The 144,179-nt window shown below is 39.1% G+C and overlaps 3 protein-coding genes across 3 annotated transcripts; 2 read left to right on the top strand and 1 right to left on the bottom strand.

Annotated features, from left to right (window-relative positions):
* Positions 1–9,561: 9,561 nt before the first annotated feature.
* On the top strand, positions 9,562–47,424 carry LOC121959008 (Snf2-related CREBBP activator protein). Its single transcript, XM_042508189.1, is given in 31 exon segments — positions 9,562–9,652; positions 10,735–10,920; positions 11,020–11,160; positions 12,129–12,315; positions 13,876–14,093; positions 14,717–14,810; positions 14,979–15,068; positions 16,561–16,734; positions 17,598–17,827; positions 18,579–18,756; positions 19,538–19,674; positions 19,791–19,917; positions 19,920–19,959; positions 21,677–22,006; positions 22,722–22,908; positions 22,992–23,161; positions 23,987–24,138; positions 24,221–24,436; positions 25,695–25,859; positions 26,599–26,706; positions 27,415–27,744; positions 28,512–28,684; positions 29,538–29,851; positions 30,669–30,871; positions 31,908–32,077; positions 32,836–33,032; positions 33,361–33,475; positions 35,803–35,928; positions 36,633–36,809; positions 37,584–37,667; positions 39,726–47,424. Coding segments are annotated over 31 exon segments (10,071 nt in total). The 5' UTR covers positions 9,562–9,631; the 3' UTR covers positions 44,757–47,424.
* A 1,416-nt stretch (positions 47,425–48,840) lies between these two features.
* stx4 (syntaxin 4) lies at positions 48,841–56,158 on the bottom strand. The gene is made up of 10 exons (XM_042508544.1): positions 56,065–56,158; positions 55,587–55,691; positions 53,962–54,061; positions 53,679–53,753; positions 53,531–53,601; positions 52,821–52,929; positions 51,886–51,959; positions 49,728–49,865; positions 49,534–49,644; positions 48,841–49,432 (listed from the first exon to the last, which is right to left on the bottom strand). The coding sequence occupies exons 1-10, from the start codon at positions 56,092–56,094 to the stop codon at positions 49,352–49,354; spliced, it is 894 nt and encodes a 297-aa protein (XP_042364478.1). The 5' UTR covers positions 56,095–56,158; the 3' UTR covers positions 48,841–49,351.
* A 3,959-nt stretch (positions 56,159–60,117) lies between these two features.
* On the top strand, positions 60,118–143,427 carry LOC121958923 (rho GTPase-activating protein 44-like). Its single transcript, XM_042508106.1, is given in 26 exon segments — positions 60,118–60,267; positions 109,389–109,428; positions 109,908–110,027; positions 111,041–111,117; positions 112,023–112,134; positions 112,982–113,058; positions 115,823–115,940; positions 116,936–117,004; positions 117,108–117,189; positions 118,218–118,345; positions 119,781–119,892; positions 124,463–124,544; positions 124,663–124,743; positions 128,048–128,161; positions 129,279–129,370; positions 130,506–130,686; positions 134,143–134,145; positions 134,332–134,349; positions 135,920–136,084; positions 136,086–136,109; positions 137,698–137,753; positions 137,756–138,227; positions 140,026–140,132; positions 140,437–140,820; positions 143,244–143,321; positions 143,324–143,427. Coding segments are annotated over 26 exon segments (2,922 nt in total). The 5' UTR covers positions 60,118–60,214; the 3' UTR covers positions 143,401–143,427.
* The last annotated feature ends 752 nt before the right edge of the window (positions 143,428–144,179 follow it).

Raw genomic sequence — 144,179 nt, 5'->3', positions numbered from 1 at the left:
CTTAATGAAATGTGTCGGCACAAACGGTCTTCTTTCGGGGCTGGAGCATTACATAACTGCGGGCGGGGATGGGGCGCCTGCGCATCAAAAATGAACGCACCCTTTACTAAACTCTTCTACCTTGCTAGTTAGTTAGCAGGCTTTCCCTTTTTTTTAGTGCCACCCAAGCAAGAAAGCAAGTGTTAGTGTGGGCAGCTAACGTTAGCCAGCTAACCACACTACCAGCCAAACTGGTAACCACTTAAATGTGTTTTTTCTAACGAATATCACGAAGCTTGTTGTATTATAACCACTCTCAGATTTCATCTCATGCACGCGCCCAATGCACACATACTGAATAAAGACGCGGTTTCTCCGCGTACGTAATCGCGCACAAGTTTAACACAGCTACAATAATGAATTAAATTCACATTTACGAGTGATGAATGAATGACTCGGAGGCCCGCGCGCTCGCTCGCTCGCTTGCTTGGTCACCCGGCTTTTAGCACGAGAGCGCGTGCTGCAGGATTCCCTAACATCTTCCTGTGGGCGACTGCAGCAAATGCAACTCCGTGGAGCTAGCTACCAGCTTAATGCTGCTTCACCGAGTATTTCTGTTAACTGCTGCAACACTAACACACAGCCGTGCGTGCGTGTGTGTGTGCGTGCGTGTGCGTGCGTGTGTGCCAAGTGTGCTCCTATAGCAGCTGGTTAGCTTTAAGCTACCGGAGTGTTTGCTGCTGCTCTCGTGACATGTTATTCAGCGCCCCACACATCGGGATGTTTTTTGGCGTGTTTACAGAAATGCATGTCTGCTTAAATCGAGTCTAGCGTTTGCTTTTTTTTTTATCGCAAAACTCTGAAGCTGCGTCTGGGTGGCTAACACGAGCTATATGTTCCCAGGGTCCCGTGCACACACAGATTTGCAAATGTGGACGTTTAAAATGCAGTTTGAACGGTGAAAAAGTCGAGAAAACTCGCTCAGATTTAAAGGGTGTTGCGTTCAAAGAGTGTAACATCACAGCGTGGATGATTTAAACGCACTGACTCAGGGAAACATTAAATCAGGGGTACTATTCTGGATTTGTTTGGGGGGACACTTTCGCAAAGTGACAAGAGGTTAGGGGCCAGTCGCAGGAGCCCCACACATGTTTTTAGGATTACAGGAGGTTTCTCAGATTTTAGGAATTTTCCAGGATTTTTAGGGTGTTTTGTGGGTTTCAGGACGTTTCCAGGTCTTTAGGATGTTTCCAGGACTTTAAAATTTTGTTCAGATTTTAGGACATTATTGGGGTTTTAGGACGTTTCTCAGATTTTAGGATGTTTTTAGCATTTTTGGACATTTTTCAGACCGTAGGATGTAAGATATCGAGACATTTCAAAGATTTTAGAAAGTTTCTAGGATTTGGGGATGTTTTGTGGACTTTAGGACGTTTCCAGGACTTTAGGATTTTTCTCAGAGTTTAGGACATTTCTAGGATTTTAGAACGTTTCTAGGATTTTAGGACTTTTGGGAGATTTCAGGACATTTCCAGGACTTTAAGATGTTTCTCAGATTTAAGGATATTTCTAGGATTTAAGGACATTTCTAAGATTTTAGGACATTTCTAGGATTTCAGGAATTATATAGGATTTTAGGACATTTCCATTATTCTAGGACATTTCCATTATTCTAGGATGTTTCCAGGACTTTTGGATGTTTCTCAGGTTTGAAGATATTTCTAGGATGAGGACACTAATAGAATCGTAGGACGTGGCTATGATAGAAGGACATTACTCAGATTTTGGGACATTTCTAAGATTTCAGGAAATTTCTAGGATTTTGGGATGTTTACAGGACTTTGGGGCGTTTCTAGGATTTTAGGACATGTCTGGTTGTCAGGATGTTTTTAAGATCTAAGTACATTTCTCAGATTGTTGGACGTTTCTAGTATTTTCTCTAGGATTTTGGGATGTTTACAGGACTTTGGGGTGTTTCTGTCTGACAGAGCGGTAAAGCAGTGAAGCCCTCAGTGTAGCACACACTTAGACTCGTGGATTTCTTTTGTGTTGCGCCTTTTTTAGGTGGCTAAAGTAAGTTTTGTTACTTTACATTGCTTCTGTGTCGGACTCCAGCTTGCATCTCCAAACCGGACGTGTGCCGACTTACACTGACGATGGATTCGTACCTCATACAGCCCCATTAAAAAAAACCTGAACTGTCCGTTAAATGAGTCGTTTTAAGAGCGCATTGAGCCGGGAAACATGGGACTCTGGGAGCGTTCATACAAGCACTGCAGCCTGCTACATTAGAGTTTTTTTTAATATGAAAGTGAAAAGATGCTTGTTATGTTTAAATAATAAAGTTTATTTATTTAAAATAATAAAGTTTGTTTCTTGTTTTTGCTTCCTCAGAATATGTGGAGGGCACCCTAATTTCAGCATCCTGGAAGTAGAAAGCACAGAAGATCTGTGTCTCACACCACAGACAGGTGAGCAGCTGTTACACACAGTTCACGATGCACTTGTCTTTTGTTTTTGATGTTTTTGGGAGAAAATAATAGACCTAACGTGTGATTGTTTTGACGTAGATTTTTGTCTTTTTTTTTTAACGTCAGTGTGGTTAGAGGAGACGACAGTGTCCCATACTTGAAAAACAAAAGGTTGACAATATGGCCCAAAAATATCATTATCACAGTGTTTCAGGGTATTTTTGAGATTATGATATTCCTGCTGATACAACAGAATACTGAAATTTTTTAAAATAATTATAAGAATATAAAATACAGTTTTATATGTCAGCATAAATGCAACAGTTTGCCTTCAAATATTCTATAAAAACTAAAGTTTAAGAGCTAAACAGTTTGTTAGTTTCTGAAAAACAACCGTAACTCAGAGTAAGGTTCAGATTCTGTATAAAATATAGTCCCAATACTTCAACCAAATAAATCAACCACAAATTATACGGCTGCAAAATACAAGTGATGCACCCTTGAATATATAAATGTATAAAAAGAGCGAGTTGTTGTCCTTCTCTACTTGTCCCCCGTACACTCAAAGACTTGCATTGACTTGCGTGGGCTGACATTACGACAGTCGTATCTATGACGAGATGACCTGGCGGCGTGGACTCCTGTGTGGCACCGTGAGAGACGCCGAGCTGGCTGAGTTAACTCTGAGCAGCAAGTCACTGAAAGGCTCTGAGAAGTCCTAAAATCCACACTGAAGTCGCTCCCCCTTTAGCTCCTTCACTGCGTGCCGGTAAATAGGCGGGTTTCCATCAACCCTCATGATGCTGCAGGAGCTACAAGAGCTGTTATTGCATCACATGACTCTGAGAAAGTTGAGCAGATCATCCGGAAGTTCTGAATCCACAACTCCTCTGTGAAATCGTCGACTATCAGCTCCCAGAAATCCCTCGTACGTGGCCGATCCCAAACATAGGGGGCCCGCCTTTCCATTATCGCTTGCATAACACGCCTACGGCGCCTTAGATTGGAAATAATGATGGCTGGTGCGGTGGCTGCGACATAGAGGAGAAGTCACATAACATAACTCGATGGAAACAGTCATCTTGCAATTGTGTTTTATCAATATTTTGAAAATATTGCTTAATTTTTGTGCAAATCTGTAATGGAAACCCGCTAATGTCGCTTTCAGCTGTGCTTGTTGTTGCTGTGCGTAATGTTATGATGTGACTAACTCAATAAATCAGAATATTCCCATTATCACAATACGAATTTTCCTTTTGGTATATAAAACATTTTCCGGCATAATTATGAACGATATGACGTGGCACGCCGCCACACAGCAGCAGCACAGGTATTTTTCATTTATGCTGAATTACATATTTCTTTTCCCTGTTTTTTATTTGAATTTATCCGTGGTCCAGACACTTCTGTTAACACGCCGTATCGCCCGCAGGTGCCGTGTGTAGCCGGGGCAGCACAGAGGAAGGAAGCTCTGGGGAGGCGGCGGTGCGGCAGCGTGCCTCTCCGGCTGTGGATGTGCTGGGTGGCAACCCCCAGGCTGCACAGAATGTGGCTGGGGAGTCACCTCGGCATGCCCCGCAGCCGGTCGCAGCTGCCCCCCGCCCAGTCCCTCCGACCACCAATCCGTCCACTGTGCCACTGCCGGAAAGCAACGACTCAGCATTCCTCGGCATGGAGACCAACTTGTCCGAGACTCTCCCGGGCGGCGGCGACGCTAAGGACAGCGTCTCGGAAGAGGAGAGCGTTGTCGGAGTTTCCAGATCCTTACCAACGTCCCTCAACGAGGACTGTAGTTCCTCCGCTGCGATGCAAAGGCTCCCAGCTCCGCTTTGTCCCCCTCTTGCTCCACAGATTGACAGCACGGTGCAGGAGCTGCAATACGGGTCACAAACTGATAAAGAGAAAAGCTACGCAAACAGTCAGATTCAGCCACCTAGAGAAGGTGCGGGACTTGTGGTTGTTTCGGGGACAAAGTCTGTCACAGTGGAATATAAAGCAGAGACTGGAACAAACATTGGTGGAAAAGAGCACACGGGCGGAAATATTCAGCCTCAGATCTGTTTCACAGCCTCATCTCCATCTGTCCCACAATCCAGTGTTAAAGTCCAAGACGCCGCAGAGCACGAGGCCACGGAGCACGGGGCCACGGAGCGCTCTGACGGGGACCCACTTGTCCGCGCACATCCAGGCAGCCATATACCTCCGCCGGGTGCCGCTGTGGACTCCCTGCTCCCTTTACCCTCATCTGCCGACGGTGAGATTAAACAAACGGACCTGTCAAAAACACAACCTAAAACCAACAAAGAGATCTCAAACGATGCCAGAGAAACGCAGAAGGCAAATTCTCTGGGATCGGTTGAGATGTTTGAAACTCACAAAGAAACACAACCTCCCTCCGCTGAAATACTTGAGACCCCAAAGGCAACAGACCCGCTCCCCGGATTACACGCGTCTCCCGGAAAAGGAAGCTCATCGTCCGGCTGCGATCCACTGGAAGGAGAGCAGGTGGAGAGGAGCGTGAGGCGAGAACAGACTCACGCCTCCTCGTGCGACTTCACACCGGTGCCCGAGTGCTCCTCCACGCAGGAGAGCTCCTCCAAACCCTCTGCGGCGTTTGACACGAGCCTCGTTGTCTCACTGCAGGCGGAGCAGGTTGTCGAAGCATCTCATCCCTCCGAACAAGTCCCCGCAACAGGGACGCCACTCACCGCCGAGCTCGTGCACTCAGCCGAAGCTCAAGAAATAGTTGTTGTCAGAGAGGAGGCTCATATCAGCGGGGACTGGTCGAACATGCACCTGAATCAGAGTTACCTCCTGCAGCGGGAAGACGGCAGCGTCTGCGAAGCTGCGATCGTTAACCAGCTGAGCTCCGGGGAGCCAAAGCTGTACGAGGAAAGCGTTGAGGCGGATATCGAGCTGTCGCAGCCCGTGGAAGTGTACGAGTTTTGCACTCTGGTCGAGGAGGTGGCCGAGGAGACGGTGTGTGCCAGCAGCAGCGCGCAGATCCCTCACTCTCCGGGATATGAGGTGAACTTATTCAACGCGTTACTAGAACACTCTGAGGAGGACCTTGAACCATCTATTCACGCCATTAATGAAAGTGGCACTGTTATTATTTCCCAGCAGCCCTTGCCTTTGTCGCCTGATGCAAATCAAATCCAGGCGAACAGTAATTCCCATAATTTGACGATACAAAACGCCGCCGTCGGGCAGCATTTGGTGTTAGAAGCTAACCAGGCTGTTGAAGTGGCGACCTCGAGCGGGGTTTGTTTAGTTGAAGTTGCGGCTGTTACATCTGACTCATTCGCCGTCGGCACCGGTCCGCAGATCGTTAGCACGCAGGTCAACGCAGCCCACCTGGACCAAACGGAGGTGAGCGAATCTCCCATAATTCAACTGAAACAGAAAGCAGAAACAGGCGCGCTCTCTTTTATAGCTCCCGGCGAGGACGTGGGGATGGGATCGCCCGTCGCTGTCTCAGTCCACGTTCAGCCCTCTTTGAATCAGACTGTCGCAAGTGCCACAAAGCGTGAGGCCTGTGTTTCTTCACACGAAGGGACCAAAGACACCCCAGCTTTGACAGAGACTCCGTCGCAGAATGTCGCTGTGCACGCAGAAACCAAACCGGAGGCTTTCTGCACCACTCGCTCCCCTGGTGTGGTAAATCCAAAGCTGCTCCTTCTTAAACCGGGAGACGCCCCCCTCCTGAAACACACACCCTCCTTTTTGGCACAGGTGTGCACGCAGCAGAGCGCGGCCGCCAAGCTGGCCAATGCCCACAGCTCTTGGTCTGGCACGGCGTCTGAGGAGTGCCTTCCCCAAACTGCCTCTGACTCTTTATGTGGCGGCCATAAAGATCAGACGCAGTGCTCCGTCAATAAAACTTCAGTGTCAGCAGCCCCGCCTGTCACGGTGCAGCAGCCCACTGTGAGCGGGAACACGCTTCAGCTCGGCCGGACTGCACCCGCCACCCCCGAAACCTCCACAAGCAAATCTGACAAAGAGGCCTTAACTGTTACTGAAACTTCAAGCGAAGCATCCCAGGATGTTGTCACACCGACAGACGCTGCAACGCCAAACGCCCTTTACGTGCTCTCAGCGTCAGGTGAGAGGGAAGGTGCGGTCATGGCATCTAGCGGTCTTAACGACCCCGCCAGCCAGACGGACTCGCTCTACGTGGAGGAGGAGAGCGAGGACATGGAGCAGGACGAACCGACGGAGGAGGCTCAGGAGGCCGCTTCAGGACAGGTCAGCAGCCCCGAGGAGGGCAGCGACGAAGAGCCCGACGACGACAAACCGGAGAGTGAGATGGCCGCACACAGCTCACCACACAAGGTATTTTTACCAAGACTCATGTTAATGTTTACCAAATATTTTTGTTTAGGATTTAGAAAGTTGTGTAGACAGAGGAAAGGCAGTCACAAAGTTTTTTGGGCAAAGAGGCAAGAAGAGAAATGATGCAGAAGCTAAACAACGAGACACACTAAAGTTGGGCTGTACTGAAACAAAATATTCCACTCAGATACGTATTTGTTGGCATTTCACCTCTTAAAAACGAAATGTAGTTACCCCTACTTGCCCCTAAACATACTGTTTAACTAAAGTTAATTGCCGTAAAAAGCAATCCAATTTTAGACTAACTCTTTAGACTGTTGACTCTATTTAATCACTTAATTCAAACTGATGATTTTATTAGATTTTCTTTTTAATTAAAACTTTTTTTGGGTGATGAGGTTCTAAAATATCTTGACAGATACTCAAAGCTTTATTCAAAATTCTCAGTACAAGCTTTTAATGCAAAAACGAAATTCTGTACAGCCCGACTCTGAAGCATTGGACCTCATAATACAAAGTGGTTTGTCCTTGAGCGCGAAAGTAACGCAGCTGTATCAGATTCCACGAAATGAGGCCATAGCCGAAGTGAAAGTGATGGTGATAAATGTCAAATCTGTATCTGCACATCTTGTTACATCCTGATTAAGATGAAGCAAAAACTTATTCTTTAGCTGTTGCTTTGTGTGTCGTGTTGTTTCAAAAAAAAAAAAGATGATTTTACTTTCTTTTGTAAATGACAGATGTTGTCCTACAAAAACTAAAGTCGGGTCACACCTGCATCCTGAGGAACAGGTGTTTTTTACTGTTCCTGCACTCTGAGAGTTTTATTGCTCATTTGACTGCAATTTTCCATGTGTAAGATGCATAAACATTTTCATTTTGTGCACAAATCAAACACAAAAATACACATTTGTATGTACAAAATTACTTGTGGATAAAGGGTTAATAAACATAATAATGATACTCGAACTTAGCTTAACCCTTTAAAACCAAGGCATGCCTGCTTAATTTCTTTGAAATACATGGGAAAAGGGCCAAGAGCAACTTAAGAAGAAATGACCCACAACTTAGCAAGAAATTATAAAAAAAAAACAAATGAGAAAATTAATTAAAATTAGCAAAATAAAACCAAAATTAACATGAGAAAGTTTAAAAAACAAAGAAAGAAAATGACCAGGAAAACTGCCACAAAATTATAGTAAGTAAGTTTAAAAAAAAGAATCTTCCAAGCTTTTAAAAAAAATCTAAATCTACTAATTTCTTTCAGTTTATTGGACACTTGATGCTGACACGTCATTACCTTTTTTCCATGTTTTTGAAAGAAATTGCACCAGTTTTCTTCAGTGTTCAAAGGTGTCAAAACTTATGAAAGGCGTCTCAATGCAGCACAAGAAAAGTAATGCAATCCAGGTTTGAAAGGGTTAAGAAGATTTATCACTGCGGAAAAAAAGAAATATTTGTTTGTATGTTATTATGCTTCTGTTTTTCATATCAGGTACGCTGGCATGTTTTTATTGTCCAAATACGGCCTCGTTCTGCACATCTGTCTGCATGTAGTCCATGTTGATGTCACTCGTGTGAAGTTTTTTATTATTATTATTATGATTATTATTATTATTATTTAGTGATTTATTACTCCTAAGTTGGCCGCATGCTAAGCCATGTGTGTTTTCCAGCATGGACAGAGCAGGACAGACAGAAAGGCGATGTTCCTCAAGGTAAGTGGAGGCTGTCAGACACCCAGATAGTCACTTTCAGTGGGGATGTTCAAGGGCACTTTAGTGCGGCGCTGTCACTGCTAATGACGGGGGGGCATTTTGACTTAAAGTGGAAACAGACAACTTTTACCCCCCGGAGTGTTTACAAGTGGTGTTATTATTGTTGGCACCGTGTTAGCAATAAAGCCGCCAGAAATCACTTTCCCACGGTCATTAACCTGTTTCCACTGCTGTTGAACTGTTTTGCAGGTCTGAAAATTCGACCTGAGCAAATTGGTTTGATTTCTGTTAAAAAAAAATGTGGAAAAGGCAACTAGCAACTTAAAACAATATGACCCCAAAATAAGCAAAAAATTAGTAAAAACATTGCAAGAAAATGACCTTAAAATAAGCGGGGAAAATCCCCCACAAACAAACAAGAAAAAATGGCAAGAAAAAGTGCAGAAGATGAAAAAATATTTATGTTTTATATCTTTTTATTTTTATGTTTGTAATATGATTTTAAATATAAAATTATTATAACTATGAATACAGTTTTGGGACATTTTCCCTATTTTTTTAAAATGATATTCTAAAAATCCTCTTTTATAAAACAAATTTTTAGTTTGTTGTCTTGTTAAAAAAAAAAAAGTACTTCATAACCACGAGTTAAGGCGAAAACTTGTCTATTTCCACTTTATTTTGACTTCTGCTCTGTTCTGGTAGTAATTCTGCATGAGACGAAAGCACAGAAAGTCTCTGATGGCTCGTTAATCGTTCTGGAGCATGTTCGGCTTCTCTAACCTCGTTCATGCATGTTGCTTCTTTATTAGTGAGTCTTCCTGCTCTCAACTCGCCAAGTGTCTAACAATGTCCTCTTCGTCTTTCTCCGTCGGCCCGCAGGTACGCCAGTGGATCGCAGACCGGGTCACGGCGAACGCATCCCCCGTCTCGCCCTCCACCTCCTCGTCTTACCCGGTCCCTCGCCCTCCAGCGACTGGTCCACCCCTCGACGGGAGAAGTCCTCACCTCTCCGCGGTCCTCATGGGAAGTTTGTCTCTCCTTCCTCTGTTGGCGGGCTACAGTTCCTCCTCTTCCCCACCGGATCAGACCACACCGCAGCGCCCCCGCGGAGAGCGGCACACGGACATGGCAGAGCTGGCCAAACACGTGAGTGAGCCCGAAAAATCCGGCGTATGATTGTGTTCAAATAAAACACAAGAAACTTGTGCTCCATGATAGAGAGCTCCAGAAACGATGTTTTTCTGTGGGGCGACCTGGAAGTTAGCGTCACTCTGGTTCCTTTTTAAAAAGCCTACAGGATTTTTCCATTGGATTTTGGATAATGATAATAATAGTAATAATAATGATAATAATTATGATGATGATAATAACGATGATAATAATAATAATAATAATGATGATGATGATGATGATGATGATGATGATGATGATGATGATGATGATAATAATACTGCTAATAATAACGATGGCGATAATAATAACGAATAATAATGATAATAAACACCTTTATTGGTATATAAGTATTTGCCATATACCATATTTTATGGTACATAAAACATAACAAAACCTGCATGTCAAAATAAGATAAGATCAAAATAAAATACATAGAGTGCATTTTCACATGGATGAAACACACCTGATAATACAAGTAAAAATAAGATAAAAAAAAATAGAATGCACAGAATGCATGAAATAAGATGGAAAATTAATTCCACTGAAGTTATTTAAAAAAAAAAAAAAAAAGAAGCTAAAAATAGAGTGTATAAAATGCATAAAATTAAGGAAAATACAAGAACTTATTAGCTAAGATAGATATCAGTGAAGATATAGTGTGCACACGGCAAAACAGAAATAAAACGCAAATTTCCAAATCACAAATCAGTCAAAAAAAAATTAAAAAAATTCCTGTAAAAATATGTTTTAAACAACACTCCTCAGGAGTCCAGCAGAGAGAAAAAATCCCTAAAATGCATCAGTCTGGAGGTGCGTTACAATCCTCCGCCTGCGTGAGAATGATGAAATGAAATTTGCGATTTATTGACCAAATTTTCTTTGCGAAAACAAGGTTTTGATTAATACTTTATTTTTTAAATTTATTTTATTGATGACCTACAAGATAACTCTGGTGTGTGCTGCACGTCATCTGGGTTAAACTCGTGTAGAAGCTCGCTAAAGCGTCGGCAGGATTCACTGAGAGGTTTCGGCCGTCGTGCGTTCCTTCCCTGCAGGAAGCAGACATCGAGCATCGGACCCAGGCGCTGAAGCGAGAGGGCTTCTGGTCGATGAAGCGTCTCACTCGCCTGACGGAGCCGCCACGACCCAAAGTTCACTGGGACTACCTGTGCGAGGAGATGCAGTGGCTCTCTGCCGACTTTGCTCAGGAGCGGCGGTGGAAGAGAGGCGTGGCTCGAAAGGTGAGTTATGTTTATTATCAGTGTTTCCGCACCTAGAAATGTTACGACCTCACATTTCACTACGTCTGATTTCGCATCTGCGTGTTCTGCTGTTTTTAGGTGGTTCGAATGGTGATGAGACACCACGAGGAGCTGAGGCAAAAAGAAGAAAAAGCCAAAAGAGACGAGCACGCTAAAATCAGAAGAGTTGCTTCTTCCATCGCTAAGGAGGTGCGGGCTTTCTGGAGCAGCGTGGAGAAGGTACGGATGATTCACAAGCAAACACGACATTCTGCTTGGATGCTCAGCCGTGGAGTTTGAAAGGATCACGGCCTGTGTTTGATTGTTTTTATCACAGATGTGAAATGCACTGTACTCTTCAGATGTTAAAGTACACAAACACTGACTCAGCAAGTGAAATTATCAACAGTTTTACATCATTTTGTCTAATATTTGCCGTTTAGTCTTCACTGTTACTGTTTTAAGTGTTATTGCTGCATATTTAATTAAATATTTTAATTTTATCCCACAGTTAAATGAACATAAATGAGTGCTCATAGAAGTGCTTAATGTGATGCTTTGTACAAAAAAAACAAAATCTGTTGGTTTAAAACATTAAATAAGAAAACAACAAAATAAAACTAGAATATTTTTCTGGCATTTCAGAAACAGAACTGTTTCTGTTGTTTGTATTTGTTTACACAACAATACAATATTTTTTTATTTCATTTGTTTATTTTATTACCTTTCTAATTTTAATGAAGATTTTTATTTTTTTATTATATTTTTTATTAGCTGCACAATTACTTTATGTAATTTAGTCATTTTTATTTATAAATCATTAATTCTGTTAAAAACGAAACACAAATCTGCACTACTGTGAATTGTTGAATAAAATGTGGTTACAATTTAAAAAAAATAATTTTATCATGTTTAATAAATAATTCAAAATAACAGATAATTTAAAAAAAAAAAAGCTAAAAATCAAGTTAAATTTTCTGGCATGTCTATTTGTATTTTTTATTTTTTGCTTTACTGATAATGTACCATACCCTAACACCTCAGTATGAAATGTTTTTTTTTTTAGGTGTTGGAAATCACTGCTATGTTTATTTAAATGTGAGAATGCATTTTAAGTATTTGCCCCTAAAACCAATAAATAACGGTGATTTTGGAGGTCATGGCGCAGGTGACCCGTGTTAAAAGGTTTTAATGTTTTGCCCGTGCAGGTGGTTCAGTACAAGCAGCAGTCCAGACTGGAGGAGAAGAGAAAGAAGGCTCTGGACCTGCAGCTGGACTTCATCGTCGGCCAGACGGAGAAATACTCGGACCTCCTCAGCAAGTCACTCGCACCCGCCAGGCCCGCTGAAGCCGAAACTGTCCCGCAGACGCCCCCAAAAATCTGCAGCACCTTCCGTTGATGAGGAGGGTGAGAATATTTAATGTGTTGATATAAAAGCACCTCAGAAACAGAGCATAGTGTCCCCGTGTTGCTGTTGTGAGACAGCTTTCTGAGCTGAATCATTGGCTCAGACGGGGACGTTGTCATAGCTACACACCACTGATTGAATCGTCGTAAGCGTCCGCGAAGGTAAAATGTTTCACGGAGACAAAAGCTGTTTTTCACTCTCAAGGTTATGCCTCTGTGAGAGAATCGACCGTGTTCTCGCATGTCTTTGCACCGATTACCTAAACTCGAACCTCGTATTCGCTGAGAGGATGTTAAGTCTACTGATTGTCAGCGCAGTTTAAAACGTTTCTTGGCACATTTCCTCCGAGCGCTGCTTGGCAACCGTCGGGCTCGAGGCTCGTCAAACCTGTCAGACGAGTCTGCCGGCCACGTTACCGGTGGCAGTTGATTCTTGAAGCTTGAGGTGACTTTAGTTTCAGTCAGAGGAGGGACAGACTTGGCAGTGGTTCATGTTTGTGAGTCAGTAGTCCAGTCACACTTTTATTTTATTACCTGATGATGTTTTATTGGTGGTAAAGTACAGTGACGGTCTCTGTCATTGAAACACAAACTGAAATTTCCACCAGCATCGGCTGCATTTGAGTTTCCTGCTGATACCACGAGGACTAGAGGTGTAAAAGTGCACAAGAGTTGCTGCTTGATGCAAGTTTGGTACAGTGAGAAAACAAATGCATTTAATTTTTTAAAAAGTGTGTGTGGGGAGACACGAGTAGAAAGAATTAGTAACGCCAAAACACAAATCATCTTTTACACTCTTCCATGAAATGCAACTAAACCTGAGCGATTAACACTTTATTTTATCTGTTTGCATTGTCTTTTGTTAGTTTTTTAAATTATTATTATTATTTTTTATTACTAATATTAAGCATATTATTTATAATTGTTGTTGCTTTCTTCTATCCAATATACAACCCCATATTATGGCTTTGTTGCTTTGTATTTGGTTATATATATATATATAGCTTTTTTTGGTTTTTTTTAACGCTTTATTGATGATAAAGTACAGTGACAGTACAGACAGTTTTGTAATTGTTGGGTTGAAATTGAAATCACATTCGATTAATTGCACAGCCTTAAGTGTAAACTTGAGCAATACTTTCGCATAACACGCATCAACCTGCATACTGAGTATTCTGCCTGCAGCTGCATGCTGCAAAACAAGATTATTTTTTGGGCATTTTTGCATTTATTGGATAGGACAGAGGGACAGTGTGAAAGGGGGACAGAGAGGGGACAACATGCAGCGAAGGGCCATGAGCCGGAGTCGAACCCGCGGTCGCTGCGGCGAGGACATTGCCTTCATACACGGGGTGCGTGCTCTTTCCACTGAGCCACCGTACGCCCCGACCACGCTGCTTTTACCTCTTCGGCACAAAATGCATGAATCATTACGGCTCAGACAATGACTGAAGAGTTTCTTTGATGCCGTTTAGCCTCGGTCTGATGCCTCGTGAACCCAATTTGACCTAGATTCATGATTTTTCCGTTTCCTTACAGCGACGTAGAGCAGTGTGAAAACAAGTCTGTTCAGCTGTTCTCTCTTGTTTGTGCAGACAGAGACTTTGAGCCTCCGTGTGAGGAGGAGGATGATGAGGAGACCATAGAGGTGGAGGAGCAGCAGGAGGGCAACGACGCCGAGAGCCACCGGAGGGAGATCGAACTGCTGAAGGAGGAGGGCATGCTGCCGCTGGACCAGTTACTCAGCACCCTCAAACTGCCACAGGTACCTCACAGACCCGATGGGACCGGGATTGTAGTCTACGAGTAGAGGGCCGCGGTCTTAAGATAACACATAACTACAGGGTTGATTTTTCCGTTCATTTCGTACCCGTCAGCATGTTTAAATACTGCAGAAAATTTAAATTATTAATATAAAATAGGCTAATGGAAATGCGTCAAAGTTTTCATGCCTGCATGAGGTGGCATTTTGAGCAAATTAAAAAAGTCATGTTTTGCAAATTTGCAGTGGAAACACTTTTTTTTTGCTTTTATAGGTCACAAGATGATGTGGCTTTGTGCTTGTCTTAATTCAAGTCTTGTTTTTTTTCTTTGTTTGATTTTTTATTAATTTCCAGAATTTTTTTGTACTTTAACTATTTTTTTTACTCAATTTTGAGTCATAAAATGCACCTAATGTTTTTTTTTTTTTTTTATGCTTGCAGGAGATGGTATTTCAGGTGTTAATTAATTAAACTGATATAATACCAAAATACAATTAATTAAATTATATTGCTCTTTTTCTTGTTTGTTTTATACTATTTAACTATGATAATTAAATTTTTTTTTTTTAATGTGGACCACAGATGTTTGCTTGTCCTTTAATCACTGAATCATTGGATTACACAGGAGTCGGGCTCAGATGACGAGTGCTCTGATGAATCCTCTTCATCGGCGGAGGAGGAAGAGGAAGATGGTGAATTCACTGCCAATGAAGAGGATGGTAAGACCGCTTTTAATAAAAGAGAGCATTGAATACTTGTACACATCTTTTAAAAAAGGGTAAAAACACTGAATAACTTGAAATTAAATATTTTCTGTGGTGGGTGTGACAAAATAGTCTTTGAATGCAGCTTTAGTAATGTAACGTTTGTTTTCATCCTCTTCCCAGCTGAGGATGAGGAGGACACCATAGCTGCACAGGAGAAGGTCGAGGGAAACGTGGATCACGCAGAGGAGCTGGATGATTTGGCTCGAGAAGGTATTTTTATGTGCATATAGTAAAAGGTGTTCACCTCGAGTCGCCGCTCGTTGTCACTTTGTGCTTTAAAGTTGTTTAAAGTGCTTCCCTCGTGACGGAAGAGCTTCTGTTATTACTGACTATCTGTAAAGAGGAATCAGCTTACTGTCAACTTCAGTTCATCGCCCCGAAAAACAATCCTGCCTTTTCCAGGGTTTTGAGACAAAGTGAGCGAACTGAAACACATCAAAACTTAACAGCAACTCCAGTTTTTGATCATCTGACATCTAGATTTCTGGCCTCATCTGAACGCCACTTTATTTTAGGGTTTAGGCGAGTCATGCTATGGAAAACATCTGGTTTCCTTTTGAACATTTTTGAATCGACTAACCTCAATGACCAGAGGACAAATAGCAGCTCTAATTTGAGCAACTGAAGAGTTTTGGCATCGTGATAAACAGGACAAACTTATGCTTGATATGAAGATATGTCCTTCATTTTTCACTTTGACAACATATTTTTAAACCCTTTTTCTTTAAATGTCAATAGAAGCTTACTGTTAATAAAGTTAAAGCCCCCCTCCACTCAGAAATGTGTTTCACTTCTGTTAATGTCACCTAAAAATGTCTGACCTCGTCCCTGATGACTTATATCTTTGCAAACTGTCACTTTGGAGGTGATTTCACATTAAAGGAGGCGATCTTAATCTTAATTTTTGACACACGACACACGCGCACACACACACACACACACACACACACACACACATGTGTTTATATATATATATATATATATATTATAAACATGCATTTACATGCAAAACATAAAAAATAAATAAAAATAAATAAATAAAATAATTGAAGGAAAAGAACAGTAATAAAAAAAGAAATAAATATATACATATATAAACACACACATCCACATTTTTTTAAAAAATGAAGAAATAAAAATAAAAAACATAATAAAATTAAATAAAATTATATATACCAGGGTGTAAGGAACAATAATATATGTAGGAAAAACATATTACTTAGAAAAATTAATTCAGCACCTTTGTAGGGAAATTGTCTAGCATTTTCTTTTAGATGATAATAAAGTTATCAACAAACATACCATATTGTTGTCATTGTACGGTGAAAAGGACGACAGTCTGCTTATCTTTGGGGTTTTTCTTTTAGTCTGTCAGATCTCTAAAAATCTGTCTGTAATTATTCTCTCCTCTATCATCGCGGTTAGATCAGTAGATTTTGTTTCATTGTAGAGAATCGGCATTTATAGATTATTTTAAGCCTCATATCCCTGAAGCAAAATTGAATTTATGTGGGACAGATGCACCTCACAGTTAAATATCTGAATAATCTCTGCATCATTCATCGTTTAATAACTCGTCCCTAGTTTCCCTTTTGCTGTTTTTAATGTCGCCGTGTGCGCCCCATCATTTTAATGCGTGATCTGTTTGTTAAAAACAGGAGCGGTAAACATCCACTCTGACATGTCTGTGCTCCCCTTGTAGGCGACATGAGTGTCGAGGAGCTGCTGGAGAAGTACAAAGGAGCGTATGCCTCCGACTTTGAGGCGCCGTCTGCATCTGGCTCTAAAGAAAGCTCTGATTCGGAGGTGTCGGGGGACGAGGAGGAGGAGACCGAAGAAGATGAGAGTGATGTGGAAAGCAACACTTCCTCCTCAGGTAAGAAACCAACTCACAGGGGATCAAAATAAGCTCGTATAAATTGTTTATCTGCTCCCATTCGAAAAAGGTGTTGCATCATTTATATTTCTGTCTGCATAGTGATTATTTAACTGTTTTTAACACACGCTGCTTATTTTTTCTTGTTTTAAGGTAAATAAACAAATATATACAAACCAATGAATAGATGGTTAACAAAGACAATTTATGTAGATAAATGAAAACAGATGGAAAGTTCATAAATCCTTCAAAATTCGTAGGTTAATAAATAGAATAATTTCATTTACCTTTACACATTCGATATAATTGTGAGCAAGCAGGTGAGACAAATAGAGAAAAAGAAAAAAAAGAATAAGCAAGAAATTAGTAAAAAGAAAATTACTTGAAAAACCCAAAACAAACATGCAAACAAAATACACAAGAAAGTTGAAAAAAGCAAAACAAATAAGGAAATTACCTGAAAAAGTGCTTAAAAATTAAAAATTCTGTAAAATGATTTTAAATATTTAATTGCGACAATTCTAAATGTAGTTCTCTTGACATTTTACCCTCACTTATAACAGCATAATCATTTTCTAAATCTACTTACTGACTTTTGCCCCCATGTTTCTGAAAGAAATCAAACTAAATTTCCTTAGATTTTGTAGGTTTAAAAACGTGTGAATGCAGCTCAAGAAAAGTGATGACAATACAGTTTTCAAAGGGTTAATCCATGTCTCCCATCTTTTTTAAATATATGTGCTTGGTTTCTATTTCTCATCGTAATCTCCATTTCATATATTTAATTCACAAGATATCTCCATTTATTATTATTTGTCATTTTTTAACTAATTTCTTGGTGAATTTGATCTTTCAAAATTCAGATTCACCCGCAGACAGTGCAGACGAAGATGACAGTGAGAAGGACGAGGAGGAGAGTGAGGAAGATGATGATGATGATGACGACTGTGGAGATGAAGGGATGGAGGTCTTGTTGAAGGAGGGAGACAATAGTCCACCTTCCTCCAGCTCGCGGCCGAAGAAAGAGATCAGCCACATCGCTGCTACAGCAGAGAGCCTGCAGCCTAAAGGCTACACTCTGGCGACCACAAAGGTCAGTCATGAATACTAAGAAGAATATTTATTTATCCTTTCTAGTGACAAAAGAAAATTTCAAAGCTCTCCTTTTATGAGGAGAATCTCAGAAAAAGACCAAGAAGAAAGACTGACCTCTGTATGGGGACTGAAACTGACAAAATCAAAAATAAATAAATGTGTCAATAAATAAATGAAAATGCTAAAAATGACAATATTTATTTAATTTTCTATTTTATTTATCAATTAATTCATTTTACCATTTAATTTTCCATTTCCACTTTGCGTATATTATATTTCCAGATTAAATGGGAAATTAAATAAATATTGTCATTTTTGGCATTTTCATTTATTTATCGACACATGTATTTATTTATTTATTGATTTTTGATTTTGTCAGTTTCAGTCCTCCATACAAGTGCACCTCTGAACAGTATTTTTTGTTATAAACTTTTTAAAAATTTTTAACATAGAAAACAACAAACACAATAAAACACAACAGTACACCGACGCCGACCCCAATCACATGTCACATTATAACAGGCCTTAGAAAATGTACTGAAAAAGAAGATAAAGAAATAGTTCAGGAGAAAAAAGAGACATAATAAAAGAAATTTATTTTTTTTTTTTTGCATTTTTGCTACTGAAACCTCCATGTACGTGCGTGTGTATTTAGTGTGTTATATCCAGTAAAGACTGTCAGTCAGTGATTCAGAGAGAGAATGAGGAGGCTGTGAACCGTAATTTTCTCATCTTCGCTCGGACAAAAGGTGAAGACGCCGATCCCGTTCCTGCTTCACGGCACGTTACGAGAATACCAGCACATCGGACTGGACTGGCTGGTCACCATGTACGAGAAGAAGCTGAACGGCATCCTGGCCGATGAGATGGGTTTGGGAAAGACCATCCAGACTATCGCTCTGCTGGCTCACCTCGCCTGTGAGAAAGGTAACGAACATGATGCTTTTAGTACGATTTCTGCACACAGCAGCTCAGTGGTTAAGTTTGTTTTAGTAAGTTTAAATTGAGTTGTTTTCATACAGTAATTCAGCTCATATGTTCCTTCTTTTATTTTTTTGTTGTATTTAAAGACGCTTGATGCTGGTTTCTTTTGGTATGGTTGTGGCAAAGAAACTTATTCTGCTTATGTGGAAGTCAGATTGTACACCAACATATGATATTTGGATGAGAATTGATGCATTTATTGCACTTGAAAAGGTTAAATTTCTCAAATAAAAACAAGGCTAAATCATTTGTTAGAATCTGGAGCCCAGTACCAGACTATCTCAAGGATAGTGGATTGTAATGGATCTATCACGGTGTATATACATTTTATTTTACTGTGAATGTTTAAGTCCAAGACCTTTTATTTTATTTTTAAAATTTATTTATTATTTTATTATGTGACAATTATTTTAAATATTTATTTATTTATTTATTTATTTATTTGCTGATTTCAGGTGATATTCTTGTAACTTTTTTTCTAATGTCTTGCTAATTTTTTTGTGGTTACTCACTGTTAAGTTGCTCATTGTTGTCTTTCAATGGTAAACGATGCCCAGCCCTGCGAACCTTTAATGAAACAATAGAAAGTCAATACATAAATATTGTACATATATTACTTTTGTATTACATACACATTTGTATTAATATGCACATAAGGTGGGAATGCACCGGATATAAACTGGATTCGTCCAGCTGCTGATATCTTGTCGTTTGACCTGTTCAGGTAACTGGGGCCCTCACCTCATCATCGTGCCCACCAGTGTGATGTTGAACTGGGAGATGGAGCTGAAACGCTGGTGTCCTGGATTTAAAATCCTCACTTACTTTGGCAGCCAAAAGGAGAGAAAGTTAAAGAGACAGGTAATGAGCTCATTGATTTTTAACGGGCTGATTTCTTTAGGTTATAGGTATCTGTAATCCTACAAAAAACCCATTTTAATAATATTGATTGTCCTTTTTTTTTTTTTTTTTTTTAGGGCTGGACGAAGCCTAACGCTTTCCACGTTTGCATCACTTCGTACAAGCTGGTGCTGCAGGATCATCAGGCATTTCGACGCAAATCTTGGCGCTACCTGATTCTGGACGAGGCTCAAAACATCAAGAACTTAAGTCTCAGCGCTGGCAGAGTCTGCTGAACTTCAACAGGTCAGATGAGCTGCAGCTTCTTTTATTCTCAGAGGTAGAAATGCACATTTGTGCTGCTTCAAACCTGCAAAAAAAGACATATGCACTGAGGTTTTTACAGAAAATACAGAATTAGAAAAACTTTATTATTCTGTAGGGGAGAAATTGTGAAAAAATAGAGAAAAAAAAAAAACAAACATCACAAAAACTCAAAGAAAAAAAAGAAATCTATAAAAATAACACAAAAACTTATTTATATATATTTATATTTTTTATATATTTACAAATTAAAATTGTAAATAAATGAAAATACCAAGCTACCAAACATTTAAAAAAATAGAAAAATACTTTTTTCCATTTTTTGGACATCAGATTGTAGGTGCAGAACATAAATCAAGAAATTAAATTAATTTATTAAACTTTATTATAACAGTAGTAGTATATTTTTACTGTTGAAAATATATAGTGTATTGTGATATAGCCTAGAAATATTGTGGTGCTATTTCAAGGCTCAGCCCTGTACACAAATAGATCGTGCATTGATGTCCATGCAGCATAGAAGCAGGACAGATTTTAATTTTGTTTTCATAACAGAGTGACTGGAATCATGTGCAATATGCAAAGTTTGCCCCCCCCCCCAACTTTGGTTCAATATTAATGTCATTTCCATATAATTACTTTCAATTTTAATATTTTATTGCCCGGTTTAAGCTGTCAACCATCATGTGTCAGTTTTTCTCCAGAGCGCTGCACGCTGATATTATGCGTTTCTCACCGTGTGACAATAATAACCCAGTCGTCTCAGATGATCCGGGCTCCAGCAGGAAATCGGGCTCGTAGGCGTAACATCTGAATAGGTGTCATAAGCGAGCATTATGTACCGAGTGGCTTCGGACAAGCTGAATTTAAAAAAAAAAAAACAAATGTCTGTCGTGCTTCAGCGCACATGTAAGGATTCCTCTGTGTCTCGTCGGTGAGCTGCTGCTTGTCACAAGAAGTCGGTGTGCACTCAGCTGCAGAGGACACGCCATCATTCAGCATTAACCATGTTTGACTTTGAAGGCATCGCCCGAAATACACCAGAGCGCCTCACTGTTTATCCACAGGCCTCAGTGGTGTGTGGATGGGAATGTTAACCAGCTGATCGCAGGACTACAAATGTTTTTTTCTCTTTCAGTTGCCTGAAAATAAGAACTGTTGCGTTTTTGATGCCTTAGAATGAGCAGTTTATATCTACATAGTAGGTGTAATCAGCAAAATGTATTAAAAGTAAAAGTACCAAATGTATTAAAATCTTTTAAATAAACCCCACAAACAATAAAAAAAACTGAATTATGAGGAAAAAAATAGAAAACAAACATCCAAAAAAAATCTAAAATATGGGAAAAAAATAGAAAACAAGCATCCAAAAAAATCAAAATTATTAGAAAAAGAAGAAAAACAAGTCCCCAGACATTTAAAAATATTTTTTATTTTTTCTGGACATCAGATTATGGGTACAGAACATAAGTCAAGACAGTTAAATTTCCAATTGTACAAATTTGTTCAGTTTAAAAAAAATTAAATGTTTGAAATTGGCTATTTTGGTAATTTCCCCACACCACTCGTTAAACTCCAATGTTTTTATTATAAAAAAACTTAATTTGTAAAGTTACTAAAACCATGTACCGTGTTGGTTTTTTCTTTGTCATCAATAAATTTAATTCCAATCATCTGCATTGATTTCTCCGCGTTTCAGCCACCGGCGACTGCTGCTGACGGGAACGCCGCTCCAGAACAGCCTGATGGAGCTGTGGTCTCTGATGCACTTCCTCATGCCGCACGTCTTCCAGTCTCACCGCGAGTTCAAGGAGTGGTTCTCCAACCCGCTGACGGGGATGATCGAGGGCAGCCAGGAGTACAACGAGGGCCTCGTCAAGAGGCTCCACAAGGTGCTGAGACCCTTCCTGCTGCGCAGGATCAAGATCGACGTCGAGAAGCAGATGCCCAAGAAATACGAGCACGTGGTTCGCTGTCGGCTCTCCAAGAGACAACGATTCCTCTACGACGACTTCATGGCCCAGGCCTCGTGAGTTATTACACGGCTTTGATCATCTAAATATTGTGTACTTTTCTGAATGTAACCAAACATTGATCATGAATCTGTTTGACGGATTTGGAAAAAGCAGATTTTTTTTTTTGTAAAAGGGACATTTTCTTTATTTATATAACTTAATTTAAAACTCCTACAGATATTGCCCCGCATGGTTTTTGTTTTTTTTTTGAACGTATAACCAGAAAAACCTTTAAAAATGTCCCGGCCAAAACAAAGTAAGTTACAGACAACATAGAGCAAAAATATAAAATCTAAATATTGTGTTATTGTTTTGCTCGGTGTTGTACCCGCCTCATACTCCATGATAAAGCTGAAATAAATTAAATAAGCTAGATAAACAAATGTAGATAGTAAACTTTAAAAAACTGATTTTTGCCTCATAATGTTGTTTTCTTCTCAGATTCTCCCGTTTTTTGTCCTTTAAAATATAAAATCCTGCATCCTGCAATCGCAGACGGCGTTACTTTTAGCCTGGTGTACCTTATAAACTGAGTGTAGTTAAAAAGCTGTTTAAAATCTTCAGCATGTTTTCCTTTTAATTTATTTTCAAGAATTTGGCCTTTTAAAAACTTTAAAAAAACATCTTTTTGTGCTGACACTTTCCGCCCGTGATAACTGTTACTTCTGCTTCTGCTTTTGTTCATGTAACCACCTCGCTGTTTCATTCGTCTTTTGTTTTCATCGTCAGGACTCGGGAGACTCTTGCCAGCGGTCACTTCATGTCTGTGATTAACATCCTGATGCAGCTCCGCAAAGTGTGCAACCACCCCAACCTGTTCGACCCTCGACCCATCCAGTCGCCCTTCATCACGCAGCCCATCGTTTTCCACACGGCCTCCCTGGTGCAGGACGCCCTGGAGGTCTCCCCTCTGAAGGTCAGCGTCAAAGAAAAATGAAAAAAAAAAAAAGATGCATTGTGAAATGTAATGTGATTAAAAATCTGTTTCTGCGTCCGCAGCGCTGCGACCTTTCTATGTTTGACCTTGTTGGTTTGGAGAGCCGTGTGTCCCGGTACCAGGCAGACGTCTTCCTGCCGCGCCACAAGGTCAGCCGCCAACTGATCCAGGAGATCACGGAGTCCCCCGATCCGCCTCCGAGACCCAAACCGGTCCGCATGAAGGTCAACAGGTACGCAGCTGATACCTCAGAGACTTCAAAGTTGAGCCGGTAAATTGCTCCCGCGGATCGTTACAGCTGAGCGTGCATCAGTACGAGAGCGTCACGGTCTTTCATCTGTAACTGAGCGGTGGGAGCAGTTTGGGTTAAATGCTTCGCCAAAGGTCACCTCACAGCGTGTTCAGAGCGCCATCCGCTCAATTACAAACTCAATGTATCGGTCAAGAAAAGCTTGGCAGCCAACAAAAAGTCTATCAGGATTATTTTTGTTGTTTTGTCTCTTCTAAAGCGACGCCCTGAACAGTTTTCCTCAAATGGACAATGAGGAGCCCCACGTACGGAGGCTGCGTGCTCACTGCAGCAAATAATATCAAAAATAAAAATTAAAAAGAAGAAAAAAAGAAATGCACAAAAAGTTCTAGAAAGAGGCTTTCAGCATGCAGTATAATGCTCGAAGACGGTATGAAAGCACTTAACCCTTTGAAAACCTGAGCAGATTGTTTTGATTTCTTTCAAAATAATGGGGAACGACCACCTTGGCAAGAAATGTCCCAAAAAAATTTTTGTAGATAAAATAAAGAAACAGGTCAAGTTGACATCCTCAAATGTTTTATCCGACCAACCCATGGTCCAAAAATCTAACATTTTTTCATTTTGTTATCATGTATGACAAAGAAAAACATAAAATTCTCATATTTAAAAAACATGACATCAGCAAATGTTTGGCTTAAAAATTACTAAAATATTCAACGATTGCGAGTTAATTTTCAGTCGTTGGACGAACTTAACAATCGTTGCAGCTCCAATATTTCCTTGGTTGTTTTGTGTCTGTTTTAGGATGTTCCAGCCGCCTCCGAAAACTGATAACCGGCCGGTCCTGCTGATGAACAAACCCACCTGCTCCGTGCCGCCTGCAGCTCAGACCCCCAAACCTCCTCCAGTCGCTGAAGTCACGTCCGCTCCTGCACCTGCTCCTGTCGTTCAGCAAGGCAAGTGGTGAAGGGGGAAGAAATGCACCCATAAAATGATCCAGTATTTTTACATTTTGCTGATTTCTCGCTCCTCCTTTAGTGGTGTGTTCAGTTGCATCCCCGGCGCCCCCCCGCCCGGCCGTGCATCCTGCGGCTCAAACTGCAGTGAGATCCAGCGCTCCAAAACCAGTGCTAACTGTGCGGCCTCCCACTGCTTCCTGCACAGCCAGCATCCCTGCTCATCCGACCCCAAACCCCGGCAATGTCCTGCCCCAGAGGGTCCTGCTCAGTCCTGATATGCAGGCCAGGTTACCTTGTAAGTGCACGCTGATGTTCAGCTGTTTGTGTCTCAGAACACATCACATATTTCATTTAAGACATCATACACACAACCTTGACTTTGTTTTAAACCAAGAGTTAAAACTTAATATGCAGAAGTCCGAATATGATTTCTATTCAAGACCAAAGGTCCAGAACGATTCGTGAAAAGGTGATGCGTTTTTTGTTTTCTCCTGCTGTCATAGATCTGCAAACTACTTGTTTGTTGATTGATTGGAAGATTTTAACTGTTGAAATCATCTCTGTATTCTGAGGATATTGCTGTTCGAAATGTCTGTTTTGTGTCAACATTTACAATTTTTAAAAAAAAAAGTCCAGCAGTGCGCACATCCAAAAGCTCTTCAATACTTGGACACAAGAGAAATAGATCCAAAAATAGAGTCTGCACAGTAGATGATGCTCCCATGAACATTTGTTTCCTTTTTTTGAGCCAAAGCCCTTCTGCAGACATAAGCATCATCTAGTGTGCAGACTCTGTTTTTTTGTATATTTTTAAATATTTCCACTCTTCACAGCTCCAGCTGTCTCTGTGCAAATCAAACAGCATGGGCTTCGTGCTGGATTGAGGCAAAATTAACGTGTTTTTCTCCGTTAGCTCGTTTTTGAAAGATGTTGACATCCTCACCACATTGGGAACGTAATGTACGCTGACAGAAGACGCCGAAGTCTCACTTTCTTGAAGTCTCGCTGTCTCGAAATTTCGCTTTCTCGAAGTCTAGCTTTGTCAAAGTCTCGTTTTGTCAAATTCTCGCTTTCTCGTGCTTGAAGGACAGATCTTTAATGCTCTCGATCTTTAATGCTCTCGACTAACTTTGCCTGTCAGCCGACCCGTCAGCTCTGACATGCGATGACTTAAACGTCATTTGCTTGCCAGATGTCAGTGTTGCTATGACAACCGGCAATGTGAAGCGAATCAGGAAACAATTACATTTAAGTCTTAATCTCAGGCCAGGATCGCTGTAAAGATCTCCAAATAGACTTTATTCTATGAAACTAACAATTAATTGATAACTATAAAACTTTTTTTTTTCAAAGTAGGAAATTCATCACATTATATTATTATTATTATTATTATTATTATTATTACTATTATTAGTATCATTATTATCATTATTATCATTATATTATTGCATCGACATGCCGTCTGTTCTGGAGTCCAGACTTTGAGAACATCTGTTGTAAACCGAATATCAAAATGTTTCTACCGCACGTCTTCTTTCTGTCTCCTCCCTCAGCTGGTGAGGTCGTGAGCATCGCCCAGCTGGCCTCGCTGGCAGGGCGACCCGTGTCGTCCTGCCAGGGCAGCAAACCCGTCACCTTCCAGCTTCAGGGCAACAAGCTGACTCTGTCCGGAGCTCAGATCCATCAAGTCCCAGCAGCGTCTCCGCGCCCAGTTCAAGGTCAGAGTCACGCCGCCTCAGACTCACTGTGGGAGAATAGAGAGTGGTTTTTTTTGTGTCATTTAAAATCAGTTATGCAACTACAAAAGTTCATCAGTAGATCGCAACTGTAATCGTCTTCATGAATAAGTGTTTAGTTTATTGATTTGCCCGTAGTTGTTGATGTGTGGGTCATCATGCATAAATGAAAACGGGCAAAATTAAAATGAAGATGCAAATTATTGAATATATCCAGGATGTTGAAACTGCAACAATTAATGTAAACTCAAACAATACCCCTAAATTCTGCAAGACCCTGAAATTTTGTCCAATCACTGCAACTTTGCAACAATTTTTAAAATTTTTAATCAAATTAAAAGTGGTGTAAATTACATAGCACAGCATACTCACGTCATTTTCTGTTTTTAACATTAAGTAGGAAAAACGTACAATAAAATCAAAATAAACTAGAAGTATATGTTGAAAAAAAATTTGAGGAAAAGAAACAAATAACTCCTTCACAAATTTGAAAGTTTTTTTCAGACATTATTAAAGCTGGACTAGAGTTTGATTAATGACATTTATAATAAAAAAACATTTGCTTCTTCAGGATATAGAAACAAAAAGTGCATTTCTAACAAATGTAACAGAATATTAAGCAAATTATTTTGGATAATTTCTTTGGTCATGATTGTGCAGTTCTGTATTTCATATATTATATTTATTTGAACCGGCTCTGTGGTTTCTGGACTCGCTGCAGGTAATGTGATGCACCTGGTGTCCAGCGGGGTGCAGCACCACCTCATCAGCCAGCCCGCCCAGGTGGCGGTCCAGAGCGCAGCGAACGCGCATCCGGCAAACACACAAGGTTATTAACCCTTCTGTCTCTCTTTCATGCTCTACCTCTTAACACTCTCGCTGACAAGTTATAATAATTTAAAAAAACTTTTTAGTCAATTATGCCTTAAAAGTTAGTTAAACGATTTAATTAACCAAAGAATTTTTAATTAGTAACTCTCTTATGTCACAGTAAAGGAAATTTTAAGTCATACAACTATTGCATTTTTAAAAATATTTTACCTTTAAGGCCGGCTTCAATATTACACGCACTCATATCGCAAGTGCATTTTTTAAAATCAAACATTAAAAATATTATACATTAATAGTATTTTCTACTAACATCAGTGCTAATCACAAATATTAAATATTCATTCATTTTCAGGATTTTAACCCTTTAAATGCTAGGTTTTTGTCATGATATCAGCGTGTCTATAGATGGAAAAAATAAATAAATAATCTTCCATATGTAACATGCCAAGTAGATTTTTAAAACTGTCATTTTGATGGTTTTCAGTGGAGCATTTTTTTACCTTAACAGTCTGAATGTAACTATTTAGTTCCCATTTTAGACTTGTTGTAGGAGCTGAGCTGGAAAATCACAGATCTTTCCAAATGTATGCCACATGCATGAACACAGCCAAAATTATCAAAAACTGAAGAATGAAAAGCACATAAAATGCGTCAAACCGTCCCTGAGGGTTAAGCAGTTTCTCACAGCTGATTCATGTTTCCTCAGTGACGCCCTCCATGGTGAGCAGCCCCGGCGTCGTGAAGATCGTCGTGCGTCAGACAGCAGGCAAGGACGGCGGGCCCGTGCCCACTCTGGCTGTGGCCCCTTCCCCTCGTGTTGCTCCTCAGGCATCCCCCTCCCCGCACCCCCACGCCAACACCACCCCTGTCAGAAACACTGCTCCACTGCAAATTGCCCAGCGCACCCCCGGTCCCGCTACTGCCCACTACACCATGGCTCCCCCCGGAAACCCTAGCTCCACCCCGAACCAGCCCCACCCCCCTCGCCCTGTCCTCAAAGTAGTGCAGCCTCCTCCTTCGAGCGCAGAGCAGCCAGGTGAGAGATCGAGCTACGACTCCGAACGCCGCGTGCATGCATGAAAAACAGAACTGGGTCACATCTTTACGGCACTAATCTTCAATGTTTTTTTTCCTTCCTCACCATCCCACTCCATTTTTTAAATCCTGTTAGAGAACCAGATGTGTGCAGCGTGTCATGTGAGACAAAACATGCAGGGAAGTTTAGGCAGTCACATGAAATTATCTCAAGGCCAGTTAAGATATTTAAAGACACATTTTCAGGCGTATAAATCCCTAGCTTTGAGTAATAGTTTGTGTCTGATGTGATTTTTCCATGAAAAAGTTAAACTGCAGAGAAGAAAAGTCTTTAAATGTCATCGACACATTCTCCGTCACTGGAAATATCCAGCATCTGTCAGCGGGTTTACATGCATTTCACTAACTGGGGTACTTTTGGCTTCTATTAGTAAAATAATTTCTGAATTACTTTGTGAGCAGGGTTCCCACGCAGTACAGAAAAGTATTTAATTTTGAAATGGAAAATGTGAAGAAACTCTGTGTTTAGGAGGAAAGTAGTTTCCATAAGTGGCGTATGGCATTAGGGGCCATTAACATGCCAACGATTCTGGCACGAAATGTTAAACTTGTGTTGTAATTTGGCTTTTGGTTCACATGACAACGGTATTTTGGGTTAAAATTGTTTCCGCTTTTATTAACTGAAATGAACTCCATTTGTTTCGTTTTTTTGCTCGTCAGAAGTGAGTTATTTAAAACGCTCTGCTTCCTCCTCCGTCCTCCCCGCAGCTCCCGTTCAGGTGACCTCCTCGTCCTCTGTGGCAAAGTCTTCAGTGGCACCGCGAGACCCCAGCAGCACTACGACACCAGTTACGACTAAGTCGAGGCCCAGCACAGCTGCAAAAGCTTTCCCTCCACCCAGGAGAGTGCCTCGTCCACCTCCTCGCTCTCCTTTCCACATGGTAGGAAAGCTGTGCCTCGTGATACTGATCATCAACAAGACAAAAATAATTTGACAATAAAAATGTAATAAAATAGATTTAAAAGCAATGATAACTGTAAATGTAAAGTTGTTTAAATGACTAGATAATTCAGATAAAAACAAAAAAAGGATAGAATTTTTGACAATAATATAGATAAAAGCTATTTTAATAATAATGGTGATGGTAAAAAAAACAGTAAAAGCTAGAATAAAGACTAGATAAAATGATGACAAAATACGATTAAATGGATATAAAAGCTATAATAATAGTAATAATAGTAATAGCAATAATAAACTGATAAATAAAAGCTAGACAAAAACTAGAAAAATAGTTTAAAAAGAAAACAAAAATAAAAATGTAAAACTATAATAATAACAATGAGAAACTTATTTAAAAAGAGAAAAAGAGACATATAAAATTGATGACAGAAAAAAAATTAAATAACAGATGTGATAATAAGAATGACATTTTACAACATAAATACAAAAAATACATAGAAGAGCTATAATGATAATAAAATAGTTGAATAAAAGCTAGACTAAAACCTATATAAAAGACCTATATATAGAAACCTATAAAAAAAAACAACCTATATATAGATTAAAAAACAAACAAAATAAAGACATAAAATTGATGAAGGAAAAAAAAAGTAAAAATTTAAAACATAAATACACAAAAATAAGAGAAATAAATAATGAGAATATTGTCGATAAGCTATTCTTATTTAAAAGCCAGATGTTATTACTATTAGAAACAGGATTTATCTCTCTTAGCTTCCTGTTTTTAAGCTCTTCGACACGTTAACTGACACTCACGTTAACTTCCTCAACAGTCTTGGCTGGCAGACAACCTGAAACAGCAGCGCGACAGCCGACTGGACTTCATCATTCGAGTCAACGAGAACCACTGTGCCGCAAAGCCCGTGTACGGCCGGGAGGTCTTAGACTTCCTGACTTTCCTCCCCAGTCCCCGTCCCTCGCCAGCCGCCCTGAGCCCTGAGGGGGAGTGGGGCCGCTCGGGCCACAGCAGCGCTCTGTACGCACAGTGGCAACACAAAGACGACTTCTGGTTTCAGAGCCGCGCTGTGAAAGAGGCCATCAACAGCATCGACGACAGGCTGGAGCTGCTCAATGACATCATCGACAGGTCGGTAACTCATCACTTTCCGGGAGTTTCAACTCCAAGAAGGATTTTAAAAAATTTTTATTTAACCAGGAATTGTCACGCTGAGATTCGACAGAACAAGTAGACTAAAAACACAACAGCATAAAAATGTACACACTAGCAACAAACTTACAACAAACAGGCAATTTGCAGCGTGCGGAGACCGTACATGTGCATCCGGTTTCCAAAACATCCTTAATCCTGCTCTTAAAACTCCCCCATGATGATAATAGAGTCCAGTTTAAAAAAGTTACTAAAAGTTTCCCATGTGACCAAAACTTGTAACCGCTGGCAGTTTTAGGAGTAGATGTAGTAGTCAGTAGAGTACATAAATAAAAAGACAGTTTTCACAGTTTCATGTAAAGAAAAATGTACCAATGCTCCAATCAAAACAGTTGGACAGAGAAGATAAACCAACTTTCTCGTACAAACGGCAGTGATGTGTGTCTTAAGCAAGATGTATTACTGTGCATGTATAAAATGTCTCCATAGATAAATTGCAGACAAAACTGTTGCTTGAACCAGTTTCTTCCTTGCACTGAAGGAGCGTTTGCTTCTATAACAGAAACTAACTTCACCCTGAGCTTTTTCTGTGAGACACTTTATAGGATGTTTAAAAGAAATTTTGTATTGCCAAAATTATTTATGTAAATAGTAAATAAAATTGGACCCAATACAGACCCTTGAGGGACACCATTTTGTATTGTCAAAAAGCTAGAAAGCACACCATCAATGTGGACACTTTGCGTTCTACCGCAAAGATTTGTGACTTACCTGTTATTTATTTTGCCCCTTTCAGGTTTACTTTTGTGATTCCCCCAGTGGAGGCTCCTCCGATCTCCATGCATTGCTGCCACCCTCCTCCCTCTCTGAGCCACAAGCAGGCCGTCTTCACCTCCTTACTGTCAACTCAAGTCGCTCCGCTCACCCGCAGTCTCCATCGTATCCAGTGTTACATGAGGACCCAGTTCCCGGACCTGAGGCTCATACAGTATGACTGTGGTAAGATTTCAAGATGCTTTATTTACAGCATGTTTGATTCCCGAGTGCTTAAAGAGAATTCCCACACTCATACATAAACGGTCATAAACTTAATAGTTAAGTAAACAATGTTTCGGTCATCCGTTGAGACTAAATAAAGGTTGAAAGAAAGAATGAATGTCAATGTTGTATTTAATAAGGTGTAAGGTAGATTTATTAGTCACAATTAGTTAGTTTGTCCTTGATCCTGCTACATCTTTGAAGGATGAGTTGATTAAAATCAGCAGCTCGTATGAAGGTTTCATCCTGTTGCTGCTGACGGCATCGTACAATTCCTGCAGTGCATTTTTCGAATTTGCATCGGAGTCTTGTGTCCTGTCGACTCTGAACATTGTCCCCCCCAATCCAGAGCAACAGCCTGATCCATGTCTCTGTGAAGATGTGCGCAGAGCAGTCTCTGATTGGTTGCCGAGTGAGCCTTGATTACATCTCATCCACTTTATTCTCGTGCAACCCGACGAACCAGAAGAAGGTTTGGCAGAGGAACAGCTCTCGGATCAAGTCGGGTCAGCCTCGCCCTGATGCTGGCTCTCCTCCCTCTCTTCGTCTTTCGGTTTCGTTTCTCTCCTCTGGTCTGACTGGTTGCTCGGCATGTGCTGTTGGTGGAGATCCTCTCGCGGTCTGCTGCATTCAGTCCAAACCCCACACAACTTTTCCCGATGTTAATGAGTGGCTCTCTATCATAGAAAAGTCGTGTTTCAGCAGAACGGCCCATGGAGTCAAAAAAAAAAGAAAAATATAGCAATAAAAGTAGCAAGGAAAATGTCCTCCTCTTATGAAAATTTCCATCTCTTAAGCTCTGGTCACCCATGACTGATGCCTCAGGTAGTGAAGTAAAACTGATTTAGCAAAGCCTGCTTTCACTTTGAGCCCATCGGTCCTTCGTCCCATCGTGTCCCATTGTATTTATGTTATTATCTGTTCTGCCTGTTTAATATTCTCTGCCGTTGGTCACCCTGTTGTCTGCGGTAAATAACTGTATTCTTACTGTGCGCAGGTAAGCTGCAGACTCTTCACACTTTGCTGCGAAAGCTGAAGACCGGAGGCCACAGAGTGCTGATCTTCACTCAGATGACGCGAATGTTAGACGTGTTGGAGCAGTTCCTCAACTACCACGGACACATCTACCTCCGACTGGATGGCAGCACACGCGTGGAGCAGAGACAGGTTAGCAATGACGGCGTTTTCAAATAACCTTGCATGGGAAAATATTAGATGTTGACCCTCTAATATTTAAGCGCTGTCTTAAAATTCAGACAAAACATTTTATTTATCAGAAAATCAAGTTATGCAGTCCACCTGCGGAGGGAATTAATCTGGAAGCCACAAACCTGAACACAGTCAGTTTTGGAGAAAGTGTGGAAATATGTCTGCTTATCATTTTCATATTTTTTGGGAGTATCCTAATTTCTTCCTCCTGGGAGGCATTTAAACCTCTAAAACCCAGCAGATTAGTTTGATTTATTTTGAAAACATGGCTAAAAAGTCAATGAGCAACACCAGTTTGTAAGAAATTAGTAATTACAAAGAGAATTATGTGAGAATTAGAAAGAAAAAGAAAATTCTGAAATTATAAATATAGTATTTATGATTGTTATTTTATGTATTTAAATTATGTTAGAGATTAAAAAGATATATTTTTGGTGCTTCTTTAGGGGTCAGGTAAGTTCCTTATTTGTGTTTTTTTCTTTATTTTTCTTTTGCAGATTTTCAGGTGATTTTTAGGTAAATTACTCATTGCCCTCTTCATATGCTCATGAATTAGGTGACTTTTCTCTGGTTTCAGAGGTTTTAAAGGTCGATCATGGACTTAAAAAATGCACAGTCCTTTTTTTGATGATCCCGTCTGTTGTCTTGTCTTTTATGTTCTTATCAGTAAAAAAGTTAACATTTATTCTCTTTGCATCTTCGTGCTTCTCCCTCAGGCCCTCATGGAGCGCTTCAACGCAGATCGACGTATTTTCTGCTTCATCCTGTCGACTCGCAGCGGAGGCGTCGGGGTGAACCTGACCGGGGCCGACACTGTGGTGTTCTACGACAGCGACTGGAACCCCACGATGGACGCTCAGGCGCAGGACCGCTGCCACCGAATCGGCCAGACCAGAGACGTCCACATCTACAGGTGACGGCTTTTTTTTTTTGACGAACCACAGTTAAATAGGGACGAGCAGGAAAAAGCAGCATTTATTTAAACTCCAATTTGCAGCCAGTTTTAATTATAATGGAGACTTTTTTCTTTTCTTTTTTTGAGTCAAAATGTCTCCAGACGAGGAAACAATGGAGCTATAGATAGTTGGTGTTTGACAGCAGAGACGAGGAAAATTGTCGTTTGATGAAGTTGTCAGTGTTATTTTAGGACCATGATATTTGCATCTTACTTATTTACAACTCCTTTTCCCCATAAACAAGAAATTTGATTTTTTTTTTTTTTTATAAATATTTTTTTTCAGGCTGATCAGCGAGCGAACAGTGGAGGAGAACATTTTGAAGAAAGCCAATCAGAAGAGGATGCTGGGAGATATGGCGATTGAAGGAGGAAACTTCACAACTGCCTTCTTCAAACAGGTGAGAATTTAATGTTTAGATTACAAACAGCAGCCTCTGGTTTTAGGGCTTGGGGCCTTTTTGTGGAGTTGAATGATGATCACGATTTTACCTCCTATGATCAGTTGCGAGATTTAAAATTCGTGCTCCGCTCATAGAAAACTCCTCTGCAGATCAAATCAAGCGCTTCCTAAACGAACAGCCAGCGTCCACTTTTGAAGAGCTGTCATTGACGTTATGTGTGCGCCCTGCAGCAGCAGCAGCAGCAGCCTGTGAAAAACGTTCTGAATGTTGCAACTGCAGACGGGCAAAAAGATAATCAGCTGTTGATCAACCATCAACATCTGTTTTTTTTGTGTATGTGTATGTGTGTGTGGTTTTTTGGCATTATTAAGCCTTTGTTAAAGAGGATAGCTGAAGTGTGAAAGGAGAGAGTCTGCAAAGAGCAAAGAGCTGCAGACTGCATTTAAACTGGGGCCGCTGCAGCGAGGGCAGCCTTTTTACACGCGGTGCCTGCTGTACCAGTTGAGCCACTGGGTGCCTCAACCATCATCAGCCGTTTGCTTTGAAGTTTCGATTTAGGAGAGAAAAAAATCTGATGCAAGGAGTGCATGAGAATTGTGTCTGAGCCTCAAAGCAACACAACCAACTTATTAAAGTGTGTGAAAAAAACACCACAATCTGCACTATGATAAATGCATAAAGGCCAAGAAGAATAATGTCGCTCACGAAACTCCACCGATTCACGCTCCTGTCCAGCGTCTCCTGAGACGTCCCGGCTACACTGCAGCACGTGACGATACTGTGACTGCTATTTATGAAAAAACATACATTTAAAAAATGAGATGTGGGGATAAACTGCATTCAGACAGAAAATGAATGAATTCTTTTGTTTTAGAGTCATGCCACCTTAATGGCCCATCCCCCATGGGATTATATGACACCTTTGCAATGAGATGAACAACAATAATAATAATAATAATACTAATAATAATAATAAACTTTATTTGTAAAGTGCTTTTCTGAACCAAACCAATAGTCCATAGTACATAATTCATAACATAAAAATAGCTTCTGGTATTGCTGACCAAAATTCATAATTACAGCTGAACAACAGATACAAAATTCTACACAGAAAATTAAATTCATACATTGGGAAATGATAATAAAATAAATGAACGAATATAAAATATCTAAATACACATCGTACACCTACTGCAACAAAGCTTCCTTCCTCATGTCCCAAGCTTTCTATAAATAAATTGCTAAATTAAATGAGAAAAACCTTGTTTCAAGTTTTATTTTCATGCAAAGATTTGCACATTAGCAGGATTGTAGAACAACATGGATGTAAAAGGCACGCATTTAAATGTACTGTTAAAATATTTTGAACCTAAAATCAATGAACAATGTTTGTGATAAATAATTAAAATATAAAATTGATCAAATTAATAATGAGGCAAAGAAACACTTGATTTTTTCTTAACCTTTATTGGACTTTATGAATGCACCAGTGCATATAGAAGTTTCCATCGTGCATTTAAACTGGAGGTTGTGCTCGCTGTAATGTTTGTTCTGCTTGTATTAATTGTTGTAACAATGTTTTATGCTCATGAAAAAATGAATTTTAAATCTCAGTTAGTATTTTAGTGGGTTTTATTAAGGATATATATATATATATTTTGGTCATAATAGTGCAGCCCTATTTTCTGCAGCTTTCTGCCACAGTCTGAAGACATGCAGGTTAATAATAATTCATTTATGGCTCTAACTTGCCTGTAGGTGTGAATGTGAGTTTGAATGGTTTTCTTTCTCTCCGTCAGCTCTGTGATCGTCAGTAGTCAGTGTCAGACTCCAGCAGCTCCCTGTGACCCTTTAAAATTTGAGCGGTTACAGATAAAAACGGATGGAATTCCCATAAATTATTATTTCATAGAGGATAAAAGGATTTATCAAACAGTTTGTACTGCGGCTGCTTCAGTGTCTCCTGTAAATCACTTGATGATGAATCACTGGTTAAACAAACGTGTAGGTGTGTGCTCGATGACTGTGCACATAAAAAAGTGTTTTTCTCTGCAGAAACAGACTGTGCCCTCCTCGCCTTTCATTCAGTGTGTTCAGATCCACCTTTTTAAGTCACGCCACTCGTGCTGTCTGAAGTGCGCCGATGTTTTTCTTATCAATGCATTGAATAAATGACACCGTCAGTGTTAACTGCTCTTTTTAACTCATTAATGTCAAGACGTTATGCAGCTCAAGTGCCTCCTTGTTTTTGTTTTTTGGTCAAGTACATTAAAGTGTTTTTTCCTTTTCAGCTGAATGTGACTCATTTTCATTTTGTTCCCCAGCAAACCATCAGAGAGCTGTTTGATATGAATGACGGGGAGCGGAGGGAGGCGGCGGTGGAGCTCTCTGTGCCTCAAGCTGAGGAGGAGGAGGCTGTCAACAAACAGAGCACCACCATACTGGAGCAGGTTAGACACATCACATACCAACGAAACAAGCTACGGAGCACAAAAATGCCAACAGCAACAACAAAACATAAATAAATGGCTCAATAAATAATATACTCTGCTATTAAATACACCACAAATCATAATGAAAATAAAATTGTATGTGAATTAACTGATAAAATGTTACATAAATTGATATTACTATTTTAATTTGATTTTTTTAAATATATGTTTTTATTAATATCCCTATATTTTATTTATTTATTTATTTACTTTCTTATCTAATACTCCAGTTTTATTTGTTTATTTTAAATAGTTTTAATGTGTTTCATTTATTTTTAATTTATTTTTAATTAATTGATAGAAGGTGACATACATTTATATTACTTTTAATTTGATTTTTTTTAATATATATTTGTATAATGTGTTTATTTAATAACAAAACGTATACATTTTATTATTGTATTAATTGCATCGTACATATCTTTTCGCACTCGTGTGTGTGTGTGTGTGTGTGTGTGTGAGTTTTTGTTTTTAAATGTAGAAAATGTAGTGATATATTAAATATTTCTGTATTTTTTTTAGACTTGCTGATAGTGGACTTTTGAACTTAATAACCTAAACCTGAATTAATATTGTCAAACACATCAAACATTAAAGGCTTCTCTAACAAATATGGTGCCGTTAAAAAATAATATGTGATCATTCTGGTATGATTCTCGCAGGCCCTGTGTCGCGCCGAGGACGAGGAGGACATCGTCGCCGCCTCTCAGGCCAAAGCAGAGCAGGTGGCCGAGCTGGCGGAGTTCAACGAGAACATCCCTCTGGATGACGGAGGAGAACAAGAGGAGGTGGAGGAGCTGTCCAAGGCCGAGCAGGAGATCGCTGCTCTGGTGGAGCAGGTGAATAATCATGCACTTCTGTTATTGAATTATTAATTAAAAAGTGAAAATAGATTCGGTTTGAGCTCTTCAACAGCTGGATTATACATCTTTGATGTAAAAATTAAATATAAAGTTTCTATCATTGTTGCCAGTGAGGATTTTTTTTTGTTGTATGTCTGAAGCAATATTTAATGCTCAGATAATTTACTGTATTTTTTAAAATTATTATTCTGGACAGCATTTTATGGTACAGAACATACATTAATACAGACAGTTCAATTTGCCCTGCTGCTCACATTTTTTTTCTTTTTAATTTAAGGACTTTGCAAACACACTTTTCTGAAGGCAAAGAAAGAAAGTAATCTATTCCATAATGTAAATATTATTTACTATATCTATTCCCTCCTGTATTGGTGGGGGTTTAGGGAGTAACCAGCGCCCTGTGAGAGAGCTTTTTTACAGAAATTAAAATACCAAACATATATTTATCTGAAAAATCAGCATGTCCTTAAAAAAAGTGTGGAAAATTGCAGGGGCGGGTCAATATTGAGTATGTTTTTTAATGCTTTGTGAAATTCTTGTGAAGATCCAGTCACTGGACACTCCCCGAGTACATGCCAGAGATTTGCTTCCTGAAAGCCACATTGTCTCGAACATTTGGCGTCCCTCCTGTAAAATTTGTCTTCTGCTTTGGTGTGATGAAAAAAAAACAACAAAAGACGAAAGGAATTTTTCCACCTGAAGTCACGCCAAACGTGAGTTGATCTGCTGTATTTTTTGGTCTTTCTCCAGCTCACTCCCATTGAACGCTACGCCATGAACTTCCTGGAAGCCTCATTGGAAGACGTGTGCAAAGAGGAGCTGAAGCAGGCTGAGGTAACGCTTATCTTCACCTTTTGCTTAGTTTGAATTAAAATAACAGATTCATGTCTCATCAGCTTAAGTCCAGAACCAAAAGATATTGAATTTGCAATTATAAATAACTGAGAAAGTAGCAAATCTTCACATAAAAGACTCTGTAATGAGACAAAAGTTGGCATTTTTTATTGATAATTTGGCCTAAATTTAGTTTAAAGTTGTTCAGTTACTTTATTGTGAATTAACTGACTCATTTTACGGTTTCAGCACCGGTACGAATTTGACTTAAGTGTTAGTTTTGATTTCCATGGCCACCACTATTACAGCGTTCACGCGGATCCTTAAAAGTCTTATAAGGCACCTTAATTGGCCTTAATTAAAATGAATTAAATTTGTTTTTCAAAAGTCTCAAAAATGCTCCGACATGGCAAGTAGAATTTTATGATTGCATTTTCTGATGTTGCATCATAAAATCTCAAAATAATTGATAATATCTTTTTTGTTTTGTTAAATAAATTCCTCCTCTTAAACATGTTATGTTGGGAATCCCAGCAATTTCTCACGAGCAGAGTGAAAAACAAAATTTAATTTTTTATCTTCTAAAAAACATTTGGGCAAAATAAAATTGTCCTTCTTGAATTCTGGTTATTAGAAATTCGTTCCAAGTGGCATTTAAAAAACTCCTAAAAAGTCTTAAATCTAACTTGCCTTACCTTTTCAATAAGGCTTCAGGAAGCTTAATAGGAAGAAATTTGGAAGAAGTGAAAAACATATATTTCCCTGAAATGCCCTTCTTTTGTTTGAATACAACTAAACCCTGTATTTTTATTTTTATTAATTTATTTCAAATTCTGAACACCCCATATTCTGTTTTTTTATTTCTTTGTCTTTTATGTTGATGTTGCTTTAAGAGTGTAAAAAATGAAAAATTGTTCCCTCTGTAAAATTACTAAATTGAAGATGACTATGATGGCTGCTGTGAAGTGAAACCAAATAAACAAAATGTCAAAAAAAAAAAAAAATACGTGCACTCTGCAAGAAAGAAAAAATCGAACTTGCCTTAAGCTGCAGGAACCCTGTTAACGGGGTAAACGCCCAGCAAGTTGCTTTGCGTTATATTGAACAAAATCAAAACATAAATCAGTTTTGTAAAAACAAACTTTGAGGTGGTCCTTAAGCAGCTCCTTTAGTAACAGACTGCGACACCCACAGTGTAGGAAGCAGCGCCGCAGGTCCTTCATTTCAACGACAGTCAGACTTTAACAAGAAAATATTGCATAATGTAACACTGTTGTTTGTCTCCATCACCCACCACCGTGCATTAATTATTAGCACTTTCATCCCAGGTTTTTGGGCCATTTATTTTTTAAATATCTATTGTTTTTATGTCATGTATTCTAATCCACAACAGAGGAAGAATTCTATATGTCTGTTAAGATTTTAAATGTGTTAAGTTTTTGTTTTTATCCATTACTGTATATTTAATTTAATTTTATATTATTTTGCTATTTTATTTAATTTATTTTTTTACTTTTTTGTTTTATTTTATGCATGTTTTGTATGTGTTCTTAAACATGTATTTAATATCTCAGTATTTTATGTGTATTTTATCTGTATAGTTATTCTTTATGTCTATCATTGTATATTGATAGTCATATACTTATATTTGCCTGCAGACATGTACATGTACTTATACATATGCTCTATATTTAAACTGTGACAAGCTCATGTGCAATTGCATATTTGTGCAAAATGATACTACTTACTTTGCAATCATATTTGTTTATTTCTATTTTACTCCAGTAAAGTACTACAATTTGTGTATGTGTATTACAGTTATCCTGTGCAACTGCCAATCATAGACATGCAGTATCTGTTTAAGTAATAGGTATATATAGATTTTATATTTTTTTTTATTTTATCATATTTCTATTTTTGTTATGTTTTAATCCCATCCCATTTATTATTTAATAATTTGTTTTTCGGTTGTGCTGCTGATTGTTAAGCTGCTGTAAGGTGTACATTTCCTCGATATGGGATTGATGAAGTCACAATCTTGTTTTATTTTCTGTTTAGGAGCAAGTGGAGGCCGCCAGAAAGGGCCTGGACCAGGCCAAGGAGGAGGGCCTAAAGCTTCACGCTTCATCCGATGATGAAGAGGATGACTTTTTGTCACCGCCAGCCTCCGTGGAGCCTGCTCAGCCAGCCCGCCGTGGCCGTAAACCCAAGGACAAGGACAAGGTTGTGACCTCTACAAGGACCAGCGGTAGGCTGCGTGGAGCCTCCCCTGAAACTGAGCCTGAGCCCACACCCCTTAGAGAAGTGCCTGAAAGACTCCGCGGTGGTCTGAGAGGACGAGGAGCTGCCAAAGACACTGCGTCTACCACCCCGTCCCGCACAGACCATCACAAAACCTCCTCATCAACCAGGCTTCAGGATTCCTCTAAATCCTCAAAAGCCTCTTCTCCTGCCAGAGATCACCAGAACACCAAAACCAGGACTCTGCCAAACCGCTCCCATCCCAGTCCAGTGCCTTCGCCTCCCACAACCTCCCCCCCTGGAGGGAAACAGCAGTGTGTTGGGGAGACCGACAGCAAGACCTCCAAAGCCTGCAAAGAGGAAAAAGAGGGGGAGAAGGAGAGGAGGGTGTCCGAGTCATCGCTTGAATCCAGCTGCCCGGCGGACCATCAGGCAAAAGATGATGACACCAAAGACCACAGCGCCATGTCTCCCCCCTCAACCAGCTCCCGATCGCCTCGCAAGCGTCAGTCAGCAGACGGTGAAGTCCTGCGTGGCCTGGTTGAAGACTCCCCATCCGCCAAAGTCCTGCGGAAGCTCCCAGGGAGGCTGGTCACAGTGGTGGAGGAGAAGGAGCCAAGAAGGAGGCGGCGGCGAGGCAGTGGCACTGGAGGTGGAGCTTCGTCTGAGGAGGCAACCGTGGAGGAGAACACTGCCGGATTCGTTGACGAACCAAACAAAGACAACACATCCCCGAGCCCTGACAGCAAAACAAAAGTTACCAGATCTCCTCAGGACCAAGACTCTACTCCTATTCCGTCTGTGCAGCCACCGCCTGTCAGAAGTTATCCTCCATATTCCCCGTCCCATCTTTCTCCGGACATGCCTGTGCTGAGGAATCTTCCAGTACGCCGCAGGTTGGAAACTGAATCGCGCATGGCTGCTCAGCTGGGAGAGCAGCATCTGGGTCGGGGAAGAGGAGGAAACCAGGCCAGAAAAACGGACACACCACCAGGCAAAGACGCCACTTCAACCTCTGCAGAGTCCAGTGTGAACTCTCTTGGGGCACCTTTGAAAAGAAAGAGGGGCCGGCCCCCTAAGACTCCCCCAAGGTTACCAGAGTTGGAGAATACAATAACGCCTTCCCCACAGCCCAGCTCGCCAACTGAGGAAGGGAATCCCCCTCACTCCCCAAAACGTAGGAGAGGTCGACCTCGCAAAGACTCCGTAACAATGTCAGACACTGTCAGTGAAGGACAGGACCCAAAAAATGAAACTGACACTATCGATGTGTCCTGCACATCAAAAACTGAAGCTAACACAGAGCCAACTGTCTCGCCTCCCAACAAGACCCATATAGCTGCTGTAGTAACCACAAGTCAGGCCTCCCAGTCTGCCAAAGCTGAGGAAACAGACACTAAGACTGAGGTTTCAGTCCCTTCTCCAGATACAGCTCAAGCCCCAACAACAACAGATAATGCTCCCGCACCAGCTTCAGTCCAAGCACCCACTGCACCTGCACCCCAGTTGACAGCACCCCTTCCTGTGGTTACCTCAACATCCAGCTCAGCCCAGCACGTTAGCTCAGCTCCTGCTCCCACTCTAAGCCCAGACACAGCATCAACCCAAGTGTCCTCTGCATCATCTGGCCCACTGTCTACGCCTGCCACCATCCCAGTCACTGCTTCCCCCACTACAGCACCTCCACTGCCCCCTGCCAGCACCGACACATCAACTCATCCAGTTGTGAAACCAACACTTGTGGTTTCCACTGCTTCTGTAGCTCCTTTAGAGCCAAGATCTTTTACAACTGTGAAAACAACAGCACCAGACTCTGCCAAAACCACCACCATTACACAATCAGTTGCCGCCACTCCATCGACCGTGACATCCTCTGCCCCTGCTGTTGAAGTCACATCAGTCCCTGCCATAACAATCTCAACAGGAATATCAAAAACAGTTAGCGCTTTACCAGCGGTCACCACTACAGTGAAATCAGTCACAACTAAAGCTACTGTGGCAAAGGAATTGCCACAAGCTTCCGCTTTGTTTGATTCTCTAACCTCTGCCCCAGCTAATGTAACTTGCGCCCCAGCTACAGTAACATCCATCTTAGCTACCATAGCCTCAGCTCCATCTACAAAGATGTCTGCCCCAGCTACAGTAATCTTAGCTCCAACTACCATAACTTCCACCCCAGCTACCTTAACGTCTGCCCCAGCCACCGTAACGTCCACCCCAGCTACTATAACTTGCACCCCAGCTACCGTAACGTCCACCCCAGCAACCACTACTTGCACCCCAGTTAATGTAACGTCTACCCCAGCTACTGTGACCTCCACCCCAGTTGCTGTCCAGGAGGTTTCAGCTACAGTTTCCCCCAAACCGGAGTCAGTATCTTCCTCCACTACAGCAACAACAGTGACAACAACCGTAAAAACATTCCAAGCAAGTCTGTCAAAATCAACAAGTCCAAGCACAGTTCCCACTGCAAGTCCAGCCATGTCTGCCTCAACACCATCAGTAACTCCAACCATGTCTGCTTCTACGACACCATTGGTAACTCCAACCATGTCTGCCTCTACAACTGCATCAGTAACAACAGTTTCATCATCTGCTGCAAATACAGCTCCAAGTTCTCCAGCTCAAGCAAGAATTAATGAGACAGCTACCAACATCCCTACCAAACCGGTCGTAACCTCAGCACCACCAACAACGGTTCAGGTGGCTACACAGGCGACAGATGTTCCAGCAAAATCTCCTGCAACCCCAACCTGCACTTCATCCCAGACTACAATGTCTGCCAGTGTGACTCCCACAGCCAAGTCAAGGACAGTTACAGTAACGCCATCATCCCCAACAGAAGGAGTCCAAATAAAAATCCCTGTAGTAGCAGCCCCTGTCATAGAATATTCAACTACCACTGCGTCATCTGCAGGAAAGACTGTCGAGATCACACCTCCAGTTACAACTTTCACAAGCTCTACAGCAGCACCAGTACAGGTTACCACAACAACATCATCCCTAGAAAAGTCCATCACCGTTGCAACCACTTCATCCTCGGAAAGGTCCATTACAGTATCAACCACAAGCATTGTCACAACTACCCAAGTATCTATGACTACAGCCATCCCCGTGTCCGTAGCAGCTACCACAGCTACCACAACCAAAACAGCTTCTCCTGTGTCCACACCAGTTCAGGAAGAGGCTCTCCCCCAGTTACCTACATCTGCATCCTCTAGTGTTTCATCTGAGAATCAATCTTCATGGAAAGATCAGAAAGTATCTGCATCTACAAGTGACCTGGACAAGGTGACAGAAATGGAGGTAGATTCTGTGGAGGCTGGCAAGGAGGAGGACGACAAGGAGGAGGACATCTGTAAGTCTCAGCCCAAAAGGAGAAAGGTGGAGAGTTCCTCTGAGACCAAAGAGTCGGGAAGCGAGGCACAGCCTGCAATTGCCCCTCAGAAAGAAGAACCTAAGCAAGAAGCAGTGGAGCAAAGGCCAGTCCAGAAAAGGCCTCTTAGTCGCCAGAGTAGCCAGGAGTCTGCTCACTCCTCTTCGTCATCATCCGGGTGCTCTACATCGACCCTCACCCGCCACGCTCACCACAAGAGGACTTATGAGAACAGACATCCGGCCAAGAAGAGGCGGATGGATGTCACGTCGGAAACAGCGGAGGAGAAAATGGAAGAGGGTGGGGCAAAGGAAGAGGAAAGCAAGAAGGAGCTCACCACCTCTACTTCCCGGGGAAGGCATTCCAGGTCTTCCTCCTCCTCCTCGGACTCTGACCACAGCGAGAACAGGAAGGAGCACAGGTTGACTCGCTCGGCCAAGCACAGACTACAAGATCAGGAGCGGGAAAAGGGCAACAGCCGGCAAGGGAAGAAACCTGCGCCAAGCTCTGACAGAAATGCATCAAACAACACCAATGCGTCCACAGGTGGAGAGTCGGGCAGTGATACATCTTCTGTCAGAATCACCAGGAAGTCTGCAGGAGCTCAGCCTTCACAGGACAGTAAATCTCAGACAAACAACGCGCCCTCACTTCCTCCTGAGCCCGAAGTTCTGGGGAAGAGGTGCTCGGCGCTCAACGCGGCGGCCAAGCTCCTCGCAATGAAAGGCAGAGTGGATACACCGGGACACACCCCTCGCAAAGACTCTGGAGCTAAGGCTGCCGGGACTCCCCCTGCCTCCTCTTCGGACAAGAACCAAAAGCCCAAAAGCAAAAGTGTACCCCCCTCTCCCCAGAGTAACTCCATGAATCTTACAAATAACAAAAGCGGTGGCAGCAAACCCTCAACACCCAATCAGACAAGCCGCCCTGCGTCCCGCTCCACAAGACAATGCCCTGGATCTCTGGTTCCACCCCTGGAATTGGAGTACAGGCGATCTAAAGTAGACGATAAAGAGAGGGGGAATCGGAAGTCGTCAGGTGGGAAGGAAGGCGAGACAGAGGCGCAGTCTTCATCCCGGGGCCACAGTGCCTGCAGCAGCATGAGCAGCGACTGCGAGGGTGGGCGCAGCAGCAGAAGCCGCAGCAGCAGCAACAGCAGCCAGCGCACCCACAGCATTAGCTCCCAGAACACCGAGCACAGAGAGTCCCGTGCCACGTCCTCTGGCAGCGAGCGCGAGAGGGATCGCAGCTCGGAGAGCAGAGACAAAAGAGACAAGCAGGGCCAGCACAGGGAGAGCCGCAAGGACAGAAGGTCTCAAAAGCTTTCGCAGGAGGTGACCAGCAGTTCAGGAACAGAGGGGACGCCGGACAGGGTGCTGCGGAGCGTTGCAGCACTCGCAGCGGTGCAGGCCCGATCACCAGCCGCGAGCACCCGCTCCTCTTCTGGTCAACACCGTCACAACAAGACATGATCAGAGTGCCAAAGGGAAAAAATGGAAGTGCCGTTGTAGAGCACGACACGAGAGCATGTCATAACCTCCAAGGTTGCTGCTTTGTGTGCACTCTTAACGAATGCAAGGGAACAGAGTGCTGCACAAGCCAGGGACCTCCCTGCCTCTTGGGCCCTCTCCCTTTCGAATTGGAGCTGGTCCTCTTGCCAGCTCAGCCATTGTCAGCTGGGGGAAGGCTCAGGGATGCCGGACTGAGAGTTAAAAAAAAAAAAAAAGTGGCGCCGTCGTTGTGCGTCCATGAATGGTCATATAAAGTACAGTGGATAAATTCACCACTGGGACTTGAGGGGGACAAAGGTGCAAGAGGTAATAAAGGAAAGTTGTTAGTTCACATTATGTACTGTAATCATTTAAGACTGGAACACTCAGATCTTGCGTTAAGATGGGATTATACAGCACCCTCTATTAGGGTCGTAAACGAAAAGTCATTTGTGTGACGTTAAAAACGTATGAGTGACCAGTTGTATTGTAAGTTGGAGGTTTTAGAGAGTTTGGTTTTGAAGACTTCGTCAGCTGTCCTGACTATTGTTTCTTTGTAGTCAGTTGATAAGTTATGCATATTTTATTATTTCTTCCAGGGTTTTGGGAAGAGACCAGATCTGTCAATGTGATCTTTGCTGCACTATGCTGGAGCTTGTCTTTGCTTGGGCCCCTTTTTTTGTCACGTCAGTTTTCTGTTCGTTGGAATCTTTTTTTTTTTTTTTTTTTTTTTTTAAATCCAGCCTTGCATTTCTCATTTGCACATCTGATATCGTGGCCCTCGGCTTTTGAGTACATTGTGGTGTAGTAATAAGTTTTTAAATCAACTTAAGTCAATTAACTGGTTCTTGGTACCTCACGACGCATCTCTACGATTTGAAAACGTATTAATTGAAGTTGCAAATTCAACATCTGCTCGTCACAAGAGCAGCAAAAGATAAATTTCTTTTTCCTAATCTTCCCAAAGGCATTTATAGTTACCGGTCCACTTTGTTGTGTATTTATATCGAAAGGGCAAGTAAATGTTATTGAAATTAAGAGTGCCTCTTTTGGCCAAATGGGTTTGAACCTTAGATTGCCTTGTGAAGCACCTGAAGCAGGGGTGTTGAGCTTCTCTCGTTATTTAAAAAAAAACGCCAAAAGAAAAAAAAAAAAGAAGAAACCCGGAGAACATCAAAAAAAGCACCCTGTGCATCAGTGCTACCAAATTAATGTTTTATTTTTCACCTGGATTTTTTTTTGTCACCATCACGTCATTGCTCTTTGTTCATGTAAAAAAAATTACTTGGACAAAAATATGTGAATAAAATTACTGGTACAGTTCCAGATGACTGTAAATTGTCGATTTACTTTGGGAGAGCTATTTTGAGCAAAGGTGATATTTGGGGGGGCTGGGCGGGTCGGGGTAGTTTATGGTGATGGTCTTATTTTTGATTTGTCTCTCTTCATTTGTTGCATTCCTTTGATCCCTTGTAATTCCACATTGTTTTACTTGAAAATTTAAGACAATTACAGTTGAATAAAAAGACCAAAAATTAGTTGACATTTTTCATTGTGTTGAAGGTTTTGTTTAATTGTGGGTGAAATACAGCGTCATGTCATTATTAGAAAAAAAAACAACCAAAAAATGTTTCTTGATACTTTAACTCACAAGGTGTAAAAATGCAAAAAAAAAAACAAAAAAAACTTTTCAGTCTGAACAGCGGATGTGTGAACTTAACAATTTATGATACAAGACAAACACAAAATAATAGAACACATTTATTTTAAAAACAAATCTATATTAAAATAAATGAGTGTGTTCAACAGCCGGAATATTACACAGTAGTAAAGTCGCTGCTCTGCTCATCAACCTTTTTCTTTGTTTTAAAAAGAGACTAAAGTATGGAAGACCATTTCTGCTAGAAAAAAGGAAATTTAGCTTTGTGATGCAATAAAAAAAGGAGAAAACTTCCCAAAATAATTACTTGTTTATCTCGAAATAACGACTTAGTATCTCAAAAAATGACTTGAAATTTCAAAATAATGATATAGTATCTCAATAACAAAGAAACCTCCAATGACTTAGTGACGTTTTTAGCATTACTGAGATACCTAATTATTATTTTGAGTTACGAAGTCACTGTTTTGGTAAATTTTCTCATTATGTTACTATACGTAGTCATTTATTTGAGATAATTTTGTTATTTGAGGTACTTATTATTGAGATAACGACTCATTTTGAAATATAGACTAATTATTTTTCAGAATCTATTACTATTTAAGACACTTGGTCTACTTTTCAGTTTCTCATGTTACTATACTAGAGCATTTTGAGATACTAATTCATTATTTTTAAGATGCTAGCTCATAAATTATGAGATACTAAGTCCTGTTTGATAACATTCTCATTATGTGGCCATACTAGCTCATTAATTTGAGATGCTAACTCGTTTGTCGATTGTCATTATATTGAGATACCAAGTCATTATTTTAGTGTTTCTCCTGTTGCTATATTAAGTCATTTTTGAGATACTGACTCATTATTTTGAAGATGGCTCTTTTTCCATCACAGTGCTATGCGTTTCTATTTCTATTTTCTTTTTTTACTGGCAGAAATGAGCTTCCATACTTGAGCAAAGACCAGACGACTTTTAACAAACATTTTTGGTTTATTTTTCATAACAGATTTGTCACATTGTGGTGCACCGCCGGCCAATCTGTTTCCATAACTGTTTTTTTGTGGTTAGTTAACAAAAATGCTGCAGGATTTCCCCTCAGACAAAAACAAAAAAAAAATACTAAAGGAGCAACCTGGAAGACAAAAAGAGACTTTGCACAATGTGACAAACTGATGGAGAAAAATAAAAGTATAAAACGAGTAAATGTATTACGCGAAGCTGAAACACTGCTGTGTGAATTCAAACACAGAACTCACTCCGTCCCTTCTTCACAATGTTAGTGCACAGCAGCTCATTCTCACAGGACATAACGGTGAAGGCACAGTTTTTGGGGAAAAAAAACAAAACAAAACATTTTGTGTGGTTGCAAGCTTTTTTCGTAGCAGCAGCTTACACAGCAATGTTTCAATCATAAATACAAACTTGATAGGACAAATAAAAGTTGGGCCTCGGGCCTTTTATTGCAGTGCTGAGACACCATGACATTAAAATTCGAAGGGGGGTGTTATTTCACACACAAAAAAAAATCTGTACTTACAACTTGTTACATGTCGGCAGTTTGAAAAAACTTTCAAGTTTTTAAAAATCATCTCAATCATCATCGTTATGTACAATTATATTAGTCTATTTGCCTCTAAAAGAAATTCCTACTCTATTAAAATTGTTATTTACGCCTCAAATTCATCCAGAAACAACAACGTAACAAGAATTAAACGCACAGTTTCCTGAGTACAGTATGATCAGCGCCAGTCTCAGTTTCAATACTGCATTGTGCTTTGCTCAAGGCCACTTATTTCCTCTTTTTTTAGCGAAGGAGGGGAAAGGGGCGCTGACGTAACAGTTCACAAATTGTCCTGGTGTTTGTGTTGCAGACCAGAATCTGAGCGGGGAGTTTCCATAAACCAGCAGCGCTACCTCTGGAGTGGAAATACAGGCGAGATTGAAGTCATTCGTGAGTTAAAAGCACATTTCTTTTAAGAAAAAAACAAAAGAGTAAAAAAGCATAGGCCCATTAGGAGGACAGCAGGCTTACATACGGAAGCCTGTTTCTGCCAAAAAGATCCTTTAAGTCATTTTATTGAGAAACTTTCTTTGAATAATGACTTTATAACTCTAAGTAAAGACTTAGAATCACATCAGAGACTCAAAACAATTAGAAACTTTCAAAATAATTACATCTAAAAAACGAGAAACTCTCAAAATGAGAAACCTTCAAAATAATGACTTTTTAAATAATCTATCGCATCGTAAGAAACTTTCTCAATATTACTGTTGAAAAATTTTGAAAATATTAATGATTTAGTCTCAATATAAGAAACTTGCAAAATTTTGTATCTCATAACAATGAGAAATTTAATTTAAAAAATTTAGACTTTCAAAATGACTTAATTTCTAAAAAAATCAGTCTCAAAATGATGGTAAACTTTCTAAAAATAAACTTTCAAAATGACTTAGTATATCAACATGTTGATATTCTAGTTTCCCGTTATTTAGCGATGCTATTTATTTAGAGAAAGTTTATCATTATGTTGCAAAAGTAAGTCACTCATTTTTTTAAATAAAGTTTCACATTATTTTAAGATACTCATTATTTTTACATATTTAGTCCTTATTTTGAGATGCAATGTCATTTTGAAAAAGTTTTCATTATTTTGCCAAACTAACTCATTTTTTTGAGACACTAAATCATTATTCCCCAAAAGTTTCTCTTTAAAACGACTCGGCGTCTTTGTTTCGCGCCCCGCCGGCAGAAACAGGCTTCCACAGTGTGACATGAGGAGAAGATAAAAGAGGGATTACAACTGAATTCACCCGTACATCCTGTGGGCTGAATTATTTACATGAAAGGATATTTTTTGATCTTTTTATGTGCTTCTTTTCTGTCCAGTCTGCAGCAACGACTCACTGCGCCCGCCGTTAGGTGCCGAAGGTGATGACCAGTGAGAGGACTAAGATGAAGATGAGGATCGCCAAACATAACGCTATCCACATCTTTTTCTGCATCGGAGAAAAGACAAACGGATCAATTAGCATCCGAGCAAAACTAATCAGGGAAGTTAAAGTTTCTATTTCGTGTGGCGTGTGAAACGGCGTCGTACCTTGCGCGCTCTTTGCTGATACGTGACCGCTTTCTCTGTGTTCTCCTTCGCTTTCTCCACGTAGTCAGAAGACTGTTTGATGTTGTTTTCGATCCGGTTCACCATCTCCCCCTGCAGGAGGCGTCAACACCACCATCAGACACCCCTCCAGCCCCCCAGAAAACGAAACCTCAGACTCTGTGAGCGCGCGTTACCTGGGCCTCCACCTCCATGGCGAGGTACTGGAACATGTCGTGCAGGTCTCTGATGCTCCTCTCCAGCTTCATGATCTCGTCGTGTCGGGACTCGATCTCGTTCAGAGCCTGTTTTGTAGCTTGAGCGTCGATCAGGATCTGAACGCCACAGTGCAGAAATGTATCAGCTGCGTTACGAACAAGTCATGAGGTTTCATCTGTGATTAGTGCTGCAAAAAGTGCCGAAATTCATTCGTACGTCGATGTAAAAAAGTGCAAAAGTATCATCACAAAATGTACTTTAAGTATCAAAAGTATTCATTTTGCAGTAAACCGCCCCCTTTTACTGATAAACAAGCATTTTAAAATAGTTTTAAGTTTCCCAACTAAAGGTTCGGGGCCCTCTGAGGGACCAGCAGCTGATTCTGGGGCCGAGCTCAGTCTTTAAAGGTCCCCTGTGTGGGATTTAGGGGGATATATTGGCATAAACTGAATAAAAAATAATAATAAGTGTTTTTTCTTTGGTGTATAATCACCTGAAAATAAGAATTATTGTGTGTGCCATGTTTCTACAGTGGCCCTGAACGGACAAACCAAACACCAAACTACTGTAGTAGGCTGCTTTTTTTTTTTTTTTTTTTTAAATGCAACTGCTGTCGGCATATTTGCTATTTTTTAATGGTGATTTTTATTACATTTATTATATCTTATCTCTTTACTCTTTTATTGCACATCTGTATCTTTTATTATGTTTTCATATTTTGTTGCTCTGACTTTTCCTTGTTTTTACCACTTTAAATAAGCTGGTCTGTTTCTTTCAGAGAGAAGAGATCTCTGCGGATCATTCTGGTCCCGATAAAAAACCTCCTGAAAATCTGGATCACCGACAAAAAACAGGTGAGCCAACATTAGCAGGTGCTTAGTTTTAAAAAAAAAAGTGTCGGAGAGCATGAAACTGCCTCCAAGGTCGCTGCTGATCCTTAAAAAGTCTTAAAAAGCATTAAAATCCTCGATCTTGAAATAAATCCTCAGTTTCACTTTCAAAAGTCTTAAAAATGCTCATAAATGGGGAACAGGATTTAAGAAAATGGATTTTTTCTGACGTTTCGTAAAACCTCAAAATAACTGGAAACATTTATTTTTTTTGTTAAATAATTGAATAAATTTCTTCTATTTAACTCGTGACGGAAACCAAAACAGTGGAATCTCACATGCAGATTGAGAAACACAAATTTGCAAAGAAAATCAGCAAGAAATGCCAGATTTTTCTGATAATATGTTCGTTAAATAAAAACTGTAAACTTTTTAAAACTGTTAAGACTTAAAAAGTCTTAAATCCAACTTGCCGTGCGCTGCAGGAACCCTGACTGCTTCATTCTGTGTTTTTGTTGAGAGTTTAAATTATCGGGTTTATTTGTTTTCAGAAATTTGGGGAATCAGAGAAAATAGGTGAGCGCTCATTAGCAAGTACTGGCTCTGGTTATTTATTTATTTATTTATTTTTAGAGGAAGAGACCTTTGCTGATAATTTAAAAAACACACCTAAAACTCTTAAAACACTGAGGGAATTATTGCAGGGAGAAGTTGCTGGTTGTAATCTCACCACAAGATGCCACTAATTCCCCTAAATCTCAAGACACTTGACCTTTACCAAAAACTTTTTTATATATAATTTTTTTGTAAGATTTTATTTAGATTTTCTCCACGTATGATTCACCAAATTAAGAAAAAAAACCATTAAACAGGACAAAGACCCTTAACAAAGACCTTTAACGTCACGTTTTTATATACAATTTTATTCTGTTTAGTAAAAACAGCTGTTACACACATTTAGTGGATTAAAAAGTTGAATATTTCACTTTGAAATTTTGTGGAGTACATCTATAAAGTAGCAGAAAATAAAATCACTTAGATACTTTCCACTACTTTTACTGACCGAGTGCACATCAGGATTCTTCAAACTACGAGCTTCTAAAAACACTAAGAACAGCAGGAGGGGCTGCACGTTTTTAAATTTGCTTACCAAATCTGTCGTCCAGTTTGAGCGATTAGAGAGACGACAGCAGAGCAGATCTGTCATCATTTCACACACGACACTTAAAGTCACCGCGAGAAAAACACCTGCAGCTGTAAACGTGTTTTTTACGTCTGCGGTGAACGACATCTTACGTGCACTCACATTTTGGGTGAAAACGTCCGTCTGGCCGCTCTCGAGCATCGCGTCCAGCTCTTGGTCTGTCACGTTGGTCCCAGCTGAAAAAAAAAGTACATTAGAGCGACTGTTTGCAGGAAAAACGCTCAAAATGCAAATACAAAAACTCGCTCGATGCTGAGATCGAAGAGAAAAATCCTTTTTTATTTTTAGTTAAAGTGAAAAATATACAAAAATCACAATGAAGAGCTGCAATTATAATCTAGCATTTCAAAGCAGTAAACGAGCATTAAAAAAAAGGTTGAGAACACTGTCAGAAACCATTTATTACATTTAAGTGAACAGTTCATAACTGTGCTTCTCAACCTTTTTCCTGTCATGAAAAAAATCGAACATTTTCTCTGCAGAGAGCTCCATCTGAAAAGATTTAGGTTATTAAAATTATGATTCTGTGGTTGACAACCAGAGCTGGTCGTATAAACTGTGGAGGAAGTGAAACTAATGATCAAAATATTCACTCATGACTCAGACTGGTCTCAAAGTGAAAATAAACTATTCCCCATTTTTCTAATAACTGATCTCCTCGAGGACTCAGACGAGAGCCGGTGATTTCGGATTCACTGTAATGTAGCCGTAAGCAAATATAAGAGAATATTCACGTGTTTGTCACCAACTGTAACTGCTCCTGCGATCAGCCGTCAGTGGAAGCAGCTGTACAAACACATCATTCGTGATAATGTTGTAAAATAACTAATAAGATAAAATATGTCTTAAAAGGTGAAGTTAAAATAAACCAAATATCGAATCGTGATAGAGTGCTTCGAGAAGTTAAATAAGGGGAATTACAGTAACAGAAAATGAAAGAAAAAGGCATGCGGTTAATGACAAGCGACAGCAGCGGAGGAGGAAATGAGTCAAGACGACCACAAACCGAAATCAAAGCGGCATCTTTATGCACTCACTGATTTTCAGTTGCCTCTGTATCCTCTCCACGTTTCGGTCTCGGTACTGAGCCTGGATGGTGTTGCAGTGACCCATCAGCTCCACGAACTCCTTCGACAACACGTCGTGCTGCAGACCGGGGAACAGTTTGACTTTACTGCTGTTTATAGTTTAGATATAGAAATGCAGATATCGCAGTTTGACGTGCGTCTGCGCGGGCGCTTTAATGGAGAGGTAAAAAAAAAAAAAAAGGTAAACAACATTTGTAAACAAACGTGTATCAGGGGCCGACAGATTATCAGCTCGGATGATTATCGGGGCCGATTAAGTAATTAATTTATTAATTGTAAATGCATATCAGTTCCAAATATCGTTTTTCGGTCTCATTAAGTACTAATAATCAGTCGACCCCTAATGTGTTTGGAGAAATGCAGATTTCACTTCATAATCGACAAAACTAATTTCATATAAATCGAGTTTCAGTCGATTTTGTACTTAAATCTGCATCTCTTAATACACATAGATTTGTTTATTAATGGCTCTCGACCTCCGCGATTTGGCGCCAGCGCAGACGCATCATGGCGAGCTTAGAGCAGCCGAAAACGAGGTATCTCCATTTCTCCATTTCTATATCTATGGTTTATTTAACAACAACAGGATAAAACAGCTTCATGCAGCTGCAGAAATATAAAAGTTATGTCCTTGTAAAAGCCGAAATTTAAAGGTGCACCTGAGTCCGCTGCATCCGAGTGTTTATGGGCACATATTTTCCATCCTCCTCTCCCTTCTTCGGTTCAATACCTGTAGAGAGATAACTGATAAACTGAGCCCAAACTAAAATAAATCCTCGTGTTCACTTTTTCTCGTCCAGTACTCACTCTTCAGCTGTCTCTGGATTTTAGTCGCCAGCGTTTTAATCTCCTCTCGAAGAGTCTGGAGCTCTTTCTTCATACCTGATCCAATAAAAACAACATCAGACAGAAAAATCTAGATTCATTTAGCATCTACAAATCAGCTGCAGACGTTTATAGTTACTACTGAATGGAAAAAGATGTTTTCGACTAGTTTATCCAGTTTCAAACACTCGGTAGGCTTGTTTTGTAATCGATGATCAACATTTTCAAATCTGGATCCACTGAGAGTCTACGCGAACACACTGACCCTCCTCCGGCAGCGCCACGCCCAGCACAGTCTTCTGCTTGTTCTCCAGGTTAGACACCATTCTCCTGAGGCTCTGCAGCCCCTCGTGGATTTCTTGCACCTTAAATTTGGGGAAAAAAATTGAGTTTTTGGGTTTTTAAAGCAGAAATGTGGTCAACAGTTGCATTTTTTGTAGCTTAATCAATTTGATATTTAACAGAAAACAAATCAACAGGAAGTTTGTTAAATATTTAACTCGTTTATCGTCGTCGTAAAATGACAAACATGCTCTGGGTTAAGGTTTTAAAAGACGAAAAAAGATCTGTTTTTCTCTGTTTTATATCACGTTCATTGATTATCTTTGAGTAGTGGACTGCTGGTGGGACTAAATAAGCAGTTTTAGGATGACACATTTGGCTCTGTTAACTTGCAGCAAGCATTTTTGCTTATTTTTGGTAATTAAACAATTCAAGTTTATAAAAAGATGATTAAAATAATTAAACAGAACATAAATCTAAAGTGATTAATCATAAAAATAACAGTATTATGTTTTTTTTAATCATAAATAATTTAGTCTGTTAAATGTTAAAGAACTGTGAAAAAAGTAAAACAATGGAGGCGATATATTCAAATTGCTATCACAGAGGATTAAGAAAACTAGCAAATATTAACATTTGAGAAAGTGTAAACAGTGAGTTTTTGGTATTTTTGTCAATAACAGTCGGCCCTTGTTCATAGAAGCTCGTGACGAGGAGAGCTCGACACTCGCAGTGTTTAAAACTGCAAAACCAACATGTTTGGGCATGTGGCCTTTTTGAGGGGATCAGCCTCATAAAGGATGAAAAAGTTGATTAAATACTACAGGTGTTGCTGGAGTTTCATCCTCTTCCAGTTTATGTCTCTTCCACGTGCACGCTGCAGCCCAGCACGAGGACGCTGGGATTAGCAAAGTCTGAGGTGTTTACAAAACAAAATGTAGAAAGCGGCAAAGTATCAGACAAAATCCTCTGCTGGTTTTTACCTTTTCCACAGTTTAACAAACAGAAACATGAAGCAATGCAAGCAAAACCCTCTGCTCCTAAAAAATAAGAGTTTTGCAGATTCAACTACAATTTAAGGAAAAAAGACAAATTAGCTGATGATATTTGTCATAAAATTGGACAGATTTGAGCACTTAGTTCATTTTAAATGTGTATGCTAGATGATTGTTCGACAGTGTTCCTGCTTTGGTTAATTCACAGACACGATCATTACTTGGTATTGTTTTTACTATAAAAAGAACAAAAACAGGAATTAACCTGAAAAAATGTACTAACTTAACTTAAAATAAAAAAGTATAAACAATAAAACATATTTATCTGAAGCTTTTATTACATAGTAATAATAATTGTTATATATATATATATATATATATATATATATATATATATATATATAGCTAATTTGATAACTTTCTAATACCCCCCCCTTTCTCTTTTATATATTAAAGAAATCGTCATTTACGGAACATTTCACGCCAAGTTGCTGACTACCTTCCCCCCTCATGCATTTTTTTTTTTTTTTTTTTTAATTAAAAAATAAACTTCATCTCCTCCTCAAGTTTCCTCGGATTATCCCAAAGGGTTAATATCGACATTAATGCAAACCTTTTTGAAGAAAGCTTCATTGTCCTTCTCCTCTTTGGCTGAAGAGGCTCCAGGTTTGATCATCAGAGCTCTGCTCTCCTCGTCCTCGTCTGAAGTCTCTGCATTCTGCAAGTCAGGACACAAAAATATAAATAAAAGGACACAGATATGTCCATTTTAAGGCACAAAAACACACTTGTTAATGAGCCCGTCTGTCCCTGTCTGTCCCCGTCTGTCCCCGTCTGTCTCTGTCTGTCCCTGTCTGTCCGGCCTGACGGGGCTGAAACGGAAGCTGTGAATAACATGTCTCTAAAGTTAACTATCAGACACTCAGACGGCCACTTAATTATATTTTTAATCACTTTAATGTGTGTACTTTGTCCGTTAGAGTTGTCACGGCTAAACTCTTCTTCTGTTAGCGGCCGTTACTCGACTTAACTTCAGTGTTAGCAGGCTAGCGCGCTAATGCTAACGTTAGCACGGTAACTTTAACACTCACATTTCCCAATTCTTTCGTCCGGTCCCGCATTTTTTCCGGGGCGAGGCGGCCGATCGGGAGTCAGAAAAGCTGCGACTCTGCGCACCGAGATGCGGTAAGTTGTTCCCAAGCGGAGAAATAAAGTGTAAAATAAAGAATAAACTTCCGTCTGTTGTCATTCAACAAGTGAACTCCAGGTAAACTCCGGCAGCGCCTCTTATTCTGGTGACAGTCGCGGTATTTAATGTGGGCACGCGGGCGCCTCCTGTGGCAGTAGAGTGGAACTACACACGGCAGATATGTAAATATTACATTTTTATTGATCATTTTATTGATCAGAGGACCTGAAAGCAAACTCAGAGAGGTGCTTTGACAAATGGCAACCCTTCCTAACACATTTAACTCCTTAAAGCTTACCATGCTGACATCATAAATGGTGTTTTTGCTTTGTTTTATTTATTATTATTGTTATTGTTGTGATTGTTATTTTAAAAATCTAATTCTTTCTCGTTAATTAATATTTGTTTTATACTCTAAATTATTTCTGATTACTACTGTCCTGTTCTGAGGTACGGAGGGAGAAAGAGGGGGTTAAAATATGGAAAAAAAAAGTATGAGTAATGAAGTCTGTCTCTCTCTCTTTTCTTTTTTACTGCGTTATGATGAGACATTTATGTAAAGCGATATGTAAGGACCAGCACAGTGTAAACAAGCATGAATGTTTGTGAAACATATGTAAACTTACATTTGTTAATAAAGAAATTTATTTTAAAAAATTACAATTTAGACCTATTTTTATTGTTGTATTATAATTATGAATTTGGACATTTTCCGATGCTTATTTAAACCTCAGGGCCCACTTTAATAATACACACACTCGTATCGTCCTCTGCACCAAATGCGCTTTTCAGAATGAAGCTTTGAAAAAATATTATACATTAATATTATTTTCTACCTTCATTTATTTATTCAATCCCAATCATACCTATCAAATGTTCATCAATTTTCTGAATTTTAATCCTTTAAATGCCCTTTGTTGTCATTATGCCACTATGTTTTTAGATGACAAAATACAAGGTGCAAAGTATATTATTATCACAGTCTGGGAATTACAGCAACATTGATTTTATACAAAACAAAAAGTAAAGAACATACTTTCTGTCAAATCAAAGGCTTAATTTGATGGATGAGTTTGCCCCCACCCCACAGCATGTGAATCCTGATTAATTCTAAAATAAAATAATTATTGGGCTACGTCCCCCCAGCGCATATGCGCATGCGTACGAACACGGGTCCAACCCGTTGACTCACAGGTGTTTCAAACTTTCGGGTTCTCTCTCTGTCAGGAAAACTGCTTCCGGTTGTTGAACAGGTCGGTTGTTTTAGCTGTGGGGAAGAAAGAAGAAAAGGACTGCAAAATATGAGAAGGCTTGTATGCAGAAGACTCACGTGGACAAAGTGACTCCAATTTATCTGCAAGTGTGGGTATCAATGAAGTTATTGATCCGAAGCCTCCACCTCTCCTTTAAAAACGCTCACTCTTGAGGAGCAGCCTCAGTCTCAGTGGAGGACCTGCGAGAGCTGCAGTCCTGAAGATATCATCCAGTACGTGTTTTTTTTTCTTTCATACTTTTCAGTTCATGGTCAAAACACATAAAAACGTACACAAGTAAAAATCACGTAATTGCCACACTTGTGGGAAAAGTTTTGCCGAAACTGATCATAAATACATTCAAGAGAAACATCAAGCTGAAATTGTGGTGAAGACATGTTCACTGAAAAAATAAACCTTTGCAATAGCTTCATATCAGTAATTTAAGATATATACAATTTCTTATTAAGAAAAACTCACAATATGATACTGTAATAAGGCAGTACATTGTGAACTATGCCAGCAGTATTTGTTAAACTAGCCTGTTTTTCCCCCTTCATATTACTGCAGTATTTATATTCTTGCTGGCGACAGTATTTCTTAGAGACATTCAAAATCTCACAAATCTTTTAAAACAACTTTGTTGCACACTGAGCACCCACTTCTGACAAATGTTTAAATCTGTTTTTATGTACCGCCACAGTCATATGAGTGGACTGTTAACTGAAAAAAAAACTCTTTATTCGTGTTGGCTCACTTGTGTTTTTAACTTTATTTTTATATGCAACATTTCACATACATTTACTTTATTAATTTATATAATTTCAGTTGTTTGTGGCTATTAAAGTGACAACAAATTGTAGATGGTGTGCTACATGGTGCTGTTAACAAATAAGACTTGAGTAATTATTACAATGATGGGTGACCAAAGCGACATGGGCAAGAAAATGCAGATTTATACCAGATTTATCCTGAAGCCTAAAGCTATAAACAAATAGTGTTTGCGGTGTTGGACTTTAACTATTATCTGTGCTTTATAACTGTATTTTTGGACAACACTGATTGTCCGGACAGCCCAGATTGCATGAAGATTTCACACAGATATGCTGCAAAATCTTAAAGACTTCTAATAAAAAAAACCAAAAACAATAGTATTCTTTGATAGTTTTCATTTTATGCTACATAAAGTTGTACTTTATTATGTATTTCAGGCAAATGTACTTTTTAGGCCACTTGATTTACTTGACTGTGATAGTTACTCCAAGATCTACTCTAAAAACTGACATTAAGCATATTAAATATGTTGGTTTGTTAAACTGTGCATTCAATTGATCTGTACTCACCACACCTCAGCTTTCCATACCCTCAGGTAATGAAAAACAAACAAAAAGAAATGATCGGTTTTTGCTGAAATAATCATTATGGAGCATCACTGGTGTGAAGTCAGTTTTGTCATCACTTTATTTTACAGATTTAACGTTACTGAGAGTTAACAGCCACAAGGTGGCGCTGTTTACCTGCACAAACTGTTTAACTGCACCAAATATCACATCCAGTAGAGCTGTAGTTTACACTTTACAGCAGGGGCATTAACCTTTTGAAGCCAAAGCAAATTGGTTTTATTTCCATCAGAAACATTGGAAAACAGGCACAGACTAACTTGACAAGAAATGTCCTGCATGTTGCAAGAAATTAGTATAAGGTGATGTAGAAAAAGACCTGAAAATTACTATTATTATTATTATTATTATGAAATAGTTTTGAAAAGGGTGAGGAATTATTTGAAAATCATCAAAAATATATTTAAAATTATGTTACAAAAATTATTATTTTTTTAAATTTCTGCACTTTTTTAAAGTAATTTTCTTGTGTTTTTTCTTTCTTTTTTAAAAATGTATTTTCACTTTTCAAGTCATTTCTTGTTTGCTTTATTCTTTTTCTTTTTTTTCTTTAAAAGAAAGTTATTTTTGTACTTTGTTTATTTATTTATTCATTTATTGTTAATTTTCAGGTAGGAAATGTTTCACAAATTGCAAAAAAAAAAAAAAAAGATTTATTAACGATGATCATGACAATGACTATAATGATGATTAAATTATTTTTGAAAATGTCAGGGGAAAAAAGAAATAGGCTACGAAAAAGTAGATTTATAATAATTATAAATACATATTTAAAATGTAGTTAATGAATTATTACATTTTTATGCACCTTTTCCAAGTCTTTTTATCTGTTTTTTTAAAATGTATTTTATTTTTAACTTTTTTTTTTTTAACTCTCTTTATTGAGTTTTCAAAATATAGGCTACAGTTGTACAAGATAATATACATATCGGCATACACGTATACATGTAGGCTACATATATCTTTTTATGTTGATCATTGTCTTTTTCCCAATGTTTTGAAAGAAGTCACGTAAACAAACCCAGGTTTCAAAGGGTTAAAAGGCTGAAATTCCCCTATGTGGCTCTATGGAGAGGAGATCTAACTAAACTACATTTCCCACAGTGCACCGGTGGGGGACGTCGTGTCGCCAGCGGGCTGTCAGTGTTGGGGGAGAGAGGAGGAATCGGTCCAGCATCTCTGGAGCGGCGGAGCGGAGCGGATGACAAGAGACACACACATCAGCTAAAATGAGGAGATTTTAGCTCAACGTTTTCCCGACAGCGGATGTTAAAAACTGGATGTTTAAAGACTGACCCTCCCCGTGTGCCGTAGACCAGCGCGGAGATCTGACTTTCTTCTTATCAATGAGATCTGTGGAGAGGCTCTACCGCCCGCTGGTAACGCAGAAAAACACAAGATGAAGAAGCAGTTCAACCGAATGAGACAGCTCGCCAACCAAACAGTGGGCAGGTAAGAGCTGATTTTTGTGAAACGCGTTTATGTGTGCGACATGATGGTTTGTTTTTGGCTGTGAGTGGAGACAGATGAAGCAGGGGTCTATCGGCTGCGTTCGGCTTTTCCAGTCATTCACTGGACGGGGCTTTTGCTGCTCAGCTGGTTTGATTTGCACAAAGCGTTAACTGTCAGTGGAGGTCACAGTTTTGCAGTGTGGAGCGTTGTGTGATTGATTGAGCCCAGCAGGGGAGGAGCGTATCCGCACACAGATGAGGAGGGAGCGGGCATGGTACCCAAGGAGCGGGGCTGCTGCTGCTGCTGCTGCTGCTGCTGGCCGCGGACACAGGGCGGCCACCGGGCAGCCTGCAGCGGGGAGGCAGGGCACACATCACCCATGATCACTGGCATGTCTGCACTGACATGTTTCGCTCTTTTAATCCTTTAAAACCCGAGCAAATGTTTTGTTTGTTTGTTTGTTTTCTCGAAAAACATTGGGAGAAGGCAGTGAGCAACATGACAAGAAATTACTCAGAATCAGTACACAATTTGTAAATAAATAAATGAAAAAGACCTGAAAATGTGCACAAAAAAGGTATAAAAAACAAGAACAATTTTTTATCTATTTTTTAATACAGTTAATGATTTCATCTCTCCTTTAAAAAAGTCAACAACAAAAAGAAAAAAACAACAGATTTTCAGGTCATTTTCTTGTCATCTTTTCTTAATTTCTTGCAGTTTGCAGGGCGCCTTATGCCAAGTTGCTGCCTTTCTTTCAGAGGTTTTGATGCTTGTAAAAGGCATCTGGTAGCAGCACAAGTGAACTGATGACAGTTCAGGTGTTTAAGGGTTAATCAGGGGAGTATGTCATCATTGATAGACAAACATTTGGGCTCTAAATTCAGTGGTTAACCCTTTGAAACCTGGAACAACTTTCTTGTGCTGCCTTCAGGCACCTTTTCACATGCATTTAAACCCCCAAAACCCGAGCAAATTGATTTATTTTTGAAAAACATGGCTAAAAAGGCAGTGAGCAGCTGGGCAAAAATTGCAAGAAATTGTGACAAGAGAATGAACTAAAAATTAGTTTTTAAGAGAGAAAGAGAGAGAAATTATTAGAATTTTAAAAAAAAAGGAAAAATGTCCAGAAAAATACATTTAGGCCTAAACAAATGATTTATGTCTTTATTTTGAACATTAAAAATAAAATATCAACATACATAACAAATTCCATTCACAAAGTGGCCTTTATTAGCATGTGTGAAAAGAAGGAGGAAGTATTTTATATATACATACACACATACTAGATGCATCTTCACGTCTTTGACAGAAATCCTGCCCTTTTACTCAGGTTTCAAAGGGTTAAAGGGGAAGTCCTATAAACATTATGCATTTAAGTATCTTTTTCTGACTTTTCTCATCTATTGTTGCAGCTCTTTATTGCTTGTAAACAGAAATTTGACTCAGTAGTTCAGGCTGTGAGCAGTTAGACAGTTGTTTTGGAATGTGTCCTTGTAGTTATACAGATGTTTCTATGTCAGTTTTGGTTATTTTTTCTTTCGATAGTCGCGACATCAACCAGTAACTAACTAATAATTAATAATTAGTTAGTTACTAATTAGTCCGGTGCTCCGTTGTACTATATACCAGAGTATTTAGAAATCCTGAAGGTATGTTTTTCAGTAACCACATAATTACAGGCACTCATTTTTCTATTAAACTCATTGTATGTAGTGCACAGCATGCACCACCAGAGCTCAGTCTCCGGTCTCTACTGGTGGAACAGGCAGCTGAGCTGAAAGACACAGTGACACCTAGTGGTGGAGGAAGACATTACAGGACCGTAAACAGCCGGCGACCAGCAGGCAGCGAGAGACTGGGAAATAATGGCAATTTTTTTGTCATCTAACTTGGTGAATTAAGGATTTAATTTGACAAAACTAGACCTGGTGATTGCTGGAACTGTGGATTTACTAACAAGTGTAACAAAGATGGCTTAGGTGAGTTTTAGTTTGTTTCTGTAGAGTTTGAATGAAGTGTGTTTGATGATGAGTTAACGAGGCGATCAAGCCTCGCCAGTCTTCTGTGACTGAGAGAAATTCAATAATTTTTCTGTTTAATAAGGAAAATAACTGTGAGAATATTTCTTTACTTAACACTTAGTGGGTTCCTCATGTATATTTATTCGTCTGAAAAGCTGGTTGTAAGTGGTGAACTCACTGTCTGTGTACGTCAGTGAAATTTCAGAAAGGTATGAAATTACATGGGCTACTAGTTGGGATTCACGTGGGTCTTATGGGTGGAGACCATAAGCTGGGAACGTGACTCAAGTCTTTTCTGGGCAGGGGAAGGGGGAGGACGGTCCCCTCTTGTACACGGGACCCACAACTTCTAGCTGCGCCCCTGACGAAACAAGCTTTACCTGATTATTGTGAAAAGGATTGTAACACAACAGGAAATTATAGGTTAAATGCTCAGAGACGAAATGACTTGCTGTTTGGTGTCAAGCTGCAGAAAAGCTTTTTTTTTTTTTTAATCCTGGAAGTCCTATTTAGTGCCTCACATAGTGTACCATTTAAACATGGTGACACGTCACGGTGGCTGAATGTAGAAGTGATTAATCCTCGTAAATCCCGACTGCACGAAGCTGCATCAGATAGTACGCAAATGTAAGAATGCTTTAGATTAATGTGCTTAGGTTTATGTGATTTATTTGTTATCAGCGTTTCCCCTGCGAGGCTCGATGTTACGGATAAATCTAGAGTTTGTTAATCTCAGTCGGGACCTGAGGCTTCGGAAAATGAAGTTAAAAAAAGTACATGACCCATTTTAGCTCCCGTAGTTTAAAAACAAGCTCTATATGATGCTTTTATGATGAGAGCAACTTGATCCTATCTTTCGGTGAAACCTGCACGAGTGAATGGCAGTTTTCTGTCAGAAAGTGGCTGGTGTTTTTGAGCCTGCAGGGTGATATCACACTTGCAGCTGAAGAGGTGTAGCTGCAGCTTCGATCTCAATAGGTGTTGTTATGTCTATTTGTCAACCCCGCCCTTCAGCTCGTAACTGAAAGTCACTTCATGTGTCAACACTGCACCTTTGGCAATTCGGATCAAGTAATTGTTGCATAACCATAAATAAAGAATCACTGTCACGGTTCAAAAGGTCCCGTCAGATCAAGAAAACAGGTTGATCTGCAGCCTGTCACTTCCTAAATATCTCGCTCCAGGTTCATTATAAAGCATGCATTTGCCGCCGCGGCGTAAGTGCACTATAACCTGTTTGTTTTGCTTGGCTGACGGCAGTAACCGTCGGCGCTGGCACACCGAAAGGATTTTGTGTCAAGCTATCTTGTACCTCACTCGCCCACACTCAGACTGCAGGCAGAGGCGCTGATACAAATCAATGAAAAAGGTATTACTGCAGCTAATGCCCAACAGAGTGGACTTGGCAGAGGTATCAGAAATCCCCTGGAGGACATTTACCCAAAAAAATGACTGGAAACGTGGAGCTCGAAGGGACAAAACAAAATCTGTAATGCACTTTAACAGATAAAACCAACCAATTATTTGTACGTGTATAAAACATCAAAATGTGTGTGTTTTGGTGTGTGTGTGTGTAAGGCCAGGTGGTTGTTTATTTCCCCTTGTGTGCCTGAGAGCCGGAGCACCAGAGCCCAGCGAGGCGTAACATCCCGGTAATGAGTTCTAACCTGTATCATAAGAAGCAGAACAGCAGGGGCAATTAGTCATATTTAGAGGGTAGAGGCTCCAACACGACGCCGCACCGCCGGCCACACAGGTAATTGGTGAAATTCCCTCCATGACCTTGGCAGCTCGCATCACCTGGTTTGTGTTGAAGGTTGCAGGATCCTTATGGCCCGCAGACTCACTCAGCAACACAAACCAAATGTTTTAGACAGTTTGCAGTGTTGCCAGGTGTAATTATTATGATAATTATAATTTATTGTTTTATTTAACCTCTATTTAACCTAAGGAGGCAGCAAAGTTACATCGTGTACACGTTAATAAAAGCCTCCTGCAGACTGTGACATTATAAGTTTAGGGGCCATTTGCAGGGCAACGGTTTTTGCATGTAACCTTAAACTTTTGTTGTGGTTTGGCCTTTTGCTCAAATGACAGCACTTTGGGAGCCTGAAAATGCAAACTTTCGAAACGCCACCCCATCTGTCGCCATGTTAATGCACGGATCCTGTGAGAACGGTGACATCGCGGCAGCACTTCATGCCGGCACGTCTCATCCCTACAGCGGTGCAGAGGGATGACGCACGCTGACGATGTTTTGTTTTTGCGTGTTGACAAGGATGGATGTACGTTGTAGCCTGCGATTCAGTCTGCATACATCAAATTTGATGATGTACTCCTGTTTTTGGGGATCTAAGTGTAGCTGCTCTAAGGCCACGTTTGGCGGGAACGGCCCTACTAAAAGCGCAAAATTCTTTCCTTTGGGTTGATATGATAACGTTGTAAGAACGATCGTTGTGCACACAGATCGGAAAACGCTGCATTATGCACGCCAGGCCAGTAGTTGGTGGTTTAACTTTGTAATGACAAACCAGAGACGAACACATGCATCTGCAAGGTGTTGTTCCACAGAGCGATGAATATGAACATACTAGAAGACGTTGGCGAACGCACACACGAGAACGGACAGCGTAAATAAACTCAGTAGAGTCAGCAGCACAAATACAACTCAGCAGTCCGCCATTGTTGTTGTTGTTGTTGTCCTCCCACTCGCCATGACGTCATCGTTCTCACAGGATCAGCACATTGCCAGTTTACACGGCGACAGATGTGGCAGCGTTTTCAAAAGGGAACCTGGGTTCAAAAATTTGAGTTTTCAGGTCTCCAAAACACCGTTGTCATGTGAACGAAAGGTCAAACCACAAAAAAGTTTAATGTGTCATTCAAGAACTGTTAATAAATAAAAAAAAAACCAACAAAAAACCATAGAGCAACAGGTGCAGCCACAGCAGGATGATGACATTCACATATAGACCATAGTGGACTCATTCACTCCAAACCTTTTATTTTCACTGATTTTTATTATTTAATCTGTAGTTACAGCACATTTTATGAAAATCTGATTATGCACATTCGGTTTTCCAAGATGCATAATCAGTATTTAGTTAATTTCAGAAGCAAATCTACTTAAATTGTTTAGTTTTTCTTCTATCTAGTGTATGTAAAACTTACTGACATGCTCATTAGTTCCATCTCATTTTCATTTTGGTCCAGAGATTTGATTTTGATTGTCGCATTGGGAATGTTAAAGTTTGGGAATATTTGTGTTTTCTCTGCCCTTTTTTAGCATTAGAGCGACATTTGGAGCTAGTGAAATGCCCGTCTGTCTTCATAGTTTCACTGTGTGCAGGAGAAACACGCACACGAGCATCCCGAAACTAATGAAGCGTCTCCCTTCAGGACGACGCTGCTGCGTTGCTCCAGTTAAGGATATAGGTCAAGAGAGGTTCAGACACAGTTAAATTCATCTCTAAAACAGTCAGCCCGCATCATTAATCCTGCGTAATGCTGCGTAAACTGTGCAACTGAATGAAAATGTGTAACTCTGTGAGCACAGCGAGGTTATGGCAGGAAGGGGACAGGCCTAATCCTCTTTTGGCTCCGTCATTTTGACTGCAGAGAATTTTTAACTCATCTCCTCATTCACACATTTTTTTTTGTTGTGCGTGTTGCTGATAAACAAACGAGGCTGGTTATTTGACTCGTTTGTGGACGGAAAATTCTCTTTGACTCGTCTGGAAATCAGAAAATGTTTGTCCAGGTTCAGCAACGCGAGATAAAACTGAAAAGCAGAAAGAAATCTATTAACGAGATGTTGGAAAATGGGTTTCTAATCTCTGTCAACAGGCTGGGAAATTGTTTCTTATTGTTGCTGTGGAGCGCTCACGCTGCAGGCGACAAAACCCCACAACACATTGTTTGTTTTTTGCTCCAATTTAGTCCTAAAACCATTATCAACTGTCACTCTGTTAGCTTTGGTGATTGAAGAGAGCTCGGTAAATTGCGCGTTTTTTCATGGCAGAGGAACAGGCATGCCCTTAATGGCTTCATTATTTTTGGTTATTCATTTCATGCATTGTTGTTTCCTCTGTCAAATTCTGGGCTGCAGGAGCAAATTGCGGCTCTGTGATGGATGGACGGACCTGTGAGCGATGCTTCTTGTGGGTTTCCCTGCTGTTGACGCCGGTTTGGTTGTTGCTCAGTTGGTCCTGAGGAGTAACTCGTGTAACCAGCCACGGTCGTTAGGCTTTATTCGATATTGTGACAGCGGGAGGGAGGAAGGCGTGTTGCCCTGCAGTGCCCACAGACCTCCAGTCTGTCACACTGTTTAATCTGCTGCTCAGAGCAGAAAGCTGGATGCCTCACATTCAAAGAAGAAGGGACATCTTTTGTCAGGTTCTTTAACACTGATCAGACAGGGTGAGTCTAAATGAGCATCATCTGGACATCTGGACTGAGCACCACTTCTGTCATATGCATAGAAGCTGACGGATTATCGGCCTGGCTGAGTATCGGGGCTGAAATTTAGCATTTCACCAATAATCTGCATCATCAGTTTTAGTCAGACAAACATAATTATTCAACTTTTTCTAACATCATGCAAACGTTTTGCATGAGTCTGCAGAAAAGTGATGTTTGGATTCAGCCTCTGTGTCTGAATGTGAGTTTAAGAGTCCTCAAGGGTGTCTCCCCATCAGTCCCCGACGTCCCGCCGTTTGGACGTCTCACACTGCTGTCACGACCCTGCTGACATCCCATCATCGCTGAGCTCCAGTGTTTTGCTCTTGAAGGGAGATTCGGGAGCTCCTGTCGTATATCGATACATCAGATTAGTACAAATGGCTCCGCTGAGGTGAACATAAATTATGCATAAATGTTACTCTCCTGCACGGCGCGACCGCTCAGCTGAAAGATAATGAACCCATTTGTCAAACACGGTGTTGCGTGTGTGCGCTTTATTCCAACAACATCCTCAGGATTTGATAATTGATTGCCCTTTTTTATTTGGAGCATAATTAGCATTCATAGCGAGGCACCTTTACACACTGAATGCAGTGAGAATAATGCTGTCCCGGGAGCAAAATGAAATATTTTAGGCCACAAGCTGCTCGGGGTGAAAGGGCGAACGGGAGACAGGACTATTACCTGACTTTATGTTTACAGCGCGACGTGTTGCTCCTCCGAGGTGTTGCTTCACAGTGGGTGGGAGAGATTTTATTATGAGCATCATTAGAGGCATTACTGTCTGCCAGAGGAGACAAGCACTCACACTGTTGTATCTGTGTGTGTGTGTGTGTGTGTGTGTGTGGGCTCCTCACCTACCTGTCCAAATCGTCCTCATTAATCATGATGAGAGTCTGTTAATGAGGAATTCCTGCAAACAGTTGGAGGCTGACCCTCTCTGCTAGCTTCACTGTAATTATAAGTCTATGAGAGACGCTAACAGCCGGCTGCAGTGACGAGGAGAGAGAAAGGAGTAGTTAGGAAGTTAGGAATATTTAGGGAAATATGGATATTTGTTATTTTTAGAGTGAGATGTTGGTCAGTCAGGATGCGTTTAGCTTAGCTCAGCATAAAGACTGGGTTTAACTGAAACACGAACAGAAAATTATTATTATTATTATCTATTTATTTAATTTGTTTTTTTAATTATTATTATTATTATTAATTTTAGAAATTAGGATTGGTAGTTGGCAGCCAGAAAATCTTTTCTTTCTTTTTTTAATTTTTTTTTTTTTTTTTTTTTTTTTACAATATTGTATTAAAATTTCAAGTTTATATTAAAACGTACATGAATGTACAAAAAATACAGTCACACATTACCACAGACAAAGAAAATAAAATGAACAATAATAATGATTATAGATTATAATTAGCTGAAATACATTAATAATTCATTAGATTTAAAAAATAATAAATAAATAAATAAATAGATGACAAAAATAAAACAGTAAAGTAATATGACAATCATCAAAGTAATAAAAAAAATAAAAGGCAGGATCTGTACTTTCATGTTATCCATATAACATTTACTTTTTAGTCAGTGATACATTTTTCATTAACTAGATAATAATAACAATAAAAATAATAATACATTTTATTTATGTGTGCTTTTAGGATACTCAAGGTCACCTAACAAAAACTAGGTCCTGACTTAAAACTTTCAAACTGTTTATAGGCTTGAATGACTGTAAATCTATATATCATAGTTTGTAACAATAATCTGCTTTTCTTGTGCACATCAGAGCTGTTGCTCTGGCTCGCTTCTTATTTGTTCGTCTTTGATTCAGCGTCAGCCGTTGAGAGATTTCCACCCCTGCATTCAGGGTTTTTCCTCCCCTTGTTGCCTCGCAGACTCATTTCCTTTCCTCTCTCTCATTCTTCGCCGTCCTCTCGTCCTCTGCAGCCTCTCTATCCTCCAGCGTAAACTCTTACTTTGTGAAAGCGCAGCACGTTCTGCAGTAATGCTTTGACAGTTGTACCCTGAAGATAATGAGCATAGAAAGAGGAGGTGATGGCTTTTTTTTGACAAAAATAGCTTCCTTTGACACAGTGGTTGAGGTGTATGATTATAAATTCACCTTGTGCTACACTGAAGCTCATAGAACTGGATCCTGTTTCAGGTTTAATTTTACTCCGTGGGGTTTATAATCCTAAAAAAAATCAGCAGAAGTAGATTTGGAGTTAAAAGAAAGGAAAAAAAGCAGCGCTGACATGTTTTCTGGACTTGTCTGTCAGTGTTCTTCTGGGACGTCGTCGAGTTTTTGGGTGAAACCGAGGGAGTCACTGAGGGAGATGTCACTGTCAGTGGAGCGTTATTGAAGTCGCTGGAGTGTGATGATGGAGACGCTGCTTCGGGTTGTTGCTGAGCCGCCGAGGAGCCGACAGACAGATGCACAACCCCCTCAGCTCTGCTGCCGGCATCCAGAAAACACTTCTGCTTATTTACCAAGTTTTGAAATCAATCAGCAGGATGATGCTTGGCTGCCAGTTTACCCACCAAAATAGAAACAATGAGGAAGTTTTAAAATGTTATAACTGTCCCGCATATTTTACCATAAATCATAGAAGTGCAACATTTATCTGAGACTTCTGCTCTGCTACAGTAGAGCAGAAGTCTCAGGGTTTGTGCGGTTATAAAAAATTGCAAATAGCAATTTTCAGGCCTGGAAAAGTTTTGTAGAACTAAATATGCCCTAAACATTTTGGAAGAGTCATGTAATTTTGTTTCACAAACCTGTGCAATAGCACGTGATGCATTCAAGGGCCGTCAGCAATTTGAAAATCCAATGAAAGTTTGTGTCTTCACAGTTTTTGGTTGAGATAAATATTATAAATTTTGGTGATTTTACAGTGGGTTTGGAAGGAATGTTTCCTTTAAAAATCACAATTTTTTTTCAAAGAAAAATATTGCAAAACATGTTTAATTTAGAAAAGAAAATTGCATTTTTTTCTTAATAAATGTATTTTCTTTTTAAAAAATCTTTAAAAATCTTTTTTTTCCAATTAAATTAAATCACCAACACTTTTTCTTTAAAAACCACCAAAAAATGTTAAAATAACTAAATAAAAAAAAATGAACCTATTTTATGTATTATTACCTTGTTAAAGAAAACATGACTTCAAAGACAAAAAACAAAAAATTGCAGTAAAATAAATACAGAATACAGCCATTTAATCTCATATGCCCCTTCCTAAAGCCAAAAAAACAAAAAAAAACCCAAAAAACTTTAACAAGCTTCCCCCTTTTTGCACCACCCCCTCCTCTCTTATAAATAATGAACAGTCCCTATGTTACATTAAAATATTCAGTTCTTATCCTGTTCTGAAATTCATTATTTTTCTAAATAATATATAGGCCTATTAAAGTTGAAAAAGAACTAATAAGGACCATTGATGGTCATTTCAGAGAGAGTATGGTCTTGAAAAATTATGGAAAAATCATGGCAATTAATTTGTAAAAATGTGTATGAACACTGAAGTATAAAATAGGCAGGAAATGGAAATAAAAGTACCTCCAAATTGTGCTTTAGTGCTTGCAAGTTGTTGAGGGCTTGGAGTGAACCCGATGACTCTGCCGGGCTGGTCTCTTTTCACTGCAGTTTATTTTGCCAACTCTCTCAGGACGGCCGTGAGAAACTGTTGTTCTTAACTCTTCGCTCTGACCTACAGACGCAGATTTTAAAACCAGAATCAAGCCTCTTAGTGGATTCTCTGTTGGCTCACACGTTTGTGCGTTCGTATGTTAAAGACCAGAGATTTGCTCCTCTCTCTGAACATATGTGGACGCTGAAAAAGAAAGAGAGCTGGCAGGAGAGCGGCCACACGGGAGATGTGCAGTGATTCAGAGGACAGGAGGACAGCCGGCACCACGGTGCAGCCCGGCATAATAACACAACCCTGACACAACCGTTAAGTTGAATCAACGCCTCTCTGACTCAGTCGCAACAGAAAGGGAACATTGTTAGATCAGCAGAGGCAGCATTTATTGCAGCACTTTCTCACTGGATTTCAATATGTTTTCTGGTATTTTGTGCAGTACTTGTCCTCAAACATTCATTTACTGCTTCTTAGATGTCAACCAATCAGCGAAAAGCTGACACCCACCCATGGCACAAATGCCAGCCCCCCTCATTTGCGTAATAAGGTGGAAATGTGGGCAGAAACGAAAAAGACAGGTAAATATGTCTGAGGAAATAGATGGAAGGGGAGGCAAAAAGGGGAAAATAATACATAAATAAATACATTCAAAAATGAATAAATAAATATGTAAAATGGAAAATAAAATGGGAAATTGAATAAGTAGAGTAAATTATATGCAAAGTGGAAAAAAAATCAGAAATTAGGAAATTAAATAAATATTGTTATTTTTGGCATTTTCATGTATTTATTGACACATTTATTTATTTATTTCTGATGTTGTCGGTCTCAGTCCTCCATAGTCTGTTCTTATATCTGTGAAAAGTGGTGCACTTTATTTTGTATATAACCCATGTAATTGTGAGTCGGGAGGCTGCGATCATGTGACCTATGCCCTGCAGGCTGTTGTCCCTCACATGATGGGTGTCAGGTCATGTGGTATAAAAAGCCACAAAGTTGACATAAGGAGGTGGTGGGGGGCTGCTCCGTGTCCTAGAAATTACTATTATATACAACTTTTTGAGGGAAACGCAGGGTTGGAAATAAACTTTTTTGTCCACTCGCCACTGTGGCTTTTGACTCCAAAATCTGCTGGTCACTCAATAGATTAACATTGTTTTTTTGGGTGGTGAGTGAAGCAAATCCAGCAGCCACAGCGACAAATTTCTTTTAAAAAAAACATTTCTGGCAAGTCGCAAAATTGTTTTTGATAAATGCATCAGCAGACTGTTTACTGACAATGTATTTCAGTTATCAGCAAAAACGTTCAGTGATGATGTATTTCAGCTGTTTTCTGCCAAAATAGGCAATTTTGCGATACAGTATCCATCGTAGTGACTTGAGCGTTATTTATTTATTTATAATGGATTTTAAAAGACACTGGAAACCAATGCAATGAAGCCAAAATTGGTGTGAGGATCGTTTTGTTTTAAACCGGGGTGTCCACATACTTTTGGCTTCATAGTGTATTCACTGCCAACATGAAGACTAACAGTAAAAAAGCAAGTTCTCCACAAGTCCTGTGTTTGTGTGTATAATGTGAGCACATGGCGCCCTGTGACACACCCGTGTTACCACAGCAACCAGGGTCCCACAGTTGTGTTGTCGTTGACGTTACCCACCCGAGCACCCACGCTCCACCTTTTCCTGTCGTGTGTCGACACGCCCGTCCACCGCTGAGCCGTCCTGGAAACATTAGCTCAGCTGTCACAGCGTCCCACCTCTCTTTAAAAACAGCCCGCAGCCTCCGGGGACCATTAAAGCTGTGAAACAAGAGTGCTGCAGAGCCTGAGCCGGACAGGAAATGACATCACAAGAGTGGCGAGGGGGTGACACTCCCAGAGCTCTTGCAGTGTTTTCACTGGTGAAATGGGCGCTAATTGGAAAGCCAGTTATGGAAATTCCACTTAAGTGACCGCATGCGATGCAGGCGTGCTGATGTCTCATTCGGAGCTGTCAGGTCGAGTGCAGCCGAGCCGCGGAGCGAGGTCCCAGAGAAAACACATGCCCTCAACTTCCTGTCATCCCCTAATGCACACGAGAGTGCTCATGCTGATGAGGGACGGCCCGAGGCGGCCACGAGTAAACGTTACTAATCGGTGATGGAGTGCAGCTCCAGTTGATCTGCGGTGGCAGAGCTTTTCGGACTGGGAGGCAGTTTTACTGGGACAGGTGCATGCAGGTGCCCAAAAATCAACAGGAAGTTGGTTAGTTTGGTTTGGAGCATGTCAGCACCATCAGCAGTTACAGCGATATCTGAGACACACAGATTATTAACGTATTTAAGACACTTAAAGCAGCCTGACTGCAGCATTTTGCACCAAAATCTCCTTAATGAGTCATAACTAAAATCTGAACACAAAGACAGAAAACATATTACATTCAGCGTCATTTACCCTTTAATACATCATTTTCTCCAGAGAGGAGTGGCCGATATGTCCAAAATACTCTATTGTGCCTTCTTTCATGTCGAATTATAATTTTATTATATTAGGAACATCAAGTATAAATTGTCATTTCAAGTGTTTCAAGTTCACTGCAAAAAAATAAAAAAATCAACATTTCCAGCCGGAGACGAGCGAGGTGCCTCAAAATGAAAGCACCAGTGGTTTCGCTCTTATTTAATTAAAACAATACTTAATTTAACTTAATGAATTAATAATTATAATAGCACTTTTTTGAATTTTATTTTAACAATACGTTATTTAACTTTGTTATAACAGTATTTTATTTAGCTTTCTTATAGCAGTAACTTATTTAACTTTATTATACTTTGTTTAATGTTGTTATAACACTACTTAAATTTCTTATAACAGCAGTTTACATTTATTATAACATTTGTTTGTGTAATTGTACTCCAACGGTCCTTTATTTAACTTCATTTGTGTAACTATATGCGTACTTTTCTATAACGATAATTCAGCTTTTACACAACAGAAAGATCAAAACGAAAAAAGCGCCGACCAGCTGTTTGAAGGTGTGGCCACGAAGCTTTTACTGCTGTAGCTGTTGCTGCCGCTCCTACCTGCGTCTGTTAAAGTTTAATGGGAAGTCAAACCCTCGGAGCTCAGGTGTCACTGCTGCGGTGTGAGACGAGGGGCAGGAGGTGAAGAGGACAAACGCACGTGCACTTATTTGGCTAATTTGATGAAAAAACACATGAAAACACAAGTTGTATGATTAAGGTTAGTGTGTTTCGGTCTCATCTCCACCGAGACGGTTAATATTCTATATTTTTCTTGTTTGATTTGATTTATTTCCAACACATAATAAAGGAAAATAAAGAAATGATTAGCAGACGGACAAAAAACACCCAAAAACAATAAAAAAACAAAGCAAAAGAAGAACAGCTAATGACTGGGTTAACATATTTGAAGAGGAGTGAGAGGAAGTACAAACCTATTTAATCTCACTCCTTTTCCATAAATCATTGAATTTTAATTAACCTTTACTCTGATTAATAAAACATATGCATACACCCACATACCTGAAATTAAATATTGACCATTTTTCATTATTATTTGCAGAATAAAAAGGAAGAAAAAAGAGGATAAAATATATATTAAGTAACTAAATACATAAACAGTAACCTCTGTAAACACCTGGTGACTGTCAAACCTCCTCTTCCTCCCTGTTCCTCTTAAAAAAAATCATGTTTTTTATACATTATTAACTGTGGTTTAACACCGCAGACTGATAAAGTAAAAGTTTTCCTGGTACAAACGCTGTAATTACATTATTTCCCAGTTCTGTGGCAGTAAGTCATTTCTGTTGCCTGTAAATCCTGTGAAAATCCCAAAAATCAATAACTAGTCTTGTGTCTGTTCATCAGTGTCAGAAGTGATGAGCAGACAGAGGTCGCTAAGCTGCAGAGCAACAAGCTCTGAACATGTTCATTACTTTTTTTTGAAGTTCAGGAGATTTTTAGAGCTACAAAAGTGGATATTTTTGGTACATGTCCGCCGTTTTTATAGCGACAAAAGCGCCAGTTTTTCAGCGTCAGTGTGGGACACGTCCAGCTGTGTTTGAAGTGACAAAGGCTGGGGGTTTTAACAGTTTTTGGAAATCTCCATCTGTGACCTTAATGACAAAAGTGGGCATTTGTTAACAACAAGTTGGGACGTGTAGCTGTGTTTGTAGCCTCAAAAGTGGTATTTTTGGCCAAAACGTGATTTTTTTTAACATTAACCAACCGTCTGTTTTTGTGCCTGAACCTGAACCCGCACATTAATCAAGTGACAAAGAAATCATAAATTTATATTTATTTGTATTTATTTAAATATTTTTTATTTATTTATTTTTTGGCAATAGATGATTTTGGTCTTTTTTCTTGAGATTTGTTGTCAGTCAGAAAGATTAAGAACACCACCAGCATTATCGTGTAAAGGTATAAATCCTGTTTAAACTGAAATGTAGTTTAGTTTGTCCACAAATAATTCTGCATATTTGTGATTAAATCAGGACGCAAGTCTTCATTACTGTTTGAATAAGGTTATTTACCGTCAGCTGTGAAGCACGCACGCACACACACACACACACACACACACACACACACACACACACACAGATCATGACACAGTGGATGGAGGAGTTGTGAGCGTCATTTCTTACCTTCGCCCTGCAGCGTATGTTTCAGCGAGCCCCGCTGCCTCTCAGCCATAGATCACTTCAATAGGCCTCAACCCACACGGCCTCGTTTCCGCGCCGGGCTCCATGGCAACAGTTGAGTCATTTAGTGCAGGAGCTGCTGGGGTGATGATGTAAACACGCTGATAGTGTAGGTGATTTAACCGAGTGTAATCGTGACGGAGGCTGAGTGAGGTAATTCTGGCTCTAAACTTCTGGCTTTATGGTCGTCATAAAATGCTCCCCTGCCTCGAAAAATAAAGTAGCTTTTTGGCTTTTCTCTTAATATTTTGTTCCAGTGTAAAGTATTACAAACGCCCTGGCAGTTAAAGCGGCGCTGACTGTGTATTAATGCCTGGAATTTTAATTATCAGGTCGGTGAGGATTGGCAGAGACGAGCGCCAGCTGCAGTTAATCTTTCGTTTTTTTTTTTTAAATCAGGAGTCTTACCTCCTCTGCAGGAGGCCTCAAATGTCTTTAGTCTGCACACCTCGTAAACAGCAGTAAAGCTGCTAATCTGCTAACTGGGCTGTTCAGCCTCAACCACAGCAGCTGGCCATAATGACGGGTTATTTTTGGCCAGAAGTGGGTGAACAGAACTAATTGTCCTCATATAAAATGCAAATGGATTCTGCTCCTGTTTTCCGGAGTTCATTGCTGTTGAAGTAAACGAGAGAAAGTAGGACAAATCATCAGTCTGGATGTGGAACAGCTTTACCTTTAATATACAACATTTAGGGCATTAATATAACAGCAAAAGACTATTTTCTATAAAAATGATGGTGGTTTAATGACGTCTTGAGCAGAGAAAAAACTCACGTTACCTCTGTGTGTGTTGCAGTCCAATTTTTTCTGTAATTTGTTGTTGTGAACGGTTTGGCCACACACACGCACGTTAGCTCACGTCTGTCCCTCTAATGTCCAGCTGGCTATAGTAATGACCGCTGCTTTGCACTGCGCTCAAACAGTGGTTACTGCTGATATGGAAACGGTGTCGTCACGGAGGCTCAGCGGCCGCCCTCTGCTTTCTACCTGGTTAACATCGTTAACTCTGTCAGCACTGCTGCTATGGATGGCTCTTTTCACAGTGTTAGCACCGTTAGCTGTTAGCAGCAGGCCTGTTTGCACTGCAGGAACTCAGGGGTTGTTTTACGGGGTCTCGCCCATTAATGCGTGTCTCCACTGCAGGAACAGTTAACAGTTAAAAAAATTACTTTTAATTGGCATTTTATTCAATAAGTATGTATGCATAAGTAAGTATGTATGCATTCAGTGTATGCATACAGGAGATAAACATGCCTGTCACAGATCCCGTAAGTATTTTCAGCAGTAACACACACTCAGCAGATAAAGAGGAAAATTAAAAAATATATAAACAAAATAAAGTAAAATAAAAATAAATAAAATAAAAATAGATGAATAAATAAATAGTAATAATAATAGTAGTAATAATAATAAAATAAAAAACAAAGCTAACTAGGTAAATATAGTGTGAATAGTTGCAAAGCTGCAGCAAACACACAGATGAGTGTTCACAAGACAAATATTAGGGGACGGCATCTTAATTTCATGCATGAGACTGTAGATTTGCAGAAGTCTTTAGTGTTTGCATGCTTTGATTCAGAGCAGATGCTAACAGACAAAATTAAAGAGTGTATCTTTAAAGACCCTAAAACTTTATTACTGGAACTTCTTGTCACCCTTCTGTCCAATCAAACCATCTCTCTGTCTTACTGGTGTCCCCCAGATTTGACAAAAAGACATCTTAACCCAAGGTCCAGATGCCGGCTTCATTTCAGCCACCTCCCCGTGATGTCCCCTAAAAACTGTCACACATCCTTCAACGTTTTCATCAAGAAGTGCATCACAATGAGGAAGTGCAGACAACACTTTCTGTGACCTTCAGAGTAATTAAAAATTAAACAAACAGACATTTGAAGTAGGACAACGGAGGAGACTTTAAAGTGGAGATATTCTCTCACAGAGACGGTTGTCTGCAGTTTTTAGTTTCTTCAGATCTGGATGGTATTTTTATCAGATACTTTTTGTCAGTTTAGCTGGTCTCCATATGAATTCACTCTGAAAGGAACATGCTGTGAGAGTGTTAAAGTGCAATGAAGCACATTTTTGTATCACCCTGCTATAAAGCATCGCAGCATACTCGGAGACGATCCTCCCGCTGTGAACCTTCATGTCCAAACGTCTGCACACAGCGTCAAATACAGATCGACAACAGACGAGCAGCTCAGGTGTGATCCGCACGTCATCACTCACCTGTTGTGTTTTTACAAACAGGACCGAGACTGTTCTTGTTGACAAGATGCGTCTTATTTGATCTCCCTGCACTGTGCTTACCCTCCGCTCAGAGTTTTGTCTGCGAGCAATCAGCAGAGCGGCTCTGTGATAAGACGGCTTAGTGGCACATAAAGATGTCTCTGCTGATAACATGATGCCTCTGTAACGAGCCCTCGCGCAACAGGGGTGCAGTTACTCCCCGTCCTGAGTCTACTTGAGCCTCGGAAATTAATTTGACTCCGTGTCGCTGTCATTTAGTTTAATATATGAAAGGAGAGCGGCTTTTATCCTGGGTTATGACAGGAGGAAATGATGGTAGAGATGACTGAATAAAGGGCAGTGATGAAATAAAGCTCTAAGATATGATGTCAGGCATCAGGTAAAAACACGCAGCATTTACTATATTTTTTTTTTCTCGAATGTGAAGATTTGCTTCTTTTTTAAATTTTGTATCTTTGTAAACTGGCCCACTTTAGGGTTTTGGACTTTTTATCTGAATAAATAAGCTATTTTAAGATATTGCTTTGCATTCTAGAAATCTGCTGATGAACTTTTGTCATTATTTTTGTTATTTTATAGACCAAAAGGTCAAATTTTCACCAAAAAAATGGTATATGAATTTGTATAGCATAGCACCTTTCAACACAAAATGAAATTCAAAGGGCTTTACATAAAACTAAACTCAAAAAAAAAAACATTGTGATTTTTGTGGTATGAGTCGCAATATTATAGGGAATGGTAACTTTTGCATTTCATTTTCACTAAAGATTTATACATTTTATGATGTGATTATTGCTGGGTTTGTAACAAAATCCAACACATTTTCACTTCTAACTGCTCAAATACTGACACTTTGTCGGGGACCCCCTCCTGCATCAGTTCTGGACGTTCAGAGATGGTATGTCACTTTACGCTCATTATTGGCATAATTTCTTTTAAAAATAAACGACAATTTTCACAGACAATGTGCAGTTTCTGTCTCTGATTGAGACCGGGTTGCAAAAGCATGTTCCCTTAGGTCTGGAATATGATTTGTAGTCTGGAGCATCTCTGTAGCCTCACAATGCTTCATTTATTATATGTTGTGGCATATTTTACATTTATTAAAACATTTCTGCTCCTGCTATTTGGATATTGCACTTGGCCGTCTTGTGGTTTTTTGATAATATTTGAATTAATTGTGTAGCCCTGCATAAGACATGAAAGTGCAAGAGGTAGATGGTAATATAAACAACACATAAAAATAAGTTTTAAAAGCAATGAAATAAAAAAGAAGGTAAAATATGCAGTGTGGGATATAACAGAAACATGTATAGATGAATACATAGATTCAGAGACACTTAAAAGAATTATTGCATTTTCTTACTGTTTTTTTCTGCATTGAAATCACATTAAAATTCAACCTGAAAGTAACTGAAATCTGCAGAAATCTGCACTCTGCACTGTTGATTCTCAGTGGGATTGGCAGCATGTTTGATTCAGTGTCAATACAAAACAAAGAGCTAAATGAAGCTTTACAATGCTCTTTGTGTAATCTGCATTGTGTAATTTGAATCCAACATGCCTGCAGAGAAGGATGAAGTGGTTTGGCAGGTACTTTGTGACTCAGCAGCTGAGTCATGCAGAAGGGAACTCCTACTGTATAATACTAAGCTGGCTGGCTGCAGGAAAACACCCGGACTTCTCTGTGGAAACACAGAATTAATAACATTTTTCCAGCAGCAGTTCAGGTCTCAGTGGGCAGACGGCTTAAAGCATTTATGGTTTGTTTGGTAGACCGTTACCGCCAGACTTTCAGGGATCAGAAAGACGAAGGTTTGAGTGATAGATTTGTGGGTTTTTAAGGCTTATCAGTTGCAAAACATTGCACAGATAATATTAATATTATATAATAATAATAAATATATTATATATTATTAAGTAAAAAAATATATATATATATATATATATATATATATATATATATATGAGGAATTCATTTGCAAATACTTGTTTTCTTAGATGTTGTGCTTTTGTGTGCATACAGGGGATATCCATCAAACTTGCTTGTTTAATCATTCACTGAACTCCTCATATAACGTGTATGTATCTTTGTGCCTTTGTTACAGTTTTAGAGAGACGGCAGGAAATGAGGGAGACATATAACTAAAGGTCCTTCGTCAGACTTGTGCATCTGCCCCTTCTTTTGGCTCTGTTTTCGAGTTTTAGGCGATTTTGCTCATCGCAGGGCGGACAGGACGCTTTGGCCAATCACAGCTCATGTCAGAGAGAGGCCGTTCCTATTGGCTGTTGTGCAAATGCAGATGAGCGTGCACGTCCCCTCAGATGATTAAAGCCTGGTTCATGAGTAGCTATTCCAGCATTGGCTACAACTGCTTATTCACAGCAACCCAAAAAAGGAAGATAGACTCATCAAAAAAAGAGTCTGAAAGAGTCTGATGATAAACATGCGCCAGTATCAATGAAGAGTTTCAGAGACAGAGAGGAAATGTCGCTTTGGTTCTGGTTAGACATCTGCTAACCGGAGATAAAAGCTCTTTATGAAGCTAATTCAAATTAGAGTGTTAGTCCGACTAAAATTGTACTTTTAAAATGCATGTAAACATGTTGGTCCGACTGAAATCGGACTAAATTGAATTTCTGGGATACTGCACCCGGATGATTTTATTGGAAGTCAAACTTTTTGGTTATGTAAACACCTCAGTCTTGTGATAGGGACTGTTCGTTATTTATGATGGAGGGAAGAAGGATGCTGCGAAATGGTTAAGGCATTGAATAAAATGTGGGCATTAAAAAGATACTTGTAATTTTAATTTTGGCTTCGGCCTTAGATTTATTTTAAATAAAAAAGTCACACCCCAGACACCCCCCTCCTCTGTCAGATAAAGAACAGTCCCACAACACCAGCATTGAAGCTAAGCGATGTCCTGCTGTGAAACTTACACCTAAAAAAAAAAAATCAGTATCAGTTTCAGTTTATATTATTTTTGAATATCGTCTCCTCTTTATCTCCCACAACAGCTGATGGAGGCAGCAATAAAGCAATAAACTAAACACTTCAATCTTAAAAACATCCCCAAAATCTCACAGATGAAACAGCAAATCCTTTGTTTGCAAAACTATTAAATAAAGCCTCAGCCGTATTTGTGGCAAAGATCCCCTGCTGCATTACCAGACTTTATCCTCATTATTCACAACAAAAATCTTCCTTTTTCATCTCAGAGGTGACAAATCTCCGGTTCATTGATGCCTCTGTACCTGCTGGGTTATTGAAACACGCCGTTCATCATGCAAAGAGGTTTCACTCGGCTCTTCGTCAACCTTTTGTCAGCGCGCCACCGGCTGTTGAGCTGATTTACTGTCATCATAAGTTGGCCTGAAGGTCTTTGTGTGTACATGGCGTCTGCATCACTGAGGCGTTCAGTCATTATGATGCAGGACGACCCCGAGGACGGCGGCTGTGATGACTGAGTGGGATGTTTGCATTTATCAGAGGGCTGTTCAGTGTTTACAGTAGGATGGTTAACGGCTCTGCACGAAAGGAAAACTCATGTGGTGGAAGGTTATTGTAATAATTGCATATTGAATCATAATGTAATGGATAAAAAAGGCTGTATGTAGGAGATACTGATCCCAGATCATTTCTTCTCATAAAGTTTACTCTCTTTTCGTGTGTGGGGCCTTCAGGCAGCTCCTCTGGCACACTTCACAAAGCTCTGACCCAGTTTGTTGATGGGCTAAGTGGGTTTCTCTGTTTTTGGTTTCCTGCTTTTCTCACATAGATTCAACGTGCCTGTCACAACAGACGCACACTCTGAGAAACAGACCGATCACTGACAAACTCCAGATGAATATTATAAAATGAACCAAAGTAATCACATAATACATTATTGTAGAAGTATATATTTGCACTGTTAGGACACTGTGCGATCTCTGATTAGATGGAGGCTGTACATGCAGCATGAGAGGACAACTGCAGACACTATTCAAAAATGAAAATTAAAAGTTATGTATGTTAAAATTAAAGTCAATATTTTCCTACAACAGGAAAATATGAGATCTCTATTAATTAAACTTTTTTTTTAATTATTGAAAGGAAAAGCAAATTAATATTCACATTTGTGAAACTGGAACCTTGAAATGTTTAACATAAAAAAATGACAAAACGATTATCAAAATAGTTGAAAATTAATGTTCTTTCATTTATTAATGGATTTAAGTGCCATGAGAAGAAAATACACAAGTACAAGTACTTTAAATTGACGACAGCACTTTAGGAAATGCACTCTGTTAAGCAAAGTAGTATTCTATATGACGACTGTGAGCCACTTTAAACCTTTAAATATAAATTCTTCAGGACCATATATTTATGTAAACAAACCTAAAATAATTCCTGGACTGCATGTGGGTCATTGTGAGCAGACTGTCTCAGTGTCTGTGCAGCCTGAAGGTGCATGATGATGCAGGTGATGAGTCACGCGGCGAGGCTTCCCCCTCCGTCTCGTCTTAACATCTGAGGATTTCTGCAGAGCTGCAACACGCCAGACTGAGGCTGCGATGAGCATGTATAATGGGAAATGTTGTTTATGTAACACTGTAAATAGCAGTTAGCAATGTGACTCTGAACGAGAAATGTTACTGCACATTCACATCAGTTTTATTTCCTGTTCTGACACATCATTTAATATTAAAGTGGCATTTACAGTCTGAAGATAAACAAGAGTATTTCCTGGACATGTTAGGAACAAGTCTCTAGTTTCGCTGCATTGCAGTCAGATAAATGCTGGCTATTTGGTGGAAGGTTATCAAAATTTTCAGCTTTGGGAAAGTTATCAGTATTATAAAAAAAATAATGTGAGCCGTCCAGTTTCAGTGGAGCACATTCAGAAAGTGAGGCTTGATTTCTAAAAGATAAGAGGCGCGTTTCTCTTTTATCTGACTCTCGTAGCTAATTTTTCATGCCCACAATCATCAGCAAACCGTCCAAGATCAGGAATTCTTTTGATTAACGCACAAAAAAGTTGTTTGCTTGCAATGTCTTTCTGTTGTGGCACGCTTTCTCGCACATCCAGGCCTTCGCTGCAGTGTTTGTTGAATTCTTTCAGAAGAAATTGAGTTATGACTTGAAGCCAATACATTCACTCCATTCCAGTCTTTCTTTCATTCCAGTGTGTGTGACCCTGTCCTGGGTAACCCCACTGGTTTTTATTTGGTTGTTACTGGTTTACATTTTTTTCTTACATCTGCACTCTGTAACTATTTCATGCAATCCTCATTTCTCCTCCTGAGCAATTTTTCATTTTTATGTACAATTACATTTATTTTCACTTCATACCACTATGCATGGCCACTGTTCAATCCTACATTAGCAATCGTAACTATGCACGAGAGGCCTGTCAAGCTTTCAGCAGACGCTAATATGCCGAAACCCTGTGTTTACGGGACTTGCAAGTCTGACAGCCGATACCCAAAAAGTTTACAGAGGAGTGTCGAATTTTTCGCCTTCCCAAAGGGTGATTTGGGATGTTAGGTCTTAAACATGTCCCTGTGAAGATGTGTGCAGATGTGTCTCTGATTTCTCGTTGCTGAGTGAGCCATCTCATCCACGTTATTCTCATGCGACTGGATATTAGCCAGAAGAAGGTTTGGTTTCTTGGTCCAAGTCGGGTCAGCCTCGCCATGATGCCGGCTCTCCTCCTTCTTTTTTTTTTTTTGGTGTTTTCAGTTTTGTTTCTGCCCTCTGGTCTGACTGGCCACAGATGACGTTGATGTGGATTCTCTCGTGGTCTTATGCATTTAGTCCAAAACCCACACAACTTTTCCCAGTGTTAATAAGTGCTTCTCTATTGTAGAAAAGTCGTGCTTCAGCAAAGGGGGACATGGAGTCAAATTAATCAGAAAATGCTGTGGTATGTGGCATCAGTTTTATGCTATATACGTTTCCCTATACAAATATAGCTACATGAAATAAATGAAGACTAGAATGCACCAACATATCGGTGCAAACAGCGGATGCCTTGTTTCCAGATCCTCCTGTAGTGAAGCGCCCTCACTGACTTGTAGCTGAGAGGAGCAACATATGCTCCCTAATAACATAGCAGGTGCTCTTCCCAGAGCATGCGGTGAAGCAGACTTTCTCTGTTGTGTTCAAAGTCTTCCTCCCGATAATACAGCTCCTTTTTTTCCCTCTCCTGCCTCCGCCCATCAGCTCTGCATTTGTGCTGAATTGCAGAACAGTAACGGCTCTAATGTAGCCTCACCTCATGAGCTTTTGTCTCATGTCGTTCCAGTGTTGAAGTGTGTGTGTGTGTGTGTGTGTGTGTGTGTGTGTGTGTGTGTGTGTGTGGACAGATGAGGGGGATTGGGGTGTGACGCCTGAGGGCCTCTCCTCTGAAGGCATCTGGTGCCCGGTCGGAGAGCCTTATGATGCCTGATGAAATCACAGCTGACATTTTGAAAACAGCGAGCACAGTAGATGAAGCGTAGCGGCTGAAGGATTATTTTTGCTTCAGAGCCGAATACGCCGAGATTTTCCTTCACCTTTTTCCCTTCCCTCTTTTTTTGCATCCTCCATCTTTTTGCTCCTCTTTCATCTGCGACCTTTTTGATACACGCAATCATGCTGAAAATTGTGAGATTATAATCCAAGGGAAAGTGACACACACACATTGTTTTCTATCTGATCAAATATTCTATGTCTGATGCAGCAAACACACTGTTGTTTGAAGCTTCCATCCTGATCAGCTGCGATAACGGCGATGAATATTTCACCGTCACAGAATGTGGGTCGCAACGAGGAAGCGAGGCCTTGCGGGGAGCGCCATAAATATCTCTCCCTCTCTCTGGCTCGCTCTGGTTTTAATGGTTGTGCTTTATTAGGAGCAGTGTGTCTGTGCAGCTAACAGGTCCAAGGAAAACCCAGAGGAGCTCAGAGGAGCCCGAGGCGAGGTGTTGCTTCATCTGCAGCCTTTAGAGCAAGAGAAATCTCTGCTTCTTTGTATTTCATCAGGCGTTTGTGGGCTTCCTTAAAATGATGTTTGCGTCGGGAAAATGCAGAGAAAGAGAAAGGGACGAGTGAAAAAAAAATTGAAAGGGAAAGCCTCACGCTGTGCTTGTGTGTGTGTGTTCTAGTGTAAGAAAGGAAAAAAAAAGCACAGTGTGAAATAAAGAAGAAAAAAAGACTCACAAAGACCTCCTTCGACTGCGCTGCACGCTGAGAGCGCAAAATGTTTTACACCTCTTTTTATGAAGGTGAATCCAGGTGAAACCTGTGATGCCGGTGGGGGTTGACTTCTAAAAACTACCTCATTAGTTAATGAAATGAAGGCACATAATTACCTTAATATTCAATTACCCTCCAAATTCAATGTCAGGAAATTTACAGAGCCCAAATCCATCTTTATTTATTTTTACCAATTTACCTGAGCCCTGCAGGTGGAGACTCCAGGCTCCGTTCCAGAAGTAAGAGAATAATGATATTGCAAATCTCCAATAATAATAATAATAATAGCTAATAAATAATAATAATAATCCAATAATAATAATAATAATAATAATAAAATTTTATATATATATATAGTACCTTTCGTACATGAAATGCAGCTAAAAATGCTTCACAGGGAGACAAAAAGACATACATGAAGGCATATGAAATAAAACAGCAAGAAAACATTAAAAACACAACATTAACAGATCCAATGATGACATCAGATCATTAAATGACAAATGAATCGACATCTCACAGCTGAAAAGAGCAGTGGCGTAAAGCTTCAGGATGTAAGGGAAGGCCAGAGTAAAAATATATGTTTTAAGACTTTTCTTAAATGTTCTCACAGAATCTGTCTGTCAAATATGTCATGCTATTTGTCCAAAGGAAAGGTAATTAAAACTAAAAAAAGAAAGTCGAGTTGTTGTTTATTTAGTGTCTCTGTCGGTAGAAGGATTGTAAAAATACAGTTTTGGACAAAGACTGTGGCAGGTTAAATGTCACCAGCTCAACAAGCTGTAACAACAGCAGCACAGGGAGGGCAGAGCACTGTTATGTTTTGTTGTGTAGCAGAGATTACAGGTTAAACAAACAAAAAAAAATAGAAAAAATGGCCATAGAGGAGAGCTAGCGTTGGCATTATAACAGAGAAACAGTATGTGCAGTTGGAAAAAAAAATTTGGGGGGGATTTTTGTTTGAATGCCAACAAAAAATTTTTTAAAGCGAGACACTGTAGGCCGAACTTTTTAAATAAAATAATTATCTTACAAATGAAAAGGTGAATTTATGAGCAATCCTTGTTGAATGCAGTTTAACTGCTGCAGCCTCACTTGGTCTGTAGCAGTTTGTGCTTGTTAAATGTGTTCCTGCTTTATCATTGTGTGTTTTTTCTCTAAATTCGAATGTTTTGGCGCATCCGTGAACGCATCACAAGTGAAAAGTTCTTATGTCTTTTAGCAGCCCTTTGAGGAGTTTGAGTTGTGGGATGGATAATCGAAAGAAGCCACTGCTGCAGAGAGAGATGAAATCAAATTAAAATGAACGTTAAGTTTCACTTTCACTGCGCTCTGTCCGACAGTAGACGAGTTTCCATTACAGATTTGCACAAAACTTAAGCTACATCTTCAAAATGTTGCTAAAACACAATTGCGCGACTACTGCTTTTTCACTGAGTGATGTTATGTGACTTCTCCCGCCCATTTTTGACCCCACAGCCATCAAACCATAGAAACATGCATTCGACTATTTCTGGGTGTCATTCTGGGCTTTTGCTTTTGAGTTTGTCTGTTATACTATTTTTAATTATTTATTTATTTATTTTTTCTAATTAAAAACATAGTGGCATCATGACAAAAACCTGGCATTGAAAGGGTTAAATTTCTGAAAATAAATGTATTTTTTGATATGTATGATTAGTTCTGATGTTGGTTAAAAAAATAAGCTCAATGTAAATAGAAAATTGTATAAATTCATTGTATTTTTTGTGATTTTTGAAAGGTGCATTTTGTGTGCAGAGTGATACAAAGCTTATTTTAGCAGCTAACTAAATCAATAACTAGAAATATAACACTAAGATCACACACACACACACGTATACACACATATGATAACACATCTATGGCTGTCATGTACATCATCGTGCCGTGTTATCTCTTCCATCAACACGGGATGTAAAACCACATTCCCCTCGCAGGAATGTCGCCCGGTTGTCGTCTAACAGTGTGTCGCTCTCTCCTGTCACTCTGTTGTCACTTTTCTGATATACACACAGTTAATAGACGCCTCGGCAAAGCCTCACCCTCTGACCTCGTAACTCAAACAAAGACACAACATACCACAGTGTGCTGCTCTCATCACGAGCCTCTTGACACAATCGCTGCACGCTTGTTTCGCTCGATGAACCAATTGAGAGTAGCTATGATGACCAGTTGTGTTGTTGCTTTCTTTTCAGCGATGGAAAGTAATTAACCTCTTCCTGCTGCGTGTTAATGAATGGGGTGGAGGATATTTTGGACTGTTTTCAAGAGGCCTGTGGACTTTGTTTAGTCCAATGTTCACGTTTCTAATTATTTCTAAAATATTTCAACTTTGGCGGTTTTCATCCAGATCTGTATCTAAACAATGTGAGAGTAATGTGTAAATGAACGATGCTTCCCTCCATCTAACCTGCACCCAGATCTCACTGCTCGTCTCTCAGGTCTCAGGCGTTTGCTGTTCTAGATTGTTATAATTTTTATTATATTACACATCCGCCACTGAGGACTCAAAGTATACAATAGCATATTTCTCTCGCTCTCAAATTCAAACCAAACTTGGATCAAACGGTAAAATGAACATAAACCAATATTCTGTTACCGTATTGCCTATTTTTCTCCTAAAATGTCTTCATAAACATATTTTAGTGTACCTTTTGGCTGTTTTTTAAGAATTTGTGAACAGCTCTCACACTAGGAGCTGCAGGCTACAACAAGGCTAAAAACATGATGCCAGTGATGTTTTTCAAAACAGCTTCGCACGTCTGGACTTCAGGACACTTGGGTTACTTTAGACAGTAGTATGGAGACATTTTGTGGTTTTATTACGTATTTTTTAAGGTGTTTGGGAGATTAGTGCAGTGGCATTTCCCCCTAAACCTCAGGCAGTATTTTGTGGACCATAAAACTTCATCCGACTTTCCATCGGCATGAGGATGAATAGATAATGGCTGAATTTTCATTTTGGGATGAATTATCCCTTTAAGTACAATACTTTAAGGAGTACTTATCACCCCAAATGATAATTTGTATATAAATTACGCACTCAATGTTACACTAAATTTGTGAAGAACACTTTTTTTGTGTTTTTCTTGCATGTCTCCACAGTGAGAAATCTTCATGTTGAATTGAAGTTATAGGCGTCTGTGTTTAACAACAGCAGAACTTTATCAAAAATGTTTACAAATTTCAAACAATCCATTCAGTGTAATTCAAGTGTCATTCACTCAGTCGTAAGCTCGGTACCTCCCAAACAGACAGACTTTTCTCTCACTTGAGCGTTACTGAAAAGCAAAGGCATGCAATAAAACAAACAAATTTTCTCTATTTTTGGATTTCTCATTCACTGTTTCTTCAAAAAATTCAAGGTGACAAAGGGTGAGTAATTGATACACAAATGATCATTTGAAGGGTAAAGTATTCCTTTAAAGCTTTATTGGCAAGGACAAACATGGTGAAGTCATCACGTGCGCACACTGATGCATCATTTACTAAAGCACCGTATCATAATAATCACATGAAGCGGCAGCGCTGCCGAGGGAGCCTCGTAAATCTATTGAATCGCCTAAAATTAGATCCCAGCAGCAGCGTGTGTGTTTGTGACGGCATGCGTGGGTGTGTCCGTGTGTGTGTCACTGAGCCTGTGTGTATATGTGTGATATGTATTTGTATAGTTATAACAGAAGGCTTTGGTTAAGTGCTGGCAAAGCCGCTGACAGAGATTCAGTGGATTTCCCAGGGCGGCCATTAGCCAGATGCACACGAGGACACATCAGAGGCTGCATGCGACGACATATTTTACACACGTCTGCACTATCAGATGGGAGGTGCCGGGTGTGTGTAGTATTAGAGCTGTTCTTGTTTTCTGTGTGTGTGTCTGCACCAGAACGTACCTTCAGATCTATTTTGGGTTGCTGCCAGGCTCGCCATCATTTAAGGATGAAGAAAGATGATTACACCCACGACTCGGAGTAAACTGTAACTTTATTCATCTTGCACAGTTTGACAGCACCAGAGCGAGCATTTTTCATCTCATCAATGTATTAAAAACATGCATTTTCACCACTATGTTGCCAAAAGTATGCGGACATCCCTTTTTCCAGATGCTTTTGTTGGTCCGAAGCTGTTTGTTGTTTCTTATTTTGCTTGTTCAAATCTTAATGTTGGAGCATGCAATAATATTTAAGACAATAGGATGCTTTTAAAGGCTGAAACTGACAATTATTTGCATTATTTAGTAAATCTGCCAATTACCTTTGTGCATAATTGAAATGTTAATTATAAAATATAATATACAAAGTAATGAAAAATTACCAAATTGCATCTTTAAACATCTTAAACCCACAAATATTTCATTTCATAATCTTGTATACCGAAGACAAGCAACAAATTAATTCTTTTTTTCCCTATGTGTTAAAAAACCCCAATTTGCTTAGTTTTCAAATGGACATTTAGCCTGTAAATGCAACACAAGAAATCTGATGGCAATCCAGGTTTCAAAGGGTTAAACACCACCAGACAGTGCATTATTTCTTGTCACAAGATGCTGTTTCTCTGGATCCTTGAATGCACTGATTTCCCCTCCGGTCTCACTGCTCCCTCAGTCGTTTTTTTTAAGTTTTGAAGCCACATATGACGTTAAATTGGACTTGTTGTTTGTCTGTGGACAGAAGAGCATCGTCATGTGCAGAATGCAGAAAGGACGATGATGTGATTTTCATAAAGCTTGAGGCTGCTTATAATAATCTGAAAATCTACATTTTTTCTGCTGACTCACCTCTGTTGTCACAGTGAGGCTTTTATACAGTAAACCTTTTGATTTTTGAAACCTTTAGTTTTAATCTTGCAGGCTAATAAAAGTCAGTCATATCACTAAAAACACCTTTAAGAAGCTCTCAAATTGGTTCTGGTAACAAGTTAAAAAACTATTTTCTTTGCAGTTTAAACATATAGATGAAATGAATTCAATGCATTTATATCTCTTTCTAATGTTATTGCAACATGTTTATTTTCTGACATTTTATTTAAATGTAACAGAGTTAAGGTAACAGCATCAGATGAGAATTTGAGGACTCCTGTTTTATAAAAAGTGGGTCTTATTTCTGTAGTTTTAGCCATTGTTTCTGTCAGTTATGATAAAATTATACTTCCCAAGTTAAGGGAGTAGTTTGCCCAAAAATAATATGAAATGTACTCTGCTTCCAAAGCTCTCTAAGGTTCTAGAAAAAGTTTCTATCAAATGGCATTAAAGGGATAGTTCACCCAAAACTAAAAATTCAGTCTTCTTCACAAATTCAGTGTAATATTGAGTGCGTAAAATGCTGTACTTAAAGGGATAATTCAACCCAAAATGAAAATGAAACACTGCTGGAAAACATAATTAAACCACAAAATGTCTCCATACTGCTCATCCAATGAAAAGTGTCCTGAAGCCCCAACGTGCCAAGTTGTTTTGAAAAACGTAACTGCCTGTAGCTCCTAGTGTGGGAGCTGCATTCACGTATATGCGCTAACTTACGACCACGTCTGTAAAAACATGATGTGGTTTTGGGTGAACTAAAATCTGAAATCATGGTGACACTCCTTAAAAAGAAACCCAACAGGGCCATTTCCCAGATCTCAGCATTTTACAAAATCACAAAATAAGTATTGAATAAACTGTAATGATCTGTATTAGCATCAACATTTTTGGAGAGAAAAGTGACGAAAAGATGAGCTTTCTTCCCATAAAAGTCTCCTCTCGAGTCACAGATTTATTAGCCCACTTCTCAAAGATCTGTCTGTACTTGAGCGCTCTCCTCGTCAGTCCGACTGTGTGTCTGAGCTGGAAACAGCTGTTGGGCTAATTAATCTGATCTGACGGTGAAACGTGACATCAGCGTTGCGGTAATGCCTGGATTCACGCCTGCTGTCTCCTCCCTGCAGTGGGACTTTCACATGTTTGTGTTTGTGTGTTGACTTATAATTCATACATATGCTCTGTGTGTGTGTGTGTGTGTGTGTGTGTGTGTGTGTGTGTGTGTGTATAACATGATTGACAGTAACATATGTTCAAGTCAAAACAGAAACGGTTACAGATGTTCTTCAACCGCTGGTGCCGTTTTATCTGTATAGCATTAATTTTCCATCGTCGAGTACGCCCGCCTGAACTCGACGCGGCGTTTATCACCACAGAGCGCGCAGGACGACTCATTTCAACTCAGTTTATTAAAAAAAAGGTTGTTGAATGTCAGTCTGAAATCCTCAAAGAAAAAGAAAAAGAAATCATGTTAGTTGATTCAGCCAATTAATTCATTTCTTAAATACTGTAAATCATATCAGGTACCTCAACCAATATATGTCTTAAAAAATCGCCTAATTTCAATCAAATAGTTAAATGTGAACATATTTTTATTATGTTGAGTACCATATTTAATTTAATCAATATCATACTGTGCCACATATTTATTGAACATATTTATTGCCATTTTAAAATGGTATTTATGCTTTGTTTTAAATCATATTTATGCTAAATTTAAATAATTATGCTTTCTTTTCATTTTTATTAACTCCTAAAATACAGAAGTCATGTTTTCATAGACCAGAGACCAAATTTCTGGGTTCAGAATTGTTGAAAATCATTGTTTTTATGCTTTTTCATGGGCTTTATTATCAGTGTTAAATTAGAAAAAGATTTGAAATATTTATAGGTAATAATATTTTTATGTAGGACAATCTATGATATGCTTATTTATGCATATATATATATATATGTTTTAGGCAAGCTGTATACGCAGTCTGTGTCGACAGATTATTAGATTTGCTGATTATTGGGACTGATATTTGGCATTTTGCGTTTTTTTTCTTTTTTAAATGACTGCAGAATAATAGTTAATTAAAAAGTGCAAAGAAAGTGTCAGGATGGGAGGAACTTCTACTTTGTAAAGCCTCAGTGAGCTATTTTTATTCATTTATTTTTTTATTTAAATTTTCACTTGACTTTGCTGAACTTGCTGTGTGCGATGCTGAACGTTTTAGTTTTGATTAAACATCTGCTGAAGGCATTTAAACCATTTTTTGTGTTTTTATGTTATATTCCAAATTCTAAATATTGACATAAAGATTTTTATTTTTATGTGAATTAATATCAGCTCCAAATATCAGTTATCAGTCTAATTAACTACTTATAATCAGCATCGCTCCAAAAAACACAATATCGGTTGACCCCTAACACGCAGGCAGACATAATGTGCACAGCTGAAACCTGACTGTCTTAGATCAGGTCTAGACATCTGCATGAACCTTTAAAAGTGACGTTCCTCGTGAAATGTCAGTCCAAGAAAAAGAAAAAGCGAAAGGTTGACGGCTGAGGCTCTGATGTGAGCATCGAAGCTCTGGCTGCATGACCTCAGAAACAAGAGGTCAGTGGTATCCACGGCGACGGTCTAACCTCACTCCTCTGAAGGCCGCGGCAGAAACAGAGCAGCCAGACGAGGGAGGTGCTCTCACAGATCACCGTCGTTGTTAGCCTGCAGCAGGAAACACGGCGAAACACTCTGCAAACCCCCGCGTCAGTTTGACACCGCTGTCACCACTCCAGGGCCCTGCTCCGCATTGTCTCGCCCCGCCTGTCACCTGCTTGAGTTATTTCACGGCTCCGGCGATGCCAACATGAATATAAAAGGCGTTTTTGTTCCCTCACCCATGGCGCGTTTTCTGACTTTGGGAGCTGCTTTCTGGGTGTTTGTCTGCGTCTCCTCCTCCTCCTCAGCCGTCTTCTCACAGTTATTAGTCATTCTCGTTGAGTATGATGAGAACTTGGCAGCAGTGAAGCCTCCCCGTCCCCAATACTCCTGCAGAGACGAGTCCAATGAGCTGTCCTCAGCCCCGGCTGCCAGATTGCTGTGTGTTTCCTCAGCTACAGGGAAGGTTGTCAGCGAGTGACGAGACGCTCAGACACCAGAATCTAAACTTTAGATGTTATATGAGCCGAAAAAATGCTAGAAAACTACAAAACAAAACAAAAGGGAACGAAGAAAACAGAGCGTCAGACCAATGATCAGCTTGCCAAATATGTGAGACCCCCGTACACCCATCGCTGGCTCTGACCCAACTCCTGTTGAGGAGAGAGGAGCGGGCGGAGGCGGAGGCGGAGGCGGAGGCGGAGGTGGAGGGGAGGCTGGATAAACACTACATGTCTGTAGCTGGATGAAGCCACTCTCACCAGATGTTCAGTTTTCTCTTGGACCTGCAGAGTTTGTTAACATGGATTTGCATAAAACGACACACTTATTGCCCGACAGGGTTTCACCTGCACTGTCACGATATAAAAAAAGTTCACAAATTTTTTTGCCAAAGCAGCAGTTCCTAACCTGTTGGTAGGAGAGTAATGACATCCACATTTACTTGCACTGGCTACTTGTTCTGTTTGTAGCCCATGTGGATTTGCATTGATTTTTTTTAAAGAACTTGTCCTTTTTTGTCTTGTCTTTTCTTGTCTTTTCTTGTCGTGTCGCGTCTTGTCTCGTCTTGTCTCGTCGTGTCTTTTCCTGTCTTGTCTTGTCTTGTCTTGTCTTGTCCTGTCCTGTCCTGTCCTGTCCTGTCCTGTCCTGTCCTGTCTTGTCCCGTGTCCTGTGTTTTTGAAAGAATTTCTGAGGTTTAAAAGTTTTACGTACTTGTGAAAGGCATCTGAAAGCAGCACAAGGTTTCAAAGGGTTAACAGCGACCATACCGTCATTTGAAAAGTCTTGTTTTGCTTCAGCAGAGATTGGACGTGACATTATGAGCACTAAACACCGGAACAATCTCCCCTTTGAGCAGGATGAGCGGTGAATGGGATTTGGTTTTTGTGTGAGAAAAAGCAGCAGTAACGTCAGCTGGCAGGTGTCCGGTCAGTGAATCGGAGGTTGTTGTCCTGAGCTCAAACATTTCATCATGTTTCAGTGTCTCTGGTGTCGAGAAGCACCATCAGTCTTGTTCGGACCAGCTGTGTAAAGACGTGAAAATAAAGCTGCGGGGTCGGATCGCATGTCGACACGAGGAGGGCTCGACAGGCCGAGTGTGGGAGAGTTCAGTCAGGGAGGAGGCGCTGACGAGAAGAGCAACACTGGTTTACTGTGGTCTCACATGAGCATCATGTTCGTCCGTGTGTGTGTGTGTGTGTGTGTGTGTGTGTGTGTGTGTGTGTGTGTGTGTGTGTGTGTGTGTGTGTGTGTAGGGCTGCATACAGAGCAACATAGTTTCTCAACCCTTAGGGCTTTAACATTACACACACTTGTATCACTCAAAAATGTGCTTTTAAAATCAAGCTTTAAAAAAATATCATACATTGATATTATTTTCTTCTTTAATTGGGTAATTTTTTTAACATCTCATTTTAGCCAATTAAATGCCGGGTTTTTGTCATGATGCCACTATGTTTTTAGATGAAAAAAACAAAAAAATGAATTAATTTCAACATACTATATGCTAAGTAGATTATTTTTTTGATCACAGCCTGAGATAAGTCAGTGATTTGCAGCAACACAGATTTTTATGCATTATTTTTTTTTGTGCAAAGTCAATTACTCATACTACTCTGCACACAAAATGTGCTTTTCAAATTAGACCATTAAAAATATTATGCATTAATATTATTTTCTACTTTTATTGAGCTAGTTTTTTAAACCAGCATTGGTCCTAATCATGAATGTCAAATATTCGTATTTTTTTCAGAATTTTTGCCCTTTAAATGCCAGATTTTTTTTGTCATGATGTCATTATGTTTTCAGATGAAAAAAAACAAAAAGTTAATTATTTGCTAAGTATTTTTAAATTTTTTTTATCACAGCCTGGGATATTTCAGTGTTATGCAGCACTGATTGTGACAGTGCACCTAGTGGAAATAGCATGTATTTTCTCCACATGCCAAATATGTTAAAAATGATGACATCAGGTAGAAAATATTACAATTACAAATTTCAAGGCAAAAGCCCAGAAATAATACAATGCATGTTTTTATGCTTTGATGGCTGTGGGATCAAAAATTGTAGTTTTAATGGGCTTCAATGGAGCATTTTTTGCACTTAACAGTACAATTTCCACACAGTGTATTTTAGACTTATTGTAGTAGCTGAGCTGGAAATTTTAAGATTAAACAAAAATACACCGTCTTGCCAAAATGTACGCCATGTGCATGAGCACAGCCAAAATGATCACAGAAAAAGGAGAATGAAATGTGCATAAAATGCACCAAACAGTCCTGAGCGTTCAGATAATCGGCAGATGAACTGATAATAGGAATAATCGTTGCAGCACCTCTTCAGAGCTCTGCCCGTTCTTGCAATGTTGTTGAGACAACTATATTTTTAGCTGTACTAAAATATTGATATCATCAAAACCATGAAGCATTAAAGTTTCAGTTTGAGCTGCGCGGCTGCCCGAGTCAGTTCAGTCTTTAAAGAAACATTTAAATCAGATCTCTGTTTCTTCCTCAGATGTTCCCTTTGTCAGATGTGAGATCAGCTGACTTCTCACAGCAAACTGAGATATAAGCAGAACAAACACTAAAAAAACAACACCTGCTCATATTGTTTGGCCTTAGAAACTCAAATGATCAGCATTTAAGCAAGCAAAAATTTAGATTTTAGCAAATCAAACTACAATCAAGCCTGTAGACTAAAGGTGCTCGTCAAGGTTGAAAAATGAATAAGACTGTCCTGTTCACGTTTTCCAAGTTTTTATTCTCCAGGGTTCCCGCAGATCCTTAAAAAGTCTTAAAAGGCATTTAATTCAGTAATCTTAAATTAAGGCCTTAACTGGTATAACTGGTATTAAAATTACTGAAAATAATCTCTCAAAAATCTTAAAAATGCTCAGACATGAGAAGTATTATTTTATGAATCCTTTTTTCCTAATGTTGCATCGTAAAATCTCCCCAAAAAATTGATAACATTTTGACTCTAAAAAGGTTGTTTTTTTCAACATTTGTCATAGAAAATCTAACTTCTTTCACTGGACAAAAGTGCCATCAACTTTTTTGTTGCAATAAAAATTAAGGCAAAATAATATTCAATTAATCCGTCAATTCTGGTTATTAGAAAATTGGTCTTAAATTTAAATCGTAGTGGCAATAGAAAAGTCTTAAAGTGTCTCAAATGTAACTATTTATTTTTAAGGTGCAGGAACCTTGACTCTCATATCTATCACAAAATATGTGGTGTCTGTCAGTAAAAACATTTTAAGCAGGTTTTTTTTATTAATATTCAAGCTATTTCTGACTTTTTTTCACCTCAGCTGGTGAACTGGTGATGAAAAACAGCAGTGTGATGTGGGCGTGATTGTTGAAGTGTTTGTTTTTGGGAGAGTACTTCCTTTGAAGCATGCTGACACCTTTAATACACATTAATCTATCTTTCTATTGATTTGTTTTCTGCTCTTTCATCTTTAAATATGGACATAAATACATACTTTTATATTCAAAAGAGTTCTGAGCTATTTAACTTTTAGTCCCGGGAGGTGAAAAGTGAATCTCTGGAGGCGTTACAGAAGTGCACAACCTCCTACGGTTGATTTTTTTTATTTTTCTTCTGTTTTGTTGCCTTGTCAATTGTGAAGGCCGACGGGGCCCGAGGTACTCGGGGTGAATCTGGAATGAGTCAGGCCATTTCATTGTATTCAGCTGAGAAAAGCTGTGGGATTTAGTGCTCCTCGAGAAAAATAGCAAACTCTCTGGAGAGCCGGACCTGGACGCTCGAAACTTTTGGCTGTGAGCTGCATTTTGATTCAGAAAAAAAAGCTTTAGCCCCGGGTTGTGTTTTGTTATCTTGTGCTGTGTTGTGTTGGGGCTGTTTACTATGCAGCGTGTGCTCTGCATGGACACCAGAATCCAGGTGGTCTGTTGTGAAAAAAGAAAAAAATGTCTGTCTAAGTGCTGGAGAGGATCCCCGAAAAAGAAAGATTTACTTCTGAGACAGAGGAGAACATTTTAGTGCTGAATAATTTGGTCTAAAATAAGCTTGCACAGAACACATTTCAGTAATAAACACCAATTCCTCAGACAGTTTTCTTTGTCAGATGCAGCAAATTGTATTTTGATTATATTTTATTATAAGATAAAGAAATCCATCTGCGGGGAGAGTGATAGTGCCAAAACAAGAAGGCAAAATGTAATTTAAACCTTGTTAAAATGTGTTTTACATCAAAAAGATTTTTACTGTTTATCTTTAACATCCAACTAAAATTCAACTTTTTTTTCTGCTACAGCAATCTGATCTACATGTACTTTATAATTCGGATGTGCCGTGGTATTTATTTATTTTTTGGGGAAAAAAAAAGAAAAAAGCAGAGGCATGTTGGTTGGTACTATGTATTGTTTATACTATTACTATTTTCATTCTCATTACCATTATTAATACTATTTTTATTCATTTATCTTATTTTCTTTCTTCTTCTTCTTCTTCTTCTTCTCTTTCTTCTCTTCTTCTTTCTTATTCTTATTATTATTATTATTATTAGTGTTTTTGTAATTATTTTTATTTATTTTTATTATTATTGTTATTATTATTTTTCTTTCACTTTTTTTGTTGATTACTATTCCATTTTTATTACTTGTTTCTGTTCGGATGTTGTCTTGGACCCCAGGAAGACTAATACTTTATAATAAACCATAAACATTACTGATCATAAAGTCAGCACACTGATCACTGATGGTGCACGCTGAAGTTTCTCATCAAGCATAGTTTTTGTGCATGCAGGACATTTGTGGTTATTTGGAGAATATTCTGGAGTAACTCTCATTGTTCTGGATCGTTGCAATAATAAGATACGTACATTTGCATAAAGCAATCATATCTGTCCACTCCCATATTGATAAGAGTGCAAGAAACTTAAAAATAACCCTCAAAGGTACATTTCAGTTAATTTGCAACTAAATGCGATTAAATACTTGAATCGACTGACAGCTGTAGTGTAGATACTCTCTGTAGTGCACCGTGGTGAGCCTGCATTTCACTTGTGTTTTGTTGTTCAGTTTTACCAACAGTTGAGTTCTTCTCAGTGACAGGCTGCAGCTTTTATACTCATCTTTGTGTTCGCTGAAAGCTAGTCAGCCTCCTTACGCTGTTTTATATTCAGCGCTGATCAATTTGCCGAAAATAGAGCAATCTATAAATAAGAAATGGTTGAAGAAAGCCGTTTTTCTTTTTTCTTTCATGTGCAGAGGCAGAAACACTTGACGAGTTTGTCGCCGTTATATGCGCCTCAGATTTACATTTACATTTCTCTTGAAAAGCTCGGTGATGATTACTCCTCACCGTCGCTGAGAGCAGGTGACCTTGAAACTGAAAGAAGATGTGTGTGTGTGTGTGTGTGTGCGTGTGTGTGTGTGTTGATGCAAACAGCGACAGAGGAAGATACAGATCTCATCTTGTGACAAATGAAAGCTCGGCCACCGGCGTCGCACCTCAGGCTGCCGTTTTCCAGGAATGACTCCACTTTACTCCACAGCTTCATTCATCTTCGCGCGTCGCCTCCACTTCGACGTTTGATGCATCCATCCTCTCTGTCGCTGCAACACTTGGCTGCCATGGCAACCCCCACCCCCCCCCCCCCCCCAGGTAGTGGCATGCTGGGTAATCTGACTTCACCTGGAACATTTCTCCTGGGGGATTTTTCTGTCCTTGAACCTTTTTTTTCCTCATCATGTACCGATTTTCCCTCTTCAGATGGACTGAACTACACGTTGAGTATATAAGACCTTCTCAGATCTGAGCCCACAGATTGGAATAATAGAGTCAAAGTGCGTTACATCCTTCCTGAGCAGCGACATTACAAGATATAAAAGACTGATTGTGCCTCTCCAGACGGTCTGGGTTAAATGACGGCTCTGCAGACGTATAATAAATATATTAGAGCGGACAAAAATAATGGCTTCCTCTGCTGTCGTTCAGACAAACCCATCAATGCTGCTGTATTGATCGGAGCTCATGGCAGACAGGTGGGCAGACAAAATAACGGTGGAATTGAATAGTTTGAGTAACAGCTGTGACATCTCAGAGGTCTCAGAGGTTTTGTTATGATCCTGCACTCGTGATAGGCGAGGCCGGAGGCTTTTGTGTTTTTTGGTTTGTTCGTTCTATTGTTGCAAAAGCGAAATCTCAGGAACACTTTGAGGAAATTTTGTCACATTTTGCACAAACGTCCACTTTTACTCAAGGATGTAATAATTACAGTGTGATGATCATAGGTCAAAGGTCAAGGTCAGAGGCAAAGAGTTCAGTGCTCGGTGTCAGATATTCTCTGAGATTACATTTAGGAGAAAAAACAAGTGTATTAACATCAGGACTTTTACAGAGGGAAATGAGGTTTGTGTCAACGATGGTTTGTTATCATTAGACTTAGTTAACTTGACATTCTCTTTTTTTAGGACGTAAAGCTGCTGAATGCACACTATGTACATGATCTAACTGAATAGACCCATTGTAACTTCATATTCTGATTGCTGGCTGGAGACTAAAATCCTCTGTAGTTTTTCAGTAATCTTTCTGCCAAACAAACACACTGAACTGAAAACAGAGCCTCTTTGGCTAATAACCCAATAATGTAACATCCAAACTATGATGCAACTTAGGGAGTAACCCTGATTTGCTCCACTGTGCAGCGCTGAGCTCTCATCTCCCTGACGAACTTCATCCGTCACCACTGGGATCGTTCTTCCCATGAAATGTTGAAGCCGGTTTGTTTCATTCATTATAGGAAACTTGAGTGTTAAGCCGCCTGAAGGTGACAGGAGAACAACGGCTGCACGTTATTGCTGCTGCGCTGATCTGAATGAGAGAAGCAATGCTGTTAAAAAAACAGTAATGGAAATATTTATTAGAGAAATCAGCTGGAAAATGTGTGAAATGGTGTTCGAATGAACGTGTTGATGGCGCCATTTCTGTTTTTATTGTTTTTATTGTGAATGTCTCTGCCAGATTATTTCAAGGCCCCGCTTCAGTAACACCTCGAGGGGACAGATTTTAATATGATGCAGGGAGAGATTTGTTGTAATTAAAGCTGCTCTAAAATGAGCACAACAATGGGACATCATAAAAACGCTTTAACAAACGCAACAGCCACGTAGAGGCTGAGGCTGTGTTTGACCTCTGACCTTTCAGGGGTCACTGAAATACATTTATTTCACAGGTCAACCTTCTTACATGATGTACAGCAACAGACTTTGTGCTTCAGAGCTAATCGTGAAGGTCAAATCAGCTGCTGCTGGCACAGAAGTGCAGACATTTCTCATAAAATAAAGATATTTTTGATACAGATTGATTCAATAACTCTATTACTTTTATAACTTCCACTTTTGACCTTGTTAATTTTCCAGTTTTCCCCACTGAAAGATTTCTGCTCAGCTTCGCTTTTCTGTTCAGACTCTTATACGTGTTTATTTATTAATATTTTCAAGACCACAAATGATTCATGAGTGCTGACCTGTAGTTTTTACTCGAATAATGAATAATAACACAACTAAACAGGTGTTTGATTTTTAAAAAAAGAATTTTTTCAGTGTAGCGGTAATGCACTCTGTCACAGTGTTTGTTTTTTAGCGGTTATGTTAACACTTTTAGAGCTAAAAAGCTGCATGAAAAAAAAAACCATGGATCCCTAAAAAATACCCACGTTTAATGCCTGAAAAACTGCAGGAAAAACAACGACTTGTTAACCCTTTGAAACCTGAGCAAATAAATTCCAAGACAGTGAGCAACTCAACAAGAAAAAAACCCCAAAGTGGCAAGAATTCAGTAAAAAGTTACAAGAAAATTACCTGAAAAATCGGAAAAAAAACCCAAAACCTAAAACAAACATTTTTTTGCATTTTGCAGGACATTTTTTTCCCAAATTGCTGATTACCTTCCCCTCCCTTTAAAAAAAAATGAAATCAAACAAATTACCTCACGTTTCATAAGTTTAAAAGCTTGTGAAAGACAACCAGTTTTGTTGTTTGTTAGAGGTCTGCAGTGATCTGCAGCTCATCACATCAGCCAGCTCTTCTGCCCCCAAAAAACAAAGCTTAAATATTATGTAACTCTTTGAAACACACAAATGTGACGTATATGTGATTTGCAGAAGCGTACAAGGTCAACATTTTATTTACAGGGTTTAACTTTAAACAGTACAGGTTTGACTAATAAAGCGTGCATCTTCATGAAGTCAGCGCACAGATAATAATTTCCCTGCAGTAACCAAATGTGACTGCGTGCGGTCCTCAGGGATCACTGCCAGGCCTGCAGTCTTTCTGCACCAGTGTCTGAACGGAGCAAGTACCCGTCTGAACCTTTTTTTTTAGAAAAGATTTCTGGTCTTCTGCCAAAAGTTCTGGACCTGAGAAAAAGACCAAAACAAAGAAAGCTGAGTCATTTCACGAGAAGAACAATCTGAAGTCACCTTCTGTCGCTCCAGCTCCATTTCTAAATCTCTCAAAAGACAGATCCCTGTTCTAAACCCTTTTTACACATCTGTTATCTTCAGTCGTCGTCTCTCCTGCTGCTTCTGTGTTCTTCATCACTGCCTCTCCCTCACCACCACCACCGCTGCTGCCTCCTCTCTCTCTTCTCTCTGTGCCAGTGGGAATCCCGAGTGTGACGACAGAAGCTGATGCTGCAGCAAAGTCCTGACTCTGCTGCTGAGGCTTTGATTCGGGACGCTGTTAGTGCCCTTGATGTGTCAAACAATTAACAAAAAGCTGCAGAGAGAGAGAGAGAGAGAGCAAGTGGGGAAAGATGGAGAAGCCTCAAATTATATTCTAGATCTAATCCTTTCCCCTCTTTTCTGAGGCGATGACGCTGAGTGTCTTGCAAGCGTTTGCTTGCTTTGATTTCAGTCTTTTTTCCCCCAAAATATGAACCATGTGTTCAGCCTCTCCCTTCCTCAGCTGCGACCTCCAGTCATGCTGCGTTACGAGGACCAAATCCCCCGAGTGGAAACGTCAGCACAACATTAACAGCTGACCTTCTCCTCTCCTCACACGTGCAGATATGCAAAGACTCGGGGAAATGTTGCCGGCGTGCATGTTTAATTTTAAAAAAAGAAACATTTTGCAGGCACACTTAGGTCGGCAAGCTTTAGTCAGAGATGTTTATGACTTCAAATGCATATTTCACTTGTTTTCTTATTCAGATTTTCTGTTTTTGCATCATCTGCGCACTCTATTTTGACATTTTCTCATGTAAACAACATCTGCAGAGAGTCTGACAGAAATGGCTTTACTCTGTGATTACATACAGCTGCTTTTAAAACAGCGCCACAGCCACATTTCTGCATCCAGCAGCTCTGCAGGTGCATTATGCTGCAGCTTTAAAACACAGTTAATATTACATTCATTTCCCTCAGGGAGACGTGTAGCCAAACTATTATCGAATCTTGCCTCCTGCTGGTAATTGAAGACATGACAGTTCAGACTTAAGACATTTGAATCATCTGCTGTCTGTGCAGGTGATATTTTGCTCTATTCTGCATTTGCAAAATTAACACATCCAGGACTGTGAGGCAAAGAAGAATTTATTATTGACTGGTTAAAAAAAACTCACTTAAGCAGGTGACAGCAGTTTGTTTTGCTTTTCTTAAAGCCTTGTTTTTATCATGTCCTGCATGGAGAGAGATGAAGTGTGTGTGTGTGTGTGTGTGTGTGTGTGTGTGTGTGTGTGTGTGTGTGTGTGTGTGTGTGTGTGTGTGTGTCTGTGTGTAAATAACAGTCATACTATAGAATGTCATCTGAGAAAGGCATAACAATTTCATAGCATAGCATATCAGTGGTTGCTAATTGTTTGCTGTTACTGTATTTCTATTTCATAATTTAATATACTGGTGCTGGTACGTATTTCTTCTTGCTATAATCCTCCATGTTGGCATCAGAGCGACTGTAGTGAACCGCAGTTTCCTCTCCGAGGATCAATTGAGTATTTCTGAATCTGATTTGTTTCCTGATGTTGTCCGAAATACCATTAAAAAAATTGTAGAATAGCACGTCATCCATACTATAGCATGCCAAACTTCCATACTCAGCACCGCTGCTGCTGGCTGGAGCAGGTATTTTAACGACTCATTCACACACATCGTTTTTAAGACGCCACTATAGGGTGAAGGTGTGGATTTTTAAATTGTCTTATTAAAAAACAAAACAACACATAAGCAGGTGACAGCCGTTTGTTTTGCTTGTGTTAAAGCCTTGTGTTTGTCACATCATGCCTGGAAAGAGATGAGGTGTGTGTGTGTGTGTGTGTGTGCGTGTGTGCGCGCATTTGTGTTTGTTTACCTGCGTGCAATCTAAACAACTGTCACAAAGGAAAAGAAATGCATTGTCAGCGTGCACCTTGCTTCTGAGTGTGTGAAAGAGCAGCGCTGGTGTTGCCTAATTGCAAACCTGCTCATTAGTGTGTGTTTGTGTGTGTGTCTGTGTGTGTCTCCAGTAGTTGAATCCACTGAGCCAGTTAATCTTGCTCCCATGTCCTTGTTGTCAGAGAGGAAATGAATCCGGAGACTGTCAGTGATTTACTTCAATCCTCAGAGAGAGAGAGAGAGAGAAATCCTGGATTTGTACACAGTGTGTCAGAAATAAATTAGGTTAAATCAACATACAGAGGGAGAGTCGTGTGGCTGAGCTAACAGAAACACTGTCATTCTGCTAAAGCCATACACACTCTGACAAAGCCACGCAGACGTTATTAAATCCTCCTCTATCACTCTAATGCACCTATATGTGCACAAGTGGCTCTTTGATGTCAGTCTGCCCGCCTCTTTGGTTCAAAATGAAATATCTCATTAACTATTTGATGGATTGACATGAAATTTTGTGCAGACATTTATTTTCCCCACAGGATAAATGCTACTGACTTTGGGGATCCTCTGACTTTTTTTTTCAGCACCACCATGAGCTTCACATTTGTGTTTTTTGGTCAAATGTCTCAACAGCTATTGGATGGATTGACATGAAATTTAGTACAAACATTCATGTTTCCTTCAGAATAGATTAATGCTGATTAATGCTAAATACATTTTCCCTCTGAGTTTTTGTATCTATTGTAGCTTTTATAGATACAAAAACTCTGTCACTGTTATCAGGTTTCTATGAGTAAATACGGGCAAAACTAATGGCATTCTCATCAGCCTGCACTTTGAGTTTTGTCAGCGAGATGAACTAAAGTAAATATTAACTTAAACTGATCAGCGTTTCGCTCAAAGCACCACTGCTTAGGTGCTGCCTCACAGAGCTGATGCATTGCTGCAGTCCTTTTTTTTTAGTTTAACATTTATTTAAGCAGGAAAGGCTCACTTAGAATATAAATTTGCTCTTTTGCTGCAACATTTAGCTCTATAACTCGCTCCGTCAGGGTCCAAAAAAATCTCCCCACCCGTTGGTGTTCAGTTTTTGTGCTATGCTGAATTTGGCATGAGGCTTGTAGCGATTGGGAATCTTCACTTGTTTAAGAGTATCCTGACTAGGGGTCAGCCTAGTCAGGATACTCTCTTGGAAAATAACAAACTCCAACATAAAACTTTGTTTAAATGCCTTTAGCAAATGTTTCATCTAAACTGAATTTTTCAACATCTTATACAGCAAGTTCCCAGCATTTTTTTTAAGTCAATTGAATAAATAAAAATATCTCCCTGAGGTTTTACAAAGTAAAAGTTCCTCGCATTGCTGACACTCTCTTTGTACATTAAAATAAAATGCTGATATAGATAATCGGCAAAATGCCAACTATTGGCCCGGTAATCAGCCAGGCCGATGATCTATCGACCCCGAATCCTAAACAAGATTGGCTATTGAGAAACGGAAAAATGTGCAACACAGAATATCTCAATTTACATGCTGTAGCTAAATTTGCTTTTTTAGGGGCTGAAACTTTTTCTTTTGCATCTGTTTAAAAGTTATTGTGAAGTCAGCAAGAGTTTTTAACATGCTCTATGAACTTCATATGCCTGAGGGCTTATTGCATACACACAAATATCCTGTTTTTTACAGCATGAGTTACACATTGGCCTGAGGCAAAAAAAACTGTAGCAAAAAGGTCACAATTCTGATAGTCGCAGTAAAGCCATAAACTGAAATACCTAATTCACAGGCTCATAATGAAGATGGTTATAGGTGTTTGTGAGTGTTACTTTGTGTTTAAAAGATCCGAATCAAACCACAGTCTTCTGTGTCTTATGTTTTATATCCTTTTCATTATTGCAAACAGCTGTTTTTCTGCAGTCTGGGCTGCTGACAGAAGCGAAACTTTAACAGAAAAAAACAGTCCGTGACCGAGAGGGGTTAGTGGGTGATGAGAGAAATAGTGAAAGGACCAGATAGTCAGGTCTCATTCTTCAGGCCGTCCTCACGCCCTCTTTCTCCTCCTTCTGTCACTCCACTCTCTCCTCTGTCTCACTGTGACTCCTGCCTGAAGACAGGCGGTGTCCCTCCTGTGAACAGGGGGGATGATGTGGAAGAGAAAGCTGCAGATCAGCAGGACGAGACCCTTACGCAGGAGCAGGCCTCTGTAAGTCCAGAGTGAACCTCAGCGGCGTTTTTATTTCGGCTAAATTAGAGTAAAGTTTGTGACAGGATGCAGTCAGAGGGGATGTGCTGTCTGTGTTTTTAAGGAGGTGAGGTCGACTTCATTGGTTCAGTGTTGTCAGACAACTGAATTCTCAATTTCTGCGTCTTTAAAATGATCCATTAATCAGCTTTTGTGCTCCGACTACAGTGAGTTTTCAGTTATTGTGTCTGTACGTCATAGCATGTATGCAGCTGTCTTTGGTCTGCAAAAAAATATTTGCATCTGTACTTTTTTCTTTTGCAAGAATATTGATAACATATTATTTTTTAACTTAAGTTATTTATGTAATTTTATTTTTTTTACTGGAAGATTACACATGCTTTTAACAGTGATGGTGTCTTGTAATACTGGCATGACACTGAAATCAAAACTGACTAACTAACTAACTAATAAGCCTTTATGAATTGTATATTATAAGTTATTGTAACTAATGAATTTTAGTTCATTTAAACACTTAATATTACATTTTTGTAGTTTTATTTTTTTTCCCTGAGGAACAAATAGCAACTATTGAAAATGATCTTTAGTTGCATATTTAGACTCTAGATAACACTATCATTCAATTAAACTGAACTGTTTTTCTTATAATTAGTTTTAGATTATAGAATTCTTTGAGGAAATTATTAGGAAATTGGAGGCCTATAAAATAAAGATTATTTTAGAGGTTAACTTGTACAAAACTAAAGAATACTTTGCACATAGGTTTCAACACAGGAGACGGATGAGTACAGGACACAGTTGGTCTAGTTGCCAAAATGTTGTCAAACTTTCATCAGAGGGATTTTCCAAATAAATTTAAGTGGTTTCCGATTTAGTGTCTCTCAGATGGGCATATGCATACCCAGGCGTACTTTGTACAGAGTGCATCAGATTTTTTCCAATGTTATTTTAAAAATATATCTGTCCTGCATAATTCCTGAAATTATAATATATCACTTAAATGTCAGTGCAACTTATCAAAAAGACGCAGTTCAATGTCATTTTTGTCTTTTTGCATAATGTGAAATAATCGGTGTGCCATAAATTTGAATGATTCATTTTAAACATCTGAAATGTTGAGTTTCAGTGTTTTTCTTGTTAAAAGGTTGTTGTTTAGTAAATCAGACTCTGGTGGTGCCGCACTGTGTTGTATCTCTTTATATAAGCTTGTTTTTCTCTGGTCAGGGGATACTTGGCTGAAAAATGTTCTTGTTATTGTAAAAAGTTTGAGAACCACTGCTCTGATTGACCTATAAAGTATTAGTAGAATTTAATAACCATTAAAAAAAATATTAGTTTCAACGTCATCACTGAGTTTCAGTTTAGACCCGTGTGACCACAAATTCCTCTACTTGTTTAAAACAACTTTGTATCTGTCGGGCTGAAAAACGTCACCTAACGTCATTCACATTCACCTTTTCATAAATTCTATTTTAAAGGCTTTTTGTTTGCATAGACAATAAAACATGCAGAGATTAAGTGGACTGCATCTGTGTGCGCGGTCAAACGATATAGTGTAGGTTAACATACTGCAGGCTGAGGAGATTGTAGCTGTTGGGTGTGAGCATAACTGGTTATAAATCACTGTACAGCAGTGAGGAAATGTAACTAATGCACTCAAGTGCTGCACATAAAGAAGTGATTCACTCCTGGAAAGATGTTTTTTTTATATAAAACTACCTCCTCAACTGTTAGTGAGGAAGCTGACATGATAAAGATTAATGCTGCAACAATCAGATTAATCAGTTATTTAATCAGCAGGAAATTAATCTAAAATATTTTTGAAAAATATTGTTTTCAGCTTCTTAAATGTGCAGATTTTAATATTTGAATATCTTCGAGTCTTTGGCTGTCAGTTAAATAAAATAAGCAATATAAATACATCGCCCCAGGCTGTTGAAAAATATAACAAGCAGTTTTGAAATTACATCTAGCATTTTTCACGATTAGTGACATTTTATTGACAAAGCCATCTACTTAATAATCATCAGATTAATAGAAAATTAAAATAGTCATTGGTTGCATCCAGAAGAAAAAGAATTAGATTGATTATTTTATTTAGTTTTATTTTTTGGTGACTTGTGTTTATTTGTTTGTTTGTTTATTTACCATTGGTGATTTAAGGAATGAAAACTCTTCATTTATTACACTTAATATGTATATAATTATATAAGTATACGCTCTTTTAATGATATTCAAATTCTGTAGCATTTGCCATTTTTTGGTGTTTCTTGTGACGATAACCCATCTGGCTCATTGCAAAAATGGCTTGGCATGGCTTTCTCTACTTTGCTGGTTGCCTTATAGTCATACAATCTAGGTATTTCTTTCCCTCTACATATTTTATTTTATTTTATTTTATTTTGTTTTGTTTTATTTTGTTTTTTCCTCTGAATCTCCTTGTTTAATGTCCTGAGGGAATTTTCTATATTTATTATAGTTTTTCTTCTGTAAATATTTGAAATTATTAATGAAATTAGCCGAAGTTGATAAAGATATTTAAAAAAAAAAGGCCTGTACTGAAACAGAAGACTTGATAAAGTGCACTGAATCAGACGACTCATTTCTCTTTTCTTGTAGAGTTTGCCTTTTGTATCTTGATGTTCTGCCCGCTGTCACATCATCGCTGTATTTGCTGTATTTGTTCTCCAAATGCCACAACGCTGCAGGCAACAGTTTCCTCCAGAGAACGTCTTGTACTTCATTATTAACCTTTAGCTCCCCGAAGCCTTGCATGTTGTAACGTCTGCATTGATTCAGGTCGAACTGTCGATCTCCATCGTTGTTTTCTCACCTCGCTCTCTGTTTTCTGGCTTTAAGGTCTGACTCGTAGTCGATATCGTGTTGTGTGTGGCCTGAAGGGACTGATGATCTAATAACTCAGAAAAAATGGAACAAAAATGTCTCTTTAAAAGCTGGAGTGGGCAAGATATTATTACACAGCAGATTGTTAAAGGATAAGTTTTATATTTTTGTTATCGTCAACAAATCCAAAAAGAAGACCAAAACAAAAAGTGAATATGTCCACTAACATGTATTGTGTGTGTATCATATATGTAGCATATTAGCATGCTGATATTAGCATTTTGGCTCAAAGCTCCACTGTATCTATGATGCATTATTTTACACAGTCTAAGTGCAGCCTAACAGAGCCGCCAGCATGACTTTAGACTCTTGTTTCATCATAATTATTTAATTACATTGTGTGGAAATCAATCAACAAGCTTCCCTGTATTTTTATCTAATTAGAAGTAACAGCTTCATCATATTTAAGCAAGTAATTACATTACGTGGCAGTTATTATATTATCAGCTGACAGTTATCATTGTTCTGCACCACAGTGTAGAGTGGGATTATCTTTCATGGGGTGGATTTAACCTTAATCTGAATCTTAAATCTTGGGCGTATGCAGACTGTGTAGTGTTGACCGCTAAGGCGTTTAACTTTTATAACATTTGTGTTTGCACATTGTTACCATGAGTTAGGAACAGAGGAATATCTCATCTCCACCAGCCCTTTGCAGTTCCTCCGTCATGAGACAATTAGTTATTAAGCATCTTTTTGAGGTTTTGTGTCTTTTCTTGGTTGTTTGTTGATTTTTTGTCTTTGTGGTTATTTTGTTTCTTTTGGATGTTTTGTGTCTCTTTAAAGCATTTTTTTCCTCTTTCTTGTTGATTATTTTGTGTGTCTTTAAGGCTATTTTGTGTGTTTTCTCGGTCATCTTATTTCTCTGAAATAATTTTGTGTCTTTTTTTGGATGTTTTGTGTCTCTTTGAGGGCATTTTTTTGTTTTTCTTGTTGTTTTTTGAGGCATTTTTTCTCCTTTTTTGGTCGTTTTGTGTGTCTTTGAGGTTGGTTTCTGTCTCTTCTTAGTCGTCCTATTTCTCCAAAATAATCTGTTTTTTTTTTTAAAGATGTTTCGTGTCTCTTTTAGGGATTTTTTTGTCTCTTCTGGTTGTCTTGTGTGTCTTTAACACAAATTTTGGTTTTGTGTGTCTTGTCTTTGGGTGCTTGTGTCTGCGCTCGGTCGGCCCCTTCAGTACTCCATCTGTGGCTTGAGCTGCTTGAAACAGTTGAAATATAAACCTTCCTCTTTTAGCTCCAGGTTGCAACTGTAATATATTTTTCATTATGTGCTCAGAAATTCAGCAAATGATGTAATTACATTGATCGAGTACTGTGTGTGTTTGTTGCTCACTTCTAAGTTATGTAATTTAGCTGTTCTCCCTGCAGCCTAACAGCCTCCTTTTTTCTTTTTCTCTTCTCTTCCAGGGCTGAAAAAACAGAAGTATTAAGTGAAGACCTACTACAGGTACTAATCAATCAAGTGTGTGTGTTTCTGTGTGTGTGCTGAGTGGTGTTTGCGGCCTCTCATGGGAAAAAAAAATCATCATCAGTGTAAAGTATTCAGTGTGCATGAAATGACTTTTTCAAATGGATTTCTGAGCTGCCTTCAGGAGACGTTAACGAGCGCTGAAATTGAAGCTCTTTTCGAGACAAAAGAATGAGCGTCCCCGCCGATTGACTCGGGGTGCAGCGCTGTAATTGATCTGATTAATGCCGCCCTCAGTGGCGGCGACATCGGTTCCACTGAGTTGGTTTAATAATGAAATGAGAGGCATTTAAGTGAGACAGGTAATGGTGTCATAGAAGTGTCCCCAGCTGAGAAGAAGCTTGTTTTGATGCCAGAATTAATTCTAACTCAAGGCTGTGAGTGTCTGCATGTGTGTAGCTGCCGATGGGGACGTTTGGAAACTGACATAATCGGTGCATTATCTTTTTATGTTCCAGGTGGAGAAACGTCTGGAGCTGGTCAAGCAGGTTTCTCACAGCACACACAAGAAGCTGACCGCCTGTCTGCAGGGCCAGCAGGGCGTGGACGTGGACAAGAAGTCTGTCAGGTCACCCTCGGTGAGAAGAAAACCAACAAAATATATTATTCAGGGTTCATAGAGTCATGACAAAACCTGGAAAAGTCATGGAATTTGCAAATGACAATTTCCAGGCTTGTAAAAGTTTTGGAATATGAAAAAAATACCGTGAAAATTTTTTGATAAAGTTATGGAATTTGGTTTCACAAACTTGTATAACGGCGTGATGTGTTCAAAGACTGTCCGAAATTGAGAATCCAATAATAATTTACTGACTGAGATAAATGGTGTGATTTTTGGTGAAATAAATGTTATAAAGAAAAAGAAAGATGAAAACTCTCACAACTCACACAATTTTTCCTTTAAAATCAATTATATACATATATCAGCATATTATATTTATATCAGCAATTATATATATAAAATCAGCATATCAGCTTTTTTCTTTCAAAATTGCTAAAAAAAATTTAAAGAAAGAAAAAAATATGGCAGAAAAGTAAAAAAAGTAAACATGCCTTCTAAACCCATTTGGAAGGCATTTTTTATTTTAAATTCGCCCTAAACTTTTGTCTTTAAAAATAGCCAAAAAATACGAGATGAGAATGTATGGTATTGAAATTTTGCTGTAAATTAATGGAAAAGTCATGGACGTTTTCTGGTAAAATGTGTATGAACCCTGAATATTAATGCAATAATAATAATAATAATAACTGGGAAGTGTTAGGGGTAGTGAGTAGTAGGAGCAGATGATGCTGGTAGAGTAAAAGTGTGAACGACAAGCCTAATTACATTTGAAAAAAGCAGGTGCTTAATTACAAAATATCTCCTTCATCACAATTAGCAGCAAACAAACTCATCATATCAAACAGTCAGAGAGAACAAAAGGACCGATTTTCCTTCAGGTTTGTGTCTGTGTGTGAGCTGCAACACGTCTGTTTGTATTTATATGTGTGTTTCAGTTTGTGTGTGACTCATTTAATTTGTTTTTCCACCGCTGAATGACACATCGAGCCGACCGGCTGATTCATCGATTGTTTGTGTGTTTGTGTGCAGAAGAAGCTTCCACTAACAACATTAGCACAATGTATGGTGGAGGGGGCGGCTGTGCTCGGCGACGAGTCTCTACTCGGGTGAGTACTTAAAGTCACACACACACACACACACACACACACACACACACACACACACACACACACACACACACAGTCATTTAAGGGATCACTAATTATCTGTAATCACTGGCAGCATTTTATTTATTTATTCATTCATGTTAAGAAATGCAGTCAGATGAGGACAAACATTATCCTCTGCTCAGGGTCATGGAAAACCTGGAAAAGTCATTCCACAGTCACACGTTCCAGGCCTACAAAGTCATGGAATTGGTAAAAAAAACAAAAACAAAATCACCAATTATCTGAAAATACCCCCCCCCCCCCAAAAAAAGAAAAATTTGTTTTGTAATGTACTGTTAATGTTTAAAACATAAATTATAAGTTTTCTGTAAAATTTTCTTATTTTTTTAAATAATATTTATCAACCCTCCTGTCATCCCTCTAAGCTAATTTCCAGGTTGCTGTCTCATCAACTTTTATCATTTTTTTTGCCAAGTTGTAACATTGCCAAATATGTAACATTTTTAAAGTCCTTTGCAAACACAAAAACACGTGCAGATGAAACCATGTTTTCATGTTTTTATTTCAGATAACTGAAAGAAAAAATGCAGGAAAGCAAAATGTTATCGTGTTATTTGCACATGTTGATGTGAAGCTGTATTTCTGTCTGTTTACGCCCACCACTGCCGCGTTTCATTGTGTTACATCACCTTCCTGCATCAATTCGTACACCTCATGTATAGACATCACTGCTGTTTATTTCAGACTTTTGAGAGAAAGTACATAAATATCAGCAACTCAGAAAAAGAAATCATTGTATTATTGAGAAAAGACCTACATTTCACATTTTGAATGCTTCTGATCGTGTTTGATCGTCATCCCGACTGCTCGCTGATGTTTCTTGGTCCTGTTGTCTGCCGCAGGAAGATGCTGAAGCTCTGCGGCGAGACGCAGGACAAACTCGCTCACGAGCTCATCCTGTTCGAGCTCACCATCGAGAGGGACGTCGTCGAGCCGCTATACGACCTCGCAGAGGTACAGACACAACGCTCAGTGATGGACGGTGGCATTTAACAAACAAACTATAACGCTGATCAGAAAAAGACGCCAGACTGTTTTTTGTAATTCAAGATTTTGTATTTATTTTTCAAAAAAAATATTGAGGGGGACCCCCGACTGCAGCTTTTCAGGGCTGATACTCATTATTAGTAGTTATAGAGACCAATAAGAGATATTTGGGACTGATATGCCTTTACAATCAAAATTAAAATCTTTCTGTCAATATTTAGAGTTTGGAATACAGCAGCGACACAAAAGCTTTTTTTAAATTTCTTGAGCAAATGTTTAATCAAAACTAAAACCTTCAACATCAAATTCAGCAAGTTCCCAGCAACTTCTTTTACAAAGTCAAGTGAAATTTAAATTAAAAAATGAATAAATAAAAATATCTCCCTGAGGTTTTACAAAGTAAAAATTCCTACCATGCTGACACTTTTTTCATTTTTAATTTAGTAATTTTATTGCTGATCATTAAAATAAAAAGCCAAAATGCCAAATATCGTCCCTGATAATCAGCCAAGCCGATAATCTGTTAACCCGCTACTTAAGACATTAAGGTAAAAGAGAGAAGAATAGTTGATTAGAGTCTCGTAATAATCTGTGAAACTTCTCAGACAATCATTCGCTGTAATTTCTCTGTTTAAAAGCATCTTTTATGTTCTGAAACAGGACGAACTGTACATGATTACTCTGTGAATTAGCCAGTAAACTAATCTTCATGAGAAACAGAGTTTTCCTACAACAGGTGCAAAGCGTGACAATACTGAGTCTGTTCCCTTTTTTCACGCCAGCAAACAGCAAACTCTCTGCTCCGTCCTCTCAGGTGGAAATCCCAAATATCCAGAAACAAAGGAAACATTTAGCGAAGCTGGTTTTGGACATGGACTCGGCGCGCACACGGTGAGTCTGTGTGAGAGAGAAACTTGGCTGTGAGGTGAGAAACTTCATCCCCTGTGAGCGGACTGGTGGCGACGCTTCCCACTGAATGTCGCTGGGATTTGATTGCATGCAGTCAAGTTGTAACCAAAGTGTCTGGAGTGTGAAAACTTTGCTTTCTGCCAGTTTTTCAGTGTTTTTTTTTTTTTTAAAGGATAAGGATGGTGATGTTAGGCTTTATATAGACAATACTCGTTAGTCGAATCGATTCAGTATCAGTTTTTGGATTTATTGACAATAGTAATAAGAAATTATAAACAGATTATGTCCCCAGAGAGTAATTTTTGTCCCTCCGCAACAGAAATAGCTGTGGCTGGAGGCGTTAAGTTTTCGAGTTGTCCACCAGTCAGCTCCAAACTCATGAAGGTGTTATCTCAAGGAGGGAATTTTAAATTTGGCACAAACATTCACTTAGGTTTAACAGTATACTGGTCAAATTTTGGTTGTCAAAGGTCAGTGTCCCTGTGACCTTGTATTTGTGTCATTCTTGTAAACATGATATCTCAGCAACATGTGGATGGATTTTTTAAAAAATTTGTCACAAACGTCCATTTATATTCAACAATGATTTAATGAATTTTTAATGTTCAAAGGCTGAGCTGACTGTGGCCCTGTCCGCAGCCTTGTAACGCAACATCCTTTCCATTTGGCACAAACATCCACTTTGACCTAGGGATGTTTACATTTTGGTGGTCATAGTTCAAAGGTCAAAGTCACTCTGACATGCTTCTGTATCATTCTCATGAAATCTCACAAGCACCAAGAGGGAATTTCTTCAACTTTGGCACAAACATCCACATGGACCTAATGATGAACTGATTTGATTTTTGTGTTAAAGGTCAAGGTCATTGTCACCTCATCTGTCTCGTGAACACAATATCTCGAGAGCACCTTTAGGTTGTTTTCTCAAATTTAACACAAACGTCCACAATGTAAAAGCTAGGGAAACTGTCAAGGGAGAAAATCTATATATATATATAAATATATAATAATAATAATTACATATTTACATTTATGTCACAGAATTATTATAATTTTTTGACACTTTTTCTAGGTAACATCCATTTAGTTTTGTGTTTTTTTTACTAATTTTAGTTAAATAATTAAAAAGCTAGGGAAAACCGACAGTTATGATTATTTTAGTTTCAAATTTAAAATTCTGTAATAAAATTAGCATCTTTTTTTAAAAAAAAATGTCCAGGTCATTTCTTTATTGTTGTTTTTGTTAACTTGTTAACTTAACTTGTTATTTTTTGGGTCATTTATTCATTTTTCATTGCTTTTTTCCCATGTTTTGAAAAAAAAATTAATTTGCTCAGGTTTTAAAGGGTTAAGTAAATAACGCAGCTAATTCTTGATGAAAGAGTGTGTTATGGCTCAAACTTTCATCGTCTTTCATTGTTGAAAAGGTTGGTGTTTGTAAACTTTAGATTTCAGGTGTGAAAACCTCTTAGTGACTCTGAATCGTTGGAATCATCACGTCAGCGCGGATTTCTCTCTCGTCCAATCAGAAGCCGTTTTTCCGGATCCCTGAAACATGCCATCGCCACACTTTGTTTGTGCTGATTCACCGTCGTCTCAGTGCCACTCTGAGCAGTGACACGGACAGAAATGTGATTTTCTTCTCTGCAGTCCAGTCAGTCACTCCGCTTTTTTTTTTGTGACCCAAATCTGAGACAGTTTTTCCCATCATGCTGCTGTGAGCTGAGCTCCTCTGGCAGCGCGACATATTATCTCCACCCAGAGACTCAGACAGAGAGTCAGACAGTCAGAGAGCGGAGAGGAGACTTTGAATTAGAGGAGAAAACAGCTTATGTTGAAAGACTGGGGAAACATATATAGTGGAGAGTTATCCGAAGTCTCGAGCTGTTTTGTTTTTGTTTGCAGTGAGTCATGTTGTCAGAGAAGCTGTCAGATTCTGTTGTCGATGATTATCGCTCTCAGGAACAAAAGTCTTGAGCTGCTGAAGATGTAAAACAACGACAGGGAACATTTTACTACACAAGGACCATTTACTTTTTATACTTTAACCCACCAGTTATTTTCTTTCATCATTACAGCGCGTTTATGTTTAATCATCCAAAAGCTGTCGGAAACCAAAAAATCCAAATTAACATAGTTTGAACCTTATTATTAACACAATTACAAACAATTTAATCAGTATAACGTGCAATGGTGTTATTCACCTCTCACAGATCTTGGCAGTTTTTTAAGGCCCGAGGACAAACCGTGAGCGAGGACCCTCTTGGAATGCAAGGAGTTGGGATTTTTTTTCTCTGATGAATCACATTTTGGAGGCCTAAACATCCCCAAAAACTCATGAAAAGTGGTATGGTTGTCCAGCCTGGTGAAAAAAAATGGAAATTGGCGTGGCAAAATGGCTCCAGAGCGCAGACATGCCCAATAGCCCACTCCAGCTGGGACATGTCTGACAGCCCGCTCCAGCGCGTGGACATGTCCGACATTGATTACACCAATAAGTCCAGTCGAAGAAACACTTTAACTAAAACACTCGACAGAGATTCTCAAATTCTAAAATGGGTCAAATTGACCTGCAACATAACACGACGGTTAAATGACATTTTTCCTGAAACAGCTTTGAATGCAGGACTTTTACTTGTAGTGGGATGTTTTCATAGTGTGTTATTTGTACTGTTACTAAAGTACTTCCTCATTCAGTACTTGGAGGACTGATAAAGCATTTTTTTTTTTTTTTTTTTGTTTTCAGGTATTATCAGTCCAGCAAGTCTTCGGGACTGTCCAGCAACCTGCAGCCAACAGGAGCCAAGGCCGACCACCTCAGGGAAGAGATGGAGGAGGCAGCCAACCGCATGGAGATCTGTCGAGTCAGTCATCACATTAACCCTCAGGGGCTGTTTGAGCATTTTACGCACTTTTCATTCTTCATTATTTTAAGTACTTTTGGCTGTCTTCATGCATATGGCATAGATTTTGGCTCAGCATTTGTAGCTGCAGCAGGCAGCTTTTATCGCAGAAAAAGATCCGATAAACCCACTGCACACTACCTGCTCAGCTGCAAACAGGAGACACGCAGTTAGAGGTGTTTCCACCAACAGTTTGATTCGGTTTGGTTCAGTTCGGCATGTTTTTTTTGCATTTCAATTGTAGTTTTTATATGGTGTTTTATTAATTATATTTTTATATATTTTTAAATTTAATCTGGTCACTCTAAAGGGACAGCAGTTAAAATTAACACCATATTAGACTTTACATGTGATGTAAAAATTGATATTTAATGCGCAAATTATTAAAAAACATTTTTTACCATTGACCAAACATTGACTATTACCTGCCATATTTATGCATTTATGTCATAAATTTGGTTACTCTTTTTCTAAATTAACATTGTTATCACTGTTAATATACTCGTTTGGCATGCTTTATAGTTAAAGGTTTGCTTGCTTACTGCAGCTAAAAGATGCATACTAAAATATGCAACTGCTAACAGTAAATGAAAAGTAAAAAGAAAAAAATAATAAAAATAAATAATAATATTACTTAATTTGAAACAAATGCAAAATATAAGTATTTTCACAAGTAGCCTCAGACTTTACAACCCTGCTTTACATTTACTTTTGAAAAGAAAATGCTGTGATTTGCAAAAGTTATTCTGACATTCTGGCTTCAAAGCAGGAAACTCACAGGTGTAACTAATAACATTAACGCAGACTCAGGCGTGCACAGTCTAAGAGCCTGCAGCCATCATCAGTGTAATTAATTACACCTTCATATGCTTTCAAAGGTCTGCTTAACAGATTTTATGTTTCTATTATCATGTATTTTGTTGTTTTTAAAGTCTGTTTTCCTTTGTCTTCCCCAGGATCAGTTATCAGCAGACATGTACAGTTTTGTGGCCAAAGAAATTGACTATGCAAGCTACTTCCAGACAGTAAGTGCACCGTCTGACTGTGGCGACTTGTGGCTTCAGCGCAGAAACAAAACCATATTCTGCTCGTCCATCACACACTCTCTGATCTCTGCTTTGTGTGCAGCTGATAGAAGTCCAGGCGGAGTACCACAGGAAGTCATTAGAGCTGCTTCAGAGTGTGCTGCCTCAGATCAAAGCTCATCAGGGTGAGTCCGAAAACAACACACTCACGATGACGTCTGTTTTCTGACTCTTTGAATCCTCTGTCTTAAAGTTCAGGCTCTGCTGTGGTGTCCATGTCTGTTAGTTTGTGTGTGATTATGAACAGTTTGCAGTTTGCAATCACATATATGATCAATATATGTGAAAGTTGCACATACTGAGAGTTTACGTATATATAACGTCAGCCAGTTTCTTCTTCAGCAAAAATTTACAAAAAAAGAAAACTTAAGAATAAAGAATATAAATAGGGGAATTAAGACAAAGGTAAGGAAATAAAAAGCTAATTTAGGCAGATGCACACATTCATAAGTGGATGAATAAAAAAATTAAGAAATGCATTTTAAAATAAATTTAAACTGAATAAAAATTAATTTTAGAATTAATTAATAAATCAGAAAATTAAAAGGGGTATTAATACAAAGGTAAATAAACAAGAGGCAAGTTTAAGCAAGCATCATTATGCACATTTATACTATATATTACTTATACACACACACACACACACACACACACTAAATATATGTATTTATATTAAATAATTAAATAAAATAAATAATTTAATAATTTAATATTAAATAATTTCTATAACTGATGTTAATTAAAGTTAATTAAATGCAGGCATCTATTAATTTAAAAAAATGCCATTAATTTCTATTTATTTAAATCTGATTATATATGTACACACACACTGATTGGACTGTAGATATATATAATATCGCATTTTTTTTCAATAAACTCCCTGCCAGTGAAAACAAAAAGCACAAAATCTCTAATTTTTAAGAACCACTGTTGTTCTAAATGTGCTTTTGGGGCTTTTAAGATTTCTCAGAAAATATATTTCCTGTTTGTTTTGGCAACTTTATGCATACTGCAAAAACACGTTTAGCATCTGTAGCCGCCTCTGTACAAAAACATGCACAGAATACAGGGGCGGCTACAGATGCTAAACGTGTGTGTGTGTGTGTGTGTGTGTGTGTGTGTGTGTGTGTGTGTGTGTGTGTGTGTTTGACAGAGACCTGGGTGGAGAAGCCGTGCTACGGGAAACCATTAGAGGAGCACTTAGCGCTCAGCGGGAGAGATATTGCCTTCCCCATCGAGGCCTGTGTCACCATGCTGCTGGAGTGCGGCATGCAGGAGGAGGTCAGACTGCACAACAGACACACACTGCACCTGTCTCTAACATCACACACACACACACAAACACACACACACACACACACACACACACACACACAGAGTAAACACATTTAACGGAGAGGAATGTTGCAAAAGTTACCACAGAGATAAAGTCAGTGAGGGGAAATCTACTCGACTGTTGAATTAATGTGTGATGGTAATAAATGTTATAATGTTATCAGGCCGGTGAGCTGTGCAGCTTTAATTACTCAGGATGTAACAGTTGTTTAATGGAGATTTATTGAAGATACAGTGAATTTTTCCCATAAACAAATCTTTTCATGAGATTAAATAAAAAAACAAATATATCATTACGAATAACTTAATTAGCATTCTGCAGTAATTAGACCTAATGTGATGTTTGCTGAACATTATGGATAATGTTTTGGGATGTGGTGCAGAAACACATTTGTTTAATTTAATCTAAAGCTGACAAATGAATTCTTGGTGTTGAAACTTAAAGTTTTATGAGGCAGCTGAAAAAAAATATTGGTTCTTGAAACACAAATTCACCCTTTTGTAACCAGAACGGCTGCTGAATCAGCGGTTTGTTCACTAAGAGTCACGTTTAATGTCCAAAATGTTTTGCAAATATAATATGTATAAACCCTTCTTTAGAAATACCTAGAAATACCTGTGTGAATATTTGTGTAAAATATACATGTGATGTGATTTATGTGCTGTTTTTTTACATAAAAAGTAGGCAGCTTTATTTGTGTAACACATTTCATACAACAGGGTAATTCAAAGGGCTTTACAGAGCAGTGAAATATAAAAACATTAAGGATACAGATTTACAGTAAAAAAGTTAGGATTTTCAAATAAAAATCACCATAAAAAATAGCAAAAGTGCAGACGAGAGGTGCAAAGATAAAAAGATTATTTAAAATGATTTAAAATTATCGTGTGAAGTAGGTAAATAAGTACATAAATGAACTAAAATATTCTCTTAAGATTAAAAGTCCTGCATCCTAAAGTAAAGAAGTATTATCAGCACAGTGTACTTTGTAATGTATGAAAAGTAGAAGTACTCAGCCTCATGCAGAATTGCCCTTTTCAGACTGTAAGATTATAAACTGTAGCTATTACATTATATGATTGCATTATTTTCATTAATGCGTTGAGGTGTCCGCAGTATAATCCTGCAGCTGGTCGGGGTGGAGCTAATTCAACAGTATGATAATAGTACAGTATGTACACGTTTCCTAAACTGATAACATGCTTTCTATGAAAAATCTTTATTTGAAAGTATATTTGTCAAATAAATGCAGTGAGGTTAAGAAGTGTTTTACTTGTGTATACGTGTGAAAAGCCTTTAAACCTGGATGCCAATCCAGGTCTCAAAGGGTTAAAGATTTCACTGTGGGAGTGAAAGTTTAAACTCGTTTTTTTGTTTCAGGGTTTATTCAGAGTCGCTCCGTCGGCCTCCAAACTGAAGAAGCTGAAAGCGTCTTTGGACTGCGGCGTGTTGGACGTTCAGGAGTACTCTGCAGACCCTCACGCCATCGCAGGTGAGCTGTTTTTCTATAAGCCCCTCCCCCCAAGGCAACGCCACCCCAAATGTTCCCTCTGCCCCAGCAACCCCAAACACAGGCGTCTTTAGCCCGAAAAATTCTCACTTAAAGCAGTTATTGCTACTAAAGCAGGAATACGCAATCCTAGAAGTCCTAGAAACATGTGACATTTGGACATTTCTATGTTTTTAGGATTTGGGATGTTTCTAGGATTTTAGGACATTTCCAGAATTTTAGGACGTTTTTAGGATTTAAGGATTTCTCTGACTTTTGGACGTTTCTAGAATTTCAGGCTTTTATTTTTCTAGGATTTTAGGACAATCCAAGGTTTATAGGACAATTCTCAGATTTAGGACATTTCTAGGATTTGTGGACATTTCCAGCATCTGAGGACATTTCTAGGATTTTAGGACATCTCTAGAATTTTAGAACATTTCTAGGACTTAAGGACATTTCTGGGATTTTTGGACATTTGTCAGACTTTAGGACGTTGCTAGGATTTTCGGAGATTTCTAGGATTTTAGGGTCTTAACCAGGACATCTGTCAGAGGGTGTGGAGGATCCTCCACTGGCACTTTTTTGATCAACAAGCTCTATTTTGTTGCACTCTGGCACCTTATATGTATACATATATAAGTATAAAATTAATTCCCAGTGTAAATCACCGGCACCCTATGGGGGGCCAGATTTGGCCCGCGGGCCATGATTTGAGTATCACTGCCATAGTGCATAAAAAGGCACAAAATTGAGCTTGTTTACAAAAAAGCTTTGAATACAAACTGAGCCTGGCTGATTACGGTCGTCCGAAATGGGAAGCTCGCCTTACAGGAGCAGATTTATGAGTTTGGCACCCGTTGCTCGTTAGGATTCTTAATTTCTGTACATTTCTGGCACGCTCCCTCTCACGTCCATGTGTTACCGAGCCGTCCGTCTGCCGCCTTCACTTCCTCACAAACATCATAATTAAGCTGCTAAATGATCCGCTGCTCCCGTGCATCAAACACATCCCCAATATTATGTTTGTGTTTATTTCTCCTGCACACATTACCGATTCTGCAGCTGTCGTCGGTGAGTTTCCTGCTAAAGGTTAATTTGAAAGTCTTATGTGAGGGCCACACATGAGAGTTAAAGGATTACATTAAGACTTGTTTAGGATTCAGTTCGCTTCTCCAGATGCTTCAAGAGAGGTAACAGCAAAATAACAAAAATGTTTTTGTCCGTTTTTGTTTGCGATGTTCAATAAAGCATCACAAAAACGTCTGGTGATAAATTCCTAATATAACTGGGATTAGAGGCAGACGGATTTTTTCTTCTGCTGCTTTTAAATCAGAACAGACTACAAAAGACAGAAAAGCTTTCAGGCTGTTAGGATGATGTTATTGATCTTTTCCTTTCGTGAGGAAGGTGCTCGCTAACTGCTGTCAGATCAAAACTTTGTATCTCCAAAATAACAACTTTTCAGAAGCTATGGGAAATATTTTAAGCTTGAAAACAACACATTTTGAATTTGTGATTTGGGACACATCTCTAAGTCAAAACCTGGTATAACCTGTAGCAACGTCATTATTCTTGTGCTGTTTTCACAAGTATTTAACCCTTTTAAGCCCTTCAAATTTATTTGATTTTTTTTCAAAAACATGGGAAAAAAAGGCAATGAGCAATGTGATAGGAAATGTTCCACAAATTACACAAAATTAGTTTATTTAAAGAATTATTTTGAAAAATCTAAGGAAAAATGTCAAGGGAAAAAAACTAAAAAGCAAGGAAAAAACTACATTTATAATCATAATTACATATTCAAAATGATGTTGTAAAATTATGATATTTTTTAAAAGTTGTTATTGTTGTTCTAATATAATTGTTCTATATAATTTTATAAATATATATTTCCCCCCAGGTCATTTCTTTGTTGTTATTTGTTATTATTATTATAATTTAAAAAAAAATCCAAGTCATTGTTTTTAACTTTCTTTTTTGTTTGTTTGTTTTCACTAATTTTTAGGTAATTTTCTTGTACTTCTTACATATTTTCGAGTTATTTTATTTTATTTTGTTTTCAAGTAATTGTCTGTTACATTTCAGTATTTTCTTACTATTTTTTCGGTCATTTCTTCTGTCCTTACATAGCCTTCTCTGTGTGTTTTTAAAAGAAATAAAGCCACTTTGCGTAGGTTTTAAAGGGTTAACTCCAGCCGTATCCCACCCATGTTTGAATTTATTTTGCAGCTGTTTGTATTTTTAACTCAGTGCATCAATGAAAAGCACAAACTCTGGAGACACGATGTTTTCACCCATCAGAAACAATATGTCCCTTTATTAAAAACATCAGCTCACAGTCAGTCAGCTGTGTTCACCGGAGCGAGCAGAGAGATGAATCCGAGCCGAGGCCGTGATGATCCCATTTTAAACTGGGTTAGCTCCAGCAGCAAATCTCATTCGGTCGCTAGTCGTGATGGAGGAGGTGGGAGCGTGCAGGAGTTCATCCTCCGTCAGCATCAGTCAGACGCAGCAGGATTTCCTTTGTCGATACTGAAAACCAGAGGAGCGTTTGCTGCTGCTTTAACCCTTTGAAACCTGCAGCAGACTCACTTTTCGTGCTCTGCTGTCAGAATTTAAACCTTTGCAACCTGAGCAAATCAATAATAATAATTCACACAACAAAATGCAGCCCAGCTTGTTTGCAAGAAAGAAATTACATGCATCAAGTGCTCTACATCAAAAGACATAGAAGAAATGATAAAGTCTGCATGTAGAAATATAAAAAAAATGAAAACAAAAAATTGTGTAGTTTCTTTCAAAAACATGGGGAAAAGGCAATGAGCAACTTATTAAGAAATATTTAACAACTCATTCAAGTTAATTTACCCTAAACAACAACAACAATGACAATATTCTTTTAACACCAAGTTATTAAATATATATATATATATATATATATATATATATATATATATATTCCACCGTTTAGTGTATATAGAAAATTATTTTTTTAAAACCTAGGGAAAATATCCAAGGAAAAAATCTATGTATAATTATCATAATGATGTATTTAAAATTAGGAAATTATCATACATTTTAAAAGACTTTCCCTCTTCCCTCGTCTTTACTTTGTTTGATTATTCATTAATTGGTTTTTATTCATTTAGTTTACTTATTTTTGTGTTTCTTCTGTTGTTGCTCATTGCATTTTTTTCCTCGTTTATGGGTTAAATTAAGGGTTAAATGCTTGTGAAAGGCATCTGAAGATGATGCTCCAGGTTTAAAAGGGTCGCCATATTTCATAGATTTAATAGGTTTATTTAGCACCAGCCACAAACATCACGCGTGCACGCGCACACACACACACACACAGACACACACACACACACACACACACACACACACACACACACACACACACACACACACACACACACACACACACACACACACACATAGTCACTGTCATGTTACACTCCGGCAGCAGCCTCCGAGCCGTCTCCCTCTCAGGGATGCCCTGCCGTTGTTTGTCATCCTCCCACGCGCTCCCGGGGGAAATGAACGCAGCAGACCAGACGGAGAGGAAGAGGAGGAGGAAGACGAGTCAGAGAGAAGCCCAGTCAGCCGTCACCTTCCTCCTCGGCGCTGGAAAATTACATCTCCGCCCACACTCGTTCTGATCAAGCATGTGTGGAGATTAGTTTATTTTGAAGTGCTTGTCGTATCAGAGGAGGAGGGTCTGAATGCAGTTAATGTTTGTGAGCGTGTAATGGAAAACATTTTTCACAGAAACTTTATATTTTAAAGAAATTATTGTAAAGCAGAGAGTAGTTTAATTTGAGCACACAAAAACAATAATAATATTTTTTTATTTTCTGTTTTGTCGTCTGTTTATGTATGAGTCTGTTCATCATGTTCTGTCTGCTGGTTCATGTTGTGGAAAATGAAGCCCTATTTTTTTTCCCAGAATTTCGATTTTCTGTCCCCCCCTTTGGAGACATGCGTGAGACACACTGAGCACATTAACCCTTTGAAACCAGGATCACCATCAGTTTTCTTGTGCTACTTTGAGAAGCCTCTCACTTTGAAATCTGAGCAAATTCGTTTGATTTCTTTTTTAAAAAATGGGAAAAAGTCAATGACCAACTTTGCAATAAATGTTCACAAACTGCAAGAAATTTGGAAATTTGTGAAAGGTGATAAGAGAATCACCCTAAAATTATTAAAATATCCAAATAATTAAAAAAAAAAATACATTATAATTATAATAAACTCATGTTAAATTATGTCACAGAAAACAATATAATAAAATTGATAAGATAGTTACTTTTTTAAAGTATAATTTCAGATTTCAGATAATTTTTTTTGTAACTTTTTCAAAATTTTTATTTTTTTCTTGTTTTTATTTTATTTTATTTTTTGCTCATTTTTGGGCTGTGTCTCGTTAAGTTGCTCATTACTTTCTCCTCGTGTTTTTGAAAGAACTCAAACCAGTTTGCTCAGCTTAGAGTTATATATGCTTTTTATTAGCACAAATATGCATTGCATGCATTTGTCTTATTATTATCATTACTTTTATTTTCTCCAGGTGCTTTGAAGTCGTACCTGCGGGAGCTCCCTGAGCCTCTAATGACATACGAGCTGTACAACGACTGGATCCAGGCCTCCAAGTCTGTATCCTCTCCACCTTATTGTTGCTGTTAGATCACTGCTGGTATTGATCAGCTTTTGTTTTGAACTTTATGTTAAAATGTTATACCTTTTGTTTTCTTTCCTGTCGTTCTGCAGCATTCAAGATCAAGACAAGAGACTTCAGGCTCTCCTCAACGCCTGCGAGAAGCTCCCGCCCGCCAACAACAACAACTTTAAGTGAGTCACTGTTTCCATGTTTCACTCTTTGTGCTCGTCTCCTGGGACCAGCTGGAAGTCAGCCGGCTCAAAATCTTCAGTTCGACTTCACATTTTTAATTCATCTCTTGCACAAACTATCTAGTTCTTGACGATCTTAAGTAGGAGCAATCTGCCAAATTATGAGTCATGTTTTTTGGGGAGTTTTCTCTTAGTTCTTCCTTGTGAAAGAAGTACTCAGATCTTTTTTCTTAGGTAAAAGTAGCAATAAAACTGTGTAAAAATACTCTGTTACAAGTGAAAATCCCACATTTAAAATCTTACTTAAAGTGCAAATGATAATTATCGATGCATTCATGTTTTTCAGTGTTGCAGCTTGTTAAAGTGGAGCTGATTTTTGTGATTTTATATACTGCTTGTTAGATTAACCCTTTGAGACCTGAGCAAATTGGCTTGATTTCTTTCAAAAACATTGGAACAAGGAAATGAGGAACAAAGGAGGAAATGACCCAAAAATGAGCAAGAAAATATTAAGAAGTAATAGACAATTACCTGAAAATTAAATTAAATTAAATTAAATTAAATTAAATTAAATTAAATTAAATTAAATTAAATTAAAAATTAAATATTTTTGAATAGAGTTTGAATCTGATATGTTTGAAAAATACCTTGATGGGTCCTTGAAAGTCATGGAAAACTTTTGACGTTTTGTCCATGAATATATGTGGGAACCCTGATGACCATAAAATGTATTTGAATAAAAAAAGAAAAAGGAAAATAAAGTTAAAAAAAAAAAAACACACAATAAATGACCTGGAAAAAAAGTCTTTTAAAAATTATAATAATTCTGTGACCTAATTTTAAATATATGTCATGATAATAATTAACAAAAAATATTGTTTTCCCTAGCTTTTTTTTTTTTTTTTTTTTAAATTACAAATCTACTACTACTACTTAACCATTTGAAAGCTCAGCAAATTGGCTTGATTTTTTTAAAAAATGGGAAAAAGGGAATGAGCAACTTGACAAGACATGGCCCCAAAATTACCAAGAAATTGGCCAATAGTGACAAGAAAATTACCTAAAAAACATCAAAAATAAAAATTAAAAAAAATACAAAAAATTACCTTAAAATCCTGAAAATATTATATATAATAATATATAATAATTATAATTATGACATATATATATATGACTATATTATAACATAGTTTTCAGAATTTTTCTCTTTTTTGGTAATATTCAATAATCCCCAGCAGGTTTAATTTTCAGCTAATTTCTATGTCCCCTTTCATAATACATAATATACATAATACAATTTCTTACTGAGTTGCTTATCATCTTTTTTCACGTTTTCGAGAGAAATCAAACCAATTTTCTCTGGTTTATTAAAGGTGTCTGAACGCAGCATGAGAAAAGTGGTTTCGGTCCCGGTGTTAAAGGGTTAAGTGCAGTACTTAAATAAATGTACTTTGGTACATTTCACCGCTGTGTCGACCTTTATAGATAAAATGGGCTTTTTCGTTTGGTGCCACTGGTCAGCTGGTGTCACTGATTGTTACCATGGAAACTCTAAGCCTCCGTGAAGCTCGTGTGATTGACACCTGCCAGGAAACAAAAACCAAAAACCACCGACCTCTGCGTGAAATGTTGCAGAGAAGAGAGCGCTCATGTCTGAGGAGCTGCAGTATTTGCTGCTGGATGAAGACGAGTAGACGATATTTGCTGAAGGGCTTATCTCGTGATCAAAAGGAAAAAAACGGAGGAAGAGGAAGAGAGAAAGGGCCGAGGGAGAAATTGAAAGAGCAGAGATGCTGCAGCACTTGTCAGCGTCATCATCGAATCGCACAAATAGGGCGTATTTTTAGCCGGTCGTCCTCCGAGGAGACCTGTCAGACCTGTCCAGATGATGGCTGCTGGCTGCAATGAGCTGCCTGATGTTCATTCATTCAGCTGTAGTTCGGCTCGGGATGAGTCACACAAACGCACCGGCACGTTTCTGTATCCGAGGAAACCCGACTGACGATAGTTTGCTGTGATAATGAGCTCCGAAAGCACTCTGCTCTGTTCTGACCACAGCTGGATCACGAAACGCAGCACGAGGAGGCCGGGGGGCTGCAGCACCACGCATGACCCAGGGAGTGTCGGGCCTTTCTCAGATTTTACCATGTTTCTGGGACTTTAGGACATTTGTCAGATTTTACAATGTTTCTCCGATTCTTAGGACGTTGCTGATTTTAGGATTTTTCTAGGATTTTAAGATGTTTCTAGGATTTTAGTACATTTTTCAGATTTGAGGATATTTCTCAGGTTTACAGAAGTTTCTAGGATTTTAGGATGCTTTTAGGATATAAGGTGTTTTTAGGATTTTAGGTTGTTTCTAGGATTTTAGGACATTTCTTGGATTTTAGGATGTTTCTAGGATTTTAGGACATTTCTAGAATTCTAGGACATTTGTATGATTTTAGGACATTTCTGTGATTTTAGGTTTCTAGGACTTTAGGACATTTGTCAGATTTAACGATGTTTCTCGTTTCTTAGGACGTTGCTGATTTTAGGATTTTTCTAGGATTTTAGGATGTTTCTAGGATTTTAGTACATTTTTCAGATTTGAGGATATTTCTCAGGTTTAAGGAAGTTTCTAGGATTTTAGGATGTTTTTAAGATTTTAGGATATTTCTAGGGTATTAGGACGTTTCTAGAATTCTGGGACATTTGTTTGATTTTAGGACATTTCTCAGATTTTACGATGTTTCTCCAATTCTTAGGACATTGCTAATTTTAGGATTTTTCTAGGATTTTAAGGTGTTTCTAGGATTTTAGTACATTTTTCAGATTTGAGGATATTTCTCAGATTTAAGGAAGTTTTAAGGATTTTAGGATGTTTTTTAGGATATAAGATGTTTCGAAGATTTTAAGACATTTCCAGGATTTTAGGACATGATGACACTAGTTGTCATAGCAGGATACTGCTATATGCTATATATATATATATATATATATATATATATATATATATATATAAATATATAAAAATTATTTCTGGATTTTCCTTGAACACATCATTGGGATGCTGAAATTATATTTGAACAGAGTTTAATCTTATATTTTTGAAAAAAAAGTGTTCCTGATAAAAAAAAAAAAGCCCAAAAAATGGTCAGATTTTCAAGCTAATGACGGAAAATTCAGAGCACTTGCACTGAGACACTGAACTCTTTTAACGTTTTCTTCTTCCTGAAGAAGGTAAATGTGCTTACGATCAGTTAAATGGATTTAATGTTAAGTAATGTTTTAACTGACTGACCTTTTCTATCTGTTTTAACAGGTATTTGATCAAATTCCTCTCCAAACTGACTGAATATCAGGACGTGAATAAGATGACACCTGGAAACATCGCGATTGTGCTCGGACCGAACCTGCTGTGGATGCACAACGAAGGGTGAGAGAGACACATTATCACAATAATTTACTGCTTATTATGTAACAATTAATTATTAACTAACTGTTTACATTTTTTTTTTTCCCCTACTTTCCAGTAATTTCCTTGTAACGTCTGATTCATTTCTTTTGAATTCTTTGGCCATTTCTTTTTTAAGTTGCTCCTCGCCCTTTGATGTTTTGTAAGGAGAGCAAGCTAATTTTTTCAGGTTTCAAAGGGTTAAATGCTTTTCCTGTGAGGAGAAGGACCTTGTGACACTCACAAACATAATAAACCACAAATGTAACAAATATCTGCAGCTTTTAATGTAATAATCCCACAAATGTAACAGCAGCTGCCGTTCGGATGTCTCATCGATGTCTTTTCTGGATTTGGTATAGATGTCTCTTCTGTATGTCATATAGATGTCTTTTTGGATGTCACATCGCTGTCTTTTCTGGACATCAATTGATGTCTTTTCTGGACGTCATATTGATGTCTTTTCTGGACATTTGCAGGAGATTTTGTATTACGTTTGTAGGAGGCAGCTATTATTTCATTTGTGAGAAATTTATTGGTTGTTATGATGATTATTACATTAGAAGCTGCAGATATTCATTATATGATCTTACAAACAATCAAGATGCTTTGGAGGTATGTTCATGTGTGAGAAAAAAAAAAATATATATATATATATTTTTTTTATGCAGTAGGTAAAGCTAGAAAAAGCAGGACTCCGCAGAGTCACAGCTCAGTTTCTCTTCCTCTTTTTGTTGAGCTGCTGATATTCGTGATGCCGCTCTGAGTTCAGAGTGCTAATAACCAAACGGCTGATGGGCGCAGAGCTCCGACACATCTGCAGGAGACTTTTATATCTCAGAGCGCGCTCATGATGGTGATGAGTAAGCAGTTTGTAAAGGGTGAAGGACACCTCGTCGAAATCTCTGTGTAAATCTCACAAACTCTTTATCCCTCTCAACTTTTAATTAGTATTTTAATAGCCAACATTCCCGAAATGGTTTTCATTTTCTCCTTTTTTTTAATGGCTCTGTAATCATGAAAATGTGCTAATCACCGCCCGAGTGTAAGTCTTTACGATCCAAACATTAAAAAAGAGTCTCTCGTCTGTCTGCTGCAGGAACATCACAGAGATGATGACCACGGTTTCTCTGCAGATCGTCGGCATCATCGAGCCCATCATCCAGCACGCCGACTGGTTCTTCCCCGGAGGTGAGCGCAGATCACACAAGAGGGAATAGATTTTTTTTAATTATTTTTTTTTTAAATATGTATTTATTAGTTTTAAGCAGTTATACATTTAAACATAACATAACACAACACAATGTACAAAACGGAACTTTCCCAGAAATAAATAAATGGCAGTGACAAAAAAAATAATATACATAATACAATTTAAAAAAAAAAAAAAAAATAATATATATATATATATATATACATACATATATATAATGATAATAATAATAATAATAATAATAATAATAATGTAACAAATATTTTTAAAAAATAACACAAATTTGACATGCAAAAGGCCATTAATTAATAAAATAAGTAATTTTAAAAAAACAAACAAAAAAACTGCAGTACAATAAAATAAATGAAATGAAAAAGCACATAAATCAATCAGGGTTTATACATTACATATTCCTCACAGTAAACTGACATATTCAGCGTTACCTCACTCTTCTCATGCCTCTTAACTTGACGTAACTTGACGTTAATGTTTTTAACCGGTGGCCAAAAGAGGGACATTTTAACACTTTTCCAGCACTTTGCAATAAAGCGTTTGGCTTTTAGGAGACATTGGTCAAACATTTTTCTGTCTCTACTGGATAGAGGACAGCTGTCTGGGTAAATTCCAAAAATACATATCTTAGGACAAAGTGATATTTGAAGACATGTAATCTGATAATATAGATAGAATAGAAATCCTTAATTAATTCAGTGAGGGAAATTGTTTCGTTACAGCAGCAAAAAGGAGAGCAGCAACTGAATAAAAATATTTGTTAAAAAGGCAAAATATGCAAATATATATACAAAGGAAGGCACTTATAAAATAAAGTTAAATAAAATCGAACAAAAAAAATAATAAAGATATTTACAGTATGCACAAAGAAAAAAAACAAACAAACAAAAAGATTAAAAAGAGCATTAATAAAGAAAAAAAGTGCAAATAAGTGTGCAAAAAGTGGAGATGGGTGTGCAAACATAGAAATGTGCATTTCCACAAGCAATGCTATAATAAAGTTTGGAGGACATTTCACTTATAACAGTAGATTTTTAATTTGGACATGAGGACTCACTTATTCACAAAGTCAAACACTGAATTGTTTCTGTCTTTTCTCAGAGATCGAGTTCAACGTCACGGGGAACTACGGCAGCCCCGTCCACACCAACCACAACGCCAACTACAGCTCGATGCCGTCCCCGGACATGGATCAGATGGACCGGAAGCAGAACGACCAGAGCCGACGGCCGCTCAGCGTCGCCACGGACAACATGATGCTGGAGTTCTACAAGAAAGACGGGTACGAGCTAGATTTCTCTACTCAGACTACATTTCTTTAACAAATTTAGCTCCACCAAAATCCTGAAGGTTAGAGAAGATGTGTTAAACAGACGACGATTAATTATTGTCCTTTTAAAACTTTATTTTGATGATTTTCAAGTTATTGAACAGATGAACACAGTACGCAAACAACCATATCACAGAAAGGAAGTAATAATAATGATAATAACCGTCCAAGGCTCAGGAAGAAATAGAAACTAAAAAAAACAAACAAAAAAAGGCACAAGACTAGACAGGACTTTCTTCCTCACCTCAAAATTAAGACTTAAGTCTTGTAAAATTAAGTTAAGACTTTACTGTCTTAATATTAGGATTTTCTTCTCATAATATTATGACTTCATTCTGGTAATATTTTGACTTTGTTCTGGTAAAATTACGCCTTTATGCTGGTATATTCAGACTTTTTTTTCTCATAATTACAGCTTTATTCTTGTGATATTATGACGTCATTTTCGTAACATCATGACCTTTTTTTCTCGTAATTTGTGATGTTACAACTTTGTTTTTGTAATATTACGGCCTTATTCTCCTAATAATATGACTTTATTCTAAAAGTCTTTTTTTCTCAGTTAAGACCCTAATCCTGCTTTGTACTTCAGAGAGAATTGTGCACTTCGTAAAAAATTAAAGTGCAACTTTACAACCGTGTGCAGCTCTAAATCTAAAAGCTTTTGTGCTTAAAACAGAAAACTGCTCTTTGAAAGGCAGCCTCTCTGTGCTGCTTCTGAAGAGGGTGTTTCTATTGAAAGCTGAGCTCTATTGATCAGATCCAGCACACACACACGCACACACGCACACACGCTGGGTCCAGGTTTAATTAGCTGGGCTACTCGTGGTCCCAGGGCTGCAGAGCTCAGACTAGCCGCGGGGCCCGATAAGACGGAGGGTGCATTAAAGCATTAAAGAAAGAGACGCAGAGACAGACGGAGAGGAGCGAGAAAGAAAAGCCACTGACTGGTTCTCAGCTAATCCTCCTCCACCGCTTCAGGATTGTCAGATTCCTCATTTCACACACTAAATGTCACCGTCTTGCCCCTCTCTCTCTCTCTCTTTAGGCTGCAGATAAACAGTTTTCTTTCTGTCTACCTCAGAGTGAAACCGAGCTCTAACGCTGCGGTCACCTCTCACATGAAACTTGTGTAATCAGCGGGGAATTCTTCTCACCTCACATGTCCGACTCTGTCAAAAGGCAGTCGTGCAGAAACTTTGCGAAGTGGCCTCTCCTCAGGTTTTTTTGTAGAGCTACCTCGTGAGATGAGCTGTCAGTGTGGATCCAGCCTGATGAAGCTGCAGGTCTGCACAGAGGAGGAGAGGACTGCTGATTGATTCACAGGCGCAGTGACGTGACTCCGTCTGGAAGTTTAACACCAGTTTTCTCCTGACTTTTTGTAAGAGGAGTTTTTAAAAAAAAATTTTTATCACAGTTTGGGTTTGTGGAAGCGCATCTATAGTTGGGTTTCTATCCAAATGTATCGCAAATTTTAAGTTAATTTTCAGAAAATCAGCAAGAGAGAAACAGCAGACGGAGCTGATTCTCCTGTGAGGTGCTGCTGCAGAGACGGGGCAACGAGATGAAGTTGGGGCAACGAGATTTCTATCGAGTGATGCTCTGCGATTTCTCTCTGCGATTTCTCCTCGTAGGTTTCTGCATGACAGTGTTGCTACATGTAAACCCCAAGATGCCTCTTTGTTTTTATTTTTATGTTTTGTTTTTTTTCCAAAGAACACAAATACGCTTAAAAAAACAGGACCGAGGGTGATGAAATCAAACTTAATATCAATAGTAAGACCTTATGTAAAGGGTTGTTTTCACTTTACTCCTGAGGAGGGCGGAGTTTCCATTACAGATTTACGGAAAACTTAAGCGATATTTTCGAAATGTCGATGAAACACAATTGTGAGATGACTTTTTCCATGTTATGAGACTTCTCCTCTCGTGATAACATCCCAGTAACCATGGCGATGGATGTTTTAAAAAACATTAGCAGCTTTATTTCTATTGCAGCCACTGAACTAGCCGTCATTACTTACAATCCAGGGCGACGTAGGCGTGTTATGGAGCCATGATGGAAAGGCGAGCCCCTTATACGTGGGAGCGGCCATGTATGAGGGATTTCTGGGAGCTGATAGTTCATGATTTCACAGAGGAATTTTGGATTCAAAACTTCCAGATGATCCTCTCAACTTTCTCAGAGTTATGTGATGCAATAACAGCTCTTGTAGCTCCTGCTGCATCATGAGGGAGCCAGTTCCTCCTGACAAGCTCATAGCCATAGCATCATGTGACCTTAAAAAGACTAAAAAGTGTTTTGTGAAATTCTGCTTCTTTAAGTCGCCTGAAATACCACCTCATGCAAGCGTAAAAACTACTGCGATAAATGGCAGTTTTTTCTAAACTTTATTGGAAACCTGACTGCTGTTTTTTTTAAAAAATTTTTCTACTTCATTTCAGTTGTCTTGAAAGGAGAAAAAGTCTTCTCGTAACTTTTGCCAAATAGTTCAGAGCTTGCTTTATTTTAAAAATGTGATTGTATGCTGTTGGGTAAATATTTCCCATAATTGGAGCTAACAGACACCAAACATTAAAAAAAACTAGTGTCGTAGTACCCGAGGTCGGTCTCGGGACCACTTTTAGAGGGTCTCAGTCCCGTCTCCGAATTGAACACATTTCGACTCAGTCATATCTGGATCTCGGACATAGCGAACTCGAAATCGGTTGAGACACAGATTTATTTGTTTACATAGTTACTTTGATGGGATTTACAACTTCCTTCTTTAAATCAACCGATAATTGATTAGTTTGCTTTTTTTTATAACGACTCCGAAATCAGAGGAAAACTATACAGACATGCATAGTTAGTATGGTCTCGTTTAGAGAGTCTCGGTCTTATCTTGAGGTCCAACACATTTTTGACTCAGTCTCATCTCGGTCTCGGACATAGCGGACTCCGGATTTTTAATCAACACCGGTTGAGACCACGATGGATTGATTCGTTGACATGATTACTGTGATTGCATATAAATCATTTGTAGTTTGCTTTTTTTTGTCACCAGTGTCGGCTGCCACCTTTCATAGAAATGAGAGGAAAATTGGTCCTGGTCTGGACTCGGTCTCCGCACACTCTGATCTCGGTCAAGTCTTGGTCTGGCTTAGTATGGTCTCGACTACAACAAGAACCAAAAGAAGGGTGTCCACATACTTTTGGCCGTGATATTGCACTGTGCCGTGCTTTTTAAACTCTGGGTGTGATGCATGAACGCACCAAACTTTCTGAGGGGCTGATTTTCTTGTATCAGGGTAATTTTGACATCATTAACGACAAACAGAGCGATCATTTTCTCTGCGGGTTTTGCCATGTCGGCAGCGCTTCAGGGAGCGATTCACCCCGAAAATCGCTCTCCTCATTACACTCAGCTCGTCCCTTTGCAGCCCCCCCGCGGGGCCAGAGTCCCCTGTTTTCCTCCTCCATCTTGGCTCTCGTCTTAAGAGCTCATCCTGCCAAAGTTGCTGCTTTGATAACAATGTTGTTAATGAGTCCGGGGGGGACTCTGTCCTCCTCACTCCCTGTCCTCACTGTGCTTGTCTTTGTCTTTAACTATGCAGCATTAGGAAGATACAAAGGTACAGTATAGATCCTTCTACCCCCGACACATCCTCTCATCGGTCTGTCCATCATGTGCTCATCTCAGCTGCACGTTGACAGGAAGTGTCGCTATTTGTCACCTGTGTGCGTGTGTGTGTGTGGGGGGGGTGTTTGATGCTCCGCTCAGGTGTGACACACTTTGGACTCCTTTAGTTCAATGTCTCCGACAGAGACGGGGGGACAAAGCGGGCCTTTCTCTCTCTGCGTTTGCATAAGAAGCATCTTTCTGGCGCTGGATAAACTTGTTCAGCCTGCGAGCACAAAGGCCTCTTGTTGTTAAGCCTCAGACGACTGCGTCCTTCAGTTAGTTCCTGTTTCATTTTAAAGGGACAGTTCACCCCAAAATAAAAACTACATATTTTTCCTCTGTGCTGTAGTGCTTTTTTTTTGTTTGTTTGTATTTATTTTACCCATATTATGCATCTTTTATTTATTTGTATCTATTTTACCTATTTTATTTTTTATTTTTATTTATTTCACCTATTTTAGTCATATTGTACTTTTTAAAATTTATTTTACCTATTTTGTACATCTTTTATTTATTTTATTTTATTTTTTTAACTATCTAGACTGATAACAACACTACACGCAAGATGGAAATATTTTTTAAATATATTTTTTATTTGGGGGTTAGCTGTCTTTTTAACCTTTTGGGCAAGTTGCTTGATTTTTTTCAAAAACATAGAAAGAAGGCAATGAGCAACTTAAGAAGAAATGAGCCAGAAATTGGCAAGAAATAGATTTTAAAAAAACAACATGAAAATTGCATGAAAGTTCTGCAATATAATTTTAATTTTTTTCCCTGAAAAAACAAGCAAACAAAAAAAAGTTAGGGAAGTGATATAAACAAACAAACAAAAAACAAAACAAAACAAAAAAAAAAAGAAATAGGGACATAAAAAAACTGAATAAACATTCATAAAATCATTTAAACAAAAATTCGTGAAGAAAAATAAATATCAGATTTTTTTTTAAATTCTAACTAGCCAAGTTGCTCACTACCTTTTCCCCCTATATTTTACAAAAAAAGTCAAACCAATTTGCTCAGGTTTGAACGGTTTAAATACTTAATACGGTTAATAAATACCTAAGTGTCTGAATGCAGCACAACAAAAGTGATGCTGATCCCAGTTTTAGTGGGTTTTACTGAAAATTTAAAAAAAACATTTCATGTCATAGTTCATGTCATCTAAACTGCTCGTGAAGATTTAACATCTCACCTTCCTCATAAAATCGTCATCCTGCAGGAGAATATGTCATTAAAAAAAAGGAAAATATACATTTAAAGGAGGCGTTGTCTTTTCCTGCATGCTCATGTTCATAATTACGCCCATATAAGGCTTTGTGGGTGGAGCAGTGTGACCCTAGACGCTGATCCTGGATCAGCTCCTTTCAGCGCCGTGAGTCTTGTGTTTAGCCGCCCTGACGATCTGTTTAAGGTGTGGAAAACTGGCCCCTCCCCTTTAAACCAAAACACACACACACACACACACACACACACACACACACACACACTCCGTTGACTTGATGATCTCTGTCCCACTGCAGCATGGGTGTCAGGGTGATGGACACTACTTGGGTGTCACGCAGGGGCTCGTCTTCTTCTCGTAAAATGTCGTCCACGCCACCGAGCGTGCATCCCCCCACCCCGCCCACTGACGCTCTCATCCCCGAGCAGCCTGGGGATTTCTCTGCCTCCCCCTCCCCCCCTCCTCCCCACTAACAGCGACCGAGCCAGGTAAGGCTGTCGTGCCTTCCCCCCTCCAGCCCCCTGCTCCCCTCCTGTTTCGCCACAAACTCCTCGCACTGCTGCTCCTCCCTCCCCGCCACGCGTGCTGCTGCGCCCTGCAACCAGAACAGCACTGTTTGCTCCACATTTTCTTGTTTTTGTTTTTTTTTTCCCACGAAATGTCCATCCTCACCTTTGTGTGAACCTCGCTGTCTCACCTCGGATGAAGCATGTGATGTCACATTTTGCGATTGCTCTTTAAAGGTCCAGTGTGTAGGATTTAGGGTGATGTATATTGGCAAAAATGGGAGTATAACATAAGTATGTTTTCTTTAGTGTATAATCACCTAATAAAAAGAAACCTTGTGTTTTCATTACCTTAGAATGACCTGTTTATATCGCACAATCTGATATCATCAAGTGTTGATGCATCGATGACTTACTTGTTTGTCCATGATTCAAAATACAACCAACCAATCAGCAGCACTTTTTTAAGGGGGTGATAATTCACAGTGTGCCATGCAAAAAAAAAAAAAACCCCAAAAACCCCCATTTCAATACCATCAGGCAGCAACAGCACGCAGAGATTTGCTTGGATTTTAAGCACATTTGAGGCAAGCAGCCCATCAGCGGCATGCCAAACAGCATTGGAGAAACACTGATTTTTAAAATGAAACAGTTTTCTTTCACATTTTTAATGGTTTAAATCACTAGGTCTGTTTGTTTTGGAAAGGAAGAGACCTCTGTGGATAATTCGGCTCCTGTTAAAAAATCTCCTCAACAATGGGACGCCCAGTAGTTCATTTGGTAAAGTACAAAGGCTATGTTCTTGCCACAGTGGATGCAGATTTGATTCCAACCTCGGCCCGTTGTTACTGTCATTCCTTCTCATTCCAGCTTTCATGCTTAAGCTGTCGTATCTAATAAAGGCAAAAAGCCCCAAAATAATGTTAAAAAACAAACAGAAAAAACCCAATGAACACTGAGCGACTTCTAACCTTGAGCATTTTCAGCTGGTTGTAATGTACAATCCTCACCACTAGATGGCACCAAATCTCCCAAAATCTTACACACTGTTTCTTTAATTTTTTCTTTTTCTTTTTTGGGGTTATTTTCTCATCCTTGTGGTTGTAGTAGCCATGTGTGGAGAGTTAATTATCTGCTTGAGTGGGGATACTGTGATTTCCATTCCTATTTAGGCTGACTTTTTATGTGACGTGGACAAGTTGAGAAAAGTTCATCTAAAGTTCATTGCTGCATGTGCATGAATTATATGTTTTATTTTCTTTGTCATTAGTCCAAGCATCATTAACAGCATAACAGTCCATTGTCGCAAGGCCCTGCAATGGATGAGGTGACTTTTCTGTTTTATTTCATTTCTGAGATTATCACCTATCCTTTTATTTTATTGCGCTGTTCCCCGTGGAGCCCTAACTTCTCCCTCTTGACACGATAATTAAAATTTTCTCCCTTAAACTTCCAAATCAATACTCCCACTGCTCTTTACCTCCTAACGAATTCATCCACTTTAACTGCATTTCAGCCTCTGGAGACCAGCTCGCCCCCCCGTGAAACACTGATATGTTTATCATTGCAGCTCGGATGATGCATCCTCCAATTGGTCGGACTCCTGTTACGCCTACCCCTCCCCCGAGGAGAGAGGCCGCCTCCCCCTTACCCCTCTTCCTCATCTTCCTCCTCCTCCTCCTCTTGCTCCTCCTTCTCGCTCCCTCACCACCACTTCTACACCCGTGCACCTCCGGGTATGCGTCCCGTAGCCCCCACGCCCGAATCCGTGCCCCCCGGCACGTCCCCTCCTTCCCGCCGCTGCGGCTACAGCCCACCCCCGCTCCCCCACTCCCTCTGCCCGTCCCCCCAGCAGCTTGACGTCAACTCCAACCCCAAACCCAACTCCCTGCACCTGCCCAAACAGGCCTCCATGTCCGACGCTTCGCATGCGACCCCGTCCGAAACGAATGGCTCCACCCTTTACATCAAACCCCCGCTCGTTCTTACTCGTCACGACCTGCTCCTGGGCTCCCCCAAACCCCCCAACACCCCCCTATCTGCTCCCCCTCCATGGGCAGCCTGTGCCTGTAGCCGGGAGAGAGGAGCCAAGCTGACTAGGTAAATGCTGCCGAACTCGCTCGTACTTCCAACACAACTCACACACAAATGAGGAGAAGCCCCACAGGGACACGAGAGAGAGGGAGGATGTGAGGATGTGAGGAGAGAGAAAGAAGGGGAAGGGTGAGATTAAGATACTCCCCACAGCGCCGCCCTCTTCTCCATCTTTAATTATTCCCTCGGATGTGTATCCGTCAGTCAACGCTCTTTAGGAACTCCATTATCAGATCCATCTTTTTTTTTTTTTTTATACAATTGTCATGAATGCAATCCATAACTTTGCATGTTGCCAGGATATTCAGGAGGCTGTTGCCAGGCAACAAAGGAAATTCAAAGCTTTCAGCGCATACCATTATAAAAAGTGGGTGTTAATGAGTCATACCAGTGGGCCCAGTCAGCTCCTGAGTGAGATCTTGAAAATGAGCAGAAACAGCACAATGTATACTGAACAAAAATTTAACATTTTTGGTATTTTTTTCTCCCATTTTTAACAGGATTAAGTTAAAGATCTAAGACTCTTGTTTTTTAGGGCTGTGAAATGATTATTTTCTAACTTTAATTTCACTGAACCGCAGAGTTGTTGCTCTACCGCTGCCTCCATCAGCTGTTTGTGAAAAGTAAAAAGGAGGAAATATTCAAATATAGCGAATACTTTAACTGGTATTGTTTTTTGTTTTTTTTTTTAGGTGGCTAAAATATGTTTTGCTGTGGCCCTGTCCAACTTTTTAATGCCTTACCTGTTGTGCATCACCCCTTGCCCCCTCATAAGTACCAAACAGTCCCTATCCCTAAACACTGAGGGAGGTCGGCACGGCAACAAGGACGTGCAGAACATCAAGTCCAGTTAAAGTCTGACGGAGGCGTTTGCATGACGGAATAGCTCAACTTTCAAGGGTGTGTCAGTCTGATTTCGGGAAGTTTGATTTAGTCTGATTTCAGTCGGACTAACATATTTACGTGTGATTTAAAAGTCCAGTTTTAGTCGGACTAACAGAATACTTTGACTTTTTCTAACATCAAGTAAACGTACTGTGTGCGTTGTGAGATCGAACTGCACATTTCAGAATGTAACACCTATGTAGTGATGATGCTGTAGTGCTCACGAACATAGATTTTAATAGCCAGAATTTGGAAGAAATATAACCTAACATAGGTTTTAACAACCCAAATTTGGAAGATATATATCCTAAAGTAGATTTTAACAACCCAAATTTGGAAGAAATACATCCTAACATAGATTTTAACAAACAAAATTTGGAAGAAATATATCCATCGAGTACAAAAAAAAATCTTGGATCTTAACTTAAACCGGTGAAAAAATGGGACCAAAAACTAAAGTGCTGCGTTTAAATTTTGGTTGATTGTGTGCTGAAGTAAAATAACACATCAGTTAATTGCATGTGTGTTTCTCCGGCTCGTCTTTAAATCCCAGCAGCTTCAGTCATCCGCTCATGCTTCATCTGCTGAGAGTCAGTCAGTGTAAACTGGTTATGTTGTGACCTTCAGGCCTTTCTCCCATTGGCATTCTGGCTGCACTGCGCTGTAAAAGTAAGGGAAATCCATTAAGCCATTAGGGTTTATTTGGGGTTTTTTGACAGCTTCTGCAGCCGTGCAGCATAGACTACATGTTCGCCTGGTCACTCAGGCAATTTGACATTGAACTATGGGTGCTCTCATATTTTTTCTTTTATGTACCCGCAGATTTATGGAAACAGCTTTGACATGTTATTAAAGAGAAGAGAGATGCACGAGGCAGCTTGTGATTTCTTGTGTGTGTGTTTTTTTTTTTTGTCCTCAGTACACTGAAGAACAAGGAGCTATCCCCAGTTATTGGACAGAAGGGACTCCAGGGGACAATGACATCTAGTGGACAGTCTGATCACAGCCCTCACACCCTGAGGAGAGGTAATCACGCTGTGTCATACCTTGGTATTCGTCTGAATTTAAAAAAAAAAAAAAAAAAAAAAATTCATGTTATACTCTTAATGTGTGGAAGATAATTCAAATTATAAGTCCAAATAGAAAATTACATTAAAATAAAAAAAAAAAAAAACTAAAATAAAAAAAGATTATTATTTTACTACACTACTAGGAATAATCAGGCCATAATTAAAGTTAAAAATAAAAAAAAAGGAAATTGAAAAAGCAAATTTAAAATGTGAATGGATAATTTACTTACTTCTTTCATTTCTTGTTTGTCTCTCTGCAGCCAAAAAGCTGGCCCCGATCCCTCCCAAAGTCCCGTACTGCCAGTCAGGAGCCATGTCCGACCAGTCCACAGGTCAGCCGTCTCCCGTCAGCCTGTCCCCCACTCCTCCCAGCACCCCGTCCCCGTACAGCTTCAGCTACCCGCAGGGCTACGCCACCATCGGCTCCCCGGGTCAGATCCAGATGGCTACCACCCCGTCCCTCTCCTCTCCGCCCTCGCTGGCCGGGACTCTCACCAAGGCCAGGCCGACCCCAAAGCCGCCGCGGCAGAGGCCCAGTTTACCTCCTCCTCAGCCCCCCAGCACACCTGGTACCAGTCCTCAGCCTCTGGAGCACTCCACGGGTCTCCTGGACGGTTTGTCTCCGGGGGAGAGCATGTCCACAGGTAAGGTGTACACACCTTGACTCAGCTGTTGTATTTAAGTTTTCCACTATTTTTAGCTCCTATTTCACTATTTTCTTAGATTTTCTCAGAAATTATTGAGCTTTTTACTCTATTGTATTTATTTGAGCCCATTAGTTACTGGCTTAAAGGCATTTGGTGAATGATTTTTTTCAGATTAATGATTTTGATGCCTTTTAAGACTTTTTAAGGATCCCGGGATCCCTTTAACCCTTTGAAACCTCATTTTTTGTGCTGTTTTCAGACGCCTTTCAAAAGTAGTCAAACCCTTGAACACTGAGCAAATTTGTGTGTTTTCCTCCAAAAACACAGGAAACGGCAATGAGTAACTTTTTAAGAGATGTTTTAGCAATTGAAAAAAAAGGAAAAAAAAGTAGATTTAAAAATATATATATTTTTAAGAAGCTAGGGGAAACTGTATAGGGAATAATGTGAAAAAATGTAGAGAAAACCTATCTAAAATTATCATAATTAAATATTATGAAACAATTTCCAAAATTATTATATTTTTAAACACTTTTCCAGGTTATGTCCGTGTTGTTGCTGTTGTTTTCTTTTTAATATTTTTTTTTTTTTTTTTTTTTTTTAACTTTTTTACTTACTTACTCAGGTAGGTTTCTTGTACTTTACACTAATTTCTTGCAAATTTTTGGATCATTTTCTCTTTTGTCGCTCATTGCCTTCTTGTCATGTTTCTAAAGAAATAAAGCAAATTTGCTCAGGGTCCAAAGGGTTAAAAACATAGTTTGTTTTGGGTTTTTTTCTGGATTTTAATTATTAGTTTGCATAATCCTGTACCAGTTTGGAGTTACACAAAAATTGTTTCTAACTTTATACTCAATTTATCTTTTTATTTGCCTCCCTTGCAGATTTTCAGTGTGTTTTGGTCTAATTTTCACCTCTCTGTCGACTGCTTTTATTGTCTCACTTGCAGCGGTATGAGCCGAGAGGTTCAGTGTGATTCTGTGTGTGAGAGGGACTTTTAGGGTAAGCAGGAGTTCCTGTGCTAAAGCTTCACCTCACCTCCCCACCCCTCTGATCCCTCTGACATCCCGGCCGAACACGAAGCCGGCTCACAGGAGGGGCGAGGCTGCCGGTGGAAGCAGAGTTTTTCGGCTGATCCTCGGCGGCCTCGCTCTCCTGCATGACTCCTCATTAAACGCCGACACACAGCGACTGCGTTCAGTCCAGCTTTAACCCGTTATTTTGGCCTTTGCATGGTGGCTGAGAATGATGGATGCATGGCTTACATGAGCTGAACAGACCAGGGCCTCCAACCCTCTCTGCCCTCAGGATCCCCACCCATAATGCCCTGCTCCAGCTGCCCACTCCCCTCACACACTCCCGCTCCACTCCACGATGTTGCGCCTCACTGCCACCTCAGTCAGCGCACTTCCTGTCTGTGCAGTCGTTCATCACACTGTGGATGTCATCAAATGAATACTTTTTATTTTTGCATTAAACTGAGGTCAATATATGAGTTTATACATGAGAAAAATGAACTACATTCATCCTTACGGGTTTAAGGTTTTGATAGTGTTTACTGGATTGATCAGGTAATCAATAGGGATGCACAATATTGAAAAATGTACTTGTATCCACTACAGATGTGACAGATAGATAGATAGATAGATAGATAGATAGATAGATAGATATTTTATTTGGTATTGCAGGACTGCTCAGCCTTGACTCATTATGAAGGCAAACATTTAGGATTTATCAGCCTCTTCAGCACCAATCTTGACCATATTTTTTAAAATCTGACACCAACTTTATAAAACCTTCAATTACTTCAATTAAATATAGAAATAAAACATTTTTTGAATGTTTCCTGCACAGTCCGACCGCCAGAATAAATGTTGGCATTGTATGTTTCTGCAAACCATGTATATGTTACATTTGGAAATATCATTAGTCATAGTCGTCAATAGTCATTTTAGAAATGTTGATATGATACTGACGAAATGTACAAATGTAATATATCTGTGGTAAAAAAACTACAATGCCAACAATTTACTCTGCAACGAGTCTTTAATTTATAATTTTAACACAAAGTGATCATTTTTAGGTAGAAATATATTGTCCTACATGTAAACTTGTAATTAATAAAATATTTATCTTATGCAGTTCATTGGCTAAAAGTAAGTATGTAGACACCCGTTACATACTGTACTTTTTATATATCACACACACCCCTTTCATGCATTATTTTTGATTTATTCATGCTGTAACTGCGGTTTGAGCTTATGATGACCCGCCTGCTGTGTGTAACCTCATCCAGCATCGATGAAACCTCATCTTGAATGATCCGTTTCCCTCTAAAACCCTTTTTTTATTATTATTTTTCACCCGAATCAACAGTATTTTTGCTTCACTCGTGCCTGTCTGTGTCTCTGCTCTGCCAGATTCTCTCTGCAACTTGGACATCCCCGTTATCAACGTGGACCTGGACGGTATTTTTGACTTGCCCCACATCTCCCCCTTCAGAACTCAGTGGCGCTGTTCGAGTCGACCAACAACAGAGCGGAGTCGGAGGAAGAGTCTGAGAGCACAGTGCTATGACGCCACTGAGTCCCCCCCCCCCCCCTCCTCTCCTCCTCCTCCTCCTCCTCCTCCTCACCCCCCCCATCCTCGGCTGATTAAATCCAACACGCTTCTGCCGCAACGTCTCGCTCAAACACCGCCACGCACTCATTCATTGACCTTTTCACCTCTGCAGCTGGATCCGTACAAAGAGGTCTGTTTAAAATAACACAAAATATACACCGAAAAGAAATCACGAGCGAGAAAGCTGTCGGATGACTTTTGATCAGACACACATTTTCTTTTATTTATTTAGTGTTTTATGTTTCTTTTTGCCTTATTTGATTGCAATATTGCCTTTAACGTCACACACACGAGACTGAAAACAGGCTGCTGGGAGGAACGAGTGCTCTTTGCTGCTGCTGCTGCTTCTCACGAGTGAATTTAAGAAGGAAGAACAACGCGGTACTTTACATCTGTCAAATCTCTTCTGTTTATCTCCCATCTCCAGTTCCTCCTTCATTCCTCAGGGGTATCAGTCGAAATGCCTCGCTCTGGCATGTGGTGGCAACAACCCCCCCCGAAGTTCTGTCCCACCTGAGCGTTCACTGTGAGTGTGCCAGTATGTCGTTTTGGAAAAGTGTGTGCGTGTGTGTGTGTTTATATGTGTAATTGTACTTTATGATGTTGCACTGTTGGTGTCGTGGAGCGTAAACGGGAATGCATGTTTTAGAGATTTAGTTAAAAAAAAAAACAACGACCAGGTTGCAAAGATGTAAAAAAAAAAATCACACTTTTCTCTGTATTGACATCAATCA

Source organism: Plectropomus leopardus, chromosome 19 (assembly GCF_008729295.1).
Source record: "Plectropomus leopardus isolate mb chromosome 19, YSFRI_Pleo_2.0, whole genome shotgun sequence".
Classification (NCBI taxonomy): Eukaryota; Metazoa; Chordata; class Actinopteri; order Perciformes; family Serranidae; genus Plectropomus; species Plectropomus leopardus.
The sequence above is the reverse complement of the archived record's forward strand: the minus strand, read 5'-3'. Positions and strand labels throughout refer to the sequence as shown.

What these genes read in the sequence shown, in the direction of transcription:
- stx4 (XM_042508544.1), bottom strand. Translation starts at nt 56,094, where the DNA reads ATGCGGGACCGGACGAAAGAATTGGGAAAT. An exon ending in ATGAAGCTTTCTTCAAAAAG is followed by an intron (nt 54,062 to 55,586) that starts GTTTGCATTAAT and finishes CCCAAATTTAAG; the next exon opens with GTGCAAGAAATCCACGAGGG. An exon ending in CTCGGATGCAGCGGACTCAG is followed by an intron (nt 52,930 to 53,530) that starts GTGCACCTTTAA and finishes CCCGGTCTGCAG; the next exon opens with CACGACGTGTTGTCGAAGGA.